Source organism: Apteryx mantelli, chromosome 13, assembly GCF_036417845.1.
Source record: "Apteryx mantelli isolate bAptMan1 chromosome 13, bAptMan1.hap1, whole genome shotgun sequence".
NCBI classification, from domain to species: Eukaryota; Metazoa; Chordata; class Aves; order Apterygiformes; family Apterygidae; genus Apteryx; species Apteryx mantelli.
In genome coordinates, this window is record NC_089990.1 from 18,337,594 (window position 1) to 18,477,128 (window position 139,535).

The 139,535-nt window shown below is 43.7% G+C and overlaps 8 protein-coding genes and 2 long non-coding RNA genes across 18 annotated transcripts; 4 read left to right on the forward strand and 6 right to left on the reverse strand.

Moving 5' to 3' along the window:
* Positions 1-1,433: 1,433 nt before the first annotated feature.
* On the reverse strand, positions 1,434-6,262 carry NKAP (NFKB activating protein). Of its 2 annotated transcripts, none has more exons than XM_067304251.1 (9): positions 5,923-6,262; positions 5,218-5,298; positions 4,741-4,814; positions 4,405-4,518; positions 3,908-3,950; positions 3,376-3,491; positions 3,149-3,224; positions 2,493-2,642; positions 1,434-1,822 (listed from the first exon to the last, which is right to left on the reverse strand). In XM_067304251.1, exons 1-9 carry the CDS (start codon positions 6,252-6,254, stop codon positions 1,648-1,650), a joined length of 1,161 nt encoding a protein of 386 aa, XP_067160352.1. In that variant the 5' UTR covers positions 6,255-6,262; the 3' UTR covers positions 1,434-1,647. The 2 variants fall into 2 exon arrangements, with proteins under 2 accessions (XP_067160352.1, XP_067160351.1); XM_067304250.1 differs by having other exon boundaries at positions 3,908-3,953.
* Positions 6,263-6,525: 263 nt separating this feature from the next.
* On the forward strand, positions 6,526-18,873 carry ZBTB33 (zinc finger and BTB domain containing 33). 3 transcript variants are annotated; one of them, XM_067304252.1, is made up of 2 exons: positions 6,526-6,553; positions 12,946-18,873. In XM_067304252.1, exons 1-2 carry the CDS (start codon positions 6,526-6,528, stop codon positions 14,988-14,990), a joined length of 2,073 nt encoding a protein of 690 aa, XP_067160353.1. In that variant the 3' UTR covers positions 14,991-18,873. The 3 variants fall into 3 exon arrangements, with proteins under 3 accessions (XP_067160353.1, XP_067160355.1, XP_067160356.1); XM_067304254.1 differs by lacking the exon at positions 6,526-6,553 and adding an exon at positions 11,554-11,583; XM_067304255.1 differs by lacking the exon at positions 6,526-6,553 and adding an exon at positions 12,170-12,198.
* LOC136993257 (uncharacterized) lies at positions 8,851-11,251 on the reverse strand. 2 transcript variants are annotated; one of them, XR_010885503.1, is made up of 3 exons: positions 11,017-11,251; positions 10,587-10,897; positions 8,851-10,121 (listed from the first exon to the last, which is right to left on the reverse strand). It is a non-coding gene; the product is annotated as an uncharacterized lncRNA (long non-coding RNA). The 2 variants fall into 2 exon arrangements; XR_010885502.1 differs by having other exon boundaries at positions 10,587-11,251.
* An 85-nt stretch (positions 18,874-18,958) lies between the features above and the next one.
* TMEM255A (transmembrane protein 255A) lies at positions 18,959-50,903 on the reverse strand. The gene is made up of 9 exons (XM_067304257.1): positions 50,824-50,903; positions 46,356-46,498; positions 41,007-41,069; positions 33,044-33,133; positions 30,994-31,056; positions 29,970-30,058; positions 27,540-27,702; positions 26,091-26,234; positions 18,959-21,707 (listed from the first exon to the last, which is right to left on the reverse strand). Exons 1-9 carry the CDS (start codon positions 50,879-50,881, stop codon positions 21,549-21,551), a joined length of 972 nt encoding a protein of 323 aa, XP_067160358.1. The 5' UTR covers positions 50,882-50,903; the 3' UTR covers positions 18,959-21,548.
* On the forward strand, positions 50,261-62,366 carry ATP1B4 (ATPase Na+/K+ transporting family member beta 4). Its single transcript, XM_067304256.1, has 9 exons — positions 50,261-50,307; positions 53,196-53,261; positions 55,349-55,511; positions 56,365-56,493; positions 57,465-57,569; positions 57,816-58,012; positions 58,626-58,682; positions 59,393-59,488; positions 60,476-62,366. Exons 2-9 carry the CDS (start codon positions 53,199-53,201, stop codon positions 60,635-60,637), a joined length of 972 nt encoding a protein of 323 aa, XP_067160357.1. The 5' UTR covers positions 50,261-50,307; positions 53,196-53,198; the 3' UTR covers positions 60,638-62,366.
* A 3,900-nt stretch (positions 62,367-66,266) lies between these two features.
* On the reverse strand, positions 66,267-83,655 carry LAMP2 (lysosomal associated membrane protein 2). 2 transcript variants are annotated; one of them, XM_067304260.1, is made up of 9 exons: positions 83,430-83,655; positions 77,453-77,571; positions 76,764-76,977; positions 75,951-76,112; positions 75,045-75,262; positions 74,316-74,435; positions 73,987-74,065; positions 72,983-73,150; positions 66,267-68,417 (listed from the first exon to the last, which is right to left on the reverse strand). In XM_067304260.1, the coding sequence occupies exons 1-9, from the start codon at positions 83,602-83,604 to the stop codon at positions 68,275-68,277; spliced, it is 1,398 nt and encodes a 465-aa protein (XP_067160361.1). In that variant the 5' UTR covers positions 83,605-83,655; the 3' UTR covers positions 66,267-68,274. The 2 variants fall into 2 exon arrangements, with proteins under 2 accessions (XP_067160361.1, XP_067160362.1); XM_067304261.1 differs by lacking the exon at positions 66,267-68,417 and adding an exon at positions 69,248-71,724.
* Positions 83,475-116,261, forward strand: LOC136993290 (uncharacterized). 3 transcript variants are annotated; one of them, XR_010885560.1, is made up of 4 exons: positions 83,475-83,538; positions 87,130-87,293; positions 96,114-96,186; positions 116,115-116,261. It is a non-coding gene; the product is annotated as an uncharacterized lncRNA (long non-coding RNA). The 3 variants fall into 3 exon arrangements; XR_010885559.1 differs by lacking the exon at positions 83,475-83,538 and adding an exon at positions 83,719-83,817 and having other exon boundaries at positions 87,130-87,322; XR_010885558.1 differs by lacking the exon at positions 83,475-83,538 and adding an exon at positions 83,719-83,817.
* CUL4B (cullin 4B) lies at positions 92,717-119,076 on the reverse strand. Of its 2 annotated transcripts, XM_067304258.1 has the most exons (20): positions 118,175-119,076; positions 115,290-115,405; positions 110,514-110,617; positions 109,483-109,552; positions 108,926-108,999; positions 107,634-107,796; positions 107,446-107,535; positions 107,055-107,137; positions 105,863-105,930; positions 104,613-104,731; positions 103,577-103,769; positions 102,351-102,455; positions 101,938-102,048; positions 101,057-101,142; positions 100,097-100,204; positions 99,739-99,852; positions 98,674-98,779; positions 98,430-98,602; positions 97,681-97,833; positions 92,717-96,544 (listed from the first exon to the last, which is right to left on the reverse strand). In XM_067304258.1, the coding sequence occupies exons 1-20, from the start codon at positions 118,701-118,703 to the stop codon at positions 96,449-96,451; spliced, it is 2,661 nt and encodes an 886-aa protein (XP_067160359.1). In that variant the 5' UTR covers positions 118,704-119,076; the 3' UTR covers positions 92,717-96,448. The 2 variants fall into 2 exon arrangements, with proteins under 2 accessions (XP_067160359.1, XP_067160360.1); XM_067304259.1 differs by lacking the exons at positions 109,483-109,552; positions 110,514-110,617.
* A 6,495-nt stretch (positions 119,077-125,571) lies between these two features.
* MCTS1 (MCTS1 re-initiation and release factor) lies at positions 125,572-132,043 on the forward strand. Its single transcript, XM_067304263.1, has 6 exons — positions 125,572-125,607; positions 126,351-126,503; positions 127,208-127,305; positions 128,406-128,539; positions 129,585-129,652; positions 131,821-132,043. Exons 1-6 carry the CDS (start codon positions 125,597-125,599, stop codon positions 131,900-131,902), a joined length of 546 nt encoding a protein of 181 aa, XP_067160364.1. The 5' UTR covers positions 125,572-125,596; the 3' UTR covers positions 131,903-132,043.
* Positions 132,044-135,809: 3,766 nt separating this feature from the next.
* C1GALT1C1 (C1GALT1 specific chaperone 1) lies at positions 135,810-137,697 on the reverse strand. Its single transcript, XM_067303960.1, has 2 exons — positions 137,649-137,697; positions 135,810-137,205 (listed from the first exon to the last, which is right to left on the reverse strand). Exon 2 carries the CDS (start codon positions 137,198-137,200, stop codon positions 136,244-136,246), a length of 957 nt encoding a protein of 318 aa, XP_067160061.1. The 5' UTR covers positions 137,201-137,205; positions 137,649-137,697; the 3' UTR covers positions 135,810-136,243.
* Between the last annotated feature and the right edge of the window lie 1,838 nt (positions 137,698-139,535).

Consider the following 139,535-nt stretch of genomic DNA (forward strand, 5'->3'; position numbering starts at 1 on the left):
TATTTTTCCAGCACATATGCATATCTTGTGAATAAAGGTCAGCTTTCAGCTGGCCAAACTTTAATTCAATATTGTTCTTACCATTTACCCCATTATTACTCCCTCCTCCAGGCCAGGAGAGTGTCGATTTAGAGAAAAGTGGCTTAAGGACATCATTGAAAATAAAATCATCCTCATGGAAAGCCTTACTTTCTAATGAACAGCACCAACTCACCGTCACCAATGTGATGTTTGTCAGTACTTTATGGAGAATCAAATACGCATAATAATAATAATAATAATAATAAAAGAATGGCTCTTGCTTCCTTAGGAGTTTTTCTATCTGCATGGATACATAACAAGCATTAAATCTGTGGAAAATTAACAAAATCAACTAAGGCCTGACCTGGCAGCTGGTTTTACATGGCAGTCCCTTGCAGGTATGGTTGGGTGAGACAGAACAGCACCAGGTTCTATAGAGTGTAAACCTGAAGAGGCAGCTGGGCTGGACTTGCTGTTTGTCAGAGCCAGGTTTGTAGAACTTCAGGGCAAACATCACAGTTTTTTTTTTTAGTTTTTTTTTTTTTAATACAAACATACAAGACATCTCTGCTGCTAAAATTACAACACTGAGATTCGGGGTGAAAAAAAAACTCAAAAAAGTTTTTTTTTTAAGCATTTGAGAAAAGTGAGTCAAAAGGGGTTACTTTTTGAAAATATGCAGTTGACTCAAAGATAACAGCCACATAAGCATTACCTGGAGTAGGCCTCTGGGTATAGAGTCTAAAAGAAGCTGTGTAATACTACTGAAACAGACCAAATTAAAGTACTACAAGAGTTAAAACGAGGTTTTAATCTAGAGCACTTCCATAGGCAAAATAACAACATTAAAATAAATTGATACATCCTTGTTACCACCTGCGTACACTCAGGGGTTCCAATCACTGCAGCCCACCACTCTGATACCTATGTATAACATAGTAGAAAAAGAAGCAAGCAACTTAGTTCTTCACCATGGGCTTTGGTAGATTTTAGATCAGACCCTGCTATTACTACCATCATTTTATACCCCAACTACAGTCTGCTTGCTTTAAAGTAACTGAAGCCAGTCTGTATTAAATTACAAACTCATTTCTATTTACAAGTGTAGTTTGAACCACAAAAATGAACTCAGCTGTTTTGAGAAAAAAGTGTAAAGGACTTATGGAAAAAATATACAAGTGGACAGTCTTAGATCCTGTACAAGAATTCCTTAATTTTTACTACTATTACTAGTAGCTTGTTTGTGATGGCCAGTCTGTTCTCATTAGTCAAAATAATGGAAAACAGCACTTATCAGTATCAGCAGCAGGTAACAAAACCCTCCCACAGCATCCTTCTGCATGTCCAATTCAGAGCAAATACAGAGCATTCCCACCTTACACCTTCCCTGCCTGTTCCTGAGCCTCGTAGCCTTTCACTTTACAGGGATTCCCTGCAGATGGTGAACAAACCATCCAAGAAAATCTGATAAAGATAACTGTGTTTCCTTGGTACAAGTAATCCATTCCCGAGGCTTGGCCCCATTGGGTGAAAGGCACTGCAGCACTTGCAGCTATTTTCAAATCATGACTGGAACAGGTTAGCTGCTGCTTGCTAGAATCCATGCTGTATAGTTCAAAAAAATAATTATTTGTCTTCTTTGCCCTTAGTCTTCCTGTAGACCATCTCTCGAAAGCTTGCAAGGATCTTATTCTCTCGTTTCCTTCTCTCCTCCTGGTTGAAGGATGCCAGAGCTCTCTTTTCATCTGCGCTGTAAATCTGGTTCTCTTTACGCAGACGCACAGCTTCCATTCGGCGATGTCTGTGGAGGAGAACATTGAGTTCCTCAGCACAGGCAGAGGGATGCAAGGCCCCCTCTGCATCAATCCATCAACTGACCCGAACGTTTTCAGCTTACAAATAAGGAAGATAGCTAGACCAGAGAATCCACACTGCACACAAACCCCCTCAGGAGGGAGCATGGCAGTGAGAAGCTGATTTCTGAGGTGTCTGCCCTCAGGCAGTCCAGAGGGAGCCCCTCCTGCCCCCAAGGTGCCACCTTTTGGCTCTCCAAGACATAAGTGAAACTCCAGCTGTATTGGAATTTCATGGAAAAAGCATGGCCAACCTCTGGGATTTTGATTTGTCTCACTGAAGAGCCAGCACATCACCACTGCTGTCCAAAGACACAGGCTTTGAGCCATCTGTCTTGAGCATCTTTTTTTTTTTTTTTTTTTTTTTTTTACAAATACAACATAATTAGAAGTGGGTTAGCTGTTTTTTATTTTATTTTTTATTCTGAGGAGAAAATACCTTAACAAACTCACCATATATCTGTGGCGACAGAGAGTTTAGCACAGATTATTGCAAACACCCAGAGCACCTTTTTCTCTGTACTTTCAGCTAAAGTTTGGAAGCAGTTTTTCCACTGGTCAACAGAGGAAGCAGCTCTTGGAAACTTCACTGAGCCATTATCATCATCAAAACCATACCTGCTACCACTCATTACATAGCCAGAGCTCTCGAACGATGCAATCTCTTCACTGGTCAAGCCGATTTCACCTCTCCGGGGTATACGTTTTCCTGCTTTTACATACTCCGCCATTGCTGCGCCTTCACCAGGCAGCAGGGCATGTCCATAGCTTAAAAAAAGCAGGGATTTTAATCAGTCTCAAATAGAGAGAGAAAGCCTGAGCTAAAGCATCTAGCTTCCCTGTCCACTACTTGCTACAGCCACATTTTTAAACATTTCCCAATTCTTTCCCACATACTGGCTTGTTTCTTCTCTATGGCAACCCCTAGCAACAACAGTTTAAATTACTGGTTTGATCAAACTTATTAACAGTAATGAAGGCTGAATAAAGTCACAACAGGGAGAGCATTAGAATAAAGCATATCACGGGGAGCCTACTGAAGAAAACAACAATTAATTTATCTAGGAATCAAGGCTAAAAAGCATAAAGCAGACTCTTCTAGATGAATTCAGGTCAGGGTAAAGACTAGTATCACTACTACTTCTGTTCTTAAGTTTCTGGTACAGCATCTCTCTATGATACATGTCATATTATTATAACAGTCCCTTTGGACAGAAATCTTCATAGTTAATGTACCTGATTTGATCTAAATACTATCAGAGCTGGCTACTCACTTAAGAGGTCTGTCATCTTGAGACGCATGTGTTTTGGGAGCTTCTGGTCCAATGAGGCTATCAGCTTCTGTATTTTCTGCAACAACCAAATAGTGAAGAAGATTAATATCATACCCATTATTCTTTGTTATCAGATTGGTTACATAGGTCAGCAACACCTAGCAAATAAATTAATGAAAACAGCACCAAGGACTTCTAATCCAAGTTTTAAAGTCATATGAACCTACTTGATCTCTCAATCCAGAGATCTTCTCCTTGAAATGTTTCATCGTCAGAATCTTCACTACTTGAATCACTGGATTCCTTCCTGCTCTTTTTATTTTTCTTTTTCTTATACTTCTTTCTGTAATAAAGTCAAAGACAGCCATGCTGCTCACAAAAATTTAAGAGGAATGAAAGCATTAGGAATCAAGCTCAACTGATTAATTTCTCAAGGCAAATCTCGCCTAGGGAAGGACTGATTATATAGATACAGGTTGCTGTCCTTTGATAGGAAATATCTCATGACAAAACAAAAATAATAAATCCACTGTTACGCTTTTCATGTAGTGTTAGAAGCTGGCTCCCCAGGTTTCCCATGAGTCTGCTTTGATCCAGGGTTCTGTACATTTAAAGCTGATACGTCACATTAAGATTGTTCGATAGTATTTATAGTCTTAATGACAAGAGTGTTCAGTCTTCCTCATGGCCTGCTAAGAGAGTGGTGCTGCCCTCTAGTGAAAAGCAGGTACAATTATACATAACATTTTAGAAACTTACTTTCTGTGTTTCTTTTTCTTCTTTTTGCTTTTCTTTTTATCTTCTTCTGAAAAATTAAAAGTATAAATCACTAAAAAGAGATGACTGATCTGAACTAAAAAAATTGATTTATTGCACTGTGAATAAATAAACATTGCCTCCACCAGAATGCTTTAGTAGAGGTTCTCAAACATAATTTGCTTTGGTACCAAATATTATGGAGAAAATATTAATAGAAAGCTACTCGCATTATTGTTCAATATACTCATGAGCCATCTGGCATGAGATGCCTAACAGATGTTAAAGTCAGAGATCCTGTTTCCTGATGTAAGACCTCAAGCACTCATCAAGGAAAAACCATTGCAAATCCAATAAGACAGCGAAAGAAAAGTGCATGTGGCTGATGCGGCAGCTCTGGAGTTTCAGGGCACCAGAAGCTGGAAGCTTCGCTTTGCGTTGTGAGGAGCACAAGGAGAGCTCTCAGACCATGCAGATCAACAGAAACCATCTTTTCTTACCACTAGAGTCTGACTCCGACTCACTGTCGCTGCCCTCAGAATGTTTTCTGCGTTTTCTTTTGGATGTCTTTTGCTTTTTCTTCTTTCTTTTCTTCTTCTTCTTTTTTTTCTCTTCTAGAACGTTTTCAAAAGACAATGTTAGAGAATAGATGAAGATTATCTAGCTCCATATGTATTTCAGGATCTTACTATGGCAATGTTCTCATTTGAACTGGAGCCCATCACGCTCACTTCACCCTAACAAAGTCAGTTAATCTCTTGCAAGCCACAACGGCAGATAGTAGTCTTAGGTAACCTCCAAGTTTTGAAACTAGTTGTATAGGCAAAACAAAATACCTTCTGAGCTGGAATCTGAAGAACTACTCTTAGATTTTGCCTCTTCGTCTTCTACGGGGGTATGTTCATCAGAACTGAGTAAAAATAAGAAGTTTATTATTCAGAACATATTTTGTAATATTTAGTAATTCAAGATCAGATATACACAACTGACCAAATACATACTTGCAGATTTTGAGCCAATATTTGCAATGAGGGAAACTATTAAACAGCCAACCCGTAGCATGAGACCTGCTTTGAGAACCACAGCACAAAGCGGAGTTCCTCTGATCAACAATATGCTGAAGTCTCACATAGTCGATATGCTAGAGTTATTTGGAAAAAGTCCTAATCTGGTTATGTCAATTCAGAAATGAACTTCTGACACAACATGAATTGTGGAGAAGAGGAGCGCAGGGATGAGATAGCGTTGTAAGCTAACTTAGCGTACAAGCAATATCAGGGAACAGGAGGGGAAGACCAAAGAGTAGCCCTTACTCAGGGTCAGGAACCTTTGGTGAAAGCCCCCAGACTTCAGGCGCCCCGAGCTCTCCGATCCTCTCCCTCTCGTTCAGTCTCCTGTAAAGCAAAACACCTTCACTGAAGCCCAGCGTGCTGCTCCCAGCAAACAAACGTCCGACACCTCCCGTCCGCCAGCGCCGCTCGCCCCCTAAAGCCGCCGAGCAGGGTGACAAGCCGAGGAGGGGCCTGAGAGGCCGGGGGCGGCCTTGCCCGAGGGAAGCCCGGGGGGGGCGGGGGGGAGGCCGGGGGCGGCCTTGCCCGAGGGAAGCCCGGGGGGGGCGGGGGGGGAGGCCGGGGGCGGCCTTGCCCGAGGGAAGCCCGGGGGGGGCGGGGGGGAGGCCGGGGGCGGCCTTGCCCGAGGGAAGCCCGGGGGGGGCGGGGGGGAGGCCGGGGGCGGCCTTGCCCGAGGGAAGCCCGGGGGGGGCGGGGGGGAGGCCGGGGGCGGCCTTGCCCGAGGGAAGCCCGGGGGGGGCGGGGGGGAGGCCGGGGGCGGCCTTGCCCGAGGGAAGCCCGGGGGGGGCGGGGGGGAGGCCGGGGGCGGCCTTGCCCGAGGGAAGCCCGGGGGGGGCGGGGGGGGAGGCCGGGGGCGGCCTTGCCCGAGGGAAGCCCGGGGGGGGCGGGGGGGAGGCCGGGGGCGGCCTTGCCCGGGGCGGGGGGAAGCCCGGGGGGGGGGGCGCTCGCCTCTGCCGCAGGATCTCCTCCTTCTCCTTCTCGTAGTAGTCGGGCCAGGCCTTGCCGCCGTGGTGGTGGCCGTGGTGCGCGGTGGCGCGCGGCCCGCCGGGGGTGCGCTCGCGGGAGCGGGACCAGCTGCGGCTCCGCCGCAGGCCCGAGCGCTTGGGGCCGCCGCGCTCGCGGGAGCGGGAGCGGCGGCCGCGCCGCTCGGGGCTGGCGGCCCGCGGCGCCCGACTCGCCCGCGGCAGCGACGGGCTGGCGGAGGAGCCGCGGCTGCCGCTGCGGCGGCGCCGGGACGCCGGCGACTCGGACGGGCTGCGGGAGCGCGACACCGGCGCCATGGCGGCGCGCTGGGCTCCAGCCGCTTCCGGCACCGCCCCCTTCCCCGCGGGAGGGGCGGGGCGGGGCGGGGCGGGGCGGGGCCAGGGCCGCGTGCTCCGGCCGACGCCGTCCGGCCGCAGCGGAAGCGGCAGCGCCGGCGGCGCAGCGCAGCGCCCCGCGCCAGCCCGCCCGGGTGGCAACAAGGCGCCGCGGCGGCGCGTTCCCGGCGCCGGCCCCCGCGTGCTGCCGGCGGCGCGGCCGGCTCGTGTCCCCGTGGGCCGCCCCGGCGGCATGGAGGAGCGGGCGGAGGCGGTGCCAGGTAACGGCGCCGCGCCGGGCCGCGGCCGTGCGCCCGAGGGGGGCGGCGGGCGGCGGCGGGGGCCGCGCCCGGGGGGGCGGCGGGGGGGATCCGGCCGGCCCCGCTGCGCTCCGCGGGCACCGGGCGGCGCGGGGAGCCCGGCCCGGGCAGCGGGGCCGGGGCAGCGGGGCTTGGGCCGGGGCCGCGGCCGCTGCCGGGCGGGGCCGGGAGCTGTCCAGGGCGGCCGAGAGCAGCACTGCCCGGCGGACAGCTCACGGCGCGGCCCCGGCCCCGGCCCCGGCCCCGGTCCCCCGCGGGCACCGGGCCGCCGCCGCCCCCGGCCAGCCAGCGCCCGCCGGCACCTCCGCCCCCCGCCCCTGGAAATTCAGAAATTCAGCGCCTTTGAACCCCGCCCTGTTGGTGTGTGCTGTTGGCCATGGAGCACCCGAGATAACAGTAATTTGGGGGGAAAGCTATACAAATTTTCTATTTTCTGTGTTAAGAGTAAGCACTTAGGAGTGTCCCTTCCCCTCAGGGTGCCATGTTTGAGCACCTTCCAGTGGCGCTTTCTTAAAAAAAGAATCCCATTATTGAGATAGCAGGTTTCCGCTTTGCCTAGGGGAGTGCAGCGTAACATTGCCCGACTCCTGCCAGCTGAGTGCAAAGGGGGCACCTCAGGCTGCAGAGCCATCCTGGGGAGCCTGTGCTTTATTACCTAGGTCATAAAAGATGCGTGAGTACATCAGTCTTTTTTTCACAAACGAAACCGTATTTCAGTTCCCAAAGCTATCATGCACAGCATAAAAAGATCTGTGGGTAGCAGGAAGTCTATTTAAATTGTGTATTAGCATGGGTGCATGTAGCCACATGCAGAATGGGGACAGAGAAGATGTCACCAGAGGTTTGCATATGCATACGGTATGATTGCATCCTGTGTCTGCCTGAAGACAGTCGGGTATCTCTGCAATGTGGGGTTTGTTAATATTTAGAATAGCAGGGAGCGCTTGCCTGGAGTTCGTTGCTAATCTCTAATTAAATTAGATAAGGCTAACTTTTAAAAGGGTGTTGTTTTGGTCGGTGGTAGGGTCATTTGAATGAGACAGCTGGAAGTCTGCAGCAGCTGTCCTTTTGCCAGCTGAATCCATACTGCGTGCATTACGGCTCTGTGACTGTCCCTGAGCTTCCCATCCGAGAGGACCCTGAGACCCAGGGTGTTCCCGGGACGTCGCTAGCCACACAGGCAGCCCGAGCGCGTGTACCCCTATGGCATGTGAAGTCCCATGGTCCCTAGGAAGCGGTCCAGGCCGCTGTATGCTCCTGGCACTGGTTACATGAGGTCAGGTCACCACCCGATGAGACAGACGGAAGCTGCTGGGCCGGACGCGCAGTGGAGGGACCCGTCCATGCGCTGAGTCAGTGCAGCCCTGGAGCGCTTTGGGGGCATGGAGTGCGCCCGGTCCCCCCTAGGCCCCCGCTGCCGCGTTCAGGGCTACCCCCACAGCGCGCTCGCACCCAGCAGCAGGCAGGGACCACAGATTTGACCCCGAGGCCGTTCCACTCTGTGCTGCCACGGCGGTGCTGGGAGCTGGGGTGAAGGCCCTGGCACACGGAGAGCGGCAGGACGCTGGGCGCGGAGGCTCCCTGGGCCGCAGCAGCCTGGGCAGCACGGCCGCTCACCTCCGCGCCCAGCCTCTGGGCCAGCACTCCCCGGCTAAAACGCCTGCCCTTCAGGAGCTTTCTGAGCCTTCGTTAGTTAATTCCATGAAGTGCTTTGAAGCACTTTTATACACAAGTTATACAATCCATATATATACAGCATGTAACAGCATCCGTATCAACTACTAATGTCAAAAAAAGCTTCACTGGCACTTACATTCAGTTATATTGGGATTTATGTAATGGGACTGACAAGAGAAATACTGTCTGAAAATACTTCAAGGAATGAATGGTGGAAATTAAGACTTTAGAGTCCTTCAGAAGCAGTGGTGTTTTAAGCATTCCACTATCAAATAATATTTCTGTGCCTAGAAGTAGTTTTAGGCAAGATAATTGTTGAATTTTGATTGTTACTGAGGGCCCCTTTCCTAAGTGGAAAATTGCCTGTTTAATAAATTTTATTCATTTAAAAATAAAATACATTTTTTCATGACTGGGAACATTTCTTCCTCTCTCAGATCTGTAAAGTCTTTAAAAGAATTTTCTGTTCCCATAAAATGTCTTTTTTTTAAAAAAGGAAAGAGCTCTTCAAATTGCTTAACTGTAAACTTGTTGCTGAGTCACTTTTTTTTGTCTTCTCCACAAAAAAACCTTACACACTGCTTCTTTAAATTTTTACTTTACATTTTCAGAGCCTCCATCCCAGAGTTTCCTTGAGTCACTTCTGTGCATCAAAATAAAAGTTCCTGTTGTATCTTTTATTTACTTTTTCATTTCCAAGAACACCATGCTTAGTTCTATGTTCTAGCCTGCTTTCTTATTACTATCTCAGAGCCAATGGTTCTTTTAATTAGTCACTGCATGAGTTTTCATATGAACCAAATCCCCGCTTTCTAGGCCTATCTAAAAATAAGAGGGAAAAAAAAACAAAATTAAAAGGTACAGGCCAGACAAAAAGTACTCACATTGAAATTCTGCTGTCAGGTGAAGAAGGAATGAGTGGCAGCTTCACTAAAATTTTTCAAGTTAGCCAGAGCATTAACTCTGTCCTGATCATAGCAAGATGACAGTGATGTTCTGATTTTATACCTGAAATATGAAGCTGCCATAGCAAGAAGCTTCAGCAAAAAGGGAAAAGTCAAGGAGATGATGCAGCTCTTGCAGCTAGGTGAACATCTTTTAATTTGGCCAACAATTTTGTGCCTAAGGTAAAGCAGTCTGAACCTGATTTTTGAGACCTGATGATGCTTCAGTAGGACTCTTTCCAAATCTGTGCTCATCTTTATCTGTAGAATTTCCTGTTAATTTTCAGGAATGAGATAGGCAGTGAGAAGAAAGAAATTCCTTAAAGCAGAAGTGTGAAAGGCAAAGAAATGGTCTAATTTTGACCATCAGACATTTTTGGAGGAAGAAAAAAGAACAGCAGATGATATGTTAAGAACTAAAACAATTATAGTGTTATTTTGATTTAAGATAAGCTTCTATGTAAAAATTGCTAAGAAGAACCTATATCAAAGGAGAAAATTCAGTTGAAGCATTATAGAAGGAAAAAAAAGGCTATTTTCCCTGATCATCCTTTTCTATTATTTACTCTTCCTCACTCAACCCTCAGAAAGAGCCTATAAATAAACAGAAATCAGCTCTGTCACATTTCAGATCTGAGAGCTCACTTCAGAGAGCCTCTTCTGCTACCAGCTGTACAAATACAAGGAGCATTGCAGGTGATTTTCTTGCTAGAGAGGCTCTAAAAGCTCTCTATGGCAGGACCATTTTATTGCTGATACATGCAGTAAGGGAGCTGCAGTCATTTGTGCCAGTGTCTGTGGTAGCTTGCTGATGTTTTTGGTTGAACTTGATAGAAGGACATTTGGTCTTAGCGAAGATTTTCAGTCTTAAGAGAAGCAAGAACCTCTGTGATTCAAATTCACAAAATCTACAGAAAAGAAGCACAGATCAGTAACCAAAGATAGAAAAAATTTTTTATGATGTTGCTGCTCTCTGAGTGTTCATGAACATTGACAGTTTCAGAGAGACTGCGTTGTATGTCACTTTGATGACCAGAAGTCAAATGTGCTGAGAGCCGCATTTTGTCAAAGTACTTACATTCATACAGTTCCTAGCAGAGTGGAGTCTAACATGTGCCGCTGTGATGCAAATAATACAAAATAAATGATCCTGCAGAGCCATCGAGCGTGGGTGTTAAAGTTTAGATTATACGAGATTTCCTTGCTCTTGGGTGGAGGCGCAAGCTGTGTCGGGGGTTGGTAGTGCAGTGCCACCCTGGTCTCTGCTGCCAGGCAGGAAGTGAGCAACCCGGCAAGGTAAACTGCTGCGATCACAGTAGCCTCAGTAGCCTTAGCCAAAATGGTCAGACCTAAGGCAGGTGTTGGGGACTTACCATGTGGTGTGTCTGGGGCAGCAAGAGCAGGATATTTAGGAGTTAGGCAGGAAGCCTTCCTGTCCAAACAGAGCCAAGGCCGGAGCGAGGCCCACGCACTCCTCCTGCCTCGCTCGGCCCTTGGCTGCCCAAAGCCTCGGCAGAGCCGGGGTGGCAGTGCTGGCTCCCTGCGGCAGGGCCGCGCCTGGGGGCTTCAGGGCTGGGGCTGGTGGGTGCTGAGCTCCCTCTCCCCTCGCTGTCCCATTTCAGCTCACTCAGAGCGGCCTGAAGCACTGGGCTTTGGCGCATGTGGCCGCCGGCCTTCGTTTTACCTGGAAACATCAACAGGGAGTCTGCACGGGAATTGAGACTGGCGTAATTCCGGTCTGCATAGCCTTTAGGCGCGCTGCACGAAGGCGCCAACAGCCGAGGGGCCCGCGATGGCCATTACCTCAGTGCGGTGGCCGTTACCTCAGCGCGGCGGCCATTACCACACCCCGAGGTCACCACCTCGGCCAAATGGCCCCCCGGTGCGAGGCCGGGCTCGGCGGGAAGCTGTGCCGCGGTAACGTGGGAGCCGGACGCGGCTGCGACGGGGCAAGAGGAGCCCGGGCCAGCGGGAGGTGGCCGGCGGCCGCGGGAACCCGCCGGGCCGCGACGGGCTCCGTGGCGGGGCAAGGCCGCGGCCGCGGCCGCGGCCGCGGGCGGGGCGGGGCGGGGCGGGGCGGGGCAGGCCCCTCCCCTCCCTCCCTCCCTCCCGCCCCGCCCCGCCCCGCCCCGCCCGGCGGCGGGCGGCCCCGAGCGCGGCCGAAGGTTCCCGAGGCCGTTCGGGCGGCGCAGCCGAAGGGTGCCGAGCGCGCTCGGGCGGGGCGCCGCGGCCCTCAGGGGAGGGCAGGGCGGCGCAGCGCCCCCTGGCGGCCGCGCGGCGGGGGCGGCGCCCGAGCCCGGGAGCGGCGGCGGCGGCGGCCGGTGCCCGTTGTGCGGGGAAGGGCGGCGGGTCCCGGCGGCCGGAGCACAGGTAACGCGGGCCCTCGCCCCCCTCCGCGCCGCGGGCGGCTCCCCCTCCCTGCCGCCCGCGGGGGCGGCGCCACTCGCCTCTCCTCGAGCAGGAAGCGGCGGTGGCGGCGGGCACGGCCTGGCCGCGCGGCGGCTCGGGGCCGCCCGCCGGGGCCGGTGCCGGGGCCGGGGGTGGTGCCAGTGTCGGGGCCGGTGCCGGTGCCGGTGCCGGGGGTGGGTGGTGGTGCCTCCCCGGGGCCGCCTGTCAGCGCGGCGCTGAGGCGGGGCCGCCCGGGCGCTGCCCCCGGCCGAGCCCCGCCGCGGCCGTTTAACGGCTGAGCGCGGGGCCGGGGCGCCGGGCCGGGGCGCCTGTCGCCCCGCGGCTGGGCCGCTTCGGCTCCAAACGCTCGCTTTCATGCTAAACTTCGGGGGGGGGGGGCGGCTAACTGTTAGCCTTGAAGGAGGGTGAGATTCGCTCGCTGCGCGTTTAGTTACTGCTGGCGTTACATGGCGATAAACGGGATCTCCGCAGCCTGATCTCGGATACCTCGGTTCTTCAGGTCTGGCTCTTCGATCCCCTCCTGCCAGTCAAGACAGCCTCAAAATACCGTTTGCTGCGCAAAGAAAACTTTTAGGGGTAAAATGAAGACCTTCCCAGCTTTAGTTCCCAACTCTCATATTTTGATGGTTTTTGCATTTTGTTGGGGGACACTGAACGGGAAGTGACAGCACATCAATTAGTTTGACTTTCCGGATCTTCTTTATTAACGTGCTGCCTCAGTGTCTGGGTTGCGAACACAAAGTATCCTTGCAGAAACAGGAGGAGGGGTAAAAAGTTTCTCTCCTTCCTTTTTGTGGGCAAGGAAGTGAAATATCAGTAGTGTTTTCATTAACCTCAGGGACTGGTGAAATACGGGTGCACACATTTTGTTATCTGGCCCATATGTAATCAGGATGTTGTTATTTGACTACTCATAACTATATCTGGAATATTCTGACAATTAAAAAAAACCTCTATTAATATTTTAAAACAGGAATTTTGAGGAACCTAAATCTTACATCTTCTTTGTTTTCAAATTTACCTTATTTGCTATTGAATTACACTGATTTTTTTCCCCTCTGTTCCTCACCTGGCTATTTCATCTGTTAAGAACAGAGGCTGTATTTGGAATTGCACATACTTCGTGCAGAAGGTGAAGGAGCAAATAATAAGAAGAAACAAATATATGGAGTGCTATAGCATATAAACTTATAAATAATAGCTCAGGCTGAGATTTGTTTTTTTCAAAAAAAGCAAAACTGAAAAGGTGGGAATTCTGTCATGCAGTTTAAACTGTAAATCTGTATTTTTACTAAATTGATACCTTTTATTTTCTCTCTGTAGGAATGGAGGACAAGAAACTGATTTCTGCAACAGACACACAGTATTCTAGTGTGCTCCTTCAGTCTTTGAATGAACAACGTGGCCATGGACTTTTTTGTGATGTTACTGTCATCGTAGAGGACCGGAAATTTCGAGCTCACAGAAACATCCTTTCTGCCTCTAGCACATACTTTCACCAGCTTTTCTCAGTGGCTGGTCAAGTGGTTGAACTGAGCTTTGTAAGAGCAGAAATTTTTGCAGAAATACTTAACTATATTTACAGCTCCAAAATAATCCGTGTTCGATCAGATTTGCTTGATGAACTGATTAAATCAGGGCAACTATTGGGTGTTAAATTCATAGCTGATCTGGGTGTACTGCCGTCAGAAGGAAAAAGCATGCCAAGCGAGGCCAAAGATAGTGCTTCGGAAACTGTAACTTCTAGCCCAGGTCAAAAGGATGCTCAAACACAGGTACCTGCAACACAGCAAGAGAGTCGAGAAGTAATGGGTGGGATGCCGGTTATAACAGAATCATTCTCCTTACATGGCATACAATATGAGACTACAAAAATTACAGTGAGTGATTCAGATGATGAAGACGATGATGTCATCTTTTGCTCTGAGATTGTTCCCCCAAAAGAATGTACTAAAGATACCAATGCTGCAACCCAGAACCAGCCTTGCCCAAGTCCAGCTGGAGTTTCTGACCAAAAATCATGTGGCAGTGGTGGCTCTCCCCTTCTGACCAGCACCACAGCAACTCAAAAACTCACTTCATCTGCCAATCAACCAAGTCCAAACCAAACACAGTCAAGTGCTGAAACACCTGTCTCTACAACACCACAGCATTTGACTCCCAATATCATTTTGCTGAACCAGGCTCCACTTAATTCATCACCCAGCATCAGCTCCTCACATCAAACAAATGTGCCCCCTACAATTAATTTGCTTGAGGAGAATCAGCAGCCATCTAAGAAAGATTCCGTAACTGAAAGGGAAACAACTGCCGTTGATGTTGATGAGGAAGATGTTGAAGATGATGATGAAATCATTAGCTCCTCTAGTCCTGGTTCAGTCAGCAGTAACTCTTTGGTTCAGCAACCTTCTACACCCAAGGCAGCACCCTCTGAAAGTTCAGGTGTACAGAAAAAACAAGTTGTTACATTTTCACAAGAGTCGTCTTCTAAACCTGGAGAATTCAAAATAAAAATCTCAGATGTTCTCACTGGAAACAACAAGGAATTTAATGCAGGTATAGCATCAAAACATGTGGCGGAAGGGCAGAAAATCATAACCTTAGATACAGCAACTGAAATAGAAGGCTTATCCACAGGTTGTAAGGTTTATGCAAATATTGGTGAGGATACATATGACATAGTCATTCCTGTGAAGGATGATCCTGAGGAAGGAGAGGCCAAACTCGATGAAACGCCTAGAACATCTGGTGGTGATTCTCCAAGCAGGAAGCGCATGAAAGTAAAGCATGATGACCATTATGAGCTCATAGTGGATGGAAGGGTCTACTACATTTGTATTGTATGTAAAAGATCATATGTGTGTCTGACAAGTTTACGGAGACATTTTAATGTTCATTCCTGGGAGAAGAAGTATCCGTGTCGATACTGTGACAAAGTTTTCCCTCTGGCAGAATACCGTACAAAGCATGAAATTCACCACACTGGTGAGCGAAGGTACCAGTGCTTGACGTGTGGCAAATCTTTCATCAACTATCAAGTTATGGCCTCGCACATACGGTCAGTTCATAGTCAAGACCCTTCTGGAGATACCAAGCTTTATCGTTTGCATCCTTGCAGGTCTCTGCAGATCAGACAATACGCATATATTACTGATCGTTCAAGCAGTATACCTGTCATAAACGAGGATGGAATTGTTTATCATGTTGACACAGGAAAGGATGGTGCTGAAGGAACAACATCTAATCCTCCAGCCAAACAAATGACCTGGGATGATATTTTCATTCCACAAGGAAATGAAGCAATTTTTAAGCAAAATCCATCAGAGGGAAGTACTGAATTTGAGTTTGTAATACCAGAGTCTTACTGAAATGCATTAAATGCTGGGGGAAAAAGCTTCAATAGAGAAAAATTGCAGCTGTTTTCAATGAACTGTTAAACTCATTGTAAAACAAATTGTTAAAGTGAAAATAAGTTAATTTGTTCTGCCAAGCCATCAAATGGTAATACTTAGATGGATTAGCTGCAAGTAATTTGTAGAAGAGATTCATCTGAAAGTTTACTTGAATACAGAGTAAGACATTTCCAAGGAGCTGGCAGTGTTTTCTAGTACATTAATTTTGATCAAAACATGGGGCTTTGTAGCTTGAAAAGGTACAGTTTCTTCTAAAGAACTAGGAAAAAAAAGGCTTCTAAAGTAACTGAGGTATTTCCTGTACCCACATTTATCATGTAAACCCCTTCTTTCATGTTAACACTTTAATGTTTAATTGTGTTTAGATATTAACCAAAACAACAATAAGATTTTTCACCATAGTCTCTTGAATATGGAACCATTTTTAAGAAATCCCACAACTCATGTTATTTCTGTGAACAATGCTTTACTGCAAGGGTCCAAAATAACTGATCCAACAGTTTGGAGTAGTATATTTTTGAACTAGCATCTTAGTTCTGCTTTTATAATCAATATGAATGAATCAATTATCTTCATACAAATATTCTTGCCAACAAGAAATATTCAGTTTGGGCTAACTTCAACAAACCTTATTTATATTTGACAGTATGGTGAGCAGAGAGTATTCAGTGGCTGGGCCATTATATTTTATTCTTTTTGCAAAGGGGAAAAAAACTAAGCTTAGTAGTAAAGAAGTTTAGAATATTTAGGAAGGAGATAATTTTGCATTTTAAAATCTTGGGGAATAATGTTAAGTTTTCTTATTGCTGGAAAATATGCCTGTAATTTGGAATAAATTGCTATTCCTTTTTTGCTCTTTATGGAGAAATGCTTCAATTTGGCATTTAAAAAATAATCCTTATGATACGTTTTCTAGCTGAAGGCTTTGAAATTTACTTCTTAAAACTGAGAAATAATGGAAGTGCTGTATCAGCTCAGTGCTGAGACTACTCTGGATCTTGTATGACTATTCAACTAGATTTTTAAGTGAAACAGGAATTTGGATTTTTCTTCCCCCGTTTAAAGGGGGTGCAATCATGGAGACTAAACCAACAATCAGAAAATAACTCCTCCACTCCCCATAATATATGGTATAATTCCTGTAGAGTTTCCATAGCAGAGACATCTATTTTCAGTTTATTATATTGCCCCTTTTTTCTTCTTGCAATTGGTACATGTTTAGACACTTAGAAAATAGTTAGTAGAAGTCCAACTTGAACAAGAAATAGTAAATATGAGGAAAAAACCCAACAGCTGTTCACTGAAGTCATAGTTTAGCATTTCAGATTTAGTGACTTGTTGAATTTTTGTAAATGGTAATAAGAAAATTGCACAGAAGTTTTAGAGATGACTGAGAAAGATTGTTGTGCATAGTACTAGTTAGTTATTGGTAACCTTTCATTACTTAAATTGCAGTTAAAGGTTTTTCTCCTCTTTTCATGTTTTAAGTAAACATCTTAATCCTATGACCTTAAATCTTAAGGTTTTAGACATCCAGTATTCTTGACAGAAGGCTATTTAAATGGTAAATGATTCAAATGTAGGTTGAGCTATAAAAAGGGTACCAGAGATCAGTATTTGTAATGATGGGAGAAAGAGGAGAATTTGTTTACCTTCTATATGTAATACTCTGCACTTCTTTTTTGTAGGCAAAGAATATGATGTACATGATTATTTTCAGATCATGTTGCAAACTGCTTTGAATATAAAGGGTATGCTTTCAAATGTTACAGGTTGGCTGTTGTCTGAGATGGCGTTTCGGCAGTTAACATAATCCTCAGAAGGAATAATATATTGATTGCCTGTATTAGCACAGGTTGCTCTGACTTAACTAGGTGTGTGCTACATAGAAACTTCTTGGACTTTTTGTCATGAAAAACACAAGGTTATTTTGTTCCTGACATTGTGACACATCTGGAATTAAGCGTACATTGCAAAATATACATTCATTAATAATGAAAAAATAACAGCTATCAATATTTGCTGCTGATATATTTAAAACCTTAAATTAAACTGTGCCTACTAAAGGTCTCTTTTTGGAGGAAAACTGGAAAATTAGGGCTGTGTAACTGTATCTTTGCTAGAAGACTCGTGCTTGCATGTGTCTCAGGGTCTTCAGTTTTCCTTGGAAGTGATTTTTGATATCCAAAGTCCAGAGATCACGTAAAGCATTTTTTAATGTCACTTCCAATATTTATTGAGTTGGAAACATGTTATATCCCTTCTTTTTAAACTTTTTATGGGGCCATGAGCTTTTGTATTTAGATTTCTGGCTATTGCACTTATAGTTGTTTTTTGTTTTTGTAAACATTTAACTTCCAGTTTAACTTAATGATAATTGTTATGTACATATTAAGAAATTGGCTTTGGGCTAATGAAAATAAAAAGATTGAATCCAAAAAAGCAATTATCTAAAAATTAAAAATTTCAACAGAGATTGGTAGCAAAGCTAACAGTCATTTATATACATATGAAAACTTTACCTGATCTGCTACAAAACGTATTAATGATGGCTGCATCCTCACTGTATGGTTTCTTTTGGGATTCATACCACAGCATTCCAGTATATGAATTAAACAAATATTGAGATAACAAAATTGATAGATTACTTATTTATTTTGTACTGTTAAGGCATGCAGCATATAAAAAGATGCAAAAGCTGACGACTGTATACATTGAACATTGGGTCTACAGCTGTTACCTATGAACGGTTCTGTGTGAAACACTGATCATTTTTACCAGGTCTGTAATGTATATACTTGTACAGTCTTTCCTTAACACACTTTTTAAAGTTGTGTTCTACTTTTAATTAATAAATACTTGATATTAGTTCGTAGAGCTTTCTATGGCAAAAATAAAAGGTTTAATTCTAAAGATGTGTAACATGTTTCTTTTCAATGGCAGTCAACTTTTACAGTCTATTAAAAATAGTAGTGAACTCTGAAGTTAGGTATTTTTTGCAACTGAGCACTTTTTTTTTTCCCCAAGAAAGTGAATTAGCTGGAAATCTCCACTGCATAAAGTGAACTGAGTTTTGTGATACCCCCTTACTCTCAGAATAGTTGGAGCTGCTGTGGAGTATTCTGTCCAACCACTAATGGTGTTGCAAATGGCCTAGAAATTAAGAATAACCTATACAGTGACTAGTGCAATGTATTTCCACTAACTCATTGTTAGGGTTCATCCTCTTAATTGGTTGGTAACTAGTTATGATTTGGAATGTTTAAATTGTGTTGAACCTTGACTAACAGGGAGAAACTTAAGTTACTTGCTTCTGATTATAGGTAGAGAATATAATTTAATGAGTAACATATGCAAATGATATTTTGGATATGTTTATCTCCCTGGCATAGGGCTTCCACCTACTTCTGCTAACATCAAATAGCAGTTGAAAAGATCATGACATAATATGCCCAAAATAATACAGTCAATGTGAAAGTAAGTAAATGAGACACTGCTTTGGCTGGATTATTTACCCCTGTGTTAAGCAGAAATTGAGCAGTAAAAATTTGCAGTGGCAGTACTGAATAAAGAAAACTGAGATTTGAAGTGTTGTGGTTGTGGCTAAAGCAGGGCCTCGCTGTTACAGAGTAGCACTGGATGAACAGCCTGACTGCAGTCAGTGGACCCTGCTCTGTGGGAAAACTGCAGCACTAGGAAGCGGGGGGGCGTCTGGGGCTTTGTAAAACAAAACTTACAAAATAACGTCTCTGTAACTCTTCCTAGTAGAAGCACTGGTTTCCAATATAGCAAATACAGCTTTTGTTTGTTTGTTTGTTTGTTTTTAATGCATGCCATTATTACATTGAAATTCCGCAACTGCCATTAAAAATGCTTGTAAAACACAGGAAAGTTGCTAAAATGTAAAATGCAATTTGTAAATGTTTACAAAATTCACACAATTTTATTTAACTTGGTAAAGTAATAAAAGGGTACATATGAGTCACAATCTTTACATTCTCATAAGAAATGATGGATACAGTGCAGAATATTGCATTTACACTAAACGCTTAGTTTTACTCAAGCAGAAGGAAACAGGTTCATTGAACAGAAAATCCCACTGGTATTATTTTAAGTGTAAAAATGGAATTGTCCTTTGATAGTGAATTTAAAGCAGCAATGTAATTTTTGCTTAAAGAATCCTTAGAATGTCTTAGATTAGATTCATTAGAGAGAGAAAAAAAAAGAATTTGGATAACTTCCTAAGGTTAGTATTTCTGTCAAGTCAAAAACAATGACAAAACCATTTCCTTATTATTTCCCTGCCACTAAGTTACGCTCCCCTCAGGAATCCTGCTTGGTTTCTTAGCAATATGCTTTAAGTCCTGTCCTGTAGTGTCCTCTCGTCCTTCTAGCCCTATTTAGTAGATAGGCACAAATGGCACAGTATATGTTTGTCAAAAGTGGGACAGGACTGTTACTTCAAAGATGTAGCAATAAAAGGCTTTCTGTTACTAAGAAATTAATGTGCCCTTCAAATTCTAGTTTTTGTGGGGAGTTTTATCAAAAGAAGTACTGCCTATTTTAAATTGCACACAATCTTCTTAACAAGATTTCATTCAGGCAAATGTAATATAAAGTGGATGAAGCCCTGGTATGTTAATTTATTTCCAGTACCCAAGGTTATAGGCACTGCACTTCAACAGTCAACAAAACAAATCAACAGTAAAACAAAATGTTACTAGGATATGTTCTGCATACATTACTGCTTTAAATCCTGTGAGTTTTATTACTTTCTCCAGCCATTTATTTGTCTTCATTGTTGGAGAAATGTTACACGTTTGCTTCTGATGAAGTGTCATCCTTTAGCGATTTGTGTTTGACAGTGGAATGATAAGGTTAACACATAACATAAAGGCTCTGCAAATGCACAGGATTAAAAACAGCATTATAAAGTGTGGGTGTACTTTGAAAAGTGAGATCAGGGACTTCAGTGCTTATTTTTCATTCTGACAGAATCTCAAATTTGTTAGGATTACAAGTACAGAGATATTGCAATTCAAAATCCAGCTGTGTTTTCCTAGCACGTATACCATTTTTAGATTCTGAAAGCCAGACAGCTCAAAAAGGTACCTTTTTGTCTGTATCAAGGTTGAATGTAAATATAGACAATTTAGGATTAGGGTCAACAATCTGATGCAAAGGAAATCAAATCTTTTGGAAATAAGGAGTAAAACACCGATACCTTATTTTTATCCCTGAAGTAAGCAGAGTTGAGAATGCTCAGGCTGAGCAGCTCAGATCTGAAAGCTGTCATCTGAAATCACTTCCTGCAGTAGCACCACACTTTACAGGACACCGTATCACATAACAAAGCTGACCTTCTTTTGTTATGCAGGATGCATGCAAAATCTGTTGGAATCTAGACCAATCAGCATAGTCATCAGCTGAAGATTAAATTAAAGTCACAATAATAATTGCAAATTCCTATCAGCTTCATCCTACATTACATGGTATTGAATTTTATCCATGTGGGACTTGCATCCTGGAGAACTAATAGTGGGAGTTCCCTGTGTGCAGCCTATTATATAGCTACTAAAACAGTGCTTATTCAGGATGCTGATTCAATCCATTAAAAAAGTTAAAAGTACAGTCTTAAAAAAAATTTCCCAACCAAATAGAAGGAAAAAAAAAGTGTCTTCACTTCATTGTGTTTCAGTGACCTGTGCACAGTTCCTGATGCTCTTTATAGCAATACAAGGAAAATTTAGGCAGTGCAACCACCCAAACTGTTTGACTTTAGCATTATTTATACAAGAATTCTGAGACAGACAACTCCATTTCACCTCCCGTCTTAAGAAGCATCCTGAAATAAACCAGATTGCCTATTAATGTTTACCCCTCCAAAAAGCAATATTCCAATTGTCCTGCTATGATACACATGAAAATATCCCATGATGTTACCTCTTTCCATCAGTAACAGTGCTACAGTTTGAGAAACCGTCCTGGCTCCTCACTAGAACTTCCTTGTGCGTGTGCGTAGCCTGTAACCAACAAGTGCCGTGAGCTAGGTCCTGCAGCCCTGCGATAGCTCAACAACTGGAAGCCAAAGGTCAAATGAAACAAGCATCAAGTTCAGCTGTCTGCAAGCACCATCACCTTAAGCAGGGCAACTACTGATCTTGGCTACCCTTACCTCAGCTTGGCTCAAGATGGAGTAAGGCAGACCAGAATATATCATGTGTGTTGTATCACTTTATTAAAAAATGAGAACCTGGCTGTAAAACACAGAGGCTGGAATTTAGGTCACTCGTTACTCATTGACACTGAAACATCAGCAGTATGTCTCCTTCCCCATACCCAGTTGTTAAACCTCTAAAATAAGTCTTGCAAGAAAGAACAGTCCAATCTGGTATTCATATTTGCAATTCTCTTCTTTATCTATCCTCCTGCTCCCTCCCACAGTAAAATATAAATACAAAATGTTCACAATTATTTCAACAGCAAGTATTTCCTTCTTCTTTTCCCCATTCTTTACGGTGTGTAAGGTGGTGGCTTTTCAAAAGGTGGAAAATATGGCGGTGAATAACGAGGAGGCGCATTAGAGGACCACATATAGCTGGGAGATGGTGACACTGACTGGGGGTCATCTGAAAGGCCAGAAGGAGTAGAGGCTGGAAACACACTGGAATGCTGCAGGGAGAAAGCAAGATGACTGTTGTCAACATTGCATTTGGAGAAGAACCTTAAAAGCATTAGGCTTTGCTTAATTTAAAGGACAGTGGTAAATCAATACTTTATTTCCAAGCAATACAATTTCATTAACGTTTCAAGACTCAATTCTGGAAAACAGATGCACATACAAATAAATTTGCAAATAACTCGCTGCATTTGAGGTAAGCACAGGCTGTAAGTAACAGTTTTGCAAAGGATTCCTTAGACTTCTACTGTTTACCTGCTGCATTTCATAGAGGCTGGACAACTGAATCCAGATTAGTTTCACATCTTGGGCTTCACACATCAGCCAGTGGCAATAATGATTAGGCTGTAAATAATTTCTTTTTGTACTATCTTTTCTCTTTATCACTAGTTAAAAAAACCTGGAAGTTAATGACAACAAAATAATGTATTCCTTCAGTTAGCAAAAAGCTTCAAAAGATGGAGAAATGAAATTTGTGCATGCCTGAAAATTAATGTCAGCTCTCCAAAATATCTTTGTTATCAAAAATACCTTAGGTCTAAAGTCTTAAGCCATATGATGCTGGCACTATCAGAAAGCTGTGAACATGTTGGATTCTGTCCAGAAACAGGCCAGACAAATGAATTCCGCATAGGTAAGAAGACACAGTCTCATTCACTTGCACTCACTCCTCTGGCCACTATAGCCCTATTTTTATTCCCAACAATCACATTCCCAAGCTGTGCCGTGTGTTACCCGCTTTGCCGCCCGGCCCACTTGTGGAACAGCGGCTGGAATGTACTCAGTCACGCTAGCAGCACACTGCGTTACTGAAATAGAGCACGTTATTGCTGGCATTTAGACAGCAAGCACCTTTTCACCACGCTAAGACTGGCTCCTCTCTTACGCCGTGGGCACGGACTGCAAACCCGGAACGTGCCCAGCATAAAGCCCTGCCAGCACCACAACCGAGAGGAGGATTTGCAGCGTGCTGCCGAGGGCGTGGGAGCGCACGCCGAGGGATCAGCGCCGGAGCAGCGCATTCACGCGCTGAGGCTGAGCCGCAAACAATATAGGGGATCGGAGGCGACTGCTCGGTTCTGTCCTGGGGGAGGGGGGTGACTGATTCTGCAGTAACAGACTGTTTTCAAACAGTTTTTTTTTTTTTTTTAAAGTAATATGTCACTTCTCTAAAGCTGATCTGTTACAGTTTATTAAGCAGATAGCTAATCAATGAAAGCCTAGCTTGGTCATGGAGGAGGCTAACAGAAAGCCTTAGAGATTGTTCCTCATTCTCCTTCAGATAACAATAGCTTTCCCTCATTCCCCAGTTCCCGTCAAGCCCAATCGCTGGGAGCCCCCGGACAGCAAAGACATTTGAAACGACATGGCTGCAGCGGGCGCAGCTTTTGATAGCAGTTAGCGAGCGTAACCTTGGGTTTTAAACGTTACAAAGCATCTGCGCGCTGCTGCCTAGCAACGGCCAGAGCCTTGAGCAGAGCCGCGTGGCGGCAGCGCCGAGCGGAGCAGGCCTGGCCCGCTCTGGCTTCCGTGGCAGCCCGGCTTCGTTAACGAAGCCGGCCAGGGGAAGGACGGCACCCTAATTCTTCCCTTACGGAAGGGAATAAAAGGCAGAAGAGGCCACTGCTGTGACGAAATGAGCCACTCACCTGTATCCGCTTTCCAGTGCCAGACTTGGCTCCCTACTTGCAGAAGTCAAAACGCTCAAGGACTGAAACTTTCTCAGCGGATTGTCCCCTGGCCACCAAACCACGCGCACACACTGAGAAATAACATACGTTCGCCAGAAGCGCCTGCCCCGTCCCCAACTAGGCCCATCGCGAAGGCTTGCTGCCTTTGCCGCCATGAACGGTCCTGTTCAGCGGGGTGGCACGTCATTAGCCACGAGCACCCAGCTACAGCGCAAACACTAGTGGCGTCCGAGTCCTCTGCCAACACCAGTCGGCTTGTGCGCCTCCAAAAACCAGAGTCGGTTCTGCCATTTTGAAGTTGTGTGAAAGCAAAGATTTTCCACAGGCACAAATATTCCTAGAAATTCTGTTTTTTTTTTTTTGTTTTTTTCCCTAGGACAGATGCGTGGAAAGACTGGGGAGCAGTGTGAATTAGCTAAGTTCTTGAAAGAGGGAATGCAACCTTTGAAAGGGATTTGAGAAGCAAGGTTGGTCCCACTAGATATGACATGGGGAGCAACACGGGAGAAGGTGTCAGGGCAGTTCAGACATTGCTCAGATCACAGAGTAAAGCCCCAGAGAAGAGTTTCCACACCAGAGGCCTCAGTGTCAGGGCCCAGAGCACAACCCCCATCTAGGAGTTTAGTTGGCTAAGTTGAAGAGTTTAGCCGGCTGAGTCCAAGGTCAGCTCCTTTGCTGATAAGAGCTGCTGTGCAGAGAGCGAGATGCGAGGGCTGGTGTTCCTTGCCCTTGGGAACTGCTTTTATGCTCAAGCTTTACTGCTGGCCCCCACCTGTGCTGTCAGGGAGCAGTGAGGCCCAGCAGTTCCGTAAGGAAAGGTGAGCTGGGAGCGGAGCACGATAAGGCAGGCACGAGCAGCGACCTCGCCAACAAGGAGCCAGGATGCAGAGCTGCAAGTTTGGGTCAAGATCAGGGCCACAGTCAGGGTCAGACACAGTCCACTGACCACCCAGCAAGTTCGTAGGGTCTGAGGCAGGTCTGAGGTCAGGCCAGGAAGCCAAGCCAGCAGGTCCAAGTCAGGGTCATGGAGGCAGGACCGAGTGCAGATGTAGCTGCTGCACAGCTGCAATATAGCACATGCAGGGCCAGCAGTAAAATCTCAGCTTAAAAGCAGTTCCCAAGAGCAAGGAAGGGCAGGCGCTCGCTTCTACCCTTCTTCACAACAGCTCTTATCAGCAAAGGAGCTGCCCTTGGACTCAGGCAGCTACACCATTTAACTCAGCCAGCTCCAAGAAGGGGGGCGCACTCTGTGCCCTGACACTCCGTTAATGCTTCCACGTCGACCCTCGTGTTTCCTGGAGAATCAGCAGGGTGCAGACTTCAACGGGCTTTTGAAAGTGAGAGTTGGCTACTTAAAATTTTGATTACCTTGCATTATGCCCACCTTTTGTGCTAACTCCTAAGCCAAAACCTGTGTGTTACCACTGTAGAGAGACACAGAGAGACTCAACTACCTTTCATCTGGCCAGCTGAGATATAAGCACAAGGAGAGCCCTAGCAGTCCTTTTAGTTGAAAAGCAGGGCAAATCCACCCATGCTGAGCTTTCTGCTGGTTCAGCTGCAGTACAGACAAACCCAGAGTTAAACGGTGCTTATTATCAGCTGAGTGCCTGACAAGAGAGCTTAGCAGTAGAGCTTGTTTTGGTATAGGCTATGGTTGGCATCTTTATAACTGTAGAAAGTTATACAACACAGTTGACAGTCCCAGGCTGCACTAATATCAAAGAAAAATCACAAATCTGTATAAACACGTCCTAGAAATTCTGATGTTGGAAATGTTCACGCATTTCCAGGAGGCCCTAACAACAGTGTTGTCCTGTGGCACTACCAGTAAAGACAGAAAGGTTTAGACCCAAGTTACTGTTAGGGCACGGCTCTGAGGAAGGAGGTTATCAGTGCACAGCTCTGTGGCTATTAGAGACCACATCTCTTAGCTGATGTTGATGAGCTTAAGCACTTGTTAACTAAAAAAGTCTCCAGCCATGATGGTTGCAAAGAAAATGTATGATGTGTTAAATCACTGTCACCACCATGGTAACATCCACCTGACAGAAGAGCTGAGGTAGGAACTCCCCATCTGCTTCAAAAAGCAAAAACTCAGAAGTCGACAGCAAAGTTCAAATAACAACACTGTTTCTAACTGCACTGCTCCATAGCTCAGATGAGAAAGGGGTGCATTACGGTTGAGGTTAGGTTTGCAGGGAGCAACTGGATCTTCTTAGATCAGCTGAAGTGTGTGAAAAAAAACAGAAGAACTTTTCCATCACATACATGTCTACAGAAACTCAAAGAGGCTGCTTCCAAAAGCTCATCTGTGTCTCAGGCATAGCAGTTGGTCTCATAAAAACTAGTACCTGAACATCTTGCTTTGCCTCTACCCTCAGAGTGTTGTGGGTGTCACAGGCACTGACTATTTTTAATGTGGCCTCTACCAGTGAATGACAAGGGAGGCAGGTGGCATGTTCTGTTGCCTTCTCTTAGAGAGGAGCTCTCAGGAGAACACTGTCTTAATAAGAGGGAACGCAGCCAAGGATCAGTGGCTAGTAGGAAAGATTTGGTATTCTCTGCATGAACAGAAAAATTAAGCTATGTAAATGACACGGGAAGTTAGCCCTCCGGAATTTGCAGAGCAGGCTACATTCAACCCCGTAGCTAAATAAGAAAACGTCCTGTATTGTTCCATACCTGAAAGTCATATGCGGAATAGGGAGGCAGATGAGGAGTGCTGTGGTAGTAGGTGTTGTAAGATGTCACCTGTGGTCTTGAATAATAAGATACTGAAGGATGCGCATTTTCAACCGTACAGTTCAGTGTAGGGAGGGAGGGAGTCTGTCAAAACAAAAAAGAGAATCTCAGCTTGCTAACCAGGACCTCTTCAGAGTCACAGAAAACTGACAGATGAATGAAAGCAGAAATGATTTTAAAGGAGCAGTGTGTCTTTAGGGCCCAATTCTGCTGAATTAACAACTGGCAATCCAGTTTCCTCTTAGGCAGCGGGCGAGCCTTGAGGTCATTTCGTTCTTTAGCCATCCATTGTTCCCTTTCAGATTCCCCAGAACAAGCCTGGCAATAGCCCAGTGCATGCTAGTACTGAAACAAAATAACTGTTTAGAGTGAATTTTCAGAAATAGCAGAAAGAAACCATTAATTTTGATTACTCTGTTATTTATGGAATTTTGAGATCAGCGTATTTCAACTCTTCTTGTACACAGACACTTCTGCGCATCTTTTTGCAGTTTCACAGGCTGTCTGGTGTGGACCAAATCTCAAAGACTGCAATGCACAGCTGGGAACATGCCTCATTTTATTTGGGAAGGTTTTGGTAGGTTTGAAAAAAGTGTAGGAAAGTTCATAATTCTGAAATAAGGCACATTTGCCAAAGAGCCCGAGATTTATTTGTAAGAAAAATATATTGTCAGGACAACAAATGCCCTTTTCTGGGCATCTTATTTCTTATTATTCCAAATGAGTCACAAGGGACTGACTGAAAACCCCAAATTTATCTGTTGAATGCTCAGTTTCCCCTTTGATTTGTTCTCTGCTGAACAAAAATGTATGGAAGGTAACAGACAGTCTGGCTCAGCGAGAGTATTTCAAAACTCACATTGTCAGAACAGCATTTCTTTCATCATCTGAAGCTTGAAATCGCGTATCTGGTTTCAGCCCCAGTTCAATTTCTCAAGTTTTGCACTGTGAGGAAACTAGATGGAGAGTTTCAGCCAAACAGGGATGTCTGAGTATACTGTAAAACTCAGAACTCTACCACTGCTATAAAATCATCAACTCATGAGCACCCCCCCCGCCAGTCATTTTCTTTCAGAAGGTCAATGCCATGAAAAGGAAGACCAATTTTTAAGAAACAGCTCATTTTTAATCCTGGCACTGCCAACACCTCTGAGAAGGTTCCTTTTGAAAATGCAATTTCCTATCCCTGTTCATCTTTTCTAATTGCGTTCAGGTGGTGACACCAGATCTAAAAACTGAATCATTTTCACTTTCTCCTTACAGTTATTTCATACCCTTCTTCCTGGCCTGACTGCAGTGATGCATAAACGATTTACTTTGAAATACCAGTAGATGTTTTCACGATTCATTTTTAAAAAACAATGTACAGAGAAACTGGTACCATCTTACCATGTCCTTAAAGCCTCCAAGTATCGCTGCTGTAATGATCCCTAGGAACAGCCCCACTATGTTCAAAATTGTTGCGGACCAAAGCAAGTGGTAAAGGTGGATGATGTCCTGGCAGCTGCTAACATCAATATATTCATAGTAGCCTCCAGAGATCTCTACTCTGCTGGATTAGGAAACAGTAACAGTAAAAAAGTGCACCATGCAGTAAAATCTAAGCAATTCCACCAGACAGTAAAATGCATTCTGCAATTTAGTGATAGCCTGGGCCTAACTTCTGAGGGAAAGGGATTAAAGCCTGCTGGATTCCATCCTTGAGGCATCTGAGATCTCCCTGTGTGACAGTGGTAGAAGAGCTTGATCTGTGAAACAAACAAGCCCTGCAAGCCCTCCAAATGCCAAAATGTCCTTGAGTCTGAATCTGCCTCGTATTTCTATCATCTGAAACCTCCTTAGAGCCAGACCTTCATCCTGGAGACTTCCCAAGTGTTTTACAAACCAGTCCTGGAATTACCCAGGGAAATCAGTCCATGTCCTGAGGAAGAGCAGCTGTCCCTGAGAGGCACAACACTGGCAGCTTCTTACAGTGACAACAGCAGCTGGGTGGGACAAGAGTACTGGACAGCACAGCTGGCTTCCTGGCATGGCAGGGCATGGCCATGAAACACGGCCTTCTTGGCCCTCTGTGCTCCAGGTACCCACCCTTTGCAACTCTATAATGACATGGGCTGGCAAGACCTTTGGGACCCTGGCAGAGGTCCTTCTGCTAACATTTTTAAACTTTTCCATATGTAGAAAAGAGACAGAGAAAACTCAGTTGAATCATATTTAGGAATGAATCATTATTTTGGAATAGGGAGAGTAGCTCTTGCCAATATGTAGGCCAGACTCTTACATGCTGGATTCTTCAGTAATAACTTCTCTCTGATTGCCACTTGGGGGAACAGACTGGCTTTTGGTGTAAAGTATCAGATGTAGTGGACTACAGCAAATATCCCTTAAGAAAACATACATCTCAGGAACAAACAATTCTAAGGGCTTACGAATGACTTATCTCCCAGTTCACATTTGGGGTGAGGCTCAAACCACACAAGGCCTTTGAGAAAACTGAGAAGAATTGGCTCATATTTAAGGTCAAGAAGCAGGAGCCTGGAAACCAGAAGATCCAGGCTCAGCTGCCCAGCAGATTCCCTGTAAGGCCTGCAGGAACCTGCACCCTTTCACAAGAGCCATTCTCCTTCCCTCATTACTAAATTTCAGTTTCTTTTCTTTTTTTTTTTTTGTATCATTTGTGTAGCACCAGGCAAGATTAAGATTGCAACAACTGATGTAAGAGAGGGGAAAGTGAGAGGCAGGACCCTGAACCAACCTGATTAAAAAAAGAGGAACAATTTGGTACAGTTACAAGTATTTCTACTCCTGTAACTTCTCTGTGCCTTACTCCCTTCAGGCAGTAAACAGGAATGTAGTTCTGTAAACTGTCCAAGGAAGGTATGAGCTTCACCCCTCTGTAGTGGTTAGCATAGAAATAAAGTCCTACAGGCCACAGATCAGGGATTACCCTTCCCAACACACCAAATCACCCTGCCCCAGCAGCATTCTTTGATCTGGCCTCCACCACAGTCAGTGTTGTAAGTGGGGGCCAGCCCAACTAAGCACCATCAGAGATATTAAGGCTTAAACAGCCCTAGGCAAGAGACAGCACTAAGAAAAATCAATTTACTAATTGGCTGCTGACACACATTAGGCACTCCAAACGACATGCTGCAGCGCATGCTCTAAGTTAAGTTAGCTTAGGCACCTTAGCCAGATTTAATGATAGTGTGATCACCACGCTGTGGTGTTCTGCCGGTAACTACCCTCTCTGCAAAGCGCCGATACACTTTTCAACCTTTTGTGACCACGAAAATGTTCACTGGGCAGAGAGGAAACAGATTATGAACATGCAGGTGGCCCTAGCCGGGGAACTTTCCTCCCTGCTGCCAGGGGTGGGGGATAAAACAGTGATGAAGAAGAGGAAGAGTATCCCAGTTTTTATACCTTCAATCTTCTGAAACAAAATAAAACCCAATGAAACAGTGGTGCCAAAACAGAAGGAAGGTATTAAAACAAGGGACACTCAGTAGGGGAAAAGCTGGGGAAAACAACAGGAATGGAAGTACCAGGAACTCCTGCCCTCTTCCCTCTTCCAGCTGGGCTGGCCTGTAGCATGCTTACATGTAGGTGGGGCGACTGTAGTGTATTTACTCTTACTTGCTCACTCTGACTGGGAGTCTTGCAGCAAGCAACCACAATGTAATTCCTCTTCCCACAACAGCTGTCATTAATAAATACTTTGTTTGGGCCTTATCCTGTCCATTCAAACACCTGCGAAGCAGCATGACCAGTGTTTGCTCTTCCCGTGGCCAGGAATGGTATTTTTAGCTTACTCACTTTCCACAGTTGTACAGGTCACAGCAGAAGCAGGTGTTGGTTTTTATTTTGGGTGTGCAGGGTGCACGACGTTGTGGGTGACAGATTGCCTGTGTGAATTCAGAAGAAATACAGAGGATACACATGAGGATACAACCACCACACACAGTTTCTGCTGCTCTTTGGCCTGCTCGATATGTAGATTTTGCACTGGTATCAAGATTAGCCCCAGGCAGATTTTTCTTTCCTTACCTAGCAGTACAGCTCCTATGAAGTATACAGTTACACAGGAATAAAGATGCATTAGACTAAACCAGGCCACCCTTCCTCCCACCATGGGGAAGTCACAGATAAGCACACGCCTGCAGAGGAAGGGGGTTGTGCAACTTTTACAACCAGACAAGACCCTGCTGAACTAAAACTCTTTGCCAGATAGTAACTTACAGACAAACAGTTGTCAATAAGATGATACTACCTGAGAGAAAAATTCCCGTGTTGGCAAACAGCTGAAGTAAAGAGGTTAATTGTCTGCTTGTGGGTAGTAATGCTCAAGTGTACCTGGGAGTACCCAAAAGAGAATGGACCCCACCAATGCCACTGGATAGTACTTATTTTGCACCTCAAGCAGACATTTTAATTTGGAATATAGTGGTTATTCAAAACCACTCAGAAACTTGGGAGGAAAATCTCAGAGGGACTCCCAGAACAGAGCAAAGGTAGTCAGAGATGTCCACCCACGCATTACCACTACATGGCAGGAACGCCTGTCCCTGCCTGTCTTCTTTAGAGAAGCCGTTAGAGAGCAGAGGTGTGGAAGAAGATGCATGCTCTTTATATACACAGAAATTACTGTTATCTGGACTTTCAATGCACCATCCTGTTGCTCCTGTAATGTATGGATTGCTGAAGATCCATAGAAGTTGGTGTATTTTCCTCTCTCCCGTCACCTCCTCTCTACCAGCTCCTTCATTAGCATGGCTGTGCCAAATATGGAGCAAGACCCACACCGACTTTCCAGCACCAGTGTAGTAAAGCCTGCTCTCACCTCTGGTGGGGTTGTACTCTTGGAATAATACTGACATCGTCCTGCGTACAGCGGCCTCAGATCCTGCCAAAGAAAGAGTACCAGACTTAGCGTTGCATTATAATCAAAACCAGAAATGGCAACCATGCTGCCAGCTAGCTGGTCTGGGGAGATGGGTCAGAGTTAGAGGGGCCCTGCTCTCACATCAGGACCTGAATGCCACAGCTTTTCAGTAACCTGGCAGCCTCCCTCCAGCCCCAGATAATTTTTACTCTCGTCTTTTGAGGCATGTGCTTGTTGAAGTTAACATGGGAAGAACAGGCTTTGAGCTGGCCTCCTTTGGGTGACGGCAGCCACCCTGAACTGAATTATTCTTTCCTCATTTCCCCAGGCACATCCCAGGGCTGCCTATGTTCCTGGAGGTTCTTCATGCTGACTCATAACAACTTGTCATTAAATTGTTAGTAAATTTGTCTTTCTGGGCTCTTGAGGGAATTATGGGGAAGCTCTGGGGGATTATCAATAGCTCAGCCTGCAAACAACCTGCATTAAAGTCTCACTTAGGGGCAGCCTGTACCCCAGGCCAAAACCTCAGAGAAAGCAACACTAAATCTGTATCAGGGTCAGCGAGGACGGTGGTAGCTGCCCTCCTCCTGTGCACACTGGTTAATGTGCCGTGGAGACAAACCCTTGCTCAAGGCCTTCCTGTGAGCAGTCAGACTCGCTCGCTGGGTGTCTGATCCAAAGCTTACGGTGGCAAGTCATGGCAGCAGCAGGCGAAAGGGAACACTATGTGCTGGTGTGGCAGGAGCACATCTCCAGTGAGATGATGACATTCTTGGACAGTCAGGAGGAGAAGTGAGGCCAAAAGCACGTTCATTAATCAAGAGGCAGAAACCAGAGCCCTCATCATTCCAACTGCACAGCCCTCGCTGCCGCAGACACACAGACATCCCTGCGGCTGGCAGGGAGGAAGTGCCAATTCATGCTGTTACCCAGCCCATGAGGTCAGCATCCAAAATCACAGAGCGAGTCTGCAGGGCTCATGCTCATGTGGCCGGGATCAGCCAGGAGTCAAAAAGAGCTTCACATTTTTATCAAAGGTAACGCTTCACATGCCCTTGAAACGAGGGTCAGAGATGGCCAAGACCTGCTCATCACACCCAGAGAGATGGCGACCTATCACGCAGCTGAGCGGAGCTACCCTTTGCTCTGTCAGCAAATCCTGCCGTCAAGTCATCTTTCTACCATTTGGATGTTCAGAGGCCAGAAAGAGGAGTCTGTTTTACAAGGAAGAATAAAGAGCCAGCTGACACATGGAATTTCCATTTCATGGGTGATTCTGACCTTCCAAAATTCCTTTCCATTCTGACTACAAATAAACCCCAAATCTATTTTTTAATACCATTTCACCAAAAATTCCAAAAACAATGGAAACCAAACAGCAGAGATGTGGAGAAAAAAAAATCTGTTTGCAGTTATACATTTTAATTTAAAACTTGAAATGGAATTATGATTTTTTCATTTTTAGAGTAATATTTTGAAGTTTTTGCATGTCCCACTGTACTTGTGATTGGTCATCACAGCATTAGCTCATATCTTTTTTTTTAAGTCATTGAATGGAAACTCAGAACAGATTGAAAGTGTTTCCTGTTTACAGTGTAACACATCAGGGACCTTCATATCAAATTGCTTCATTCTACTACAACATACAGTGGTTCAATTAGTATTAAGAACCGCTTCTACTAAAAATAAGATAAACGTTACTGCTTGTACACTGTCATTTCACAATACTCGTAATTCACATTACATGTTGCAGTTTTGAGACTTACTAACACATAAAGCATACACAAAAACACTAAAGCAAAGTGTTAATATCTTAACACTTATTGCTCGTTTTAAAATATTTTTCTAAAGCTGATACATTGCTCTAATTTTTTTGATTTATAACAGCATTCAGCACATGACATATTTATAAAGTGTAATGTGGTCTGATGTAGGAAGTAGACACAACGTTTGTCTTCCTCGAATAAAAGTACTGCAGGACCCTTGTTCTCCTGGGAGCACTTACTATGTGTCTGGCAGCAAAGACTCCATCTACTATGGCACAGCAGAACGCAGCAATGACGCCAAAGCTGATAAAGACGATCGATGCAACCAGCTGAGAAAGGAAAACAAAGCAAAGTATCATCTGCCTCTCCACAACCAAGTGTTTCATGCCCTTTCCACAAGGATTTATAAACCACAGTCAGTAAGCCCTCAAGCTATCAATGGCCCAAATGTTTGCCCAGGCTGCACGGACTTGTCACATTGAAATCAATGGGATGTGTGTCTCAAAGGAAAGTCTATCCTCAAGCAGAGGTAGAGGCACTGCAGCAGGAGTAGGCAGCATCTTGCCAGACAGGATCTCTGGGGAGCTGATACTGTAACGTAAGTTTATCCATGATTCCCAGGTGCTAACCTTAGGCTGTGGATACACCTCCTCTCCTGGCTGCTGCTGTCTTTAACTCTTGCCTGGAAAGAAAGGGGGAGTTTTCTTCTCCCTCCACCCTAGAGAGCTGCCACGAGAGCTGCTCACCACTTCAGCCCATGAGCCACATTAGCTTCTGCTGAAGCCAGCAAGGGCCACAAGACCTCAGTGACTCTGTTAGGGCTGAGCTCTAGCACAGAGATAGATTGAGGGCAGTAACTTCAGCTGGTAGAAAAAGAGGTAGGTGCACAGCCGTCATACCATAGGAGGGGTTTGCCTCAACAGCCAACATGGATTTATAGAGCTGGCTCTCATGTTTTATTCCCATGACAAGTGAACTAAAATATGTTGTCTCTTGCGCCTGAGCGCATTCATCACCCTTCCTCATCTATAGGTCAACTATAATGCTGTAACAACACAGGACCTTGTTGCATGGGAACCCCTGTGGTGGGACTGGGCATTCAGGAAAGAATGCTTATATGCAGGTATATGCACAAAAACACGAGCCAGCCTACACCCTCACTGCAGCCCAGCTAGGCTCCTCTGTGCCACTTAACTAGAGCCAGGCCCTGAAGGGTTGCTGCAGGGACAGCCCATGGGGTTGCAAGAATAGAAATCTCCATCTTCAGCTCAAGGAGGAAAGTCAGACATGCCTGATCCTCCTTTGCTAGCTCCATCCTGCCAGGTTTTAGAATTAGGGCTAAAGCCTTCAGAAAATAAACCAACAGTACTCAACCTGCAACCCAGACATGCAAAATGAGAAGTCTCTACTCCCACTACCCTGCTTTAAAATCCTGCTCTCTGTAAACACCAAGCCTTCAGTTGGAGGAACCACACATGAATGCTGATGTGACCTCTCCTTGCTCCTGTGCTGCAGCTCAGCCTCTGCCAGAACACTACAGAGCACCTCTCCACATGTGCAGAGCTCATGATGCTCATCACCACCCTGCCAAAACACCACCAAGGATATTAACAGCCTTGTGGAGGGAGGGCCAGCATGGCATTCAAATGTGACTCACTTCCAGTGTCTGCAAGTTCTCCTGGGCACCAGCCACTGCGGTATTGCATCTTGTGCTGTGCTAGGAATGAGTCTCCTCTACAAAATATCAGAGTTATGTCATGGGTGCTAAATATCAGGGGTTTACTTGAACTGAATAGAAGGGAGACACTGAACAGGGAGACCAAAAGAAGGGGGTCACCAAGGGGCGAGAGAATTACTTTGTCAGCATTTAGCTTTTGCCATCCAGACAATGCAGCCCCATAAACAGGTTCACATAGAAAGACATAGCTTGGGGAACAGCAGCATTTCCCTTTAAAGAAGGGGAAGCTTTCCCTTGAAAGCTTTAGTGTTTTTTTCCCCAGTGGTTTTTGACTCTAGCGATGCAGCCTTCAATTGCTGATCTCTGGCAGCCCTTAAGAACAGCTTCTCCATAAACACAAAGGTGATTTTGGTTTAAAAAAAAAAAATAAAATAAAATAAAAAAAAAAGAGCTTCGAGCAATAGTAAGAAATAATAATATAAACACAAAAATAACAACTAGCCTAGCCAGCACTGACAGATACCTTGGGTCTCCTGGCATGGCGCATATTTGTTATAGAGATCCAGGTGCTGAAGTTATGGGGCCACTTCAAAATCTCAGTTCCTTTCACTACACGAGGAACTAGTCCTCAGGAAGACAAACCAAAACCCTTGATAAACACAAGCCAGAAAGGACCTAAACTCATTTTTAAAGTATCTCAGGATTTGTAAGTTAACCACACCATTTTCACCCCAAACTCCCTCAGTGAGAAGAGTGGTTACCAAGAGCTGACGTCATTATCTTCCTCCCCTTGCTGCAGACCCCCTGGTCGGCTGCGTGCTTGCAGGCAGGGGCTCGGCAGGTCCCTGCCTGTTCGTGCTCCTGCCTGTCAATATGATCCTGAAGAAAAACAGGTTATTTCTCTATCTGAAACACCCTTTTTCTCTCCCGCTGGCTGAAGTGGCTCACAGGGAGAGCAGAAAATCCCCAAAGGCCCTAGAGAAGGCAGGGGTGAAGCAGGGGTTTCTTTCTCCCTCTCTGCAGCTGATGTGAAACAGCCACAGGAGGTCGTCTCCCGGGGGCATGAACCAACTACAGAAACTGGGGAAGCAGCACTGTGGGGAGCAAAAACCCAGGCTGGTGCTTGGACACGTGTGTGCCCATCCTGTCCACACGAAAGCAGACCAAGGGCTAGAATCTGTCCATCTGCTGGACCGATACTACCAAATAACAGCTTGCACCGTAACCAGCGCTTCCTTGAACTGGAAGAAAGGCGGCGAGACAACGCAAATGGCTGCGGTGGAGGGATCCGCGGGAGGCAGCGAGCAGGCAGCCAGCCCCGGGACAAGCCGCTCAGGCTGCACCGCGGGGGTCTGCGACGGCAGCAGAGCAGAGCGGCGCCACGCAGTTTGCTTTGATGGTCACCGAGACCCACCTCCGCAGGCAGGCAGGGTGCTCACAAGGGCGAGGGCAGGCAGCTGCCAGCCCCGGACGCAGCCTGGCTCTGGGAGCCGCTGCAGAGGAATGAGCATGCCCCGCCAGATGCCTTGTAAGTGGAGCAGCTTGAGCAAGGCCGCATCAAACCCCGTATGACAGGAGAGCGGCAGAGGCGGTCCTGCAGCTGACTCAAGGTGCCACCACGCATTTGAATGATACAAGATCAGAGAGGAAAATTTAAGAGAACAGGAGGGTAAGGAGGCAGAGAAGGGGTGGTGGAATGAGGAGTAAGACAGGAAGAATAGCCAAAGAAGCTGAGCAAGGGGCCCAAACGAGTGCAAGGCACCGAGGAAATGCTTGCTTGTGTTTCTCCTCCCTCAAATAAATCAGAGAGGCCTAAAAGACGCTTCACACAGTTCCACGGGGCCACCAGGAGGCAGGCTCTGGTGGTGGGAGGCAGGCGTTCATGGCCCTGGGAAGGATCACAGAAACACCTCAAACTCATCTGAGGGGGAAGGGGTGTTCCTGCACCTTGCAGCCAGGACCTGAGGAACCAAGGAGAGCCCCTGCCACCCTCCAGCAACGTCCGCGTGCAGACCAGGCCAACTCGAGCAGCAGGAGCGGAGGCACAGGAGGGCTCACTTGGGGCAATGGGAACAGTCCCTGTGCAATTGCTCATTTCCATTAGTTTCAAAAAAGGAGAAAATAAAGTAGTTTTCCAGATGAAGCAAAGTATCCAAGACTTCCACTGCCCTGCTGCAAATAAAAACTGCAGCGGCAGCTAGAGCAGATTGTAAAATTAATCCCAGGAGCATACAAACAAGTTACTGTCACTAGCAACAAGCTGCTACTGCGGAGGATCAGCTCCTGCGCTGGGCCCCTGCTGTTTCTGTTAGCTGTCAACACTAGCATTTCCTCCGCACCCAGACCCATTTCATGCCCATGTCCGGCATACAAATTGCACTACCAATTATAACAGTTACACCGATTCACTGCCGTAACCAGTGAAACCACAAAATGGGAGAAAGCACAGCTTCTTACAGCCTCTGTGGAAGGAATGGTTTTCATGGCCTAGGCTATTTTGTACAAACTGCAGCTTTTCTGTACTTCCCTTTGTCTCATACACGCATGAAAGAGGATATTCCCCCTAAGCAGCATGACTCCTGGAGGTGGGAAGTGAGCCAAACACCAAGGATATACCCCAGGTTATTGGTTTACCCCCTTGCAGACAGCAGCTGCTGATACGATTGTTTAAAAATATAAAGTTAATGATGACACTTTCATAGCAGCTCTACCTGCACTAGGACCTAAGGATCCGCTGCTAGAAATGCGTTTGCCAGCTTTACATAAACGAGATTTTCTCACTCTCAGCTGGAGAAAAAGCCTGAAAACCAAACACTGAAAATTTATGAGATATTAAAGAAAATCAGAAAGCAAATTAAAACATATAAATGCCTGTTAAAAATTCCATGTTTTTCAACTCATCTCATGATTTGTCAACATGATTTTTGACTTGGAGTTGACAATACTGCTGTTACAAGCACGAGTCCCTTTTAAGAGCCAAGTAATATTAACTATTTGTCTTAATGCATGTAATTTCCATCAAAATCAGTTACTCAGCACAGAGTTCAGCCACGAAAAGACAAACTGGCTTTGGATAATGTAGGAACCATAAAATAGGAGTGCTCTGGTCAGAAGTTCCCTTTGGGCCACTCTCCAGCAATGCATGGGCCGCGAAGCTGTTGGTAATTACTTTTCCATGGCATGGATGACTGTTACGAAGCCATGCAAAATGCTGACTCGTCCTTTGAAACTGCTGACCGCGTAGCTCCCGTATAAATCACGGCCGCCTGCGACGCTGGCGCGCAGTCTGGGCTGTGTCTGCGCGGGCAGCCAGCGTCTCTGGAGGAACAAACTCTGCTGAAAGCTCTCCCTTGCTCTGACAAGCGGGAAGTGCAGACACATGGCATGAAAGCCAATACGCTGGGGTGGGAGAAACGAGAGAGGTCTGTTTCTGTCAGCAGACAGGAGAGAACTAAGGGGTGCTGGTTCAGGTGAGCTCACCCTTTAGCCAAATTGGCTCAGTTGATTCCTCATGTGCCCCAGGCAACTTATGGGGAAAGCATGCACGAGGACACAGCTGTACAAGCTGCGTTTAGCTCTTCCTGCCATCACTAAGGGGCGACTGAATAATAAGCAACACCCAGACTGACTTTTACTAAACTAGCTCACTGGGAAGCTCACGGAAATGGAAAAAAAAAAAAAAAAAAAAAAAGAATCCTGCACTGCCAGTGGTATTATAGAAATGTAATGGAGAAAAAATGCCACTGTAAAACTGCTCCGGGTAAGAAGGCGATATGAATAAAGTAAGGGGACAATGAGCGATGGCTATTCAATGCCTTCTCTGCTGTCAGCGCAGGGACACGCTAGCCTGCAAACCTAGAAGGCCATGACGTAGTCCGCGCAAAGCTGCTCACACATACTTTGCAGGAAGGGGCACGAAATGATACAGAGATGAAAAGAATAAACTCTGGCTACCCAGGGCTTTTTAGAAAACAAACAAGTCAAGTCCAAGTCATGCTGTCATTTATGGGCAGTCCTGTGAAGAACGCAGGACTGGCATAATATGATCACTTCTCAATATGACTGATATGCTGCTAATACATGATGAGCAAGAGGCCTGGAAATCCTGCTAAGATAGAAGAAACAGGACACGTTGCTCTTGCATAGCTGGGGGGGGGGGAATCAGGAAACCCACCTACCCTGGGCCCCGTCTGACCATGGGAAGGGATGTCTTCCTCTCCTTCAGGGTCTGCCTCACCCACTGCCTCCTGCCACCGCTCTGCTCTACAGGCAGCACATTGTTTGAAAAGCAAAGGGCAGAGCAACACAGCACCGCCCAGCCTCTGGTTTAGCAGAAGCAGGAATTTCTCCAGACAGCCTCTGCAGCTCGGCCAATTTGCCTTAGCCTCGGTTGGCAGCACACCCTGCTATTTGATCCCTGAGCCTCTCCACGAAGGCAGCTCCATCGCTGCTAAAGCATGTAGCAGTGCTGGGTGAGCTGGACAGGCCACAGGGACAGGCAGCTGCAGGCAGTCCCCTGCCTTGCCCCGAGCAACCTTCATACCAGGAAGGCTTGAAGGATCTTGATGCCAAAGGATGGGGTAATCACTGGCGAGGAAGATGGCAGCCGCTGTTCTGGGGTGAGCCATACTGAGACAGGAGCCAGGCAGGTCCACCTGGCTCTCCAGGAGCAGGACTGCACATCCCCACACACTACCTCCAGCCAGCCGCATGCACTGAGCAGAGAAGACTGGCTAGGAAAGCCTGAGCTCAACAGCCTGCAGTGACTGCCAGCTACCAGCTTCCTTTGATCTCTCTCTGCCCACGCCTCTGTTTTTTCACTAGTTTTCCCCAAAGACTTCCCCCACGCTGAGCCCCATTACTGACACCCCCGAGCACTACAGCTGCTAAGTTCAGGCATGGGCAGGAAGAGGAGGGGGTTGTGAAACAGCATCTGCAAGATGTGTCTGGAGTCATCAGAGACTCACCCAAGTCCACACATCTCCTGCGCTTGCCAAAAGCACGTAACCTGGGCCAGCTCTGTCCCTCACATCTCAGTGCGAGCTCAGCTATATCAAGTCAGCAGTGCTGGTCTCACCTATTTTCTGTGTTATTGTACATCCACTGCCCCCCCGCTCCCCTCCTGAGTGTTGCTGGTCACAGCCCAGAGCCAGCTCCCATGGGATGGGACAGCAGAGCCGTGCGTGACTCCACACAGAGCTGCCTAGACAGCGGCTGCCTGGCCCCGTCACGTGAAACCCTCCTCACAGGCTGCGGAGGGAACCAGAAGCAGGGGCAGAGGTGACAAAGCCAGACGGTCGTTCTGGCACCCGCGGGCTGCAGTGAAGGGTGGCAGCACCCTCCTGCGAGCTCCGGGCAGAGAGACGGGCTCTGGCCCATGCCTGCCTGGCGGCTGGGCAGGGAGGCAGGGGCAAAGCAGTAGCTGTTGCGTGGGCCGCGTGGAGCCGTCCATGCCGCGGCCCCAGGGCCCTCTCCTGGTGACATGCAGGGCCCAGCCAAGGCCACGGCAGGTCACGCACATACCGCCCACCGTGCATGTTGGCAACTCCTTCCAAATATGATCTGCTAACTGTAACTGGCACAGAAGCAAAAGTATGTTGGGAGAAGACCGAGTGCAGAGATGCCGGTAAACATACAGGCAGCCCTCAAAGCCAGAGCACTGAAGCAACAAGATGTTTCTTTGCCCTAGGGCTGCTACAAGAGTTATGATAAGCGTATCTTGTCTAGCCAGCATCTTCTATGCTTTTCACATTCACAGTTGCTGCATTACAGCATGCAAAGTCTCTAGGTCTTGCTTCCCATTTCAAGAGGTGTTTGGAAACAAGGACCAGGAACATACATGCTTATGAGCAGTGCTGGAAATTTTGGTTGCTTTTCAATTACATCATGCTTCACCCTTTTCATCATGTCAATACCTCAGTGACTTATTCTCTAGAGACACCTAAAGCAGAGACCTCTTTAAGTACACATATCCCCACGGACAGCTTTCTGCTGGGCCCTGTATGGGCTTTCACCTCCACTCTGTGGGATTGGCTTTTACACCACCTGCTTGATCTTCTTTTCTATCCTTTCTTCAAACAGAAAGTAGCCGAAAGCAATTTTTGCAGAGCCCCAAACTGCCAGGAATTTATTTAAAAAGATTTAAAATAAATATATTTATCTTATTTAACATATTATTCATCTCATACTAACAGCTCTACAGAAAAAAAAAAGGGCATGAGTGAAGTGCCGAGTACCCTGAAAATCCCAAACACTCAAATTTGAACCCCTGAAAGATCCCACTGAGTTCAATAAGACTGTGTATAGTCACTTCGTACCTCTGAGTGTTTTTTTTTCAAACTTAAAAATGTCAGGGTTAACAACCTTGTTCTCCTTGGGCTGACAGAAACCATCTCTAGTTCTCAAGAAGTACACAACATCAGCCTGGAAGGATTATGAAAAGGAACAACACTTTCTTTATAAACAAGATTTCTTTGAGTTATGGTCAATTTTTTTGAAAAAGTCTACATAGTTAATGAACTTACCATTTGCCTTTTGTTTTCTATCAAGTTGGATCCAATTATTCCAAGAAATGACCCAAAACCAAGCTGAAAAACAACATATTGTTAGCATTTAAATCAGGAAGATATCCAACATATTTCACATGCAGACAGAACACAATTAAATCCAGAAGCAGCAAAAGAACATATCGTGAATGTGTGAGCACTCTTCCTTCAGCAAGGAAATCAGTGGAGTCTCTCACTAGCTAGAACTGTCAAGTGTATCACTTATATGACACTAAAAGCACGTGTAAAAACCAAAAGGATGAACTTGAATTCACCCCCCTCCCCATTAATGCTGAGAAATGGGTGGTAGATGAAAACATGTGTTGCTGTTTTGGAACAACCCCACAAACATTCAGAAGCCTCTGGATGTGAACCTAGCCGTACCATGCCACTAGTGTTTGCAGGACCAGCCACTGGTGATCACACCAAGGGCGTGAGCAACCACTTAAGTGTTCAACTCAACAGAAAATTTCTTAATGGGAAAAGATTTAGGAATCACTTGCTTCTTCCGCTCCCCCCTCATTTGCAGGGAGGGGAAGTGCTATGCACCGGGGTCTTTTACCAGAAGAGCTCACACCAGTCCAGTGAATAGAATGAGCTAGTCCAGCAAAAGCATCTTTTCTTGCTGCTGTAACTGGCAATTCTGTTTTTATTTCAGCTCAGTGAAGTCAGTTAGGAGTGCAATTTCACATCCCCTGTCTCCAAAGCCTTAAACTATTAGCTATACTGGAGATGTTTCTAAGACAGAGTATACTTCAGCCAGGCCAGAAACAAGGATTTTAAGCAGGAATCGTAGACCACAAGGGAAGTTCTAGAAGTACTTCTGTAACTGCTGCAACTAGAAAGGTCTTTGATCAGCATACAGCATGTGCAGCTCCACTTCTATGGGTCAGCAAACTCAGAAATGCTGAAAAAGTCCTACAATTGCTGTTGTTCACATTAAGCAGCCTACACATCCATTTGATAAACTAGGGGAAGGGATGAAGATCTGGATGAGGATGCTAAATAACTAGCCACTTCTAAAGCAGCAGAATAAGGCAGGAAACAAGCTGCAGTGATTCAAGAATGGGCCAGCTAACCTGGAATTGATGTTGTAAGATCCAGGAATGGGAAACAAAGGTTTAACAAATCCAGTATTAACAAGCAGAAACACACACAGAGATTAGCAGACACAGACATGGTGAGAAGCTGGACTTAAATCTTCTCCCACTCTGCTTAGCTCTGTGATATTTGGTGCTAGCACCAAAGGAGGTAACGGGTGTTGGCTCAAACAGCACAGGATCAAAGCAGAGCAGCCGCTCGGGCTGCTGCTTCCCAGCTGCCTGCCTTGCACTCCTCTCAGACACTGCTGTCCTACATCGGGGACCGTTTAACTACCACGGCATGCAGCGTAGCGATGAAGCCAGGCACTGCTCAGCACTGTGGCAGCAGGCAGACAGGTGCAGAGAGCCGGTGGCATTGCTGAACTGCCCCAAATTAATCTGCCAATGCTTCTGGGCTAGACCCTTACTAATACAGCTAGTCTTCTATTATTATTCTTTTGCTCAGCTTGGGCAAGCAACAATCCCACCTTCCGCATGTTATGGGAGTTTTACAGACCAAAACCTGGGAGATCCAGGCATTAATAGCAACATGGATTCAGGTACTATTTTTAGTCCGGAGGTGTTTAGTAGCAGGAAAGCTGTTTGGCAACACACACACCTAAGGCAAATATTGAAGAAAACCATTTTGTGCTCTTAGAGATTGATCCAACACATTTAAAGAAACTTCCACATGGTGATTCAGAGCAGCACAAAGGTGAAAGACCAAGATAATTCAAGGTAAAAGAACAAACTGGAGTGAAGCTATACATCCAACAGGCAAAGACCAAATACATCAGTGGAGTCAGCCTGCATCAAAGGGAAAAAACACGTGTTTTTCCACTGATGGGACAAAGGGACCTTCATTATCTGCATCGCTTGTATCACTGTTATCTGCTGGTGGAGCTGATCCCCCGAGATGTCCGTCTGAAAGGAGCAGAGGATACAACTGAACATGCTTTTCCACAGTAAAGCCTCAGGCTGATGTTTAATAAGGAATCATCAAAGAAGAGTTTTGCCAGCCAAAGCCTAAGAAAGGTCAGTCATTTATACTGATGGTGGAAGCTGAACCTGGAGGCAGCACGCGCATCTCATGAACGGCCTTTCACAAGACAACGCAGAGGAGACTTTCCTGTGAGCCTTGTTCTGTTTGTGGCCTCCAGAGAGGCCCTGTCCCATTTCTGAATCCGGCTGTATTGCACAGAGCTGCACAAAATTTAGTAGCCTCTGCAGCTGCTGGAAGCTCTACTTCCATTATACACAGCAAGAAAGAGTTCTTGGAGCTCAAAGCTATGAGGAAAAGTCTTGAAGAATGTTTTTCTTAAAGACTCTCAACAGAAGGAAAGAATTTGTAAGTTACTACTTAAAAAGAAGCAGGATTTTTAAACGAATCTCTTAGTCTGTGAGCCTCACTCCCATCGGGGTGTTTGACCTCTGTGCCCAAATGTTACTTTTGTCTGTGAAGCATCACTGTTGCAGCCTGGGCTTCCCAGGCCCAGGTCATCTATCCAGCCATAAACACGTTATTTCTTGTGGAAGCACAGCTTAGGTGCCCACAGAAGTAGTTGTGAAGGTGTCGGCCAGCAGTCAGGGAAGGGGGTGAAGGCCTCCCTGCACTGAGGAGAGGAAAACAAAACAAAACAAAACAAAACACCACACCACACCACAGATGTGCGGAAGGTCTCCAGGACTCAGTTCTAAATTAGATTGCTGAATCTTTTCTGTTGATCCTCAGCAACAACCTGGGAAGATGATCCCCAGCATCAGACAACCATTCCTATGCACGTTTTCTCCTTGCATGCTGTTGCTAAAGGGGGTTTGCCCAAGGCATGCAAGTTAAAGGAAGAAAGAACAGTGCATCAGGCATGGCAGCTATAAGACCTCCTGGAGGTTTCATGGCCCAGTGCGGATCTGCTATTCCCTCCCAGAGGAACCCATGTCAGCTGGGTGTGTGACAGTGACAGCACTTATACAAGGAGGCATTGCACGCAGGCTAGTCTGCACCTAATCCAGACTGCCACAGGTTTGTCGCCTGACCAAAGACAGATCACTACCCCTCTTACAGCTCTGGGTACTGATCTGTAGAGATCCCGCTGCTTTGATTACTCAGAACACTTTGAGACCCTTCGCTGAGAGGCACTAAGCTACATGAAGGGCTGAGCAGCTCTCTTACTGGGTAATACTGGTGTGGCTTCAGGGGAATTTCTGAACCTCCTAGAGAATTACATGAAAATAATATTCCCTCTGGAGAACGTGAACTAGGTAGAGTTTTACACCATCCTACAGAAACTAACATGCAGAATGGGAGAGCAGGAGTACAACTCCCTCCTACAGGAACAACTGGAATTCTACAAGACTATCCTAATCCACACAAGGAGAAATCACCCAGCATATGAAGAGACTTCTGGCGCTATCTTTTCCTTACCAATGTGGCGTGCTAACAGTAACACCACTAATGGTGCAAAGAAATCACTGGTGGCCTGACGTTCATGCAAACTTTTGGGTGACAATACCTGCACAGAGTCGCTTCTTTGGGGCTGTGGAAGTCACCTGTTCAGGCACAGCTCAGGCCTCATGCCTCACAGCAGGCTCTTTTTCCCCAGCAAAGGGAGAAATCCCAGCTTGTTATGAAACACCAGCTATTTTAAGTACCTGCTGAAGCATCCAGCAGCAGACTGAAATGTTTTCCTGTGCAGGGAGGCAGGTGAGATCACCACAGATTTCCATCCAGCAGACTAACAAACTAATTGAGAGAAGTAATTTGGTGACAAGCCTACAATCGCAAATAGTCAAGCTGCCTCTGAACAAAGCAAGTAAATCAACACCGTTCCTGAGTCCACAAATTCATGAATTCCTTGAGCCAATTCTGCGTCTTACAAAACCGCAAGCGATGCTGACGTTCTCAGAGTATAAATAGCTATGGAGATGTCAAGAGGATGTGAACAACAGGCTCTACCCATCTGCATCAGTCTGTGGGATCTGCTCTGAAGCACGAGGTTCAACCCAGGTTGATGAGGCATAGGGTAAGTACTGAGAGTTTGAAGACAGCTTGTCACCCTTCTCAACACCTTCCTTCTATATTTCTCTTAAAAAAAAAAAAAAAAAAAAAAAAAAGCCTAAATGCAGGAGCTACTGCAACAAGCCGGAAAAGCAATCCTCTGGCCACAGATGAAACAGTCCATAACGATGTTTCCAAACTAATGGCTGTAAAGGGCCTGTCTTCAGTAATAGAAGAGCTTATCCACAGACAATTATAAACCTCCTTGAGATCAGCAATCCATGGTAAACAAATCGGACAACTGTTAGACAGGAAAACCTTCCATCTAGTGATCTGGACTGGCTTTAAACCTCCAACTTCCAGGCTTCAAACCTAAATGCACAATACTCCATGGTTGTTACAATAGGAGCCTCTAATCCTGCAGGCTGCAGTTACATCCAGCCTGCTAAGACAGCTAATCTGGCCTGCAGCTCAGTCCTTGTTGTGGTCCCTTCTGAGGACTCCTCAGACCAGGACTTGTGTTCCCGCTTGTGTTAGATGTCTGCTAATGCAGAAGCACAGCAGTGTGCATATGCAGAAGGGCTGGTTCTGGGCTGGGGGAAACACATGATGTACTTTCTCCAAGTGCTTCTGCAGAAGGTTGTATGTCCAATGGTAGGAAGGCTGGGCACCAGTTGTCTTCTCTAAATTAAGTCATTTGAAGCTACAAGATCTTCCTTTCCCATTTTCACTTGTTAATAAAAATTGATGTGCCAGCAGCTTTGATATGCAGTCTCCTCCAGCAAGTTGCCAAAGCTTTTATTAATGTGGTCCTCTTCAGAGACCCCAAATCATTAAATACTTCTGTAAGTAAACTTTGTGAACATGAATTCATATGGGCTGTATTTCAAGACCTTGGGTTCCCAACTGTTCTTGGCATCTATGGTCTTTCTTCTCCTTACTTCTAGGCTTAGTCTGATTTGTGAAAACAGAAGTTCTAAGGTCATTTTGGCTGACATAAAACCAATTTATCTGTCTCCCTGCTAGCATGACCCAAGCTCAGAGGAAACTGCCACTTGACTGAATGGGATTTTTGCATGGGAATGAGCAGCAGGTGCAAAATAATAATAAATCAAATAAATCAAATGGCAATGAAGTAGCTGAGCAGATGTTAATATTCAGGACACGATCACCCTTTATAACATTTGCAGCATTACAAGGGACTTTGTAGGCAATAAGTTTTCTAGACCTACCTAGGAGTTCTATACTTACAATAACCCCTGGGTAATAACCTCCAACAGTCACATTTTGGGTTCTTGTTGTAGCAGCTAGGCCCACCGTTAGAATTAATACTGACACAATGAGGAGAGTCACAGTTACGTAGAGGGAATTTCTCTTTCTTCTATTGAACGACCCTAAAAACACACATACACAACAGAATTTGCTAATTCCATCTGGGGTCAGTCACAGTATCGCAAAATTCTTCTCCCACCGCCAACCACATGATGCTGAATTTCCTTTCTTGTAATTTGAGAACATTTTTGTGTTTGGCTGTCACTTCTCACCTTCACTTATACACTATATCAACCACTGTTAGGGCATCTGAATTCAAATTTATTCATCATTGCTCTGATACGGAAGAAGAGAGCCACAGGAACTGTAAATTTGCAAAGCTCATTTGGTTACAAAGGAGCCTCCCAGTCTCCTCCTGTCTGGGACAATTAAGCCAATAAGAAATATTACCTAGGCACTTACTACTTTTCTGATCTGTCTGCTTACATCAAGCTGAACAGCCACACTACACACAACTTGTTCTGAGGGAGAAATCTTGGCTGTAACTGTATCATAAGGCATCCACAGTTTTCTGTGTAAATAAGACACCACCACTAACAATCACTTCTCCTCCTCCTCCTCTGGTATCAACCTCTACTTACAGCAAGGACCAAGTATTTTTAGACACTGTTTGAATAATGAATTTGTGGATTAGTGAAGCTGATATACAGCTGCCTGATTCTGGCTTTTTTTTTTTTTTTCCTCTTTTATATATTTATAGATCTCCCAAATGAGCATAAATACAAAGTAGCAATTCCATCAGCCCAGAAGGGAAGCTGGCTGTGATGTTACACTTAGCAATATCTTTAGGGGTGTTTGTTCAGTGCGTGTTTTGCAATCTTTAAACCACTTTGTGAAACAATCCTTTTGATTTCATTTCATACATTATGTAAACACAGTCGAACACAAGCAAGTGCAGCTGGTAGGATAACGGACTGGAGCGGCCCCCCGCCACTTCAGGGGCTGTGTGCTCCCTGTGAGCTGCCGGGGCTATTCCCAGTCCCAGCCCCGCAGCCCGTGGTTCTCCAAAGCACCCGAACAGCAAAGGCGTTTCCCAGCCTGGAAGCTCCCAGGCGGTGTGCACACTACGAGGCTATTTCAAAGCAGCGCACAGCTGTGGCCCAACAGCGAGGAGCTGCTTCCACTGCTGTTTAGCACATTCCCTAAAGCAAACTGTGTTTGGGAACCCCCATTTGAGGCTCTCAAGGGCTGACAGTCTATACGTGGTGAGATAAAACATCAGCACACAGGAACTGCTAACTTTGCAGGGTGAACATGAAAGATCAGGCCAAGTCAAAGATAACCTCCTTCTCCAAATTTCTCCAAAAGAGGCGTGTGTCAGGCCCTACTAGGCAACTTTCTGTCCTGAAGACGTACATCCCAGGTGCTCACAGGCCTTTCTTTAGGGTCTGCATACATTTGCAGTAAAGCTATGGAGAGATCTTTTGTTTTCACTGTAATAGCTACACTGACACAGGCACATGGACACACATGGTGCAAATGCTTTCCCTTCCTCTACAGGGGCAGCTCTCCCAGGACAGAGCACAAACGCTTCCCGCTGCCGCCCTGCTCCGGTCCGCCAGCCGTGCTGCTCGCAGGAGCGCTCCCTCGCCATGCCGGAGATGACCCAGGCTGGCACAGCTGCCATCAGCATGAGGCTGGGTCATTCGACTTGCACAAAGTGGAAGAGTTCGGAAACACAGGCAGGTCCTAAACAGGCTTAGAACCCCAACAACCCAACACGAGGAGATAAAAGGCAAGAGAAGGTTTGTAGATAGAAGTAACATCCTTTTTGACTGACCAGTGTCTTTGGAAGGAAGGTTCTCCACCTATAAACCTTTTGCTTGTGTTCCTGAGCACAGCTGTAATCCAGTTCTAGGACACCACAAGACCTAAGGGCTGAGAGCCTGCAACTGGTTAGTCAGTTCTTACCTGTAATCAGTAACTAGAGAGTTATTAATTCCAAATAAAAAAGTTATTTCGAACAACTGCTAGAGTACCCTTAAAATCCAGGCCATATCTTGCATCATTAGTTCTTCATGTCATTTTTTGTTTTACGAACAAATGAATGTACCCAATTATTTAATGATACTTAAGGTTGCATTTGGGATTAATCTTTTTATTCTGCTAAATCTGCCAAATAAGTTAATAATATAGACTTTTAAAGTACTTAAAATCCATCAAAACAACAGACCATTCTGTATGTATTACTTCCTGAACACTAAAATACAGTTTGTGCAATGCTCCAGTTCAAATATAATCATTTAAATGCAAGTGTCACATAAATGTCTTAAGTGCCAAAGCATTAGAACTTAAGGTTTAGCTGAGCAAAATTCAAGAAACTGGGGAAAAAAGTTGCCACTTCTTACACAGATTAGTTTTAAAAGCAAAGAAAGAAAGAGCAAGTCTTGCTTACACATGTGACGGATTACCTAAATTGTGATTACTGGAGTAGTTTGGCTGGAAAATGAGCAGAGGGTAAATAAAAGCAGCCCTATGTTCCTTACACAGCTTGAATTCTTTACAGTTAGGCTGTGTGGGTGTGCAGATGTTTGTGCGCTATGTAAAATAACCCTGCAGACCAAGTTTGAATGACTGTACAGTCTACACGAGCACGGAGTTCACACATACAAACCGATATTTTTGCATTTTCCATTACAGATGCTTCAAAAAACTGCAATGAAAAAATGCAAAAAAATGCTGTTTTTCCTCAGAATCAGATTTAGTAAAGTGTAAATTTTGTAACAACATTTCTGCAGGAAAACGCTTCAAAATAAGAAGCTTGAAACGCTATTCAGATATTCTGTACTTGCTTCAGAACAATCATGTTTTCCACATCTTAATTTCTACATTATTTCCTAGCTCACAACTGATACACATGAACATACAATTAAGAAGTGAAATAAAAGGTCTCAAAATAGAAAATTTATGAGAGCTTTTTTTTTAAATTTTATAAAGAGTATTAAAAAGTGTTTTCATTGCAGGTCTGAACAAATCAAAACAATTAACGTGAAATGTGATTATCTCCACTTCATCTCTGAATCGAGACACTAACTCCATCATTGCTTTCTCGGAAAGCATGCTTTTTATTATGTGTATATTGGGAAAGTGGTGTTTGTACTCCTGTAAGGGAGCTGCAGCTGTTTCAGTGTACATTTACTTTTACTCAGTACATGCACTCATAGCTGCTTTGAATAACAGACTAAAGAGCTACCCTCAAAAGTCATCTATCTCCACATGAATTTTTGCCAAAGCATTCCCCATTAACTCTGTAGCTTTCCTCTTTGGTTTTGCATCTGGTACAGCTTTATACGCAGAAGAAAAGCAGAGTGATGCTCTCAAGACCACGTAGCTTTTGCTATCTCCGCTTTTAAGAGATAGTAACAGCTTTTTTTTTTTGTGATTTATCCAAACCAGATATCTCGAAAACTTGCAGGGCTTACCTCAAAATGAGTGCACAAGGTGTGCTGAAAGGCTGCGTTTAATCTCGTGGGGAAGACTTAAAGAAAGTAGTGCTATGTTTAATCAGGCTGTTTCTTTTACTAAAATGAACTGCATATGGACTTCTAAAAGATCATTTTTATTTTAAGCCTCTTAATATAGCTGCCATATATAACCCCACTCTAAAAACAAGGTTGTAGCAGGTTTTTTCCAGGTTACTTTAAACGTTTGAGGTAACAGATTCCTTTGCCCTGCCCCAGATTTAAATCAGTTTCATTCCGATTAGCAGAAGAAAAGAGGACCCGAAGGCAGACACACCGCGCAGGCTTCTCCATCGCGTCCTTCGGAGAAAGGAGCCACGAGCAGCCCAGCTTCAGCTTCCACCCCGCCGGGCACTTCCAGGGCTCCTTCCCGGCCCGTCTCGCTCCTGCGCCACTTCTCCGCTAAAAGGGTCTGTGCGCGGGCTGGGAGCGAAGCCGCGCGGCCGGGACCCAGCGGAGGCTCCGGCCGGGCCGGGCCGGGCCGGGCCGGCTGCTCGGGCGGGAAACGGGGGCAGCGGCGCGGCCCCCCCGAGCTGGGCGGGCGCAGCGAGCGCGGCGGCGGGGAGGCGCCGCGCCCGGCCCGAGCTCCGGCCCCGGCCCCGCGCAGGAGCGCGGCGGCAGCGCGCAAACCCGCGCAGGCGGCGCGGTGCCGCCCCGCGGCCGCGCAGCAGGGGGGACCCGCGGGCGCCGGACGGAGGCGCCGCCACCCGCGGCCGCTTCCGCGCGCTCCGCTCGGACGGCGCCGGGCCGAGAAGGCGCAGCCCGCGGCCGCCACCGCCGCGGCCGCCCCGCCGCAGCCCCGGGCCGGGCGGCTCCCCGGGGCCCGGGCAGCGGGAGGCGCCCACCCAAAATGGCCGCGCCGCCCCCGGCCCCGGCGCCCCTGCCCTCCCCGCCGCGCCCGCGCCCGCGCCCCTGCCCCGCCTTACCCACGGAGTCGGGCAGGGCGATGCCGCCCGGGCGCTGCTGAGTCAGGGCCTGCCGCATGGCGCCGGCGTCCCGCTCCCGCTCCCGCCGGGACACGGACAGGCCGGCGGCGCGGCGGCGGCGGCGGCGCCTGCGCGCGGCGGGCGGGCGCTGAGGCGGCGGCGGCGGCGATGGCGGCCCGCCCCTGCGGGCGGCTCCGCGAGGGGCGCGGCGGCCCCGCCGGGGGGCGCTGCCCGCTGCCCCGGGGTGGCGGCGGCGCCTCGGCCCGGCGCTGCGGGGCCGGCGGCGCCCGGCCGGGGAGTCGCGGTCGCAGCGGGCGGGCGGCGCAGGCGGGGCCGCCTCGTGCTGCCGCGACACCTAACCGTGACCCGAATTTATTAGAGGACGGGAAAAAAACCGACAAAAAAAAGTGTTTAAAGACATTTCGCCCCCTCGCGGGAGGTGTCAGCGCTGCACGTCGCTGCCGGCGCCGAGGCCGGGCCGCCCGGAGCCGCCGAGGCCGGTGCGCGGGGCGGCGGGGGCGCCGCAGGCTGCGGTACAAAACGCATTGAGAACCTCCGCAGAGCCAGGAAACGCAGCTGCGAGGAGCCGGGCCGCGGCCGCCACGGGAAGGCGCTGCACCGCAGCCCCGGCGGCTTGCGGGGGGACGTCGCGTCGCGCTGCACGGTTGCGCGCCTGGCGCGAGGGGTGGTCTCACCCGGAGGGAGCGAGGCCCTTTTTCCCGTCCCCCACGTGTCGCCCGCACCGCGGAGTGGGAGCGCGGCCAGACATCAGCGAGAGACGGGGAAGGAGCTCGCGGACAGGGACCTTTCCCTGCAACGCTACCGCTCCTCTCCTCCAGCCGTGCCCAAACCGGGATTAGCAAGCACAGGCGGTGCAAGTAAGCTGGAAATCGGGGGAGCGATTCTGCCCCAGAGCCGCATGCGTGTGTGCGCGAGGGATCGAAGTCCTGGCCCGCCTGCAGGAGGCTCAAGGCCGGCAAAGGCCAGCTCCCCGGTGCCGGTCTGCCCCGCCGCCCCTGCCAGCCTCCTCCGGGCCATGAACGTCACTGATCCGGGCCCAGGGCGGTGACGACGGGACCTTTCTGGCCCTCCTGGTGCCTGCCGGACCCGACGTGCCCATCCCGCTCACCGACTCCGACCTGTGGAGGAGCCGCTCCCAGGCGGGCTCCTCGCATCACGGCTGCGGGAGCGTCCGCTGGCCGCGGCAGGCCCCTAACCTCTCTGTTCCTCGTGTGGCGGCTGTAAAATGGGGATAAAAGCATTTTCCCAGCAGGCTTCAAGATTGCTTGTAAATCACCGTAATGCCCTGGTACGGGAGGTGCTAAGTGCAAATCATGCAATTATTTCAAGCCAAAGCATATTTCATCAAGGCAAAAGAAACTAATCCTATCTCGGCTTCAAAAAACCCCCACACTTTTATGGGGTAAGAGCTAATTACCAGCTTCTCCTGGGAAAAAAGAGAAAGCATACGCTGAAAAAAGTTGCAAGAGGCAGGTTACAAATGCCCAGATCAATTAATGCTGAAGAGCGCTCAGCCTCCAGAGAAACCCAGTTATTTGCCTGGGATGAACTAGAGGAAGCCCTTGCTCGCCGTCGCACCCCGCCAGGCAGCGGGGCCGGCGCCTGCCCTGTCCCCCGCGGCGCGGGTGCCCCCGACCCCCTTCTGCCGGCGGCCCTGTCCCTGGCACCGCGGCGCCGGAGCTGGGCCCAGCCAAGCCCCTCGCCTGCCCGCTGCGCCGCTCGCTACCGCCGCTGTCCCGGCTCAGAGCGACAAATATAGACCTGCCCCTCGCGCGACCCCTTCCCGGCAGGAGAGATTTTGCGAGCGCGGGAGCGGGGCCCGCCGTGACTGACAAGCACATCTTGACCCGCGCGGGCGGCCAGCGAAGGCCCCAGCGATTCGCTAATGTTTATTAACGGGCGCCCAGGCGCGGCGGGCGCGAGCCCGGAGGTCCCCATGTAGGGCGCTCCCGGGCCTTCGCGGGGCGGCCGTGCCGCGCGGCACCGTGCTGCATGCCGCGCTGCGCCGCGAGCACGCTGTAAAGGGCACCAGGTGGCGGGACCTTGCACCCGGCGCAGGATCCTGTTGCGCCAAGCTCGCCGATCCGATGAAAGCGGGTTATTTTTTGACCCGCTCCTCGACGCTGAAGTCTTCTGGGCCGGGGAGGAGAAGCGGTGTGTTGCAGCCGGTCCCGCCGCAGCGGACAAGCACAGGTCTCTGGGTGACCGCGTTTGCTGCACCGCAGCGGGATGAGTGGGCCACGGGGTGCGGGCTCCGCGCGCCATCCCGCCACCCGCTGGGGACACGGTGGCGCCGCTCGGCCCTGGCTCCCGCGGCGCTAACAGTCACGTTTCTCTGCATCTCACACCAGGGCATGGCTTCGAATGCCCCCCGCCGCGGAGCAGAGAGCCAGCGCGGGAGCCCCCACCAGGCACCGGTAAGTCTTTCGGGGGCCGCTGGCCGCCCCGCACATGCTGCCGGGTGTCTCCCTTCACGCCTGATAAATATAGCGACCCTGCTTCAGGACGTGCTGCTCGGTCCCTCACGCCAAGTGCAGGCGCTTTCCGTGCGTCGGGAGCGCCTTTGCCCGGCGCAGGAGGGCAGACGGGTCGGGCGCAGCGGCGAGCGAGCTCGGCGGCGGCTGCGCTCCCTGCGCGCTCCTCCGTGCCAGCTGCAGTGCGGCAGGCTGCGCTGACACCACCTCTGGTCTCTTCTCTAGGGATAAGGCACCCGGAGGGGCTTGCGGTCCGGATCCGGCCGATCTGACCTTTCGAAAGGCTTTCTGGAAGGTCCTTACGGCCGTCCCAGGACCTGCGCCACCCTCCGTCCTTGCCCTTAACCCATCTCCGCGGTGTGTCTGCGGGCTCGGCCGGGCCGCTGGCTGCTGCCCGTTGGGAGGTCAGCGGGGTGCTGCCGGGTTCTGCCAGCTCTGGCCCGGCCTTGGTGCTCCAGGGCGCGGATTTGGGACGGAAGGATTGCTTTAGGCTTTGGGAGCCATAGTCTCCCCCCATTTCTCACTGTTTGGAGGTCTTTGTGCATCTGAGCGTAGCATAAAACCCCCTTGGCTCAGAGGTACCTTTAAATCAGACTTTCTGCAAAGCTGTTGCCGCTTCTTGGAGTCGCCTGGGCAGTCCCAAAGCCACGGGGGATAAATATGTCATTTGTGACTGCCAGCGCCAACAGGTGCCCGCAGACAGCCGGCTGCCCGGCCCCCAGCGCGCAGCGCCTCTCCCAGCCCGAGCGCCCGCGGGAGAGACCCTGCCGGGGCCCCAGTGAGAGCCTTCGCTTTGGGGGGGGGACGAAGACCCCGATCCGGTTCTCAGGGCCTTATCCCCAGCTGTGCCAGATCCAGCACCCCACCCCCGGCAATGTGCAGCGCTGCTGCTCTCTGTCGGCACCGGAGCGCGTGGGATCTGCGCCTCGGGCTGCCAGCGAGAGGGTCCGGTCCCCACTGGAGCGCTGTCTGAATTGATGGGTTCATTTGGGGAGAGCCCTGGGAAATCATCCTTCTGGTTTCGGCTCCCTCGACTTTTGCCTCCCGCTGCTCCGTCACGTTTTGCCCCGTGTGCCCTCAAACAAGCAGGCGGGCTGCAGGTGGGCGCCCGTGTCCTGCGCGGGCTGCGGCGGAGCGAGGTGTCCGGGTTTTGTAGCTTCTCAGCCCTTGCGATAACTCAGCCCTAACTCCCCTGCAGTCTGGCCTGGAGACTAAGCCCGGCTTTGCTCCGGTCCAGGCCAGGCCTGGAGGGAGAGAGCGTGGGTGCCCGCATGCCTGCTCCGGGCGCGCGCGGGGCTCTGCCCTGGCGAGGGCGCACGTCTTGCCCCCCCGCGTCCTGGCCCCTGGTGAGAGGCACAGGGCTTTCCCAGGCTCCGGGGCTTTCTGAGGGACAGCTGCCATACCTCGTCTCCAGTGACTCTTGGCCAGGACCCAGGCACTGAGGATTTTGTGTTTGTGGCCTCCGTTCAAACCCGTTTTCACTGTGGGGGCCAAGGCCAAAAGCAGACTCCCTCGCTGCCTGGCGATATGCCTTTCCCTGGACTTGATGTAATTAAAAAATAACAACACAGGCATTTCTCCAAAGACTAAACACTTGCTCACATGCCAAGAAAATTAACTTGGACGACTCCTTAAATAGTGACACCTGGTGTCACCTACTGTGGCACAGAAAATGGTGCACTTGAGCTGAGAGACATTGTAGAAGTGTGGGAGCAGACAGGACTCTCCAGCTTGCAGGTTTTCTTCTAGCCATGTTCACGCAGGTTAAAAGTGAAGAGTTTCTGTACATGCCGGGAGGAGGAGGCAGCGCCCGGTGTGACTGCAGCGATGTGTGCACCATGGAAAAATGACCAGTGGGATCTGAGGGATCACAAGTCAGCACGGCCAAAAACTGCCTCTCTCTAACTCAAGAGTGACGATGGGAAAATGGAAATTTGAAACATCTCCAGCTATTAAGTGCTTTTGCATTTATTTTTGGCCAATGAGACGCCCAGCTTGCGCGTGGGGGTTGTGTTCTGTAACCATTCCAGGAAAACAGGCATGAAGAGAAAGCAGAGGATCCCGACAGCGGGGAGGAAGAGACCAAGGCGGCGATGGGGAGCAAGACGTGGAGGGAGCTGGCGGGGGAGCTGAAGCTGTTCCTGTGGAACCGGGAGGAGAGGACCTGCCTGGGCAGGACAGCCGCCAGCTGGGGTAGGTGCCTCGCGGCGACCCCCTCGGGCACTGCTGCCCTTTCTTTCCCACGACGGACGCGCTGGCCCGCGAGCATCCGCACGCGACTGGACCCATCGCTCCCATTGCAAATTTTCGAGGTGCATGTTTCCAACCGGTGCAGTAAAGAACCAGTAGATGAACACGCAACGACACGTAGGCAAAGTTGGACGACTGGGGGAGTTGTCCTCGCGTAAAGTTGCCCGGTTGCAAGCGGAGCGGGAGGAAGCGCTTGCCCAGCGGCGAGGGTGTCTGTGATGGTCCGGGAGGGCTCGAGCCTGGGGCTGAAGCTCGTGTGCGCCGTCCCGTCACGCAGGCCGTTCCCAGCCGGAGGGAGCCGGGCTCTGCCACTCTCTCCTTGGACATGCCGAGCCGGTGAGAACGCGGCCCGCAGCGAAGCGCAGGGTGGTGGCGGCGGCCTTCAAAGCGGGCCAAGGCGCTCGGCAGGCTCTGCCGGTGCTGAGGAGGGGCCCGTGGCCGTGGCCGTGCCGCGGGGCGCGGAGGGGACGGGACGGGACAGGCTGCGGTGGCCCCGCGCGGTTCCCAGCGCCGCCGCCCCGGGGAGCCCCGTGTGCAGCTGCGTTCTCAGGGCTCCCGCCGCCGCCGCCTTTCTCCTGGGAAATGTTTGCGTTAGGGCTCTGCTTCGCCGGCGAGGCCGCTGGCTTTCAGTCACGGGCCGCGCTCTCTGGAGACCACCTCGGCCGTCAGGCGGGTCCAGAGGAAAAATAAACACCGTTCCCGGACATGGGGCTGGTGACGTAGCCCACGGCCCGGCGGCCTCGCGAGCCGTCCAGCCGGGGCCGCGCTGGCCGCAACGTGCCCGCCTCTTTTGCAGGCCTGATCCTGCTGTTCTACTTCGTTCTCTACACGTGCCTGGCGGGGATGTTCGCCTTCTGCATGTACGTGATGCTGCTCACCCTGAGCCCCTACACGCCCACCTACCGGGACCGAGTTGCCCCGCCAGGTGGGTGCCGCGGCCGGACCCGCCAGGCGCCCCTGCCTCTGCCGTGCCTCCCGCTCTGCCCCGTCCGGCGGGAGCGTGGCGGGAGCGTGGAAACGGTCGTAGCGGTGAGAGGAAAGCTGAGGCGAGGTGTGCAGACCCGGTGAAGAGCATCGGTTTATTTCTGTTTCCACTTCTTTGCAAGTGGAGAAAGAGTTAAGGCAAGTTTTTAAAGAGTAAAATTTGTTTTGAAAAGAAAAAAAACAGATGAAAGACATGCCTAGGGTTACCGTCTGAAACACAGACTGTGCGGCAGATCTCAGCTGCTGTAAACCCAGGCCGCGGAGCCATGCAGGTTTCTGCCTGTCCCCATCTGCTCTGCTGGCCGGTCTCAAAGCCTGGCTCGGCAAAGCGCTGCCTGCGCAGCGTGCACGGGCCTTGGACAAAACCCTGCAAAACCCCTCTGTGGCCCTACGCTCGTGCGGTCAGCCAGCGGTCAGTGCCCTGGGTGTTACCGCTTGCGCTGGTACAATTGCAGTGCTACAGGTCCTCAGCTGAAAGGTCCTCTGAGCAGATCAGGCACTTCAAATAGGCCAACATGAAGCATTCATTCTAGGTATTATTCTAATTATTCCTTCTAAGTATCCTCAATGTAAAGGGACAAGTTTAGGCTCTTCAGAGGTTATGGGCTTTCATTTTGACTGCTGCCCCTTCGAACCTTATATCTTCAAAAGAAAATGCAAACCAGAGTAGCTTTATCTGTTGCTATTTGGGAAGGCGGTGGTGAGACAGCATTCAAGGGCTCCTTTCGTAGTCACAAAAGCAGCGTTCCTCGCGCTTTGCCTCTCCCCGCTGCCTGCTCGGCGCCGGCCGCGGTGGACAGGGAGGTCCCCGCGGCTCCCCCGTGCTGCTCTTCCCCTTCAGCAAGCAGCCCCTTCCGCGCGCGCCCCTGAGCCACGGCAAGCCCCCAGCGCCCTGACCGTCTCGTTTCACAGGAGTAATGATCAGACCGTACCTGCACGGGTTCACCATTGCTTTCAACGTGTCGCGGCGCAGCACGTGGCAGCCGTACGTGGACAGCCTGCACCGCTTCCTGGAAGGTGAGCTGCCGAGGAGCGGCGGAGGTGCCCGGCAGGGCGGTGTGTTCCCGTGTGCACCCTGCCAGGAGCCTCCGGCCGCGCGGGTTGGCGCTGGCAGGGAGAGCGGCTGGCAGGGCAATCCCGGGAGCTCCTGCTCTGCGGTGCCGTTGAGATGGGAGTTTCCAACTTTCTTGATGCCACGGCGTCCTCTGAGAGCACAGATCCGTGCAAGTCCCCAGAAACACTAACACTCTTGGTTCCCATCAGCTTATGATGACAAAGTTCAAGAAGAAAAGAATATCAAGTGCGTGGCGGGGCGATACTTCATCCAGGGGGGCCACGAGAGTGAGGAGAAGAAGGCCTGCCAGTTCAAGCGCTCCCTGTTGCAGAACTGCTCTGGAATTGGGGATCCGACATTTGGCTACTCGAAAGGCCAGCCCTGCGTCCTGCTAAAGATGAACCGGGTACGGAAAAATCCAGGCATCTTAATAGATTAAGGACCATGCATTGACACTCTTCCAATTCGCAGACCCAGGGAAGGGGAACTATAGGTTCAAAATCTGCTGGCTAGTATCTGCTAGAAAATAGAAACAATAAATGTTTACGATACTTGCTCGGTTTGATTTGATAAAGGCCTGAGCACTTGGCAGGTCCTGTGCCAGCCTCCTCTCTGAGAGGAACTGAGCTCGGAGGCTACATCCTCGACTCCAGTCTCTTTATAACAGCTACATTTATAGAACAGAAATTATTTGAAGTATTCTAATATCCTGGCAGCTCAGTGCATGCTGCTGGCAAAACAAATGTAAGGGGGATTTTGGGGAAGCGGCTGGTCTTGGCCGTGGTTCTCCAGGGGAGCCTGTGCTCTGCCCTCCGCGGAGGCTCCCGTGCCGTCCTCAGGCATGGGCGCGTTGCGGGGGGCCCGGCGGCAGCCCCCTTGCCCGGAGCACAAACTTTCACTTGAGCAGCGGGACCAGCGTGCACCGCAGCGCAAGTCCCGCAGAAGGGAGGCAGCACACGCGTGGCGCCCCAAGCCCAGCTTTGCCTTTGGAGTGGGCATCCATGTCCTGTGTTTTGCAGATCATCGGCTACCGACCAGGTGCTGGGGTCCCGGTCAGCGTGGACTGTCAAGTGCAGGTACTGCTTTCCTTCCTGTTTGGGAGCGTAGAAAAAGTCAGATCCCTCCTTCTGACGAACCCCCTGGCATTTGGCCTCGTTTCAGCCCAGGGCACCTATGAGCCCCAGCGCTACGAACGCCCCCAGGCCCCAGTGAGAGCTGCTCTGCTGAGACAGCGAAGGAGGCCACGCGCCTCCCCTTTCCGCCGAGGCCCTGGCCCTCGAGCGCTGCCCAGCAGATGCAGGCGGTGGGAGCTGGCCTTGCAGCTGAAGCCCCTGGAGCTGGGCCCTGGGGCAGGAGGGCCCTGGGGCAGGAGCTGCTCACATCCACCTGCACCCACCCGGCAAGACCCTCTTTGCCCTGGGGAGCACCCAGCAGCGCTGCGATGGGGTCAAGGAAAGACTCCGGTTGCCTGGGGCTGCGGCTGCATCGTGCCCTTAGACAGCAATAGAGAAGCTGTTTAGCGTGGAGGCAGATTTATGGGCAGCAAGTTCTGTAAGGCTGGACTGCACTGTCATAGCACGGTTATTTTTTGACTCATTCCAGCAGCAGCTGGTTCTCATAGCAAACCCTGTGTGCAAAGAGGCAGCAGCAGCTCAGCTGTGCTGCGGGCTGGCAAGGGATGCCGGTATTAAAGCTCCTTCCTGTTACCCCAAAGGAAGATATATTGTGTCCCATATGCTGTGTGTGAATATATACATATATATATATATTTTTTCTTTTATCACAGAAAGGCAATGAGAGTGATCTTAGATCAGTGGACTTCTATCCTGGAAATGGGACGTTCGATCTCATGTACTATCCCTACTATGGCAAGATCACGCACGTAAGTAGGAAGTCACGTTGCAGCAGCTCTGCGTTATGTCTCCTTGGGGAGGGGTGGGCAGGAGTTACTGCGCAGGGCACAGCTGCGCTTTCTGGCCCCTTTGGGCAGATTCAGGCAGCGGGGAGGCCACAGGAACAAGGAGTGAGCAGGCAGCGGGGTGTTACGCTTCCAGGGCTCTATTTCCATCTCTGACAAACTGCGGGAACTCCTCAGGGACTCTGCTTGCCTCTCGCCAGTGCAGGAACAGTTACATTTATCTTCTGGAGACTAAGACTGGTTTGCTGATTCCCCTGAGAAGGTCTCAACGCCAGCACATTCCCGGGGTGCTAGGGAAGTTGATGGTTAGGTGAGAGAAGAAGAAAAGCACGAGGCTGCTTTCAAAGATAAAACCAAAGCACTTCAGGTCGGGTGGCTTGAAAGAGTTGTCTAACATCAGTGCCGAACACACTGGCCCTTGCTGGTTTGGTCTAAGCCGGTTTGTACAGTGGTAGGAGGTAATGTGCATTCACAGCAAAAGCCAAAACAGAAGACGTGACAGCAGCCCTTAGACTCCTATTGCAAGAGCAGCTGCTGCAGGCTGAGGATAGATAGCAGCGCCCTAACGCTAGGTCTGCCTGTCCTTTGGACACTGATCTGAAGGAACACCATGGATTTTTTTTATCACAAGCTGTAGTTCAACTTTTTAAATGGGCAAAAAGTATTTGTGACTCTTGTTATCCAGTAGCAGTTGTCCTGGCAAATGACCCAAGAGGCATGTTCCAGTGCCAAGCCCAAATGTCTGAGTCCAGTCAAGCCCAGTCACTCCAGGGCACGGACACAAAACAGCTCGGCCTCAGCGTCCGGAGCGATGCCGACAGCAGTAAGGCAATGCACTCAGATGCCTGAGAACTGTGAACCAGATACTCCTGCTTTTACTGAACATGATAGAGCACTGCCTGCTTTTCTGATCCCTAAAAATTATACTTAACAAATCTCCCTTCTTTTCAGGTCAACTATACCTCCCCACTGGTGGCTATGCACTTCACGGATGTGAAGAAGAATAATTTGGTCCCTATTCAGTGCAGGCTGAAAGGGGAAGGAATCATCAATGATGTTAGTAACGACCGCTTCCTGGGCCGAATCATCTTCACCCTCAGCATTGGGAAGTAGCCACTGCAAACACTGCGCACTTAGGTTATGTCAGTCAGAGGCTTTTACCTTTTTAAAGCCTAAAAGGCAGCATTTCTTCTGTTAGGAAAACCAGACACATGGAAATTTTTGTTAACTTATTTTTGTTCATATTTAGGAAACAAATGAGATGTAATTGAGCAAGGAACCACATTTTTAAAGATCTGATGTAAATTTTTACTAGCAAAAATTAAAAGTTATATCCTAGGCAGAGAACCTGCTATACCATTTCAGTTTTAATTAAAACCCCCCCTGGTATCTGAACACTATTTTCATAAGGTCATTTCAAAAGGGACCCCTACGGAATGCATTTTTCCTGGCTTTATATTTTAATCTTTACCATAGTCTCATGTACATTTCTTAGGCAAAAGCTGACAAGATGGTAATTTATTAATACTATTTTCATTAAAAAATAAACAGCAAAAATTCTGGATTATGCCTGCAACAGTTAAAAAATTAAAATGGCAAATCTCAAGAAAACCTCCTAGGATCTTTAGCACCAGGGGCACCTTTGACTGCAGCATTGCACACAGCTTGTTCAGTACGTGTGGGGTGTTGGAGAAAAGACCATGCAAAAAAACATTTGCTTTAGCATCTTCCCAGCTGTTCCCTTCTGACCCGGGAGGATTAATGCGTTCCTCCCTCCTCCTCACTTGAGCAAGTTTCTCCTCCCCAGGAATCCTCCCCAGTCGGGCAGACAGGGGAGGCCTGCAGGGAGCTGTGCTCTCCCCGGCACCGTTCCCCGGCCGGAGGCTCCTCCTGCCCTTGCTCAGACACAGAAGTGCTCGGGAACTCGTCAGGCCCCGCCAAGCACTTTAGGCCTGGTCTTCCCAATTGCAGAGAGGCCACAGTTATAACGCTCCAGAAACCGCAGGAAAATGCTTGATCATTTTATCGTTAAGGGGTCAGTGCAGATCCTAGCGTAGGTCATCAGTTTATCAGCCCAGAAGGTCCGTGAAGCACATTCACTCGGGCGATCTCTCCCTCCTGTCCGACCAGCCTGGCCCTCCCGGGCCATTCCTCAGCCTTGTGCCACACAGATATTCCCCCTGCCCTGGTGTAAGTGACAGGCCAGGGAGCGGAAGCAGTGAAAAACACCCAGGTCGGTAGCATTTCAGGCAACAGAGGAATTCTTGTCAGGGCAGGTCAAGCATGTGGCTGAAGCACAGGACAAAGCCAGGAGACTTGTGCTCGAACGGGGACTGCCTCATTCACCCCGGGGAAGCCACCACTTTGCTCCCTTCCTCCATCCCCTCAGTGGGGTTGTGTTACCTCAGAGAGGGGGTACAAGGCTTAATTTGTTGTCAGTATCTATAAAATCCTTTGCTACCTTTGTTTGAAGGTTCCCTAGAAGAGCAAAGCACTGTCGTGATTTCAGCGCCTATTACAGTAAAATTCTCCATTTCTAGACGCTTGAGCTATGGCCACTTCAAAGTAGTTTTGATTCTTTAGAAAATGAGATTGTTTTTGATCATACACCTTCATATTTGAGCCACAAATGAAATATACTCTATATGTTATTAGTTATGAGAACACAGCAGGATGCTTTAGGATACAGTATTCATTGGAAAGCACATTTAGTAAAATTGCTTACTGACTAAACAAGAGCTTTATGGTGTTTGTCCCACATCCTAGCTCAGATACTTAATCTGCCATCATTTCCTTATCTATATTAAAGTCTCTAAGAAGTCATTTTTGTATTAAAAATAAAGCTGACTACAGTAAAACTAACTGTATGCTTTCATTCTTAAAACACTAGTGTAACAGATATAATTGGTAATTTTTGTCCCCTTTGCTGGCCATTAAGGGGCTGGATTTCAAAGATGCACGTAATTCGATCCTTGAATTTTGAGCATTTGATTAACTTTCTAGGGCTGAAGAGAGCAGAAGCTCAATATAGTAAGCCTCACTATATGGCAGGTATAGAAAGCAATTGCCTGGCAAAAGCTGCTTTTTAAGAAATATTAAAAATCTGAAACAGAGGATATTTATGAGCTATTTTTCCCAACAGAGATAAGGCAACATTATTATTCTGTTGACACAACTTATCCGAAAGGGCACGTTCTGATCAATAGAAACTGGCTTTTGCCATGGAGACACTGCAGTGGTAGCAGCTCTTCTTTGACATCAGAAGTTAAAACCACAGATGTTTCCCAGGCTGCCAGTTGCTTTAGCTCTTTTAAAACAAGGATCTACGCTTTTATTTCTGTAGGATTCTGAAAGGACACAAATGTCCATGCTTCAGGCCATGAAATTAACAGCTACCCAGCTGACAACAGGACAAAACTTTATTTGTATCTATTCCACAGCTGCCTTTTAGAAGGATTCGTGAAGCAGCTGGTACTGTGCGTTAGCAGGTACGAGACCTATGCTTTGATCCGATGAGCAAAGAAAGATCAACTAATTGGAAAGTAAGCGCGTGAGCAATTTAGAAGCAAAAGTTTCAGTTTCCACACCAACGCCCAGACGAGGCACGCTGACAGCCCCATTGGAAAAGCTTTGAGAAACTGCATGCGTGTCTACTTACACTAAGCAAAACTTCATAAACATCATAGTTAACTTTATTGTTTCATACACATATTCTGCTTTCAGCAGATTTGTACAGTCATTTGCAAATTCAGAGAACTGTATATACCATTCTTCATGCTACAACCCTAAAGTGCTGGTTCAGTTTTTGACTTCTATTGAAGCCCAAAATAGTACTTAAATATATATATATATATATATATATATATATATATCTAGGAAATTGCCACACTTTACTAAAATAACCTAGCAAAAGTGATGCAAGACACTTTGATCTGGAACCTGAGCATGAAACCAAGGATGGAATCCATCTGCTGGCAGCACAGAAGCAACACGCTTTGACAGACAGTTGTGATTCAGAAATTGCCAGACTCAAAATAATCTGCCATTCAGCTCTCTTGCAGGGAGATCAAATACAGTGAGAGCAAAGGTACAACACAAAAGGCCAAGACAACCAAAAGTGAAACACACAATCCAGCCCAGCAGCATTAAATTACACCCCCTAAATAAGAGGGCTTGGTTCAAGAGCCCCTTTGCAATAAAAAAATCAGTTATGTCAGATCCTGGCAAACCTTAGATTTGGACACAGTGAGGAAAGAATAATTGAATGCACAGGTATTTCTCTAACATCAAGGCTAACTCTTTAGAAATCTCCCTTCCCCAAATTTAATGCTAATGTGAATTATTTAAACATCATTGTTGACCATCTCCTTTATGCAAGTGAATTACTGAAGGTGCTCTCCCTATGGTGTAGATGCAGGCTCAATGCGCAGGGAGATTAAGTATTAAGTAGCTCTACTAAACACCTGCTGTAAAGGAAACACTCCTCCCACTGCCTGCTACCACCAGCTGTTTGTGGAATTGGCAGCTCTCGCCATCGCACAGATGGAAGACAGGGTTCACTTGTTGTGAAAGGCTTTTGCCAAGCTGGATCAAAGAGCTGGAAAGAACAAGAGGCTTCTTTCATCTTACCAACATGAACCTATTCAGGAACAAGGCAGAGTTCAGCCACAAACAATTAGTTTCTATCTTGCTTCAGTTTAGATATGGAACATAGGATTGCAAAAGGTATATATCAATAATAAAGAAAGCAACTTTCAAGAAGTCAGATGCTCTTATTCCTTTGGAAGTCATGTCTTATTTTTTTCAAGTTTCGGCTTTATGGTCAGCATTTTTCATACTAGAAACTTTGTGCTCTTACACTCTCAACACTGTTGTTTGAGAGAGTCATGATTAGGATGTTAAAGGCAGATTAATCCTAGCAAAACGGACTATTTTTACCTCTTGGCTTGCATTCCCAGATCACAGCTTTTCAGCGACCCTTTGTAAATCCATGAAAGCTTCCCAATGGAACTGCAGGAATCTCTTTAAACAGTCTGTGCTCTTAGTCAATCTTTGAGACTACTCCAAACACTCGAGCCTCACAGTATCCATAGACCAGCGCTGAAACACTGGTGTAGTTTCTCTCATATGTACAGAATCAAAGCTGAGACCCACTAAAGCCAGTGAAATTCCACCCTTCCCTCACTTCACAATTGGACTCAGAACAAAAAGGAAAAACAGTCAAACAAAATAACACGATACATTTCTTTTAGCAGGCTGTTGGCTTTTGAGTAGTGAAAGTTCTCTAAGACTTATCTTACGGAATAGACATTAAAGACATCATGCTGGTGCAAAGCAATTTCACATACGGTAGCAGTCAACTTCTCCATACTGATGTTAAGACATACTCATTACTAGAAGAATCAAATGTTCTTCCCATGTGATGTTAATGCATTAGCGAGGTCAGGTACTACCTTTACATTCAGAAGGAATAGGAAATTCAGACAGACTCACAGGAACAAGCTGCTAAATGATGAAAAAGACAACAGCCATAAACCAACTTCCAATTAGAAGTCTGTAAGAGTTTGGTATTCATTTTCCTATGGCATGTGCAATCCTCTTCTACGCAGCATTCATACCTTTAATTATGGTTTTAGCTTCAGCATTATCTGAGTTAAGCTGTATGCAGCTAGAAATATTTTTGTATAAAAAGATTAGCAATGCAAATAAAGTCTCTTAGATGTGTTCTTTAGTCAAAATAATCACATTTCTCAAGTGGACACACTTGAGCTCATCAGCTCTACTCAAATCTGTTGTCCCCAAAACACTTACTTTCTCCACAATCATACAGTAGCTTCAAATAATTCTGCAATTCACCTTCAGACTCACAGCATGTTATTCTGTTGTGATGTGTTTTTTGTTATTTTTCTTTTTTTAATAAACTATGAACTCATTTGTTTTTATTTTTCTTCTTTTTAAAGGGGGGGAGAGCGGGGAGTCTGGGAAAAGAAGACAGGGAGGTTGGCAGTAGAGGTGGAATTAAGAGACTATACAGACTGATAGCCAGTACGACTTTTTCTTCTTCCAATGATATAAGATATAAAGACAAGAATGATAAGGAAGCCAAGTGCCATGCCCACTGCGATGGGAATAAGAAAGTTGAGGTCAGAATCAGCAAAGCATTCTTCAGCTGCAGAAAGAAGAAAAACAAAAAAAGCAAGGGAGAATAAATTAGTAAAGGAAAACAAGCATTAGAAACCAAGTAAAGCAAGGAACAAACAGATGTTTACAGTTTTTAAAACATATCACTGCATTGCATACAATGAGAGTACACCTGAAGTGAAATCAGTATAGAGCAAAGAACTGATACAGAGATTGACTTCTTCAAACATATGCACTACACATGTAATTTGTACTACTAAAACACTTCGTTTGTACATGAACCTTCACCTTCCTCTAATGTGCAGTCCACCCACAGATATATTAGACATGTCAAGCCAAAACAGCAGTCTGAGAGCACATTAGCTGAGCACATCTCACAGAAATGGTAAACTGGCTAAAAAGCAACATAAAAGACAGACTGGTATATTACTGCTTTATCCAAATGATTTCCCAAACCCTGAAATCACCAATATTTCCTTAGGTTTTAGAAGTGAAATGACAGATAACAAATCACATAACTGAAAGGACAAGCTTACTGAAAACTACAGAAGACAGCCAAGATATATATGCTGAAAGCACTGAACTGAAAACACTGAAAGACTCTCTTTTGAGTGGGTAACTTTATTTATTTTAATCCAAATACAAGAAAAGGGTTATCAATTTCAGTTAAGAATTATGCACATCTTATTGAAATCAACAGAGCATATAAAAAAGAGGAGGGACAGCTGTAATGCTACAGTGGTTTTCAATATACAGTTTGGAAAATATGCCATTAACGTCTTTCTGAAACAAATACTCATGCAAGAATTAGCATAGGCCTTTCCAGGACAAACAACACTGGGAGCCAATTTCAAAATCAGTGATACACCTTAAGCATACATGGAGCAAAGCCTAACATTCTTTCCCCATTTGTAAAGAGAGAGGCGCTCCATCCGGGTGATGCCAAGATAAAACATTTCTTAAGACATGCTTCAGCTCTAGTAAGGGTGTTTGACTCTTATGTGCTTTAAAAAAAAAAAAAAAAGCACAGCTTCTTAGAAAATTTTTTTGCTTAATTTCATATTAGAACAGAATAACTATCATGCACACATTCAATGCAATGTTAAAATTATCAGCTATTTCTTTACGTGCATACTTAAACCATTTAAGCCTCTAACTGAATTGGCCTTAGTTATGGGGAATTTACTGTCTGATTTAGCTCAGATAGTCTGGTAAACGCTTACCACTACCTTTTCATTAAAGGCTATATAAGGCCCTCGGTCAGCTAAGAGGAAGGAAAACAAGAATACACAAAATTTCAACATCTGAAAATACTAAACACCTGAAAATACAAAACTCAGGCAGTCTGGAGACACCTACTATCAAGTTGGGCAACACTTGGGAGGAAGAGGAAAGGAAGCATGTACCTTATACAGTGAGCCATTTCAAAAATATTCTTACTAGAATCTGACAAATACCCATGCTTCTCGGAAGATGCAGCTTTGCTTGAATTGCATTTTACTTTTAGTCAGCTTTGATCACTAAAGATCAACATATATTAATTCATTAATACACGTTGGATAATGGGTCATTTACATTTAATATGAATTCCTTTGCTAAGGATGAAAGGCAAGCCGCAACAGAAATTCCCTTTTTGTCTTCTTTAGAGGAAGAAGATTGCTGCAGTATGTATTATGGTATGGCCCTGTCACAAGGAATTTCCAGATTAAAAAGGGTAAAGTTTAGTACCACGAACGTTCCATCCTTCACCTCTCAAGTTTGCCACTCTGTTGTTGGCACACCTCTATCCATGTATCACTACTGAGCAGCGGTTAGAAGCTTCAGAGGCATGTCTTCAGACGGGGACCCTGATAAATGCACGTCATGACAAACAGAATTCCTGTTCAGGCCAGCAGGAGTACGGGCCAAACTTTTCAGATGTATTTGAACAATTATCAGTTCCAAATAACCTGAAAATTTGGCCCCAAGATTTTTAGCCCCAATATAAAAGTTATCTTCCCTTTTAACTCCAATCATAAGATGCAACCAGTAGCCAAAATATTATGTTTTTATTGGTATCTGCCCTACAAGAGAACACTCTGGTAAATTAAAAAAAAAAAAGTTAAATGCATTCATTAACTGAAAAAAATTTCTCTCAGAGATTACTAACACAGTATCTTTAAGCTAAAAAGACCAGCAGTCTGGATATCTTAGAGCATAGCTTTAATATTTAGCAAACTGTATATAAGGCACAGTCAATAATCAAAACAGACTGCAGTGTATGATTGATTATATACATTGATATTCAACACCCACAAACATATACAATTATTAGTTAAGTGCGATTCCCACAGACTGGAACAAAGCTATGTTTATTCACAAAATGCCACTATGCATTCTCAAGATTCTAAAATTCAAAGTGTAGTATTTTGGAAGAATTGAAAATTTATCAATTGATTATGAACCAGAACATGTTCAATGCAAGTTGTTAGGTTCAAATATAAACCATGACATTCAAGTCTGCATCATTTCTTAACCAGGAGCTAGTTTTAAGAAAGAGTTTGCCTGACTCAGCATGCAAGTTGCTGATCTGTCTTTGAGTTCATTTTTCTTAATAAAGTATTCCCATTTTAAAACTGCTCATATCCAGCATTACGGTGTTTCTTGTGACCAAAAAAGTAAGCCATTAGTACTAGGACAACTAATCCTCCCAAAGCTGCTCCTACTGCTATAGGTACAATGAAGTTGTCCACCTCTGGGCTGCAGTCTTCAGCTAAATGGAAAAAGGGTAAGTTTGAAAAAGAAATCCATTTAAATAGAAATATTTAATACTACAGTCTCCCTCTAATTATTTAAAACAGTTAAGCCTTTCCCCAACAGGACACTAGACAGTCATCCATAAAACCTTGTCCTCCTCCCCCTCCCCAAAATACAATAGTAATATTCCACCTTCCCAAGCATCATAACTAACAGACTCATCATTCTACGATAGATTTTGTTGAGGAGCAAGGATTAGCAAATTAATGTAGATTTATCATTATTGTATTAGATTGCACTTGTTCCTCTCGTCATGAGACCTACAGACCATACAGGACACATGAGAGACCAACAAGAGGTATGGCAAAGGGGAGACTAGTGTCTCTCTTGAAACAGAAACAAGTCTTGTGATAGTACTGTTAACAGATGAGCTGGCAGTGCAGAGAGGATCTACACAGCTTCTACCTTAGAGGATGAAACTACTAACCAGTTCCCAACAGGCTCCCTAAAGCTTTCCCACTTTGCTAAACAGGGACTGATTTCACTTTCCAGGAGCACTGCAGGAAGATAAACTGAACTATTGACAGCTGTAATCCAGGTTAAGCTGGCTAACAAAATCAGAGTTATAAGAACATCTTGTATGGATGGAGCTACAACTGACTAAAACTTTATAAGCAACCTCCTAATGGTGAATCAGATGTAGAGTATCTCAATTAGTTCTCAAGCTGTCTTCTGCTAGTGGGTTTCAGAACATGCTGCAAAACAAAGCATTAAGACCCAGGCAACAGAAGAGTCTTCAAGGAGCACCTTCACAAGTTAGGTAACAGAATCTCAGATATAGGCTGATTAAAGTTGACCTTACTCATTTAGTTTATTTTCTAAAAATAAAAAATAAAAATAAAAAAGACAATACAATATATCCATTTTCAAAACAGTTAAAAAATGTGAACAAGTTTCCTTAAGAAATAGAACAATCTTTATTGTTTAGAGCACATGTTGAGCAGGTTGACAATTCCCTATGGAACAATACATACAGGAAAACTAGTGGTTTTATAACAATAGGCAGTCATGTCAAACTTAGATGTTTTTTGAACCAGTTATCTGCACATCAGTCTAGGAGTACTTTCATCTCTGAACAAATATACTTATAAATGAAGATTAAATTGCGAGTTTTAACAAAGATACATTTAGTTGTGTTGAGTTTCAAGAGAGTTTGTACCAATCTTGTATTTTGTCACTTGGAAACTGTGCACAGTTCAAAAATTCATATGGTCAGAGGAATACAGCTGTGGTAATTACTCCTTTTCTCTAACAGAAATGCACAGGTAACTGGTGCCTTTAAACATCAGTCACTAAAATGCTATAAAAAAAAAAAATCTATACGAACTTCTGCATTTAAGGATATTTTAATATGAAAGTCTTTAGAACCATTTTCCCCCCCCCCCAATTAAAATGGAAAGTGTTGAAGCCTATTCCAGGATTAAACTTATAGTAGTTCCCCACTTTCATTAAAATGAATTTCAGTAACCAATGCAAAATTCAAGCTGTAGACTACATGCTATAGTAAGCATTATCCACCCATTCTTGCTTCCTTAGACAGTATCAAGATTAAGCTGCGTTTACAGAAAAACCCTTATTACTGAAAGAACAGAAGTGTATCTTATGGTTTGTATACAAACATGCCACAGACATCTCTACAACCCTAGAAAACACTAATAAAACATTAAACCAGCATTGATGCAGGCTAAACTCATTCTAAATGGGGAAATGAAGTTATCTTCATTAAATGACTAGCTTATGCAGCTCATGTTATGACATATGCAAAAGGGTCACACTTATCTTTTAGAAAAGACCTTTTTCCCCTTCCCCCCATGCAATAAGAACTATATATTATAGCATAAGGAGGCCAGAGAAGAGTTATGCAGCAAGGGTTAGTCTCTACAGAGCTGCAGTTTAAGAACAGTCCAGTTGTACTGCATTTTAAGCTAATTATCCCTTCCACACAGCAAGGAAAAATAGGTGTAGGGGGTTTGTCTCAGACTTGCTTGGCTTTTGCATTCTTAATAGCAGCATTAATAAATGCCACACAGCAAACAAATCAAACACAAAGTACACTGAACATTCAGAATGCCAATGGTGGACAGTTATAATGCAAATTTTGATTAGCAGAGAACCATTCAAATAGAGATTTAAAGACAGCTCAAGCTGCAGCAACTTATACTGGCTCATTAAATGAAAGCATCTTTAAATAATGGTCATTCAAAGAAACAAGACAGACCATTTCTGTGCAAAGTATGATATAAAGTTAAGTGCACTTTAAAAGTTCTGGAATTTTTAAAAAGATTATTCCCTTTAAACTGATGCCAGCAAAAGGCCTGCTTTAATTTAGCAGGACTCTGCTTCAATTTTGTATTTTAGGGGATTGACAAGCTATAATAAGTGAGGAAGAATTCAGCACCTAACAGTATTTTTGAAAACATTTGGGAACTGTGCTGAAGTCTTCCAATTTATCTGTCGTTTGGCAAGTACAGATTACTCATTTTGTCTGTACAGTCTAGGATATGGAATGGTTCCTGAAACCACCAAGGCAGGAGTAAACTACTCAAGCTTCATCAAATCTAAGTAGGTTACTGCTGCTGCTTCATAAGATCGCTTAATCACCAGCCTGAAGTTTAGTTCTACAAAACCCAGAGTTATTGGGCATTGGACAATCCTTGTTAAATACTACACGAGTCACAGTGACTAATGCTGCCAACTTAACCCACAATTATGACAACAACTAAGGAATGCAAAGGAGAGAAGCAAGTACAAATTCTATGCAATTTTAGGAGTTGCCCAAAGCATATCAGTTTAGAATGTGTTCTTGTTTCAAATTACAATTTGTAAAAAAGCAGAAGCAAATCCTAAACATTTGAGTGCTTTTGCAAAATAAAATCCTTAGCCTAATAATTTATCCAATAGTGATATCCAACATCTTCAAAACAGTTATGAAACCCACATCTTCTTCTTGGGGAAGGAAAACTAAAAACACAGTTCTGCTTCATCTGACAAAAACATCCTTTGTTTCCCAACTCCGATTAGCTGTGGCTAGTATTTACTCTTAAGATTTTTTTTTTGGGGGGGACTTCAAAACTTGCACTTGCTTCATTTAGAGTGAAATCAGAACAGTGATCACATTCAGATTCACAAAGTTTGATATCCAGCATAACTTTTTCTTCTGCCAATTATGTAAGCAATCACTATAATGACAATCAAGCCAGCAAGTGCAGCACCAACTACAATTGGGATTAGAATGGTGTCATCATCCAGCGAACACTCCTGGGCTGTAGATGAGAAAAAGGTTGCAACAAGGAATAAATAAAGACAGAATGCTTGCCAAGCGTGCTATAAAAAAAACTATTTTCCTTAATATGAAGATGCTCAAAATCAAGTATTATCACATCTGCATAGTAAGATAAAAAAGAACTGTAGAGGTTTCATGGGTATTTCTGGCATATATTAAGCATTATAGTCAATCAGAATATTTGATGACCTATAGTAAGCTAAAGGTGCTATCCTGGTATATGAGTTTTCATGTGCACAAGATCTGTAGAGGAAAAGGGGGAAGGCATTCTTCTACCTTTAGGACAGAACCAGGATGATCTATTTCATGCTTAAGGGAAGTTTGGTGCTTTCACTGATTAAGAATAAAGTGACATGGATCTGGCATCAAGAAACTAACTGCAACGGAGGTAAGTTAGAGACAGATGAAATCACTATAACTGGAAGGAGGAGGAAGAAGCTAGCTGCAACTTGAACTACACAGTAAAATAATTCTTCAGGAAGTATTATAATAAATATTGTTTATTGTGCTTACATAAGGAGAGTTAGCTTCTCTCTTTCTCTCTCTCTCTCACGGTTCAAAAACTTGCAACCAGTCTATTTATCTACAAATTAGTCTAATCCAAGACTATGCTGACAGCATTACTGTGAAGCATGAAGACCATGTTACACTGATGGCTAACAATGAAGTAATTTAAGTTAGTCCAGTTTTCCTCAAACAAGATCAGGATGGTACAGCAAATAAATACTTTAGGATTTGTCTTTGATCCTGGACATTCAAGATTGTTTCTTGAAGTAGCTCTGTTGGCTCATTTTTCCCAGCATTCCTATATCTTAGACTGACACGTCAAAAGAAAATAAATGCCTAATGGTGTTATCAAAGTGCATTTCTGCTGAAGTTCTGTCCCATTCTCTTACATACTCAAGCTACAAAAAGGTATGTGTCAGGAAGATGTCAGAATTTCTGACCCACTCTGCCAAGCAATGCTCAAGTCCCTCTTCAGTGTCTCTAGCTCCTTCACATTTTATGAAGGAGAACCTACACACCTGGCAGACATTTTTTTAAATGGGAACAAATCTGACAGTTTTCCTTGAACTTGAATGTCAGTCTCAGAAGTTCATTAAATTCCATGTAAAAACAAACACTGTAACAATGCTTCAGAAAAAATAGAGTGCTTATGTCCAGCTCTGTTAGGTGTTTTTTTAGCAAGTAAGAATTCTTTAGTAGAACATATTACAACTTGATAGGTTTACTCTTACCTGTAGAGAACTTATTTTCCTTCACGAGGAATGGCTGAATCCTTAGATTAAAAGTATGTATTTGAAGAACTTCATTAATCTCAAGAGTTTGCTCTTTTCGGCACATATAGGAACTACCAAGGGAAGCATCCCACTTGCTGAAATTGTTGTTATCTGCACTTAAAATGACTAAACAAAGGGAAAAAATTAACAGGGAAATTTGCAGGCCCACTTCAAATGTAAGAGACATGCTAATACATTCATAAAGCTAAAGAGCTGAATCTAATCTAGAGAGGCTACTTTTCAACACTGGCTACTTTGAAATACAAGGTAGTCTGAAGCATGACCAATCTGCTTAACCGTAAGAAGCCAGGCACTAAAGTTTTTATAATGCTTATCACTAATCTAACCTCCACAGGGACATGACATTAGCCTTCCTTGTACCTCCACTCATCCCAACATTGCAGAGGTACGAGCATTTTTGTTTTAGTGCCCTTTTAATTGCAACAGCTATGATAAACACAGATTTAAAAAAAAAAAAAAAAAAGCATACTTTTTGATTTGGAAAAAAGAATGCTTCAGCTGTTAGAAGGAACACTCTTTTCCCAGTCAGGATTAAGTGGAAGCAATAGGAAGATACAGCAGCAACTTCAGGCAAAGGAAACAGCTAGTTTAGGAAAACAAAAAAAATTCAGAGTTGGCACAACTATATTCTATACCCCAAAAACTTATGCTACTCAAAATTATAACAAAAAAGCCCTCTTATGTATCTTAATCATTAGGCGAGCATAAGAGACCCTGTTGGCAGGAAGCTTCAGAAAGAGAGAACAGTACTACGCTGCTGTTTAAAGTAACTCTTGCAGCCATTTCTGTTACTTCTGTTTATACTGGCCTAAAGTCCTAAAGTAGGAAGTCAAAGTAGGCATAACCAGCATTAAAAAAAAAAAAAAAAAGTCAGAAGTATTTGCTAATACAGACACAGAATAAAAGGCCATACTTGGTTTAAGGCAGATATCATTTCTTACCAGAACCATTCACATGGTTGAGCAATGTAACATTCACCTCTTTCAGATAAAATCTTCGTACATTGGCACTTGCGTTCTTCTGTTTAAGAAGCAAGAACCACTGTCAGTGTGCAATTTTGCAATTTGACTTTGAGAACACATGCTTTCCAGAGGTAAGCACATTTACCACAGTCTTATGTTTCTCAGAACTTTATCCCAAGGGCAGTCAGCCAGTTTTACTTCCTATATGTGAACAACTGATCACCAGAAAGCTACAGAAAGGTTTTACCAAGAATGCTCATCATACAATGCATTTAAAGTGGAAACTTAAACTGAAAGAAGTTACTTACAACAACAAATGTGAAATCAATGAATCTGCTATTTCCATCATTCAATCTCAGAGTAGCTGCTGTGTTACCACAGGTACCATCAGCACTAGTTGTCTTCGGATTGATGTTGATCAAAAGAGGCTGAAATATAGAAATACCATAACAACGCAGTTCAGTTGTCATTAGCAATCTAGTATGTCAGTCGGTAGCAGTCTTAGGCTAGAAGAGCTTGTCATGAAAAAGGTGACAGTAGGAGGACTGAGTCTGACTACTGTCTAACCAAGGCTACTTGAGTCATGCTTAAAAGCTAGTAATACTGAGGCAAACAAATTGCACAGCAAAGTCTCACCACCGCTTATTCAAAAAAAAAAAAAAAAAAAAAAAGTAGTAATCATAATCACATATCAGGGCTTTTATTTTATGCACCTAATAAAACAGCTTAGCTTTGGCTCCCTCTGCGGGAAAAAGACAGTACCCTGCAGGGCTCCACAGCCTTAAAAGCAAAGAAAGTTCCAGGCTTTTAATCATGTTAGAGGTATTTCCAGTAACTAGTTATGCTGAATCCAGATAAGGTCTTGAGGCAAGATACTATGCCACATATCTATTTTGATGTCAGAGACTTGACATGCACAATACTGAGAAGCACTTCTGGGCAGTCAGCAGTGCAGGAGGCAAACATCTTGCACCTGCTTTTTTATATGAAAAGAACTACAGTAACCTTTCTATTCTTCTAAAACATGAGAGAAGTACCTTGTCTCGGGACACATTCAGCTGCAGCCCCACACTAGCCAGAAGACAGGTTTCATTTTCACTTTTAAGAGAATAGTTTCCTGTGTCTGGATTCTCCACAGGTTTGGGAGCAGTGGTTGGAACAGGTGATAAAGTGGTGGTCGATGCAGTAGTTACGTTGGCAACAGTAGGCAGAACAGTAGGTGCAGAAGTAGGTGTATCAGCATCACACCTAGACTCTGGACAGAAGAAATTTTAACAACCATTTCACTGCTGAGATTTTATCAAAAAGAAAGTCTTCCGACTGAGAAGTTCTGTTTAATACAGAAATTCTGCACTGCCATGGCCTTTATTTATGTAGCACATATCATACTAATTATTTCTGATGCACTGAAGTATATGGACAAAGATAGCTTGAAGTGGTTATAGAAGCGTGATGTACATTTGCTGTAGACTAAGTAAACAGTCCTATTAAAGCTATACGTAGCAGGATGATGTGTTAGTCTCTTGGTTAGCAGGAACTTCAGCTGAGAGCTAAGGCAGCAGGTTCTGGAGTAGTTAAAGGTAGAAGCAGAGAGTCTACCTCTGAAGAGGGAAAGCAATCAGTTAAAAACCTTGAAGTTCAGATGCTCTATTCAGCAATAGCAATCTTGATGGGCTGGTTTTTAATACTCTGATTACTAGAATACACATTGTATTAGACTACTGCCTTGACTTGGGAAACAGTCTAAATTACTGCTCACTACTAAACCTGTTCCATTACTCCATTTTTTAGGAACAAGGCAAGGCTTACCAGAGGATATTTATACCAGTATTATTCATCATAGCTAGCAAATCTTAAGAATTGGTAGATTTTCTATTATGAGACTTTGCTTGTTGCACCAAGGTGCAATACAAAACAGTTCATTCACAGTTTGAAATACTCACCTTTTTTTCCAATTGTGCCATTCTGAACAAAAGCCTGCAGAGTGAGGTTCCAGAAGAACTGTGTTACATTTTCTGCTTCAACAGAGTCAGTATTATGACACACAAAGACATTATTCAGTTGAACTGGATGCATAGTATCCTTTACAACAATGGTAATTGGTCCTACAAATAAGCACAAACATTTAATTGACATTAAAATGCCTCATAACCTGCAAGAGTATTTATAAGGTAGTGTTATGTTTTCTATAATTCCATAAAAAAAGAATTAGAATAATTTAATTCATGGGAATTAAGTCTAACAGCCCTTACCTCTCTTCAATTTTTTAGCTATATATCTTGTCCTGAAGTGTTAAGTAATGCAAAGAAGTTAAAGCCTCAAGAACTAGACAAGTCATTAGAAAGGAGAAATATTTTACTTAATTTTTTCTTTAAGAAAAAAAAAACTATTATTAATAGGAAGTCTATTAGTACACAGAAAGCCTAAAACTTTGTTTTGCTAAAAGCTGTGGAAGGTAAGGTAGTGCACACTAAAATGACACTTCAAGATACCCGTTGTCTACTAACGGCACCTCACTGACCTCCTCCTTTCATTGCACTTAAAGGCATCATTAGAGTTAGAGAAGCTAACTAGTCTGTATTCTCATTCAGTAGGCAAGTACGATGAACAATATTTGTGCAGTATATGGCATAGAAGTCATCAGACGCTCTGTTAATGCTTTAGACAATAAAAAAATCCAAGTACAGTAGGGTGCATGAGCTATGACACTTGTAGCAGAGACTACTTTGCAAGTGTGATCCTGCACTGAACATTACCTTTTCTTTTAGCATCAGGAAACACAGCAGTATCATTGGTATTGTAGGTAAACGTGATGAAGTCTGCCTGGTAAGTTTCATTAGTTTTTGTAAAGTTAACGCTCCAAGAGTGACCTTCTCCAAACTGTACTGCCAGAAGTGCAGCTTGCGTGTCGTTACCGCAGATGCTTCCATCGTGTGTCACATTGGATGACAAACTCAAGGTTGCGTTTTTCTAGAAGAAAAGGTCAGTTTTAGATATTTTCAGACAGCCGTTCTTCCCATGACAGTATTATAAGCCTGCTAGAGTTAGACAGAACCCTGCACAAGATTAGCTCCATATTTTAGATGACTCTACAAAATTATGAAAAATGCTACCTGACACCTGACTCGGAAAGCAGCTATACCAGATTCAAGTACAAAACTACAAAGCTAACTTGGTTGTAAACCTTAACCGTGCTGAGCTGTAATTAACACTTACTGTTCGGGTTAAGAACACTACCACACCAATAAACAAAGCTCACTAAATTTGACAAGTATGCCATCTAAATAAGTGAACTGAGAATTTCTTACACTTTATTTTAAAATGCATGTTTAAGAATACTCTTAACAACTTAGTCAAAAATCAATAAACTGGGTACCAGAGAATACTTAAAAGTTTTACCCAAAACTGAACCAGTTCTGAACAGAGGTTAGTTCCAAATACTTACATAATCACTACTGTTTGTTTCATATTTTATCAAGAACCTCATCATCCAATGTGCATATAAGCATGTAGCATTAGAGGCATCCTTCACATCTACTTCCACAGCATAGGACAGAAAAAAACCTGTAAGATATGATTATCAGCTGTTAAGACATTGATTTTACTTCATTTTGTTGAACTGTTTCTGAGGATAGTTCATTACAAGGTAGTAGACAGAGTAAGTTATTTCACGACCAGATTCCATTTGCCAGACACTGAAAGAATTGCTAGATTTCTAACAATTATTAAAACTGGGAAGCACACAATGAAGTGTTATCAAGACTTGACAAAACTTCTGAAAAGGATGTTTTGCAGTCTACTTACCTGATGGAAGACTAACAATTTAAATGAACACTAGCTTTCCAGTGTCTGAAACTGTGTAAACAGAACTGTATGAACACTGCAACATTTAAACAGAGTAGCGCTTGCAGAACAAGAGCCCCCATATTATCTTATGTTTCATCAAGCAGCATGATTCAAGATGACCTCTCAAGGACAAGATCTGTGAGCCTTCATTGTGTTTCCACAATTTCTGGCCTGAAGGACATGCATGCTAAATTCACTTTAAGTTTTTAGAGAACTTCTTACAGGTGTTGGATTTTTAACCCAGTCTGACTCTCAAGGGAGGCATTTTCCCATAGTGAGCTTTCATATGCTTGTTGTCCAAACTTTTCAGTCTGCCACATTTCCCTAGAACAACATAAGGTTGAGATTTATCAGGCTGCCTTCCTTAAACATACTGTCACCATGATCATGCAGTTCTCTCCCACAGATCACCTAAGTTCCTCTATCTCCAACACATGCAAGTCAACGTACTTTACATTTTGCTTCATGTTTTGCCTTGGCACTAAGGATTTTCTCCCTGCCAGATACAGGTTTTCTCCTCTACCAGCAGTAAAGACAGTTCAGCATGCAAGACAGCTGGCTGTAACAATCTACAACTATAACTTGCCATTGTTCATGCGCTTTTGAATTAAAAGGACTGTCAAAATTGAGAAGCTTTAACTGTCGTACCCTAATAAGAATCTAAGGTAGAGCTTGAAAAACTTGATAGTGTTAACTTTGAAGCATGGGAAATAGTGCTTGATATCACACTAGTGATTTATCAGTGTTATCACCCTAATGAAACTATTACGCTGAAAGAATTTTTAGGACCAAGGACAAGGCAGTAAGTTAAAGTAAGTTTGGTTTATCTTGAGCTTGAAGAAACAAGCATCAAGGAATTTGTTTCAGTGGTGGCAGTGAATACATTACTCCAACTAACCAAGCACAATACTAGTTAATGTCACATCAGTGTCATGTTGAGAAACACAGGCCATGCTCTTATATCCTCGGAGTAGGCTCCTGTTACATAAATTGCTGTCTGACCTCAGTTATCCACGTTTTGTTAGAAGAAAATTCACAGACCATTTCAAAAGAACTCACTAAATGAGATAACGAATAAGCTGGAAGGGTTGTAAAAAATGTTATGGCTAATAGTCATACTTTACAGGTTTTTCAGCCTCCTAATATGGACTCCTGCATCAGAAACAGAAGCAACCTTCCTATTTGTCCTATCCTTGCTCATTCATAGAAAAAGAAAAAACAGACATTGGGCTCTGTTCTGCTGTCAAGCTTGTTTCCTTTAGCTCCCACTGACTGCCTATTTTGCTAAACTCTTGCTTTCTTATTTACTGATCAGTCAGTCAATAATAACTCTGTACACAGAGACTGCTGGTCTCAAATATAAGGCGACGGCCAGGTGCCTCCCTTAAATATTAGCAGGTGATACCTCAGAGCTTCAGATTACTGCTTAGAGCAATGCAGTCTGTAATGGCTCATCTGCATCCTCTACTATCAGGGAAAGCTATTTTGACATCACCATGGTTGTTTAGCATTATAGCTTCAGCACGAGGGAAGTTTAGAGATGCTAGCTGAAAGTATTAGCATTACTTCCTTCCAGTAGGAAGGCACAAAATGTTGTTGCTTGAACTTGAAGCAAGATCTTAGAGCATATATGAAGCTAAAGCAACAGGGGCAGTTTAAACACTGCAGAATTATACAAAGCTCTCACAACAGACAAACTATGTCAGAAGAACAAAGCATCATTCTGACACGGAAACTGAAGCAGATGTTTTGTATCACAGAATCACAGAATCACTGAGGTTGGAAGGGACCTCTGGAGATCATCTAGTCCAACCCCCCTGCTCAAGCAGGGTCACCTAGAGCATATTGCACAGGATTGCATCCAGGCACATTTTGAATATCTCCAGAGAAGGAGACTCCACCACCTCTCGGGGCAACCTGTTCCAGTGCTCTGTCACCCTCACAGTGAAAAAGTTTTTCCTCATGTTAAGATGGAAGTGTCTGTGTTTCAGTTTGTGCCCATTGCCTCGCGTCCTGTCGCTCGGCACCACTGAAAAGAGTCTGGCCCCATCCTCTCGACACCCTCCCTTCAGATACTTGTACACATTGATAAGATCTCCTCTCAGCCTTCTCTTCTCCAAGCTAAACAGGCCAAGCTCTCTCAGCCTTTCCTCATAAGACTTCTGTATATATCTATTTTAACCTATCATTCCTTCAGACCATCAGTTTAAATAAAAACAATTTTAAAGAACTGAAACCATCTACTCTCTCAAGATATCGTCTAAATTGTTGGAGGTTCCTACTTATATATCCTACCAAACAGCACTGAGATTTGAGGAAATGGTGAAAGAAGCTCTTCAAAAAGCACCTTCCTACCCCCTGTGCATGGCTGCCAAAGAAGGTGACAGGTAACAGTATACTGGATGTATGTAAAATTTGCCAGGTGCAAAGCACAAGGAGGAGGTAGCAAGTCAAAGAAGGAGAGCTTCTTTCTGCCCAGACTTTTGAAGTCTGTGGCTCATGGGAAAAGATGGCTGCACGGAGACAACAGAAATGAAAATTCAGTTTGGTCCTTACTCCTGAAAATACCTGAGGCTATTATGCATTTCAGCATACATTCCCTCCTGCAATAGTCTGCCTGACTGTTCTAATGGATCCATTAAAACCTGCAGCTCTTTCTATGAAACTAGAGCATTTTTCTCCACTTAGTATCTTTGCAGGTGCTCACTCCTAACTAACTGGAGAACCTCATACTACAACTAGAGAAGCGACTAAAGAAAAGGAGAAAACAATCCAGTAAAGCAAAAGATCGTTCTGAATGTTATTTCTGCCTTCCATAGTGCATGCTGCTTCTCAAAGCTTTGTATCATTTACTCACCTCCATCACCTCCACTCACCTTCATCTAATCACTGAATAAAATTCTGACTCTGGGTAGAGTGAAACTCTGCTCACTTCATCCCTTCGGACTGACAGTGAACAAGTGGAAAAGACAGCGATAAGAATAACTAAACACTCCAGGACCCATGAGATTTTGAACAGTTGGGAAAAAAAGAATACAGCAGCATACATAAAGAATAGCTAGGTAGTTGAAGTTCCCTGTTTACATTAATTTCTATGCAGCAGAAGATTCTGTTAGACTTCCATAGTGGCCGTAATGCCCAGTAAGGCAATACCTACAACGGGAATTCCCTCAGCTAGCAGAATTAGAGACACAAGTAGTACATTTACCTCCAAAGCAAGGCAGTAAACACCAAGGATTGCTTGCACAGTCATAAACAACCAGTTTGGTATGCCTTTTTAGGAGAATTTTTGTTTGTGCAGAGATCTGTGGTACACTAGAAGATACTGGCTTTGCAATTTACTACTGCAAAGCACACAAACTTACTGCCAAGAAGTAGCTTAGAGCTCCAGCAACGTTAAATAAAAACTCCCCATTTTTTTTGTTCAAGAGTTATTTATTACTGTACCTGTGTACCAGCTCTGCATTACCATCCATTCTCATTTCAGAAGGAACTGGGTCAGGCCTTAAGTTTCTGGAAGCCACTGCAACTAGCCAGGATAGCCATGGTACTTCAGTATATACACATCATGTCACATGGCATATTAAAAGACTATTGACTAAGCCATAAAGTACAATATACTTAGAAGTAATTATTTTACCACAATTTGAAAAGCAGTATAAAACTAGCAAGAGATTGATACTAACATTTTACTAACTTGCTTTGTAATACTGCAATTTCTTTGCTTCTCAATGCTGTTTTACATATTAGGAAAGTCTCTTCCACCTTCACATAAAAATTAAGAGATGAAAAAAAGACATAACTGAGCTGTGAAACTATTTTTGCTATGAGTTAGTAGGTGAGAGCAAAAGGAAGAAAGCTTATTTACTATGAGTAACTGAAAACATCCTAAGAATGAAGTGGCCCCTACTTAGAAGTACCAAGTTAACTAGTACTTAGACTATTTTCCTTATAGAGAAAGTAGCTTGCAAATAACTTCTCCAAAAGGGATATTTCAGCATAGGTGATGGCAGATGCAGCAGTAAAACTGAAGAAATGCTACAGTAAGCAAGTGCATACAGTAGACTTGACCAACAAAGATAATCTCAGCACACACACATGCACCTTACACACCCTGACCTACTTAACAGTGAATAACTGTAAGTGTAAAAAAATTTTTTCTGGCAGTACAACCTTATTCCAGATGCCAAAAGAAGATGCATCTTCCCTATAAGACACCTGGCCTACCTTTAAGTAATTGATTAGATGTCCTCAAAAGCCACACACACACGGAAGTGACAAAGGTCTAGCACGGTTGGCAGGAAGCGCCGGCATAACAAAGGACTATATTCAGTTAACTGCTAAATTTATAATAAAAAATTTGCAGAAGAGAGGCATTCTCTTCATGAAACCTAAAGATCAGACATCCTCCTTGCATGCTTTGCTCACATAACAGTACTGCAGACAGTAAAACATGATAATAAGACCGGGGATCGCATTTATCAGAAGTAGATTAGCCTGTCTTTTCACAACATCTACTCAATGTATCTCTTTATAGGAGCAGTGTCTTTGGCTATAAAGGTACACAAGAGGTGTGTGCGGGTGAGCGTTAAAACAAAACATCCACTTTCTCACCCTTACTATACCAAAGGCATCTACAACGACTAAGTAATAGAAGAGCTATGGTATAATACTGCTACTTAATGCAATGGCAAAAAGTGGCAAAAGCTAGCATTTAAGTATAAGGCTTCATAACTGAGTAAATAGAGTATTAACAAAAAATACAAAGTGAATGGAGGGGCAGACAATATCTCTCTCAAACCCACGATCTGAAAGAACAATGTTACTCTGCAAAGTGCTCTTCATGCTGTGAGAATGCTTTGCAAGGGAAATGCCCCTCTACTCACCCCCAAACTCACTTAAGTACAGAAATATACATAACTAATCTCTTTAGAGATAAAAACGTATTACTAGCACTTGCTTGACTCCTATTTGATTTTTTTTTTCTAATGAAAAAAAAGTTATCCCAACATCCTCTATAGCGGGAGACTACGGCTGCTGATGCCCATAGCCCCAGGTGCGTCTCGGCTGCCGGTCGGAGCTAGCTGAGAAGCGTCACGGTCGCAGCCGCCCCGGCAGGCCGAAGGCCGCGCGGGCCCCGGCTCCCCGCGGCAGGGAGGGGCTGCCGGCCGGACCCGCACGCCCTCCTCCCCGAGGCGCAGGGGCGGCCCCACCGCCAGGCGCTCGCCCACAGAGCCAAGCGAGCGGCGGGGCCTTCGCGGGCTGCGGAGAGGCGCCGGCGCCGGCCCTCAGAGCCCGGCCGGGCGGGCGGGGAGCCCCCGGCGGCGCGGCGCGGAGCGGGGCGCGGGCGGGCGGGGCATGAGGGCCCCGGGCGCCCCCGCGCGCACGGCCGTTGCCCGAGGCCGCGTCACGTGCCCGGCGGGGGGGGGGGGAAGGGGGCACGCGCCAGCCCCCGCGGGGACAACAACTGCCCCCCGCCCGCGCGCGCGCGGCGCAACGGCCCTGGCGCGCGGGCCCGCCGCCCCCTCAGCCGCGCCCGCCCGCAGGCGCCCGCAGGCCTCGGCGCGCCCCCTCACCGGCGGTGCCGAGCAGCAGGAGGAGGCAGGCGGAGCAGCGCGGCAGGCGGAGCGGCCCCCGCGGCGACCAGCGCGGCTCCATGTTCCCGGCGGCAGGCGAAGGGGCTCCGTGAGGCGGCGAGGGGCGAGCGGAGGGGAAGCGGGCGGGCGCAGCAAAAGCGTCGCCGTCGGTCATGTGAGGGGAGGGGCGGTGCCGTCCGCGCTCCGCCAATCGCCGCGCCGCGTCCGTCGGGCTCGATTCGACGGCTCGCGGACAGGGCGCCCGCCGCGCCGCCTCGGGCGGGCTGGGGAGCAGCGGGGCCGGGTCTCGCCTCAGGGGCTGGGGGCGGCGGGGGACATTTTCCTGCCACACGCGGGGCTGGCAGCGAGGTGCCCGGCGGGCCCCACTGTAAGACCCTATTTCCGCTTCGTATAACTCTGCTATTTAATTTGTGTCTGCTTGGGCTCGGGTTTTCCATGAAAAAAGGCCTGCTCCTGGCCAAATTTTTTCTTTTTTTCTTTTTTCTCTCCCCCCCTTTCTTCTTTCTCTCCATCTTTTCTCTCCTTCTCGCCTTCTTCTCATATTTGAACCCTTTCCAACAATAAGGCTGAGGGAAAACATGTTTTGCATCTACTAAAAAAAATTCTGCTGACCTTTCTTTCCTTTGGTGAACTCCAGCATTTCTGCGTTGTGCAACAGGCACTTGGCAAGGAGGGGCCCTTCGAGCCAGAGGCGCGTGGTTTCCTCTTCCTCTGGTAGTCCACTCGCAGGCTTCACAGGGTTGAAAATTTCTGGTTTGAACACGCTCAGGGGTGGCTTTGAAGATTTTAGTGGCTAAATTCCTCTAAGATTTCTTTATCTTTCACCATGGTTGAACAAGAGAAAATCCAGCAAGAATTATGGACGAAGAAACATGTTATAAGAGGAAAGCTTGAAAGACATTTTAAACAGAAATACCATCCCTGGCTCAGCCCCTGACTAGCACATTGTTCAAAGCTGAGTTTGTGTAACAAGGAAGTAGCACTATATATTTACTTTCTTCTTACATTCCTCCCTGCATGTCCATTATTGGCTACTGCAGAAACAGGTTGCCAGGCATGTGCTTTGACCCCATACAGCCATTCTAAAGCTAACTGGGCTCATTTTAGGTTAAGAAGATAAAGCTGAGAAAAGATACACTAAGTAAAGATACTTTTAATACAGAGACTTCCACTGCAAAAAAAGGAAGGAATAAACTATTTTCCATGTTTACAATAAATGAGAGGGGAGAGAAGTGGGCTAAAATTACAATGAATATTCAAGTTAGATAGTGGGGAAGGACTAGTAGAGCATTGCACTAGATTCTCATGCAAGATCGTGGGTTTTTTAAAAACAGGTTAGACAAAGTTCCCTCAGGGAATGATTCTGCTTTAGGGCAGGGGTGGACTTAGATGGTCTCCCAATGTCCCTGCAGGCTCTAATTGCTGTGATTTTGTTATCCATTATCCCACATTAGCCAGGGCTAATCAGAGATTATACCCCATCTTCGCAGAAGGAGGCCCATTCTCTGCCCTTTCTCAAGCTCTTATGTGTGAGCAGAATTCACATGTACCATGCCTACTAAATGACTGGCTAGAAATCTTTCCAGTAATTGCTTCTGTTAAGCAGGGTGGAGTTTGGCATTAGCAGCAGGAACTGGGATGCTTTGCTGCATTTTCACTGATGCCTAAGTGCAAGACGCTAGCCAGAAAGAAGGCAAGAGAAAGAAGCTGCCAGATGCAAGTGCAACAGAAAAGACACAGTAGGGTAGATGGGAAAGGGTAGGGAAAGAAGACAAGAGTGGATAAGAAACCTGGTGAATCTGAGACTGGATGGAGGGATAAAATCAGCAGAAAGTTGAATTGAAGGCTGGAGGGTATTGATCAGAAACAAAGGTTGTCTTGGCACAGAAGCCATCATTAAGAGATGGGAAAGAAGAGACTGAGACTGGGAGACAGCAAGGAGAATGGCAGGAGGATTCCCAGCTGCCTGAGGAAACAGGAGCTCTAGATTCAGTAAGGAAGGGCCCTACTGGAATAAGATATGTCTGTTTCTCTAGGAAAATGGCAAGTAGTATTTGACTAACCAGGAACTAAGAGACATTCCCAGTGATGCGGGAAGAGAAGGAAAGCTCCTGAAGAGGACAATAAAATACTTCAACCTGATATAGTGAGACAGTGAGAGTATTAAGAAGGTGCAGAGATGGTGTAGACAGGAAGGTGATCATAAAGTCTTGAGAAACTTGAATTAATGCAATTTATGATAAAATAATAGTTAAATATTCTCAGTTATATACTTGTGATACTGTACTTTTCCAAAGAACATCACAAAACAAAATCTGGCTAGACTGAAACACCACTGAAACCAGTGAATTAAACAAATGGGAGTTCCACCCACAAGTCTTGTGTGGTCAGACACATTCACTAATTCTTTGCATTTGTTTTTGTACTTGATAACTGCTTCTAGAACCAACCTGTCATGTACATACATATCTGTACAGGCACCTGTCATTGCACATGAATATAAAAATTCATGCAATTTCAAAATACTTAGAAATAATCACTTTTTTATTCAACCTTTGGGCTTAATTTACAGAAAACTTATATGAAAAATTAAATTTTATATTTAATACTTGAGCCATCATTTGTTGTAGGCTGTGGGGGGAGCTTCTAGTGTAGATGAAATGGCATAGCTAGTGGCATAGATGAAAGCACTAACCCTGAAAGTAGCAAGTCTGGGCTTTCAGCTCTAGGGCAAAGAATGGGGCAGGTGAAAGGCTAGGGAGAGCCCTATCTCCCATGCTTTTACATGTTCTCATACTTCATTGTTTCAGTGAAATGGAACGTGGTCATGAGAGGTCTTGTTCTTGAAGAGTGATTACTCAGGCAGGATCTCCATTAAATGGATCTAAATATTAGGATAGAGACGTAGAATTAGGTTTTAACTAATGGGAGCAGGAGAAAATGGGTGGTATGTTCTAGGCTGTTTGTGAGTGGGAATGTCATGTTTTGTGTCAGCTGGAACATTTACTTCAGGACATAAGCTTAATTTATAAACACTGGTGTACTGAATATCTCCCTGATCTCTTGCCTGTACATTAGAAATAGACTGTAAAATGACTAGACATTCTACAGAAGTAAAAGGAAGACTGATTACTTGTTTCCATTGTGCAAGTATAGTGAGGTGTGAAATGAAATCAAATGGTAGATATAGTAACAAGCAAATCTGTTCCTGATAAATAACACAGAGTGAGATTAGCAACTGGTGTGGGATTAAAAGGCTGTTAGAGTTTATATAATTTAGCATGATGTAAAATATATTATTTTGCACCAGAAATATTGTTGATATCAGAACACAGGTTATTCTTTTTTTCTTTCCCTACGTGGTTGCTTTGTCCTCCTCTTATCTCCACTCCCTGCCATATAATTGCATTCCACAAGCATTTTGTGGTATTACGTCTTTTTACCATGATTGTAGCATATGCACTTTTTATTCAGAGTTTTACTTCTTGTTTGCAGTTTCAATCAAAAAGAAGGTGAGGACAGTTTTTCTCGTTGTGCTACGGAAAAACAATGTATAGACCTAATCTTGCTTCCAGTTAAGTCAGTGCCAAATTGGCTGTAAGAGTAACTAATACAAAGATGAAGTTGTATGAAGACAGGGACCATAAGCTAAGTCTCTGTTTTATTTTTATTGTCACAGAATATAACAAGAAAGACTGGTGTTTCTGTGGTGTGCGTACGTGAAAACTGTCCCTAGCTACAACGTGGGAAGTGAGGAGGCAGCCATGAAAGGAATCTCTCTACATTTCTGTCCTTGCGTGAAGGGTCCTTGGAGAGACTCCAAAGGATGAAACTGTACCTGGAGTAAGTGGGTGCAAGCACCTTTCATTCAAGTAAGGGATGAAGTTTGTCCATACACTTCAACTCTCTGAATGTGGTGATTATCCATGAAAGATATGTTTGTGATTCTTAAAAAGAATGTGCTCCTGCGTTAGCGCAGTAATGCTCTCCTCTTGCCTGGCCTACTGACAGAAGTTTGGTTTTGGCAGTATTCTCCCTACAAGGCCAATTTTTGGGCAGCTTCCAAAGCCTGTCTTCTCTTCATAGCTCTGAAAGGAACAAAATAAATCTGTGTTCCTCTCCCTTGTTTAACAGATCCTCCAGCTTTCCTTAGAAAGAATTGTACTGGCTGTGATCAGATGTTGTCTGATTCCTCTTAAATTCCATGAAAAGCAAATATATTCAGTACTTGTAAGATTCAATCTCTAACAAATATCCATAGCATCTTATTTATCAGGAGTAATTTCCTTGTTGATGTTGTGGTCTTAAAGATGGCAGCATTTATGTGGGAGTGGGACTTCTGTAACATAAGATCAGACTCTCAAGATCAGCTGTTTTCCTTTGATGACAGAAGCGCAAATGATTGCTAGTATGATGCAGAAAAATGCCTTAGCCTTTTGCCTACTAGGGAGAAATGATTTTTCATTTGGCATAATTATGGGAGCCACTGATGGATGGCAAGGCTGATCCTGTTTTTCTAAGACATTCCTTGCAGTTACTGCTGGATTTGAACATGAGGACTGTAATGTCACTGTATCACATTACATTTTTGCTGCGTGGTATACTTAGCTTGATGTCGGGAGTTTCAACAATGTATTGACATGTACTGAGGACTGATACACACACAATACCTTTGTGACTACTTTTTTAAGCTACAGTTCAGCAAGGAATATAAATTCATGCCTAATTTCAGATGTATAGGTTGTTCTATGACTTTCATTCACATCATATTCTTGATGTCCAACATATGCTTCATCCCCTGCTGAATCCCTTAGTAGTTTCAGCTGGCTGGATATTATGTCTGTATCCAGATTTTTCTTAATCCTGAGACTTGAGAAGATCAAGAGATGTATGTGATCAGAGCAAAGTGTTCAGTAATGTTTAACAAAGCACTGAATAACTTAACGTTTCTGATCTCTGGTGCTGGAGAGTACAGGTTGTGAAATGAAGAAAAAGAGATAATATCTAGAGCATGTAGTAATTACTAATTTATTCTGATGTTTTTTATTCACTATTTTAGATGTCTGTTTAAGCAACATGTTATTCTGTGGTACATTTTTTCACAGACCAGATTATGGCAGAACCTTTCTAGGAGGTGGAGGAAGGATTTGGCACCATATTCCAAGGCTGATGGAAAGAGGATGGGGTTAATGATGGCAGGAGGGGTCCTAGATTCGCTTGGCAGAGGTGGATGAACCACAGGGGCCCTCTGGAAACTGTGGCAACAACTGCAAGAGTTACAGCTATTGAAGTTTTCCTTTTCATGTAGCCCCAGTTTGTAGTTACTTGTTACTTGTGCTGTGCAGTGGAATAGGAATTTGCTGTGGTCTGGACACCTTAATGAAGAGCATGCTTTGTCCAGCACGGTATGACATTTGACGTGTTTCGGCTGCATACGAAAATGTTAGTCTGCTCAATGTTAGAAAAGGGATGACTCTTCACAGCTCTGTTGTGGTAGCTCTAAAAAAATTGCTTACTGTCTACAGTGTGTGAAAACTGTGGTTCATTATTGTTTCAAGCAGATGGCAGTGTTTCTGAGTTGTCGGTTTCTGGAGGAGGTGGTGGTAGGAAACCAAACCATTAAATGCTGCTGCTGCTGCTGCAGGAAACTGCTGAGTCAAGACTCGGGCAGTCACGTGGAAGGCCAGAAAAAGAAACCTTTGTTGTGAGGTGAAGGGATCAGAGATCAGGTTGCAGCAGAGGCAGCTGCAAAACTTCCTGCAGAAGCACTCTGAAATCTAGTGTACTGACACAGCTGGAAAAACATTTTCCCAGATTAGCAGGAAGGAGTGGAGGTACAAGAGGCAGTATTTTGTCACAAGCATATTATAAAAACATGCTTGTATAAATGCAGCCTGATTTAATCATATGCTGGTTTCCTTGGCAGGTGAAAGTGAGGTTTAGCTGGGCTTTAACATAGCACTGGTACAGCGACTGCTCCTTTGCTATCCCACTGCTGGCATCTGTAATGCTATGGGACACCCGGTGATGGTGTTGCCATTGGTTTTGTGATACACCGTAATGTTCAGAAGCATTTCCAGCCTTTGCTGGATATTACGTGTACTAGAGTAATCAGTAGTCAGGCAGGTGGATTAACAAGAGATAGCAGATGAGACTTCTGTGCATATTGTGAATTAGGCCAAACTTCTAGAAGTAGTTTGGTTCAATGTGAAAAAAAAATCAATATATTCTTTGCACTTGTAACAGCAAAGCGGAAAAATGCCAGTATTCAGTTTTGTATTTTTCTCTACATATATTGTCTGTCAACTTTCTGGAGATATATCTGTCAGCTTCTGAGCAGGAATTATTTTCTGAAAATGAGTAGCTTTGTACACTAGACATGTCATGCATCCAACTCTTACAAAGATGTGTTGACTGTAAGTTTTTCTGAGAAATTTCAGCAGGAAGTTTCAAACTTCAGCAGGAAGTTGTATATAAATTACAGAGATTGTAAGGGAAAATATATGCTATACAGTCATTTTCATTTTCTTACCTGGGTATCTTACAGCAGGATTCTAGCATTACAGCATCTCTTGTAACCGAGAATAATGTTATTTCCCTTTTACAGATAGCAAATTAAGGCAGATGATGTATGTAATTAGCCTGCAGTCACCTGAAGTCTCTGACAGTACTAGGAAACCAGGCCCTGCAGACCCTAGCTTAATGCCTGGTCACTACATTGTCCTGGTTAACAAAACTTTTCTAGGGGATAATCTCCATCCGATTTGAGGTGACCTTGCACAGCATCAGCTTGAGTATCTGCTCCATGCTTTTGGAGCTAGGATTTGAAGCAGCAGCAGCCACTGCAGGGATAAAGAGGAAGAAATTGAGTCAAGGGAGATACAGAACATTGCAAGTTTCATGTGAGGGAGCAGAATTACAACTGTTCAGGTGCAGAGCCAGCTCTCTAGTGGAGCAGGCCTGGCCTCTTCCCTCCACGCAGGCTGCAAGCAAGCTTTACATGCACCCTGACAAGGTTTCAGCTCCCTCTGGAGAGGCTGCAGTTTGTAATCTTTGTTCCCAGCTCCAGCCTGAAAGCTGGACCTCCTTCCCAACACAGCATCTGATAGAACTTGGTCTGACACAGTGTCTTGCTTGGCCTTTAGGGAAAATTAGTGGAGCAGTCTTGCTTTGAGCCTCAAACTATTACCAACTGAAAGATTTTCTTTCTATAGTGAAAGGACTGTTTTTAAAACAAATGATCTGTTTTTGACTGTTACAGCAAAATGTTTATTCTCAGGTATTCTCAGCTTCTGTAGAGACTACATAAGGGTAAACAGAACATACATTATTGTGATAAAAATTTCATATGAAGTTTGGTGTGGAGGGGAAAAAAGCTGCATATTAATTAAGCGAACATCTTACTAATAATCCAGCACTGATATTTCATGCTGTATTAGAACTATTTACCATTCCAAAAAAAAAAAAAGAAAGAAAGAATCCAGCCCATATAGCCTTAGAAACACTGTCCTTGCATACTATCCCCTCCTTAATTGCAAAGTCATAGTGACTAAGCTTTGTAAAGAAACATTGCATCCTTCAAGCTCTGCAATGGCCTGTACATTATCAAAGATCCTGATGCTCCTGCGCATACCTCAAATACATGGAACATCTCAGTGTTAGACTTACTGGAACAGCAGCTACTGCAACTTCCTTATTACTGAAAATGTCATTAAATGGAGCAGAACCTCTAGATTTTCACTTTTTAAAAAAGACCAAATTTGGTAGTAAAAGCAAATTAAGAATGACATACCTGTTTTCATTCAAGTAAAACAGAAGTATTTCAAGCTGACAAACAACTGACTGATTTAAGGATTAAGCTAAAGAACAACCATCAATAAAAGTTTCATATTTCCTGGATATGAACTATTTTTCCTAGGCTTAAGAAAAGGGCTCTATTTATGATGTTGCAATTCTTCACCCAGTTTTGGAAAGTTAACTTTGGAAGTTACTTCTTCTTTACCATACATCCTAATGCTTATTTCCCTTAAGCAGTAAAAGATAGTTCTGAAAGACATTGAAACTGCTCTGACCATTTTAGGTAGATTAACATCTGTTGCTCCTCTTCCCAGTTAACTCTTTATTTTACACAAATACCCTCTGCACCAAGTCTACTATCTTTCTCAGCCCTAAAGTAAATTTTAAAGTGTTGTTTGAAAATATCACAATATAGCCTCAAGCCCTTGCCTCTAGGAAAAAAAAAAAAAGCTACCATCTTTCTCTCAGAATCAGGATGAAGTATTGTAAGGCATACAGTACTTCATAAGGTAACAGAAATAAGTATTTACTGCTCTGTGACACTTTCCCAGAGAAATAGAGTAGATCGATAGATTTTCTATCTCCAAATATCTGTTCCTGTAGGATTTTTTTTTTTTCAACAAAATTCTGTAGGATTTCAAAGAATGTAGGAAGTAGGAAAGGGAATATTCTCTTTAAGTAAAAATTGTTAGTGAAGAAAACATCTTGTGCATTTAGATGTCTCCAAGCTGTAACATGGAAAAAAACCATCCAGGCAACAATATTAGTGGAAGACATTCATTGGACCTGTTTCAAAACACCATGCACAAGGAACATTTTATGATTATAGCAGTGTTGTGCAAGGTCAGCCTGCCTGCAGCACGTGCAAGTCTTCAGTAGAGATCATTAGGAAGGATCAGCACTTGCTTTGCTACAGCTATCAGTCTTTCCAGACCATCTCTCCTGAGTACTCGGAAAGCAAAACCAAGACACGCTCCCCCTCACACCTCCACTGCCAGTCCTCAGCACTCCCACTCCGGGCAGGAGCTGCACTAAGGGAGAGAGGATGGGCTGAAGATATTCCTGACAAATTCCACTCAGATTTAGTCCAATGGTTCCAAATGGCTGAAGGAAAATACGAAGATGGCCCAATCTAGAGCCATCATCAATAACAGAAGCAAGTTACTTGATGAACCCTGTCCTTTGCACTTTAATGATTGTAACAGAATCATTACAAAGTTACTAGATGTACTGGCAAACACCCAGGAATGCTGTCTCCTGTTCAGGCCACTCACATACCAGGCAAGTACCCTCCTGTAACAGCAATAAACCACCAGGTTTGGTATTTTTATAAGATTTCTAGCATTTCTGCATGTTCTAATCCTCAAAGTTTGCAAGGTTGGAATCAATCCCTCTGGAAGCTCATTTCCTTCCCCTCCAATCACCTTCTATAAAACTTAGTAAAAAAATGATTCAGGAATGGAAGCCGCTTAGAAAACTCAAGGGATTTTAATGACTGAATGAAAAAGGAACTACTTATTATTATATTTAAGTAGCAAACAGGTATTTTGCTATGAAAGCACAAACTAAAGATTTTAAGGAAGCCACAAACATTAGTAAGCCCAACATACAGAAGTTTGAGTAAGAAGGCATTTTACACACGAGTTTATCAACACAAAACTGTTTAATATTTATTAAATGACACAAAATACCTAGATAACAGACTCACTCTTTGAAAGGACATGTATTTACATTATTTACCAACTTAAGAAAGACTCTCTGTACCCATGTCAGACTTGTTATGAAACATTAAAAAGGTTTTGCTTTTTGCATCAAAGGATGCAATGGTGACACATGCCCTGTTTGCAAGTCTGCATAAACTATAACTTTTTGATGCAGTGAAAAAGCACAATTTTATATTCTGGTAGCCGAGTGAAGAGGCTTCTGAAAAGTAACAGGGTTGGTTCCCTCCCCCCCCCCCCCCCAACTCCAGACATACTCTGAAGGATTCTTATACAAAAAGTATATTACATTTTTGAATGCTGCTGTACTCTTACAATTTTAGTGTAACTTTTCAAAGAAAATATTCTTCCTACTATACGAAATCACTAAAAACAAAGTGGTATTTGAACATTTCTTCAGATGCATTTTTTAAGAAAGCATTAGGGCAAATGATATGTTTAGGAAAAAACAAGACTAACTGAAGAAAAATGAGCAGAGACCAAAATATGAACCACAGCTAAAGCAACTTAACAATTTGCTTTTTTTTTTTTTATTATTAACTATTTACTTTGGCACCTTTGTGTAAACTATAGAACAAAACAATGTTTACAACACATTTGCAATTACAGCATTTAAACAAAATGGTCACTTTTTAAACCAGCCAAGACAAAAAAATAGTCCATTTATGGGTATAAAGATTAAAAAACCTAAAATATATATTTCTAAGAATAAACTGCAATTTCTTATGAACAAGGTGCTATAAACTGCATGCAAGAGTCAAGATTAAAAATGTGTGGCCAAACAGACAAGCTGTGTTATAGCCAGATGAGTTGTGGTCCAAACCCACTTTTATTTATTTTTTCATATAGATATATATGGCTCAATAGGCAGGCACATGATCCCAGCAAAGAGTTGCAGAGTTGTACGGCTGGACAATAATCTTGGCTGCAGCTTTGTCATTAACCAGGAACAAGCAAGACCTTAGCAGAAGAGATGAACAAGTTCTTGGGGAAAAGCCATGAAGATACAAGAAGAAAAGGCCTTCTTCCCTCCCCCCCCCCCCCTTCTCTCAGCCTAGCCAATATTCTCAAAGTCCATTCTTTGGGTTGCTTTAACTAGATTGCCACCAAAATGCTTAGGGTCTACCTCAGATCTTGAAGTCTGAGGAGATCTTCTATATTATAGTTTCTGCACTTAAATTACTGAAATAGATGTGATAAAAATTAAATAAGCCTTCAGACCTTTCTGGTTGGTTTGACTGAATGCAATACACTTGTCTAATGAGGGAGGATTTTACTTTTGCTTTTTTTAAACTTTACTTTTACTTTTTAAAAATTGTTATTTTTTATTTTTTAAATACATGGTAGTGTTTGAATTATTTGCTGTAACAGACTGAATGGAACAAGTTCACTATTGATTTTCATCATCTTCTGCCTCCTAAAGAGTTAAGTTTTATGCTCCTTCTCCAAAGCAACTTTTAAAAAGTAATCTTTTATTGGCTAAAGATACAAAACACATACAAGAAAAAGGAACATTGACTGCAAAATACAGAAGGCTTTTTTTCAGGCATTCTTTCCTCCCCAGTGGATCTCTATTTGAACTAATCCTTAAAGATCTGCCTCTGTTTGCAGGAGCAGTGTCCAAGTTTCTTACCAAAACTCTATTCTTAGCATTTTTCTTAGCGAGGCAAGGGTGGTCCTGGATGTCTACCAGTGATTATGCTGCAATAGTGTCAAGGGATAGGTAGATTTTCTGCAGATCGTATCACGAGCTGTATGACAGTTAGTAGAGGATGGCAAAAATTAATTTAGAAGGAAGAAAACATATGCTTCATCTGTCAACTGAGGATTGTACGTAGAAGAGCTTGAGAAAAAACACAGCTGGAGAAAATATGGAATTAAACAGTGGATCAAAAAAGCAGTAAGGATGGGATGTGTCAGATACTATATATATATATATATATATAAATATACACACACACACACAGGCACACTCTCCCCCTCTCACACACACACACCCCTGAATATGGGATCACAGTGATAAAAGTTATAGATTGTAAGGAGTTAAGTTACACTGCCTTTAAACAAAAGCAACATCTTGCTTTCAAGAAATATCTGGTATTCCCCAGGACTATCAGTGCCTGAAAGCGGATGAGGTTTTCATTGTGCTCTGCAACACAGCTGATGGTAGGTCTAAAGCTTGGCTGGGTAAGGAAGAACTGTTATGTGGAGGAGTTACATTTTCTGCTGACACTTTTTCTTCCCCCTCCCCATATATTCCTGGCATATACTACTATAGCAATAAAAATCCATTCTACTGAAACAAAGCTCTACATTCAAGTGACTTATTCTCCCATGTTTTATAAAGATGCAAAGAATGCTCTCTGGTCATCTAAGGAAATAGCTTCTAGATGCCTTGTAGCAATACTTAACTATCTTTCTGTATGAGAGGTAGGCTTCTGGGTTCTAGGAGGCCTGCCACATCTAGGGCCAAGTTCTTAAAGCTTTAAGTTAAAGCAATCCAAAGCAGGGCAGTCTTATTAAGAGCTGCCCTGTCTAAACCTTGAGGTTAGTTCAAGTTTAGAATGTTGCAAAGCAAAACAAGTATTAAAATCCATTTGCAATTTTTGTTCTTATAGCTTTACCAAAAGAACAGTGTGGCTTTTCATAAATATCTTTAAATAGATTCTCTTTTGTAGAGTATTGCTGCCAAGAGGTGAAGGCCTCCTACCCATGACTAGTAAAAAAAAATGTCACTTTTTCCATTATGGCTGTTTTATGCTTAAAATTCCCAAAGGTGAACACTAAGTTTTATAGGCAAGCCATATAAATATAAATCTGAACCTGTTTTGTTGTAGCAGTTATTTAAGAATGGTGTTTGTATATATAATATATATGCCCACACTGCAAACTTTATACATAATTTTATATTGGTACCATTTTGTCTTAGTTGTGACCAAGAATATATTCCACTAGATCATAAGCATAGCTTAGCTTATTCCCCATTTTCCCTCCCTCAAGGGAAAAATCCAAGTGTGGGTATCAACCAAACCAATGGTATGTTGCTAACTGAAATGCATTCTGTACAGTAAATTAAAAGTTTGCATGCAGTTTAAGCATTTTAAAGGCTATTTTCTTATATTAATTAACCTGTTTCTGTTTAAAGGTGTGAAAGACATCTGTCATATATCAAGGGACTTCTCTTCAGACCCAGAGACAAATGGAATCACGAAGACCAGGTACTTTCTTGCAGCCTTCTGCACATCTTACTAAATAACATGCAAAGAGTTCAACAGCATTCTTCTTAAAATGTAAATAGTACTCTTTAAATGGGCATGTTAACCACTGAAAGAAGTCCACTCTACTATACTTTTCCATTACACTGCTTTCATTCAGTCATTGGTAGTATAAAAAGTCAATTAATGGGATCAACAGGCTAGTTTATCCACTGGCAATTGCGTATGACACCAAGTGTGCAGTAAAACAAAGGCCAACATATGTTTATGCAATATAGTTGTATTGATTTGGGTTCTCTTTATCTCTTTCCATGTAGTCCCTGTCAATTAAGGATTCTATTCTCTTCTTAAGGTCAGCAGGCTGTAAAATAAAGCAGATTTTCAGTATTAGTATTTTGCTTTCAATAGTCCTCAATTCTTTCTTTCCATACAACCCAAACATCCACATTATTCAAGATGACTGAGGAAACAGGCATCACAATTTAAATACTATGTGTAATTGACTGAAGAGAAAGCTACAAAATTAGCTTGTCACCTGCAGCTACCATAATCCTTTTACAGCAGTGAAAAATATTTGCTCCCTTTCAAATTGAATGCTACTTTGAAAACTAGAATTCATATGTTACATGCCAAAGTATTTCTATTTGACTTTCATCCAGTAAAACTTTATCTTGATGCAAGTACATTTTGCAATAGCTTGGGTGCCCTATGATTTTGTTGAGTGAAGAACTTTATTAAAGATGCCTCATGTTAAAGAGTGAGAAAAAGTATTTAAATTACCTGTTACAACCCTACAATGCCCAACTGCAGCTTATGCAGTACTTACAGGCCTGCAGGAATTTTATGTGGCAATACCTTTTATTTTTTATTTCCATTGATAGAAAGCACTGTATATTTGAACTCAAACAGGTGCATGCATCACTGTCTATTTGAAAATCTACTTCCAATTATACACATAATCAAGCTATTTATATCACAAGTGTGGGCTGCATTAGCTTTGAGACATTCACCAATATCTGATTTTCATTCCCCATATTAACTAATATAGTCGGTCCAAAAAACTACTGTACATTTATTGTTTGCTCATTTATAAAGTGTCAACCAAGCAGTTAGAATCAAAAACACTTCTGCATGACTTATCTGAAGTATTTCCACCTCCCCCGCAAGAATGCATTGCCAGAGCACTTATGAAATGCAAGAACAGTTTAAGATGACATGCAAACAAAAGAGGGTTAGCTTCATGGCTACTACTAACAACAGATGTCCAATTCTGAAAAACATTTGGTAATAGGTTTTATGAACATACTAAAAGCCTGAGATAACATTCAGATAAATTAATGCAACTAACACTTTAAAAATTCCTCAAAGAGAATATTTGCCCTTCCTAATAGTAACAAGATTCAGGTTACAGATAGAATCACTGTTTAACTGGGGACAGGCAAGGGAACCTTAAAAAGGAGCATTACATTTTTAGAACAAGAAAAATCAATACTCCACCTTTACTGGGAATTTAAGCTGGTTGTAAACCTCTGACACAAGCAAGTTATGACTCAGTGTCTTGCGCATCTTCATGATTCGCACAATTGCGGCGTCAATCTGGTATTGCCGGTCCTGGAATACTCTCTCTGTAGTGCTTGCCTGTTCCTCTACCTGGAGGATTCGTTTAGAAAAGTTTTTAAGAGAACAGAACTGTCAAATCAGTTTTTATTCATTATTTGAAGAAAGAATTGTTCTTAGTGTAAGACACTAAGATTTTTTTAATTGTCAAATATTTGATGTAAATTCTTCATGAGTACGAAGACCTATTGTCCATTAAAAAAAAAAAAGTTGTGCAAGGGATTAAAATCTTTGCACAAATTTTACATTGGATGGCTGTTAATAGATTAACAATTGTTGCAGGTATCATCTGTGCAAGATATTAAGGGAAAACTCACTTGAACTTGTTTTTATGTTTACAAACCATTTCATAAAGCTCCACATAACAATCAAGCATCAGAACAACATTTACTACTTAGAACTCCTGTTAATCAACTTTATTTAGAGATATCTAGGATCACTGGAATCTAAGTTAGTATGGCAACTCACATTTAAATCCCTCTCTGTTATGTCTGTGCTAGCATCCAAAGTATCCTTTACAAAGATACCAATATACACATTACAACTGAGTGGAAAAAATATTTGTGAATGAGTGGGCAACAGAGACTTGACCCAAGGTTCTAGAAACCAAAAGATTAAAGAGACTATACCGTTTCTTTCATCTGAATTTGGTTGATCTTTATCCTGAAAAGCTTATGTCTGAAGTCATCATTGCATGTGAATTTATCACCATCTTCCACATCTTTGCCTTTGGGACTTTTAGTCAGTACTCTGGCTTTGCCACAAGCCAGAGATTGAAGTGTTCTTCTCAGCTCTCCATCCTCTAAAGCAGAAACAAGTTGTTTGGCATTTGAAGTCAAGAGCATTTGGTAGTCAGCTGTTTTCAATACCAACCTATCCCAGTGGCTTGCTTTATCTCCTCTAAACTGAACTCCTCTCCTTCATTAAACATGAGCAGCACCAGTGTCTGGAACAAGGAGACCTGAAGCTCTTTTTTGCCCTGTCACAGAGAAAATAAACGGACATCACTAGGCTATATATATATATTTTTTTTTTTGGGGGGGGGGGGGGGGGGAAGTGGGCAGGAGGGGAATCACTTAAAGAAAGTGATTGCTATTTTATTCATTTGGGAATATGAAAGAATAAAAGTTACTGCTCATCTTGTGTTAACGGTGAAATGCAGAGTAAACTAGAGGTCAGAAGGCTAGACTATCGCATCCACTGACAAAACTCACCAAGATATGCATCAACACACTCAAGAAAAATCTCAAAGCCATTGAGTGCTGAGAACTACACTTTGAAACAGTTTTAATCCAAAGATTAAGACAAGCATTAGTTTAAAAACACAGTATTAGGAACTAAAGGATCTTTGAAATAACCAGGTTTGATAATACTTATTCTATCATTAACATTCTTCTGAAAAATGGAGCAGGTAAGTATTTCTATTCCATTCTGTTCTATTTTTTCTTGAAATATACTTGTGCCAATGAAGAAATATTGAAGAGGAGTAATTGGAAGCCCTCTAAAAACAGTTATATTCTTGTACAATCCAAAACTTCTCTTTATTTTAGTAGTGAAGAACCTATAGTAAGCATGCTTAATGTTGTCAGATTAAGCAAGGTCATCTATGGAACAAGGTCCAATTTTTAGTATTAAAAAATTAGAATCATTTTTAATATGGAACCAAACCCACAAGATATTTTCCCCAAGCAGTAACCAACAAATTTTTCCTCCCCTAATACAGAAATCAGATGCTTCTTCTTATACCTTAACACATATTTCAGAAACTACCATATCCAGAGATGACAGCAAGAAGTCATATATTAAGAGTAAATGCAAAAACAGTGCTAACTTTTCTATGATTGCAAAAAAAAAAGCTTTTCTATCTATCCCTAAGGTACAGCTCAGAAACTTGGAACTGACAAAGTAACAGGAATAAAAGAAAAGCAAGACACTCACCTCTTTAAACTCTGCTTTTAGTACACAGTGTCCTAGTGTTGACTGCCACTGAAGTTTCCTACCACTGTGTTTTCCTAAATAAAAGGTCTTGAAAATCTCCTGCAGTTTTACCATCTAAAAACAAAACAAATTTCACTTCAAAAGCATGCTTCCCTCTCTCACGATCAAATGAACCTTAAATAAAGGCTTAGAAAAATAAAGGGAAATGCAAGAAAAGGAAACAAGCTTTATTTAAAAAGACACTTGTATAATTCTTCCTAAAGACTATATGCATATTTAAAAACCAAGTTGCTAGGTGATATCAAGATGCATTACTGATATGTAAACACTGGATATACTGTGTGTGTATATTCATTACCTCTGGGGGCAAATGGACCTCCATAGGCACATAGGTTGGCCAATAACCCATAGTCAGTATATTCACTGTGAGTTCAATGTTTCCGGGTACATTCTGATTTTGCATATACTGTAGAAAGAAGCAAAGTAAATTGCAATAAAGCAATGTTTGTTAAACTTATTTCAGGTACAGCTGATAAGCTAGTAAAAAAACCAGGCATTATGAGTGCTACCCACACAGAGTAAGTGATCTTATGATGTCTTTGCTATCTAAAATGCAAGTTACATGGAAGAAAATTAAGGTCAGAGAAAGCGCCTTTCAGATGGTCTTAAAGGCACATTACAGGAAAAATCCACCAGCAAAAGAAGTGTTTTAGCAGGCTGATGTGAAGATGCACCTAATTATAAGATGTGTGAATGAAAGAAAGGAAGTTAGACTTTGCTTGTATTCAAAATATTAAGCAACTGCCAGAAATAACAGGCAGAAGTATTCTTCTGGCATCACTGGTCAATTAAACCACTAAACTTACAAGCCAGTTCCATCAGAATATAGTAGTGTTAAAATGTTTTATAAGTTTATAACTCTTCTTTTAATACCTTTATACTATTATTATTAAAAGAAGCAGCTCCTTGTTGCAGATTTTCTGCTTTGCAATTCAGGAAAACCATTAATAAATTCAGTAAAATTTTCAAAAGGCACAGACAGAAATTAAGTAATCAACTCCCACTGATTTTCAGTGGTAGCTGTTTTCCTAATTGGGCTTTTGTCCACTCCCTTTGAAAGCAATCACCTACAAAGCCCTTTTCTCTGTAGCGAAAGAGCATTATAGACAACAAGAGTAATTCGAAAGGAATTTAACTCAATTACAATAGAAACATTCACAAGTAAAGACATCCTGCACTCTCATATTAGGCCTTCTGAGAATAATTCATTCAAAAAACAAAGTAAATGAAGGAGCCATGGCAGGCTTTCCAGCAATACCTGTTTAAATTGTATCATTATGTCTTTTGAAAGCTCCATATCTTTAAACATTCCTTCAAGTTTGCTGGTGAAAGCAGCTCCACATTCTACAAGAGAGGAAATTTCATTCCTAAAAGTTAAATCTTGCTTATTTTCAACACCATAGAGTAGTTATTCTAAATACCAGAATGCACTTTGAGGCAAGAAAACCTATTTCAGCAAGTATTCTTAAATACAGACCTAAATTCCAATTAAGATACAGAATAAGTTTATTAAAAATAAAAAGGGCGGTGGGGTGGGGAAATATGTCTTAATGTGGCAGCTGTTTTGGCAACCCAGTGTTTTTCCACACAAACATAACTGTTTGAACATCCTAGGACTCCACTGGCAATGTGTCACTCAGACTGTAATTCTAATTTCAATCATTTTCCTAGCAAACCTCGTCTCTTGATCATGAATCAAGGTCAAGTTCTAAAAATCTTGTTTTTAATCACCCAAAGACTCCACACTATGAAGCAATGAAGACCAGACTAGAAGACTGCTAGCTGGCAGTTTCGTGTTTCAGATCTCATATTCAGATCTCAGTAAGTGACAAGAGGAAAAAGTGATCCTCAAGTTTTCTGAACATATCAGATTTATTCCGCAGAAGCACCTCAACTCTATACCAAAAAGCAAGACACAGTGAACTTAAAGCTAAAGATTTTTGCCTATTATTGCTATAATTACTAAACTAAAAGCTTCCCAAGTACACCAGAGTCATTCAGGACTTGCGCACAAAGAATTTTGCCCTATTATGAGCAGAGCAAAACAATCAGCACTTCTGGGAAGTGCAGTTAAACTAATCTTTTAAAAAAAGAAAGCAAGCTTGAAGAAAGCAAGCTAGAAGAAGTATAGATATTTACCATGTTTGAGTTTGGAAAGCATAGATTTTTCAGCATCTACTGATGCACTTTTCCCAACTAGTAGCCTCTTTGCCAGATCTTTTTTATAAAAGGCCTCAAAAACATCTTTTCCTGTAAGAGAACAGAGTTGACGATCACATAAATCTTCGGGAACTTTTAAACAAATATTGCCTACAAAGGGCGCAATTCAAAGCTTAGTAAAGCTAATAGGAACTTTCACATTAAGATTTTAATAGATTGAGTCAGGTTTTGTTACAGGCATTCTGACACACATACTAGTTAAAAAGCACAATGCCAGCAAACTGTATCTACAGAGTATGAATGCTTAAAAATGCAGACTGATTGCAAAAATGATTTCAAAGTATCTTTACGTTATTGATTAAATAACCGTTCCCACATAAAAAATAACTTACCATATATGAATCTAAATATAATCATGATTTTATCCAGCATTTTTTCAAGTTCTTCATCAGTAGCTTCTTTGTTGCCTGCACGAAGCTTTGAATCTACATATTTAGCTAAAAATTGTTAAGGAATAAAAAGTTTAATATTTGCTTAGTATTAAATTAAATGGCAATTTAATTTTGTATTTGTTTTTAAATCTAATATTATAAGATCCTTTTGAAATGTAAAGGATCCTGAAGTTACCTTCAAATGAGTTTCACCACAGCTAGTTTGATATATTTTCATAGATGCTGTAAAATTAGAAAAATGCTATAGCCTAATGTTCCCTTTCAGGTAAGCAATTACAGTAGTCTAGCTTTATTAATGTACATAGTATTAAAGATATTTGCCAATGTAAAAAAAACTGGTCCATACTATGATGTCAAAGTACAAAGTCAATTTTGTTATAGACTGACATGAACATAAAAGTGCAAAAAAATCATTATCTAGAAGAAAAATAAGTAACACTTAGTTATTTAACTGAATTGAAAATGCTGCCCAATTTCTCCAGCAGGTTACAGTTTGTTTTAATTTCAAATGGTTTGGTAAACACATTACAGTTAGTGAATTCATTTAAAAAAGGAGGGCAAAAAGCATCACTCCACACCCCTAACACCACAATACATAGCAAAATGGGTGTTATTCACTGTGTGGGGAAACAATTAAGGTATTCAGAAGTGCAGAGCACCAGGCATAACATATACAAATCTGTAAACAATGTTCTTTGCAAACTACAGAGGCTCTGTCCCCATAACATGATGGAGATTACGGTACAGCGTATCCTTAGCTCTCTTCACTTTTATATGTAAAAACATAAATAAACAACTGTGCCGCTATAAGGGGCTCCAGACATGTAAGCTCCTGAAAATCAAATCATTAGAAGTATTCTCCCCTGTGTCATCTCACAATCTGGACACCAGCCAACTGCTGGAATGCCTTAGTGCTAATATTTTTCACTTTTCTTTAGCATTGGCAGTGAACTGGTAAATAGAGGTCATTCATGATGTTTAATGGTATCCTATCAAACAATTCATCTGCATCATAAGGGCACAGTTGGTCCCACAGTTTGATGATGCATTAAGCGTAATGTCTTAATATACAATTCCATCATATCTCATCTATTTAAGCTGCATCGGCCATTACTGCCTGTCCCCCCACCCCAATTCTCACATGGGAAGAAACTGAAGAAAAATACCTATGAGTTCAGCTGGCTTATTTGGTCTTTTGTTAATGAATGTTTCAAATGCTTCTTTCATGGCGTTTACAAACTTCTCATTCTTGAGAAAGCAAACATCAATAATATGGTCAACTTTATCTTTAAAATCAAGTAGTTCTTGGACCATAGTTTTGTCTTTTTCTGGATTAATTACTATTGTGCTACCAAATGCCTGTAAAATAAAACACATCCTCCAATCAGCCTGAAGTAATGAATTTAAATGACAAGACTTCTAAAAGCCTAAATTATCTTTTTCAAGTCTTATTTGTAAAATCACATATTTATTCTACTAATACAATAGAAATAAAAGCACCAGAAGATGTTTGCTATATAATCAGAGATAACAGAAATAATATTAGGTCTAATATTTTGATTCAAAACCAATCTGTCAATAAACAAACAGATTCAGAACTTTTGTCAGAAGAAAAACTTGCATGTGACAGAATTAATGAACGCATCCTTTTAAAACATCTATATCCTCCGGTCTTACACAGGTAAAGCTCCCAGTAAAGTAAACTTTATTTAACACTAATCCTATGACATTAGAAAGCACTCCTTCACAACAACAATACTTCCTGTGATAGTATTTTCACTGAATAATAAAATGAAAGATCTTAAGTGATATTCAAGTGTTTTTTGAACTTCAATTGTTGTAACTTAAGCCTAAGCTACCACTCATTCTGACATGAAATTTTAGCAGGGAGATGATAGAAATGTTCTCCCATTACCAGTAAAATCTATGGAAGAAATCTAGTTGTTCCCCACAACTAGCTACAAACAAGATAAGAATTCCAAATGTATTTCCATGAAATTCAATACTTTCTTCAATACGACTAGAACAGTTACCGTACTTTTCCCAGTACAGTTTCAAAGGCTGCCTATTAAATATATAAACAAGAAACAGTCTTCAATGCTTAGAAAAATGCAATATAGTATCTAGAGATGATTTAAATATCTGTATATAAATCTCATCAATAAAATAGGGATACCTGTTCAAGAGTCTCAAAAACAGTACCTTTATGTATTCAATCCAGTGTTGCAAGAGAACCTGCACTCCGCCTCTCACCCGGCTGAACAACTGATACAGAAGAGACAGGTCTTGAATTCGGTTTTCATCAAGGAGATGGTTTAAACCTGCAAATGAGAGAATTTAAGTAGAAGTTATTAACATACAGTAATCCAAAGAGAACACAGCATATTACTACAGTAAGGGACCTCTTCAAAGCTACTATTTTTTAATCAAGCAATTAGGCTTTTTGGAAAATTACCCAATTTATCTGAAAGACAATAGTGAAACACAGAATGGCTATCTGAACTGGCTCAAACCTTAACAGCTTTCTGTTACTAGACTGGGTATCTTGGGCTGCATGCCTTTGCTTACTTTTACTTCACTGTTCCCTAAAGATTTGAGAATTTTATGCTCTGCTGATCAGTAAGAAACATTCCTTGGCAAGACAGAGGTCTGACTCTCAACTCCAGCTGGAAAATAAACTTTACAGATGTTTAAAGGCAAGCAGGTTCAAGCAGCCAAGAAATATCTTCATGTTTAAGTTTTTGGCAAAGAAGGCCTGCTGCTCCACAGCAAGGTTCCAAGAAAGTAGATGGGTAAAGTATTGCTAACTCAACACTCCTCTCAGCGAATAGAAAGGGTCTGTTACAGATGTACATGGAGATGCTCACACACCTGTTTCATTCAGAATCTGGCTAGTAAGAACTTGATCATTACTGTTCCATTTTTGCTGCTCCCGTATTTATCTCCAGACTACCACTTAGAGCAACAAAGGGTCACTTGACTCCACAGAGACGATTGCAGAGCTGAAGCAACATACTTCACTGCTTGAATTGTACTAAGTTTTAAACAAGCTGCATTTTATAAGCAGCAAGTAATCAAAGTTTCTTCTTTCTGGTACATCCATAATTCAAAGGCTACTCTATTCTTCAAAATGCTACTTAGCACATTCAATCCAGAAACTCTTAGTCTACTTCTCCTAATTTTTTGTTTCTAATTTTCATTTCTAATTTTTCGTTTGTTTTGCTATGCATCTGAAGATACCATTGTGGCTCCTTACCTCTGACAAGGAGATTTGCACTTGCCCTCTTGCAAAACGGTCAGTGCTATTTCATGAACTGAGTGTCAAAGGGCTTTAAAGAAAGACGTAGCTCGTGTCCTCCCCCAGCACCTGAATCTGTCACTTTCTTTTCAGCACAGGAATTGAAAGCCCCGAAGCAGTAATTAGAAACATTTCTATAAAGAAGAAAGATTACCTTTCTGAAGAATGGCTGTTAAATGTTCACCTAGAAGTTGCTTTTCTACAGTAGCAATTAGTGGCTTCCTATAGAAAAAATGTTTAGAATTACTTTTCCTATTTCCATTATTGACAGTTTTAAATCCTTTTCTGAGATTACATTAACTACACTTGGCATTGGGAGGGCTCTAATTATCTGTGGCCAAGGACCTAAAATGAATATACACATATTTATACTTTTTCCTCCCCAGTAAGCAATTTTTTAATCTGTTTGCTGACTGAGGATTTAATTCACGTATCAAACCTGTTGCATATGACCTCTAAGCAGCTGAACAATGATTCCATCAGAGAAGAAATTGGGCAAAAAGTTTGTCAAAGAATATACCCTCTCCTGCCTTGTGAGAGGAGATTCATGTCTTGGGAGACAGAGCAAGGAGGAAAGGAAAAAAAAAAAAGAATAAAGCTTACTGATCCAAGAGATATCAAAACAAAATAGGGAGTTGGTCACTAATGATGGTGTGGAAGAAGGAAGCCACTAAACAAGCCAAAAGTTTTTAAACAGCTGAAGGAGGAAGGAAATCAAAATGTAAGAAGATAGCAATAAACCACAGTCCCCTCAGAGAGATCCTCTGTACCTGCTCTTTAAGAAGTTGCTACCACTTGTTCAAAGAGTTGTGTTACACTACTGACCTGCATTTCCCCTCAGCCATGACTACTGTGGTGTTACATTAGGAGAAATATCTCTGACCCTGCAAGTCAGGAATTCCACTTGATTCTATTTGAGAGAATCCTGCCTTTAAGTAGCAAAGATTGAAGACTGACATTATTCGATAGTTCCCCACACTCCACTAAGAATATGTAAATATTCTTATGTAAATATTCAGAGTCTTTTACTTGAGAATTCTCTATCCCTGATCCTCTCTTTTCCAGGTAGGAAAGAGATCCAGCTGATCATTTGCATTTTAGCAAGAGAGAGATGTTTGGACTGTGGGTGGCAACCTGTATTTCTCCAAATACCCAACTCCGTCAAAATAAGTAGAAGCTTATAAGTTGTGTGAACCAAGACAGTGCTTTACTGTAATCAAGGAACTGTGGGAAAGATGCATTTGATGGTCAATCAATAACTGAAATAAATTGTAGCTATTAGATCACCCTCAACAGAAATAGAGCCAAACAGTTAAAGATATAAAGCAATGAGAGATCACACTTACTGCGTGCTCTGATCTAAATAAGTGATTATCCTGTCTGCTTCTTCTTCCAAGCGCTTGTTGACATGATGAAGATATTCTGGAACCTGAAAATGTCAAAGTAGTCTTGTATGTTTTAAAAAAATCAAGAGGAACAAAAAAATATTGACAATACCGGTCTGACAGCAGCAGCAGCTTCAATTTTAAGCAGAAAGCAATAGCACCATGAAGACAAATGCATGTGAATTTGCTTTCCCAAAGCACTATAAAACATAAAAGTCATATTATTGCCCAGCACACTCATATGGCGCTACTCAGTGAGAATAATATTCTGGATAAAGCAGCAGAATAGTTCCTCTCCTTGAGAAATGTTTCATTACTAGGCATAACAAATGTTGCTAAACATTCAAAATACCTCTCGTTCCTGCATAAGCCTCTGTCCCTCTGCTGCATACAGACGGTTAGTCTCTTCCAAGAATCTATGTTCGAAAGAATCTTGATAAATCTAGGGAAATAACAGGATAGCAATTCAGGTAAAACTTACTGAGCTCTAAATATGAATCCAAACTGTTTATTTGTTTCCAGGTGAAACAATTTACTTACCTGCAAGTCCGAAAGCATGCTTAGAAGGCTTCGCAGTAAACTCCTGTCAATAGCCTCACCATTTCTTTCCCTCTCAATCAGCAGAAGAATGCCATCAATAGTTTTATTCTGAACCTTCTGGTCACTAATTATATGAGTCCTGAACAATTCTAGCCCCATATCCCTAGAAAGAAAATAAAGCCCTTCAATAAATTGCATAAGAATCAACCCCAAACATTCTTACTGACAACATTTGATCTAGATCAAATGGAGAACCCAATACATACATGCATTCCTCAAATTCACCTCTGCTGCCGAATCACTCACAGGGTGAATGAACACAGACACACTAAAGTAAACCCTGACAGAGTGTCAATAGTGAACCACAGATTTTAAAGACCCACACACATTTTTCCTAAACAGCCACCCAATTTTTGCAGCAGTTTTATTTTTCACCTGGTTAGCAGGATGACTGAAACTGAATGAACAGCAGCCTACGCTAGGAATAGAGAATAATATCCTGGATCCCAATTCCATGTTTGAGCTGTTCAACAATACTCCTTTTTGTCCATTACTTTCTAATCTCTAATTCTCTTAGACAGAACTTTGAGGAACTCAGTAAGCTGAAAGACAGGGATCTCCGCTTTGGGCATTCCAGTTGAAACCTTCCATGAACTTGAAATTGTTGGGTGCTGGACACTTTTTGAATAAACAGGCCCTCCCTTCACCACTCCTTCAATCTGTGGCAAGCAAATTAACCCAGGTAGTTTACCTCCCAGTGAAGGGCCAAATGCTATGTGGTAAAAGCACTGTAGGCCATTTGCTAATTATTAAAATATATGAGAAAGAGAGAGAGAGATCCAAATGGGAATAACTTGCTCTGATTTGAAGTATTTTTTCCCTTTCAAAAATACTTAAAGATCTTTCAATAACTAGGTACGTTCAAGCCAATAACTGGGCAAGTCAAACCCTGGTGCTTCAGTTGTTGAACAGAGCCCTTCCTTTTACTCTGCAAACTAGAGGTTGATAACTACTTGCTGAAATTTGCAGTCACAGCTATACTAGAAGAATCCTGCAATTCATGGCAAGTAGATTAAAAATACAATCCCCCTTCGCCACATGCAGCCATGTATTCAACATCTAATTCACCGGTCACTAGAAAGTATTTTTATATATATATGTATGTGTGTGCACATATCTATGCGCACACACACAAATATAAACAAACAAAATCAGCCAACCCCTGCCCAACAACAAGATAGCATAGGATAATTTAAACATTCCTCCCTCAATTTTATCCTTCATGCCCTTACCAAATAGATGGCAGCATTGAATTCTGAAGTACGTAAGTTCGATCCAAGAACAAAAAGATGCTTCTAATCATGATCTGTTGTGAGAAGGAAAAAAAGCCAGAATCATTTTACTCTTGAAACTGAAGAGCAACACAACTTCTGCTTGACAACAACAAAAAAAACAACCTCACTGACAGGTTTTGGGCAGCACTTTGTTAGACAGTTTCAATTTGTTTAAAATATTCCACTGATCTCAGTGAGTTGATTGATACAACATTTAGCATCTTTCTCTATAAAAGAATAGCTCCTTCTACAATACCTATAAAAGAAAAAAGGTCTGCATAGAAGCAACAGCTAAGAGATTCCCCCCGCCCCCCCCCCAAAATCAAACCAATGTGTTGGGAAATACTCTACAGACAAGTATTTTCAAGGCATGATTTCTAATGAACTAGATGCAATTTTATTTCACAAAGAAGCCTTTCAGAAGCACAGTGTATCTGTAAAGGAACAGAGATAAGTAAAACATTGGCTGAACTATGCAACGGATTTTCTTTAAAAAAAGAAAAAAAACCCCTTACCATTTGTCTGCAGTGATCTTGCCAACATTTGTCTATTTTCTTAAGAAAAAGGACACTATCCAACGAATCCATGAAGAGATCATTAAGAAAATTATGATTACTAGTAGTGTAAGCAGTGAAATGAACCAACATTACTTTTTTTTTTTAAATAATAAAAGACATTTAACAGAGTACACAAACTCACCTACTACCAAACAGAACCACTTAAATATCTTTTAAATATTAAATATCTTTAGATATTTTTATCTTTAATGAGGGTCCTGATGTTAACAGTAGTATTTTCTGATAATGACAAAAGTATTTGAGCTTTTTTTTTTTTTAGAAAGGATCTAAATACATTTGAATGTTTTATCCAGTCTCTCCCTCTCCCCCACCCAAACCCAAGATACCCGCACACCTCAAAGCCAACAACCCACAATACATGTAGGAGTCTACCACTACACAGATACTATAGTTTCAGGTCATGTTTAGAGATAACTGACATTCTTTTCCACAAAATTTGACTTGCACTCAGTTTCCAGCATAGTCCTAATACTAACAGAGTCTCTTTAATATCCAACTTAATGTGCTTTCAGTATGATTCAGCTCAAACTTTATAAACACAATGTTTACATCCTCTGAAGCATCAACATCATAGGCTTCCAGATCACTAGCAGTTTTCAAAAAGAAAACAGGAACTAATTTTTCCAAGACTGATGTTTACGTCAGCAAGGTAACTTCAACATACAAAACCCCCCAAAGTGATACAGCAAACAGCTGTTTTAAAGCCCAGTCTTATTTGAGCTTCTATAAAAACATGTCAAACTTTCATAAATACTAATGAAACTTTATCACAAACTTCAAATGGTTACAGTCATAAAGAAACTAGCAGGACCTCACAGAGAACATTGCAAAAATGAAAACAGACCCAATTATGCAAAAACTAGGAGTTTCGATTACCACTGCCTGGTGTCATGAACTAGTGAAAAATTTATCACTACATACTGGCAGGTGAAAAGTATTTTGGCTTGCCAACAGTTAAAAAAGGATATTCTCTGAATTGGTGAATTTGTGCTTTAATGTGGTCTTCACAGATCTGTCTCAATTGTTTATACAAGTTTGCAGAAATCTTGTAGGAGCAGAGATTTTCAACAGCCTAAAGTAAAGAGAAACAGATACTAAGAAATCTCTTTGTATTCTCACATGTGGTTTTACAAGGAAAGGTGGAAAAAAAAAAAAAAGACACTGAATTCTTCTGCTTCTCACTCAAAAATTACTAACTTTTAATTTTAACATAGTCCTCAGCTGCATGCAAAACTCCAGAGATACGTGGCACTATACAGTAATAAGAGACAAAAGAGAGCCATGCCCTGAGCAGCTTAGATTCTAAGGGCTTATTAGTTTTAGTTGGAATATTGATATCTAATTAAGAACTGCAGGATTTGCCTCTCAAAGAGCAAGGATGTTAGTTTAATATGTTCCAGCAGCATGCTGGGTTTAATACTTCAAAGCAGGCACTTAACACCTTAATTTTATTAACTGCCATGCTCTGCAAGCCATACTAACATTGGTAGAAAAGCACTGCTAGGGTTACTCCTTTCACAGTCCTTACCTTGATTAAACTTCCCCTCAAGTGTGTGTGTACATGTATGCGTGTGTGTGTGTGTGTATGTATTCCTTAACCCCTTGCCCGAAACAATTTAGTTATAATTCTGAACAATTTTTAGCAGTATAATTGTATTCCAGATATGTAGACTGACAAAAGCAAAGTGTCCTATTTCTAGATCATAATTATATATTAGGAGAATTGTCTCTGTGCTTCACAAGTGATTTTAAGCAAGAAGCAAAAAAGTTTAATGGGGACATATCTTGGAGAGTGATCAAGCAAGCAAGCATTTAAAGAGCCCGTAAGTGTAACTCAGACTTTTCCACAATTGATATCAATTGTCCAGATTTGGAAAGCACTGTAGCAATCTTAACTCTGTGGATGGGTGAGAAAGAAACAGGCAATGTGTGATTATTGTGTAAAACATATCTGTTGAAGCTGGAAAGGAGAGGTACATCTGATTTTCAACTAGTGCTTTTATTTATAAATGAAAGGGACTTCAACTGCCAGTAAAACCAACTCATAGGAACAACAGACTGGAAAATCAAGTTCATTCCCCAGCAGCTGTAAGCAACCACGCAGTAACGATGTAGCCCAGAAGCATACACAGCCTATCCACTCCATGACTCTGAAGTCCCCCAGCAGTCTATATAGAAAAAAATCAGCAACAAGCAAACAGCCACCACTGCAGTGGAGCAGAGTAACAATCAAAAGATCTAACCAAGGCGTTCCCTGGTTTGTCCTAGGATATCAACAAGGATAATTCTGGGGGTGGAGGTAACAAGGCAGTTGAGCACGTGCACTACAGCTAATATTGGCTCGAGGACATAGAGGAGTTAAAAAATGAAACAAAACAGGAAACCCCAAAAGAAAACCAAATGTGCATAAACTTATTGGCAGAAACAAACAGATATAGTAGACCAAAAGAGCATTGTCTGAACACTGATATACACAAATACAAGCTAAGTACCTAAGGTCTGAATGGTGATTATTAGAAAAGCCAGAACTTAATTATTACTGAAGTATATAGCTCTTAATATTTGGAAATAGCAACAAATTCAACTCTCAGTCTTAAAAGAAATCCCAAATATAATCATGTGATGAAAGCATATACAGTTCATTGTCCAGAGCATGTTACTGACAGCGCTCAACTCTATTCTGCTGTTGTACATAGGGTCAGGTTCTAAATGAAACAGCAGCAAAACACAAGGAATAAACGCTACTTTGATTTCAGAAGAAAAAATGAATGGAAAACACTAAGTTTAGAGAGTCTGATTAGACCTCCAAGTAAGTGCAATAAATAGATTTCTTCCTTTTGCCTACTTATTTGGGAGAAGCCAACTGAGAGCTGGGAAGATGAATATTTTAGATAGAACTTGCTAGTCACCTGCAGAGCCCCAGTCAGTCTCACTGTAGCTAGTAGGCTATGACACCACTGGCTACTTTGCTGTACTCTCTATGTAAAAATTTCTGGTCAGTCCATCCAACCTCAACTACCCACATTTTTATAGTTCAAAACAAGTACTACTTAAATCATGCTGCTCCAATCCTTAGAAGAATTAGTCTTTGCACTGTAGATGGAAAAACACATATACCCATTAACACTTAGTGAAATAAATTAACATGTTAATATGTACTTATTTTTATGTAATTTTTATATACAGCTGTGTTTTTGCATTTGAGTGTCAGAAATTCCAAAACGTTAAACACCATGTGTGCGTTAGTATTTGAGTTTTTGAACATCAAGCACAAACCTTTTGCATCTTCACTGAGAACATCCACAAAAAATGTTTTAACTTTAATTTGTGAGTTCAGCCTGACTTACTGGCATTACTTTTTTTTGGTAGAGGATAAATTGTCTAAGCACACAAATACAAAGTCTTTTACTAAGACTCTGTGCAGCATAACACTACTAAAATGTTATGCCATGCAAATTTAATTACTGACATTACAAAATGTTAATTGTAATATATCCAAAATTTCTGACAACTTCAGGAACTGTAGTTCACAAAATTATCGTATTCTGATTTAGTGGAATAAAGATTCCTGATCAGGGAAGCTGTGCCCAGAGGATGGTCAGAACATCTGAAGGCAAAGTGTCACATTTTCATTGAGTAACATCATTTTGTTTTTTTAATTACAGCATCTGCATCTGTATTTTTGTGTTGGGGAAAGTAGGAAAAAAAACAAACATAGCTCTGGTGAGAGAATATCAGAGCTTTCCAGAAGTACTTAAATATATGATTGATTTAAGAAAAAAAAGAAAAAGAAAAAAGAAAAAGTTAAATAGGGATCTGGCACCAGCACTTACTAGACCTTTACTTTCTGGCACTAAGGGAAGGAAAATCATTCTAAGAAAGAAGCACTTGTGGAAAGCTTTCAGTTCTGTAGAGCTTTGGCTACTTGGATGTGTATTATTTCTCTTGCTGGGGAAGAGAAAAATGAGTACAAAACTAACGGCCCATGAAGAAATAAAGTCTCAAAATGTTTCCTCATTGGAATTTTACTGACACAACAGTTAATGGAGTGAGGCTTCTTGAATTTTGTTTAAAACAAACAAACAAAAAGTTATTTTGAGGTGTGCAGCAGGAACTTTTGCAGATTCTTTTGCTATTCCCCTCCATGCTTGGATAATGTCTGCCTGCCAAGGAATATTTGGAATCAGATCTATTTACCAAGCAGCTGTTCAGAAACGACATTAGTTCAGTTAGCGTTTAAAAACACTAGTGATTGCTATTACTATTTTTAAATTAAGACTTTTTTTAGGTTTATAATAAACAGAATGCGATTGAGTATGAAATTTTTCTATTTCCTTGAAAAGTATCTAAGTTATTGCAAAGTTAAAAATGAGATTTAAAACAGAAAGCTTATCTTTTATTTTCCGAGCATAAACACTAATAAAATCAGGTACAAAAGAGCAGAAATATAAGTGATAACTTGGAAGTAGAAGTAAGGCTTTCAATAAAACTGTGTATCTTTAACCAATATTGTTTATCCTTCCAGTACCAAATTAACAGTTATTTGCTCTGTTATTCATTTTTATTTGAAACTAAGCATCCTGATATCAACAACTACAGTGGATTGTAACTTATTAGTTTCACCACATATTGCAAAAATGATTTTTTACAATATCATATATTATTTTAAAACAAACTCGCAGAAGAAGCTGTTTTTAAATTAACTGAACATTATTCAAGAATATCCTAAGCTTAAATATGCAATGGGCAGAGGAAATTGGCCCATGCCAAGAGCAATTTGTCCTTCCCTAAATCTTTCCCCAAGCGTTATGCAAACAGGATTTTTTCCCCAACTCTTCATAGGAGTCGCATTCAAACGCACTTTTATTAAAAGGAGGAGGGAACAGGGGAAGAAAAAACACTGAAACAGATGAAGAGAAGCATATATACACTCAGAAACCAATCCAATAAGCAATTTGGTAATAAAAGCTTTAAAACTACAGTTAAAGTGTAAATGCTTCTTAATACCTAGCTAAGGCAGTACTGTTACTAGGCCACTAAAAATACAAGTGCTAGGAAGTTGCAGGGGGAGGGTCTCTAACACATTAAGCTGAGAAAGCAGAAGAGGAGCTTATAAAAGATTTGGGAGATGCAGTTCAAAAGCCTGATCACTTCCTAGAACATTTAGAACAAAACAATCAGCATTATTATTAGGAATAAATGAATTTTGACTCTCAGTTGTTAGAACATACAGAACTAATAATCAATGACAACCAAATCAAAATAATAAAATTCATGAAAAAAATAGTATTTCACTTTTAAAAAGTCAAAAATTTTTGTTTTTTAAATGAATACAATTATTTATGATCCTCAAACACAAGCAGATTTTGTCTTCAGAGGATTACATTTTAATCCAAATTGTCTTTTTTTTTTTTTTTAAACCTAAAGACCAGTGTTCACACTTCTCCTTTTGCAGCTACACACTACAAACCCAAAAGCAGTAAAGGGAATACAGCTCCTTGCCTTATTTAATTCTTGTCAGCTGTTGCAAAGGAAACCATACCTTAGATTATGTTTATGGCAAATAAAAAAAAAATTAGTTCAGGTCTTTCAAGTCTTTTACTGATAATATTAAGATCCGAGAACCTGTTGTAAGAGAAGTTTGTCAGCTAGAAAAGCAACTGTCAAGCAAAATGTCATGTTTCCCTTATTGCCTTAAAACTGTTTTTAAGCAAAAAGACAAAACTTTTATTTAAAGCACTTACCTGATAGAGCTCCTCTAAATTGTACTTAATTGAAGTACTGTTCTGGATAGCTTCTACAGCTTCTTTCAGTTTTTGCCAGGTTTCATCTGTGTAGTTTTCAGGCAATTTGGGTTTATCTTTAAAAAATATATATAGAGAGACAGAGTTTGAGAAAGTATTTAGTGAAAGCAGAATATTTTACCTTTTACAGAAATGAAAAACAACTTTGAGGAAAAAAAAGTATAGATTGGATGCTCTAGTTTTTGTTTATACATAAGTGAATAAGAAAGCATTAGCGTAAAAGCAGCATCTGCTTTACATTTGAAATAGTAACGCCTTGTAAATATTCAGCATTACTTTTCATATCACCCTGTTGCGCATACACATTACAGCCCAAACCATACGCATGAATTACAAAAATCACAGTACTGTGACTTGCAACAGTCTGCATCTTCATTACACTCCTTTTCGCTACCGGAACAGCACAGCTAACAGAATGAGAGTGACGTAAAAGCTAAACAGGATGGATCAAGAAAGTGATACCACTATAATCAATATTCCAAAGCACACAGTTGTGTACAGGGTATTTTTTAGTTTACTGCTCTTTAATTCTACTCTGTATTAACACTTGGAAGGAAACCCCCAAGAAACATACATGGAAATGCTTAATTATAATACAGGCTTTATGGTTGCTAAGAAAACCTTCCTGCTTTGAACTAATTCAGTGATGTCTCTCTTGGGTTTGACCAGTGGGTTTTTAAGAGAGTTAAGCCCTGTCTTATGTTCACATAGCTCAAATTTTGCAATTTGATTCTGTCCATTATGTTTTTCGACCTCTTTCTCCAGAGAACCCTCTGCTGAGCAGCATCTTCAACAGAAGTAAAGCATTTACAACAGGCTAAGAGAGATTCCTCAAGTCATATTCTCAGAATACTGTGGCTATTTTGAAATTCTGTACGTTCTAACTAAATAAAATGACCATTTTTGTTCTGATATGCATGCCCTCAGATAGAGGGAAGGGGGAGACAATTTAGCGGGGGAAGTTACATGTATATCCATGCCACCAACAGGTTAAAATGGCCCAGAGTTTATACTGTATTAAAATTAACTTTTACATACTTAAAGATAAAATGTAAAGCCTTATGCTTTCTCTAGAAATAACAAACGGAGAGAAGTTTCCTTTTTCCCCATAAACAAGCATTCTCCTACAATATTGGCAATATCCCCATGTCACTTGTCTCACAAGAATCTGCAGAGACAGACATAAGTGAAACTTGCCTGTTTTCACTAGCAATTAACGAGTAAGCTACTCAACAGCAAACAGCAAGATTTTGGATTTTAAGAAGTTATTTATGTTGTAAAGGATGTTATTGCTATCACAGATAAAGGCATACTAAAAATATTATTCAGCTTGAGATCTGAGAATAAATAAAAATCACAGTTGCTAGATTTTCAAAACCTATGTTTTAAGCAAGTGATTCAAATACCCGTTCATAAGCAGTGATGATCATAGCAACATGCAATCCATGTCATTTAGCAAGTATTTTAAACATGAAAAGCTGTATCAGAGTACAAGCAGCAGAAGAGTGGCCTTTATTCCTCACCTTCATGCATCATCAATAGAAAATTGAAAATAATCAGTCACATTAAGTGATGATGCCATGTGAGCATGGGAAGCGGAGGGGAGAGCATTCTTGAGAATCAGGAGCACCTTAAAGCAATAAGTTACACTGCAACCATGAATTGCTGTAACACATTACAGTGGCTAAAGTAAGCCCTACCTTCAGTGATATCTTTACAGCACATCTGTAGCAACAGTACATTTATTAAAAATTATTAGATGAAAACTAATATATATTAAAATCTTAAAAAAACCATAACGGCCTCTCAAAAGCAGACACATGGGGGAAAAGAAACATAACTCAGGAAAGAAAGCTATCAGACTAGCATAGAAGAGAGTAAGAGGCAGGAAACAAGGAAAGCTCCCAATTTACCCATTTTATAGGCAAACTGACAGGATTTTAGGTCCCTGAAACGAAGTTCTCTGTCTACATCTATTTGTAATTTATTTACTAGAACATCAAGCAACATCAGCAGAAAGCTTCATTTCTCCATGTCAGTTGGTCTCTGTACTTTTTAACAGTACTTTAGAAGATCTAACACCTGTTTGTTGAGAGGAGTTATAAAGCAAGCTAAATTTGAAAAAAAGTAAGAATATGTTACGACAGAAAAAAAAGCCATAAAAAGGTTAAATAGTAAAAGCTGCACCAAGGATATTGTAAGGAAAACACCCAGCAAAATTCTGAACTACCTACTTTAAAGACAAGCAGGGGAAGTGGAAAGGAAATCTGCCATAAGAGCCTGATAATCACATTAGTTTCAACATTTAAAACCAAGCACACACAGATTAACCTATAATCAGACAAAACAGAGAGGAGCAAGACATATAACTTGGGCCCAATATATAAAAATAAAAAGGAAAAAAAAAAACCCTTCTGCCAAGACCTATCATAAACTGGGCTAAACTATACACTGTATGCTGAATCAGGATTATAGAAAAGCAGTGTCAAATGTTACAAGATTGAATAAAGGTGATTTACACACTTATGTAGTAAAACATTTCATTTAACATACAACTTAAGGTCTTCTTCTCAAAAGGTAAGAGTGAAAACAGTGAAAAACAATCCCAAGCAGCACAGTGTAGCTCAAGATAGGAACAGGACTGGGCAAGTATGCATCATAACACATTATTTTCCCCTTTAAATACGTATAGAAGTGTTTACCACAGAAAAGTATTTCCTCTAAAACTTGGACCTATTTGAAAGCCAACTGGTTTTCATGTTGAAAACAAAACACAAAGTTGAGTGCCAACTCCTCACAGGTTGTGACAAATTACGGCCTGTTACCTTTAAAGTTCTTGATCACTAGTTTCTTAGCAGAGCCAGGTTTACTGTTGGCAAAACTGGAAACAGTAGAGGAGGCAGCTTTGGTCAGGCCATTTGCATGGTGCCCCACAGCCACTGAAGAAATTAAAAGGCTTTTATTTTTGAGCTGTTGTTGGTGCTGCTGTTGAGAAGAGGCAGCAGGAGAGGAGGAGGAAGACGACTCTTCGGCCATCTTCACATCGAGTCCAATAAAATCCAAGGAGTCCTCAAAACGCAGCTTCTTCTGGAGGTGATGGTTGGAGGAGGCAACCCCTGAGGAGGAGCAGGAGGAGGTGGTGATGATGGAGGAAGATGATGATGAGTTGTTTTTGGAAGGAGAAGAGGAGCAGGAGGAAATGGAATCAAATTCTTCTCTCTCAGAGTTGTTGCTGCTGTTATTTAACTTTCTCTTCTTGCAGGAGGAGCTGCTGCTGCTATTACCATCAGTGGCAGGTCTGACCTCCTGAGCTGCTGCTGGGGGGTTGGGGGAAGAGAAACCTGTGGGAAACATGAACACACAGAAGTGAACAGGCTGAGGGGCATCAAATCCTTGTGGTGTGACAAAGGGAGAGAGAGAGTTTTAGAGTCAGTCTCTGTTTGCCGTCTCTCAGGGGAGTCTTTCAACTCCTTTTTCTCTCCTCCTTTTATGAGTGGAGTCTCTCCGTATTCCCTCTCCGTTGCTTTCTTCTCTCGCGGAGGAATCGCTTTATCACCTCTCTTCCCCTTTTCTTTATTACTTTGTTTCTTCTTGTGGTTTGTCTCTGCGTTCACGCCTGCCTCGGGGAGCGGCTCCGTTCCCGCCTCTCTCCACCCCCCAGCTCCCGTCCGCTCTGCTCTCCACGGCCTGGGTATCCCCGCCGCCGCCGCCGCTCCCCCGCACGCTCCGTCCGCTCCCCGCCGGCTCCGGCCGCCGCGTCTCCGCCGAGCAGCAGCGGGGAGGGCCGAGCGCGGCTCCCGCACGCCTCGGCTCCAGCCCCGGGCCCGCGCCCCGCCCGCCGCCCGCGCCGGCCCCGCGCCCGCTCTGGCCGCTCGCGCTCCCGCGGCGACGGCCCGGCCCGGGCTTGTTATTGTCAATACAAGGCGGAGAGGGAGCCTAAAGATGGCGGCACATCCGGTCGCCGGGCATGCTGGGGCGCGGCCGCCCGGAAGCGCGGCCGGGGGCCCCGCGGCAGTGGCGGGCCCCACCTCGCCGCCCGGCCGCACCGCCCTCCCCGCGCCGCCCTCCCCGCGCGCCCTGCTCCCGCCGGCAGCCGCGGGCGAGGCCGTCTCCCCCCGCTCCTTTCCGCTACCCTCTGACCTACCGGAAGTAATCATGGTTGCCGGCAGCCGGTGACGGGCGCGCTCGTTACCTCCGCGCGCCGGCGTGAGGTGCGTCGTGCGGAAGGGGGCGTGGCCTCGGCCCTCCGCGTGGCGGGAGCGGGAGGGGCGGGGCTCTCTCTCTCTCGCGCGCGCGCGCGTGCGGGGGGATGGGGGCGAGTGTGGGGGCGCGGTTTGGCCCTCGTCAGCCCCCGTACCGCCACCGGCGCCGCCCGCCCCCTGAGGCGGCGCTGCCAGTGGCGGCCGGGTCGAGGCCGCCCGCCCCTCGCGTGTCCCCCCGCGGCCCCGGGGAGCTGGCCTGCCGGCGCTCGGCGGCTGGCGGGCAGAGGGGGAGGCCGAAGTCCGTCGGTAGGAGGCTGCCGTTAATCAGCGCTGGGGCGAGGTGCCCTCGGGTGGTCTGCTCTGGGCGCGCTCTCCTGTTGAACGCTTTTGTCTGCCAGCTTATTTTGGAAGGGGGGGGGGTTTGTTTTCACTCTTATAAACAAAAATTATAATTATTTAGTATCACACCGCTTTTCATATGGGTTTAACATATACGGACTTGCATTGGGCTGAAGCTTAGCGCCTTTTAAAAAAAAAGCTTGGAAGCAAAAATAGAAACTGTGAACTCTCAGTGGCTCTTTGTGATGCTGGTGTTTTTCTGTTATCAAAGGAAACACGAACTCTCCAAGAATACTGTTACGGTTCAATCAGAGCTGAGAAATAGCTGCACAAAAAGTAACAAAACGAGCTATGAGATTTTGTTCCAGGAGAGACTCTCAAAGGACTTTGCTGAGAGTTTACACCTGCCTTTCTGACAGAGGAGCTCCTCAGGGGAAGGCTGTTGGCAGTTGTGTTTTTGATAGAAAAAGATATACTAACTTGTCTTTACAGAAACTGTGGTTCGTACAGATATGAATGTAATTTTCCTGAGGTTTTTCTGGAGCATGTTTTCCATCTGAGTAACTATCAGACAGCTCCTGAGGCCTGAAACCTAATCATAGTCTTGTATAGGAAAGTACTTTTTCCAGATTAAAAAAAAAACATACACTAGTTTGTTTCTGCCTGGATGCTGAACGAGTTATATAGTTGCAAAAGCACTAATGAGTTACATTCCAAATCATGTATAATAGTGACAAACAGGTTTGCTAAATAACAAAGCTTTAATGATTACGCTGTTAAGTTTTCTTCTCAGTAATTGTCATGTTTACTCAAGCCCAATTAAGTCAGAGGTGTAGAGATCATAGCTTAAGTTTCTGCAGATTCATGCTTTGTGAAAATGAGTGTAAAAGAGGAGATGGGAGTAAGTGTTGCCTTTGCTGGAGGAGCAGCAGGGTTATCCTTTCCTCGTAGTTGTTCAGCTAGGCAGCAGTCAGGACTCGGGCGCTGTGTCCTGCCAGTGAGCACACACGGCTCCTCAGCTCCTAACCCGTCCTGGTCTGGGGCAGCCTGGAGGGAGGGGGAAGAGGAGGCAGAGTCCTGGGGGCTGAGGGGGAAGCCAGCTGCAATGGATTTCACCATCTTCCCACCAAAACAGATGGAGGAGGGAAAATTCTGAATCCTTTGTATTTCGAATATGATCTCCCTAGGAGTAGGAAGGGTTGTAAAGCTATTTGCTAGATGTCCCAGTTGCATTGCCAGTCTTATCCAGGTATCATGCTTTTAAAATTGTTACTTAAAAGTGGCTGTGCAACCAGAGCAAGGGTGTCCAGCTTTTTGGTGGTGAGGCTCAGTAACAATGAGAGCTGTGTTACAAAATTTCAGTCTAAGGGCTCAGGATCTTCTTCAAAAATTCTTTGTGCAAACAAATTTAGATTGGGCAGGGAGTTAGCTAGCCTTGAAGTCTGTGCAGCTACACTAACAAAAAGCCTGTGCGTTTGGAAGAGAAGATGGAGGTGTGGAGACCAAACTGGAGATCAGCTCTGCTCTGAAGGGAGCCAGTGAGCAAGATGAATTGAGCTTCCAGAAGAAAGGAGATAAGAGCTTCCAGATTGAAAAAAAGCCATTTTTTGAGAAGTGTAAGCTGATCTTGCTGTTTTATGTTCGTGTGAAACCAGTGGTTCAGATGGTTTCAACGAGATATGCCATTTATTAAGAGTTATTGAGGGTAAGAGTTTTTGCCTTAGGTTTTTAATGTTGTATGTGAGAGTATGATGAATCTTTCACTACTGTTTTTAAAAATGTCACCACACCTGCAAGGATTGTTAGCTTGGCAAAGTATTATTAAAAAAGGTATTCTGAGGAGCACAAAAAATGTATGGAGTAGTTTGTCGGTGTGACAAATTTTCCCTCTCACTTTCTAATCTGAGCATGAGCAATTTTACTGTGCTTCAGTTAAAACTGGATGCTTGATTGTAGCTTACTATTTTAAGTGATGCTACAAAGTGGGAGAGTATTTTAAAGTTAAATGCTTGAATATTTATATAATGCCACAGTTCTTTCCTTTCCTGTTTTTTTTTTAATATTAGTGTGTTCCTAACTCTGTATTTTACAATTTGAATAAATTATACCATTTATAAAAGCTCGATTTTATTTTGTATGGCTACTATTGTTCTTAATTGTTAGGTTTTAATTAATTATATAATATCAAGATTGACATGCTTGACTGATTTCCTTTTGTGTAGCAGTTAGCAAAATGATGACCTGATCTTTTTTGTCCTTTCCTCCCTCCCCTTTACGTCAGTGATAATGTTTCCATTACTCTCAAAGGAAATAGAATTGAGGCCCATATGTTTGCTGCTCTTGCAGTTAGCTGCATAAAGAACAAAATCATGCATGTTTACTCTTCGAGAAGATAAAGAGCAACATGATAAAATCCCCTATCTATGGTTTTCATTATTATTCACTATTACTGCAGCCATCACCAGGCAAAACATAACTTGATTCTAATAAACACTGTAAAGCATAACTGTCTGCACCAGAACCCATTTCTCTGTTTGGCGGTTGAGATGTTCCCGGGAGGCCAGGTTTGTTCTGCTCCTCCTCCACCTCGAAGGATGGCATGTGGCACCGTCACCTTATCCTCTGCCAGATTTCCTGACTGGCTCCAGTATCCACTGTTCGACAAGAAACACACCTCTGTTGCAATCCTGTAGATAGGACCTTGTTTCTTCTTCTCAAACTGGGGAGGAATAGCTTCTGCTTCGCTGTTTTGAAGGTGGCTGCAGTTTTTTCTTGTTAAACATATTTTGTGTTTAAATAATAGTAGTAGTTATTAAACTCTACCTTTCTCTTTTGCAGGATTTTTTTTTACAAAAAGTGGTATAATACCTGAGAAAACAGTGCCATGTCTGCAAATAATAAGCAAGTTGTTCTTGTGAAAGCAAAATAAAGACACTGTTGTGCAATCGGTAATAATATGACAGAAGGGCATGTCAAAGATCATAAAATGAGATGGCTTCTCGCTCCATCATCTTCATGTTCTGACAAACATAGGTTTTTACATATGCTTTAAAAAACTACAAGCAAAGTATCTTTGATCAATTTGCATACTTTAAAACGGTTTGACAGTTTTAAGAAGTTGCTTCATTTTTAAAGTTGAAGTCTATCCTTTGTAGCAGTTTTGTAGTTTAGAACAAAATCCTGTTGTTGGAATCAGGAACATGAGAACGGTAATACCGGAGCAGTCCATCCAGTGCGTGGCTGTTGCATCAGAGGCAAGTACACACCTACTGCAGTTAGACAATGTGTTTGCAAGGGAACTTTTTAATCTCTTTTAGAAAATACATTTGCCCTTGGGGGAGAGTGACTTTTTGAAAATGTATTTTTAATTCATATTATCTTGACTAAGTATTACTGTTAATTTTATGTGTATAAAATGTCTAATGTAAATGGTTTTACCCATTTAAGCAGCATGTTTGAGCTGAGATTCCCTTTTGCAAAAAATGAGGTACTTCTTTTTAAAAATATGATTTTACTTTCAAAAGTGACTGTGTAAAAATAGTTTCTTAATAGGACAATGCCATGTTTGAAGTCAGGTGGTATCCTGCTGTCTTGAGAAACAAAAATAGCTTTACTGCTGTAACTCCCGGTAGTCCCACAGCACCGATGCTGTGAGGAGAGCGTCCGGGTTTGTTTCTTGTGCAGCCTCAGCAGCGCTGCGCACTGAGCTGATGCGCCAGGGCGCTGCAGCCATCCTGGGGGGAATGGCTCTGTAAAAATGGAGATGCTCAGAAGGCAGCAATAAAAATGATCAAAATGCTAAGGGGAGCGATGTTGGAAAATAGGGGTTCTGACTCTCGTGTGTTAGATCAAACCCAGCAAACTAGAACCGATGAGGTTATGAGATGAATGAGGGTGTAGTTGCAAGATGGCTCGAGCCTGCTTAAGTGTGGGCTCCTCTATGGCCCTGCTCGTAAGTTCGTCCTACCTTTTGCAGTAGCAGCAGTGCTTGTGAGGCGTAGCTCTCTGAACCTGTTCCCTGGGCTGATCTAGCTGGAAGCCTTTTTATTTGAGGGGGGATAGGGTTAATTTTAGTTTTGCGGTAAATCAGGTCCTTCAGCTAGTTTATTGTGAGGGACTGGGAGAATGTGCTGGGGTGAGAAGAGCACGTGGCAGCAGCCTCAATTAGATACCGTAAACTGCTGTGGAACTGACTTAGAAGGGGGAATGCAATAGTTTTTACAAAACTGTGAAGGAAGCAGAGTAATTTGGGTGTGTATTTGGTGTCAGAAAAAAGGATTTTTACTATTTCCTTTTAAGAGTCTGTTGGCCTAATGTAGCTGACTGGAAGCTTTCTCTGTTATTTAATTCATTTAGGTAGAAAAAAAGCACTGATGGTTCAGTGCGGGAACCAATCTCATTTTGGCAGAGACACAGATTAGGTTAAATTGGCCTTTCATGTAAGCCTTTATGTGATTATCTGAACTGTGCAGCTTCCTGGTAAATGTGAATGTTTTAACATTGCCCTGACCAGCAATGAGAAATCACAATAAAAGTTTTCCCTCTGATACTCATTGGCTATTAGGCGTCTGCTGAGTTTTAAAGTAGTTGCGTCATAGTAAAAACTATGCAGACAGGCTTTTCTGGTTAAAAGAATGCGGTAGATAAATGGAGGCGACTCCAGGGTGCCAGTGTGTCTGGCATGAATTTCGCTTTTATTGTTAGTCTCTCCGAGCTTTTGAGTTTCATCTCCTAAAACTCACGTGCTGGAATTTTGTCTTTACCCAGCTTTTTTGGTGTGAATGCTTAACGTCTGCGGTTCCTGCCGTGTCTGAGCTCCTCAGGAGGGCGTTTTTGCAACGCCTGGCGTGCAGGGAGAGAGTACTGGTGAGCCATCGGTGGCGAGCTGCGGCGCGGAGGATGAAAGCCAAGGCCACAAACGTCAGAACAGTGAAGGATTTGGGAAGTGGAATTCCCTGAATTTCCTGTTAAAGTCAAGCCTACTCTTCAAAGGCTTCTCTTGATTACTGTAATTGTATATATAAACGTGTGTGTATATGTATGTATGTGTATACCAGCTTGTTTCCAGCCACCTAGGCTGCTGTTTCACAAACGTCTTTCCCGCGGTAGCGCTGCCCCAGACAGCAGCTGCCACTTACTGTTGCCCCTTGCCATCACCTCGCTCGCAGCAGCTTTGTGATCCTAGGGCGGAGCGGAAACCGCGCAGCTGCAAAGGGCGGTGGGGGGTTACACGGCCTACAGCGACCCGGGACCAGCTCCCGGAGCCGGCTCGCGGGCTGCGCGAGGGCTGCGGCTGCCCGAAACAAGCGGCCCTGGCTCCTGCGGCGGCGGTGACGGCGCGCAGGCGTGAGGCGAACTGGGGCGCGCCGTTACCGCGCGGGTGGCTCGGAGCCGCCGCGGGGCGGGAGGCGGCGGCGGCGGCCGTTGGGCGCGCGGGTGCGCGCAGGCGCGGAGGCGCCGCGCGGGCTCCTGGGAGCTGTAGTCCCCGCCGCGCTGCCGGCCGCGCCGGTGAGGCTGCGCGCGTCGCGTTGTTATGGTGCGGCGCGACAGGCCGTAAAGCACGCGGCGCTTCCGGCTGGCGCGGAGGGGAGGGCCGGGACGGGAGCCTCGTGCGAGGAGCCGTGGCCGCCCGCGCCGCCGCCCGCGCCGCCCGCCCGGCCCCAGCGCCAGCCCCCCCCCGCCCGCCCGGCCCCTGCCGCCCCCAGGATGTTCAAGAAGTGAGTGCGGCGCCGCCCGCCCGGGCCGGGCCAGGCCGGGCCGAGCCGAGCCCCGACCCCGGCCCTGCGGGGCCGCCGCGCCGCGATACCTGGGCCGGGCCGGGGGGCGGGGGAGGCCGGCGCGGAGCGGGGCCGGTGTTCCCGCTGCCCCGGGGGTCGCTGCTGCCGGCCGGGCCCCGCGCTCCGGCCGGGCCCGACGGCGGCTTGGGCTCCGCGGGGCGCTGGGCGCCTGCGGCGCTGCCGCCGGGCGCGCGGGGTTTGGCTGCTCCGGCGCGTGCTATGTTTATTCATTTATTTGTTTATTGAAGTGGAATCTTTAAGTTGCTTAAGCTTTGGGGTGATATAAAGCGTGATTCATATGTCTGTGGTAAAAGTGAGTGGCTGCTCATAAATACATCTGAGCAGCGCTATGAGAGTCAGTGTGATCAGCAAAATCTGGCTTACTGATGGATGAAATACCACTGTGTGCCGCGGTACAGCTGTGAGACGGTACGAGTTATTTCATGGATGCGCACAAAGTTTGGGGGCAAAACCAGGCTACTAGCGAGACATTTCCCCCCCCCCCCCAGTCCAGTGTCTCCAGGGATCAAATTTAAGCCCTGTGAACAATCTGAGATTCAAAAGTTGGGCAGCTGTGATAGTGTTATAGCCAATTTGCAAGCATTTCTTAAAACGCTGCTCAGATGTGGCATACTTTAGGCAGCAAATTCTGCTTTTTTGAAATAGTCTCACTGACTTGACAGATTTGATGAAAAGGAGAATGTATCAAACTGCATCCAGCTGAAGACTTCAGTTATTAAAGGTATTAAGAATCAACTGATAGATCAGTTTCCTGTTATTGAACCATGGCTAAACCAGATTATGCCAAAGAAAGACCCCGTCAAAATAGTAAGATGGTAAGTTTCTTCTCTCTTAACTTGTGCTTCTAGGGTATTTGGATTGCTTTGTTTATATGTTTACTTTCTACAGTAGATGAGCCTAATGTTTTTGAGAGATGTGTGTAATTTCTTATAATAGTGCATGTTATGACCAAAGCATAAAGCTTGCATATGCTCATCATGCTTTTGAAGGCTGTTAGTAGGATGTTTGAAGAAGATAAAAATATTACTTGGTATATACAACATATTCAGGGATCCAGGGATCAGTCTTTTAAGGGAAGCTTTCAGCTTTATGGCTATGAAAGCTCAAACTTGTTTGGATAGCTTTCGCTAGCATTATTTTTACTAATTTTAGGCTTCCATATGTGATTGGATTTTTTTTTTTTTGGGGGAAATACAGGGTAGTGTGTTTTTGCTGATTTCTTTCCCCTTGCCTGCTCCCTATATGGGATTGGGGGGGGGAACAGCTTGAGAGCTGCTGGATGTTTGTCTGCAGATCTTCTTTTAAGGAGAAGAAAATGTGCAGGAGACAAATGTTGGAGCATAGGGCATACCACAGGATAATATATTTTGTTCCAAAATTTCCTGTTAGTTTACTGCCTTAACTCTCAGATGCTAGGACAGACCAGACTGTGTGAACTGAAATATTTAACTTAAAATATCAAAGGGTTAAGTAGTTGTTTGAATAACTTGTTTTTTTTTTTTTCCCCCCTGTCTCACAGTCATGAACATATAGAAATCCTCACTGTGAATGGGGAGTTGCTGTTCTTCAGGCAAAGAGAAGGGATTTTTTACCCAACTCTAAGGTTACTCCACAAATGTAAGTTCCCTGAGGACAGCTCTGGTGGGGGGAAAGAGCTGAGAGGAGGATTCAGCAGGACTTCTGTAGAACTGAGTTAAAAAGAACTTAGTTACATGCCTAAATAGGTTCCAGAATAGATCTTAAAGATAAGTTCCAGGTTAGAAGATGTACTCTATTGCTTTGATATTTCAGCTGCCTATATGGTTTGCTTTCTCCAAAATTATCGTAATGCTAGATGTTAAGCAACCCAGACTTTCATTTTTAAGGATTAAATTGCACAAAGTGCTATAAGAATTCTTGAGAGAATTTTCCTTGAGTCTAAATTTCTTGTGGTTGGTCCTGTTGCCCCATGCTGTATGTCTTATTCTTGCAGTGTTCCTTTAAACCCTTTTTTGCTGCATTCAAATACTTGTAGGTGCTTACTACAAAAATATTCTTTAATCATCAGTTAGTGTTGTATTATTACTTCTCCCCTTCAAGAATTTATGCTGCATGATTTTAACTTTTTAAAACTTAATTTCTTGGATTTTTTTTTTTGGTTTGCTGTTCTTGATTGTGTTGCTGTGGTTCTGATGAGCTCAGGTGTCCCTAAAGATGTTATTCAGTCAGATCCCAGTGTTTAAAAACTGTGTTTGAAATAGTTCAAGCAGTTATGGACACTTGAAGAATGGCGGTGAGAGCTGACAGTCAGCCTTCATGACTTTTGTCTGTCTTTTGCCTTTCTTCTGTCCTATTAACATTAAACTTTATTTTTTCATTTAAGAGGTTATACCTGTAATTTGGGGGATTCAAGGCTCCTTGTATGTGGGCACTTAAGTGATTGTTTTCATTTGTGAAAGCTTATTGAAATTGTTATTCTGTATAGAGGCTCCGTGTGTATGCAAGAGGCTTGCTTAGTTTTGGATTAATCTTTGGTTCTGAGAAAAAGATGTGAACGGGGAAAACACTGCCCTTTGGGGAAAGTACTGCCCCGCGGGAGCTCTGGTAACTGTTTCTCAAACTTCCTACCTTTTCAGCACAGCATACATCTAACTGCCCCTTCTAACCTGACTTGGTAATGAGTTGTTCATATTGTCATCTCACCATATTAATTAATGCTGTTATCTTTCCCCTCCTAGATCCATTTATTCTGCCACATCAGCAGGTTGATAAAGGAGCGATTAAATTTGTACTAAGTGGAGCTAATATAATGTGCCCTGGCCTGACATCTCCTGGAGCAAAACTTTACCCTGCTGCCGTTGATACTGTTGTTGTATCCTTTAATGATGAATTACCGCTTGCTGTGAGATGAGTAAATTTCCATTTGTGTTTTCTGAGCTGATCATAATCTGAATTACTTTGGATTCTAATAGTATTTCGCGGAATAACTAATAACCTGAAGAGATGCAGATAATGAGATGTTACTTGTCAAAGTAAACATTGTTCTTATTTCTTTCTTATTGTGGTGTTCCAAGCCCGAAATAACTGTTCCTGCTGTGCTCAGTAAAGTGGGATGCTGCTTCATTAATCTAATGGATAAGTGGAGCCCCTTTGTGAATTCATGCAAACTGTGCAAAGACATGAGGTACAATGTAATTTGTCCACTCCCCCCTCTTAATCTTGTACCTCCTTCAGTTATAGAAGAATTTGGTCCTGTTCTGACTGAATTTGGAGAGAGGTTTGTGATCAGCTTTGCTGTAGTCAGGACTTTGCTCTATGCATCTGATGAACTTGTGAAATGAGAAAAGTATCCTAATTCATTCCTGCCTATTATCTCACTGAGAAAGGAACCACGAGCAAATACAACCTTGATGATACCAAACTCTGCTGCTTCTGTTGTTACTCAGATGCTAGAGAAAAAGATCAGCAGTTAGCGTCTCGTGTTGTTGAGCTTTAAAAAAGACGCATCTGATTTCAACACTTAAATTTTTCAGATTTGTTTTGCTATTCTTCTGTACCTTGGAATCTAAAATGGACCTCCATGTAGTTGTAATACTGTTCTAGAAGGGGAGAGACTATCATGTCCTTGTTTGGCACAAAGGAAGAAATTCAGTGTAGTGCTGGAAGATTTTTTTTCTTAATATAATTGCTGTTTGAGGGTCATAAGTATGTTTTATGTTCTGTGCACAGTGATTCAGCTGTTAAATACAGCACGTTATTTTGCTTATCCTCAAAAACTAGTGCTCCGGAATTACTAAAGGGGCAAAAGTCCAACTAGGGATTTTGATACTTTTTTTGAGAAGTGATTTCCTCATCTTACTGCTTTTACTTTTCTGAAATAGTTTAAAAAATCCATTTTCCTTAGCGATAATTTGTAGGCAATAATGGCAGAGGGAAAACAGCATGCATTATGTGTGGGAGTAATGAAGATGTCAGCTGAGGACATGTAAGTCTTTTAAAAATTGAAATATAACCTGTCCCATGTCATAATTCCTATGTTAGCTTGGAATAGAAGCACCACTGCCAAGGTTACTGAGTCACCGTTGCAGCCTATTTCTTTCAAATACAGAATTTATTTAGACCTTCATTCTGTTGATTAATATTCAATCTGGAGAAGAAGAGGCAGAGAATATCTTCCCTACTTATTTATCTACTATCTGGAATCAAAACCGTTCTTTTATGGGAATATGGATTTTTAAGACACACAACATCAGTAATGCCTTTGAATGTTAATATTTCTTCCTCTCTGATCATAGTTTCTCAAAGATCTTGCTGAACAAAAAAAAATCTATATGGACTACTTACTAGCTGGACTGGGCAAGAGATGTAATTTGAATTTGAGGGGGCTGAAAACACTGAAGTGCTTTTGTTTGCAGGCATAGCAGAGATCAAAGTCCTGCTGGTTCTTGGTCACTCAGCCAGGCTTTTCTCTGTGACCTTCTGTCTGTCTTTGCCTTGCTCCCACATGCAGCATTCTGCCTGGCATGCTTAATAGCTTAGCTAGGCTTCTTGTGAAGTGTCCGTCCAAGGGATAAACATCAAGTGAAAAATTACTCGAGAAGGCAAAGAGGATGTTAATTGGAAGGAAATGGATGTTAATTGTCCTTAGCATTCAAGTAATGCTAAGTTAGCAGGAGCTAAATCATTTTGTGATTTTAAGTTCTATGACCTGTAGTAGTAAGATGCAAGTTGCACCCAGCAGATCTGGCCTGCTTTGGTTCCAGCCCCTTCCAGCATGTGTGTGGGTGAGAAAGTTGACCGTGATGAAAACAAGTCACACTTTCTTTGGGGATAATTCTCAGCTGGATCATCTTCTGCACTGGGTCACTGCACGGTCAGGTAGCACGAGGGAGAGCAGGAGTGCGTTAGTGAGGACAAGGGTAGAGTGGGACTGCAGCAACATGGATCTGGACCTGCCTGAGCTGCTGAGGAGTTGCATTCCTCAGGATGCTCATAGTGCCTTCAAAAGACTTGGAGAGTAGCTGGGAAGAAGGGAGATGCAGCTACTTGTGTCCCTATGTGCGTGACCTGCTGTGATCACTGCAGGCCTAGAATATCTCTAATCCTAATCCCATGTTCAAATTCAGCAGCCTAACAGCTGAACATCCAGTTCCTGTGAGAAGCAATATAAATTGAAGAGGAAAAAAGCAACATGGAGAGGAAAATGAAATGATATTAATCTGTGCAGTCTGTAAGAATACTGTTTTGCATGATATACTATAAAATAAAAAACTGAAATAGTGTGATTTCTGTTGTTTGGAGTGAGTATGATACATAATGCAACAATTTGTTAATTATTTCCAATAAGCCAGTAATTTTTTCCTGTTTACTTTTGGGCAAGTTGTCAGGGTAATGGAGCACTCTAGTGTGAATACAGTAAACTATGTTCTCCGGGGGAATGAAGCCTGTTCTCAGTCCCAGAATGTCTTGCTTATTGTGACAAAACTAGATTCTCCCATGGAATAGTCTGCTGGAGAAAAGAGAAATGCAAATCCAATGGAGATACCCAGAACCATATTTAAAAGATGCTATGACTCAAAAGGTGTAGAGGGATAATCTCCAACTGTAACGTCTTGCAAGTCCTTGGCATGTAAATTTAGCATTTGCAGTTCTTTATGAAGTGGGTAGATGTCCTGCAAACAGCAGCGAAGCAGATCACCTGCATTTGGCTGGGTCGGTGGCACATCTGGAACCCAAACTTGTCGAGTTCTGCGTTCCAGCATTGTTTGGTGTTACACCACCATGTGTGCAGTGAGGAGAGGCTCTCCCAATTGTGGTACTAATTTGATAGAGGAATGAAACAGTTAACAAAAGTAGCAGCAGTGTCGTGTGAAGAACTGTCTCCCACAAAGAAGCGGTTAAATACAGTGGTAGGTTGCTGACAAAACCTGGAAGCAAATATTTTCGTCTTATCATACAGCAATGTGGTTATGTGTAATAACAGATATTGTTTCCTCTCCACCTGCTATGTAATATTATGACTTTATGGATGATAGCTTCTGCCTGTTCAATTGATAAATACTCTCTTTTGTACTTTAACTATTTTATTTTTTTACCGCTTTAATGTTTCACCTAACTGACTAATACTTCTATACCTTTTTCCTTGTTCTACAGTGAGAAGGTCAACAAAGGGATTGGTATCGAAAATATCCATTATTTAAATGACGGCCTTTGGCATATGAAGACGTACAAGTGAAAAGGAACTGTGTTACTCCAAAGGAATGCACTTAGATTAAATGTGGACTGCTTTGTAATTCCTTCTGTTTTTAATGTGACTGAATGTACAAGTTACTTTGTTCTGTGGCTATGCTAAATAAATCAAGTGAATGCGAAAGTACTGTTAGGCTACAATAGTTTTCTAGATTTTTTTTTTCATTACAGTTCTTAATTGTTTTGTCTTAAATCCAAGTCTTCAGTCACTGAAGATATCTGATGAAAAGATCATGCATGGACTGTGAGTAGACTATTTCAAACTAATAGGAGGAAAAAGCCAAGAAATGTTTACATTTTTATGCTCTTCTAACAGAGTAATATAAAGCATATATGAAATATAATTAATACGGTTTATACAACCTCTAAAACATTTTAGGTTTTTTTTTTTGCTTCTGATTAACATCTCTTTAGTCTACCTGTTTCCTGAACATGGAAACATCTTTTATTTTTTAATGTTATTTTTTAACCTAATTTAATTTATTAACAGCATTAACTTCAGTATTTTACTTCAGGGTTTTCTCTTTTTAAGATGCATTTATCTGTATAGGATTTATGAACTTAAACTAGTATGTGAACTATAAATTCTTTTTTGCTAGTTCATATCTAAAGAATATATATAAATGTTCGAGTTTCTACCTGCCAACACTGTTTGATATCACTCTCCTTACAGTGGAATTTATAGTAATGGTGGGCATGCTCCAAATGGAATATGTGCCAATCGGTGCCTGATGCTCTGCTCCTTATTTGCCTTCTTATTTTAGGAGTGGAAACAAAATCGCTGTTCAATAAAGGCATGATAGCAAAACGTGGTTATCAGTGTAGCCAGGAGTTTCTTCTTCAGGTGGAGCTTCAAAAGAGATCTCAGCTTGTGCACACTGCCACATGTGCGTCTGCAGTACTGGCTAAAGAGCACTGCGTGTTTGTCTGGGTAACCCAACTCTGTTTAGTGACTGCGTACCCAAAGCTATGCATATGGAAAACAGCCTGTGCCGTGGAATCATTTAATAAACTAAGGAAATTTTAAGGTCTATCACTCATAACTCTGTCTGTGGAAGCATTTATTAATATTTCAAGCCTCTATTTTAACACTTGTATTTTATTAATGACAGAGCTTCATTTTGTATGCAGTGCCTTGTCTCAGTGCTGTTTTGCCTGTTTTATTTCCCTATGCTGCGACCTCTGCAGAAGACAGTGACAGAGGTGTTCTCAGTCTGATCCTAAAGTCAAATTACAACGTGGGAAATGTAATAAATCACCTAGTATGTGCTACTTTAAAATTTTTCTTCCTGCAAAGATTATTTACAAGATCTTACTCTTTATTGAAAATGACAGGGTATGTAAGCATTTACTAACGCAGGAATACAAAAGTTAAGGTGATTATTACAGTAGTGTCACAGGAAAAGGAAGTTCAGTCAAACCTCAGACCTTCCCTTTGGAATGCTAGTGACCATTAACATGCAGCTTAAAGGCTCTGCTAAAAATTATTTCCTTGTTAGCACTCTGGGGAATCAGTCTGTGCCTCAGTGGTTCTGTGGTGCGTAAAATGAGCTAGTCGGTCTGAGTTGCGTGGCTTTCTCCCCCCTCATCTTCTCTGTTTCCTCCTTTCCCTGCTGTGTTACAGTATATCTCAAATCTGTGACAAATGAGGTATATTCTGTTTTGGATTGTTAACTCCCACTCTTTTCCTGGCTTGACCTATGACTGTTGTTGCAGCAAGGTCAGAATTGTATCGAACATTTGGAAATATCACTGAAATCAAAATTGTACTTAATTCTCACTTTGGCTTTGTCAGAGTACAGTAAACTGTGAAGCCCACCTCTTAAAAATGATTTTGTAAACAGAAGTTAAATCAAGCTTTGATTGATTCACATACCAATTTAGCAAGTTGTTGCAGTTGTTAAAAATACCAACTTCAGTTTTATCTAGGTTTTAGCTACCATTGTGCACTTGTGTGTCTTGGTATGTCAGCTGAGCTCTGACTGGTGGTAGGAGGAGGAGGAGAATGCACAAATCGTGAGGTGGTGTGCCGTGTTAAACAGCTGAGCTACGGTAGCTTGCTTGGGTGTCTGAGCAGTTGTCTTACCAGTCTCATAAAAAATGAAGGATCTGACACCAAAAGAGATGGTGATATTCTCATCAGGTCTGAAGCAGCCATTTCACAACTGTGTATTTTCCTGCAGCTGAGGATAGAATGAGATATTACAAACGGTCTGATAAAGGTGTTGTAACCTAGTATATTCTAAGGTGTTTTATAGATTCCCTAGTACCAACAATGCCTGTAATGCTCCTAGATGTAGTTTACAGTTTCAGGACCCTCCTGAAGTCTTGAAATGTCTAGGTCAGGTATGTGAATTTTACATGGAGTAAACATATTGAAGTGTTCATTGCCATTTACTGGGACTGGGGAAGGAATGGAGTGTGGTCTGGTAATTTGTGTAAAACTCAGTGCACTTTCAGATGCACTTACTTGCTTTAAAAAAAAAGTATTTGGGAGTTCTACATGTTGCTTTGTTGTGCACTTATCTATTTTGAATCACTTGCAAAGAAAGGTTGAGAGTGCAGGTGTATGCTGCTTCTTGGTGTTAAAAAATCTGTAAATATATATTTTACATTTGCATTGACAGCTAACCAACTTCTTTCTTGTAATACTACCAGCACCACTAACAGGAGTGAAAACTAATAGACTAAACCTTTATTTTAATATGCTTATATATCAAGCACAACTTAAAATGAGCAATTACTCTTGTGCTAACAGGCTACCTAACCATGTTAATATTTATTCAAATTTAGTTATCTTTCTTTTGTCCACTTAAGAATGAAAGTCCAAGGGTCACTTTAAAAGGTCTGTTAAAGTTGTTTTAGAACACTATTGTCAGCTTGCTTCCTGCTCTTACGGGGTCAGAAAATTGCACACGGTGATAGGAGACCACGCAGCATAACCAGCATAGCTCAAGCTATTGTAGAGAAGGTATGGGCTTTTCCTTGTGATGGAAAAACTTCTCAAGGCACATGTCTTTTCATTGCTCAGTATAAGTACTCTCCCCTTCACTTATAGGTAAATAGTAGCATATTAGCACTAGCTTATTTTTTTTAGGTAAGATAAAAGCATTTCATATAGGGAACCTCTGCATTTTTTTTAATTGCATGTTAAAACAGCATCAAGCAATGTTGGGCAACCCAAGATTCCAGCTCAGCGCCATAGGCATGAGTGCCTAACGGGGAGAAAGCTTGCTTGGTCTCTCACAATGTTCAGTGAATAGGTTTATCTTACAACTAAAACTGAGAATCTTTGGTTGTCTTGGATGTTCACAAATTACAGTAAATGGTACCTGACTGCTACTAGTGGGCACCTGATATACTTCCTTAAAACTATTAACCTTCCAGTCTACTCACTTGCATGGTTGCAGTCCCCCCGAGAGAATATATGATGTAGCACATACTAAGTTCATTCTTTTGCTGCTATGCAATTCTTAAGAAAAACACAAGGCTTTTTTTAGTAAAGAATATTTCTTCATTTAAAAATAATACATGGTTTTGCTTGCATGGAAAAAAGGGTATTTGAAACTTTACCTCTTGGCTACATAAATCTTTTAAGATTGGGGCTTCAGGTTATTCTCCCTACTTCCTACATCTTTGTCTGCTGCTTCTTAATCTGACCATAAGGCCCAGGAACATGCTCAGCCTGATTTGTGTCATAAGTTAGAGTAGTTTCAACAGAACAAGATAAGATGAATATTGCTCACAAAATCAATTCCAGTGATTAATTAGTAGGTATAGCATCCCTCCACATTGTCCACAAACATGAACTAAGATTCTATAGTCCACTGAAATTTGAGACTACAAAAGTGAATTTGATAGCTTCATGCAAAGGAAATAGTTTAAAGTTAATCTTTGATAATGAATCTGTAGTCAGTTTTATTGGTACAGCTTAGAAAGATATAAAGACATTCTAGAAATGTCTGAAAGAATTCAAAGAATCAAAATCTTGCAAAAATATATTTGTAACGGTAGACTAAGGTTCACTTGAGTTTTCATTAATAAATATTTACATATACAAACACCCCATATAAATTTAATTTCCTTTATCACAAACATGAACAACAACTTTATCATTTCATTCCAGCACTGTCAAAAGCCAGAAACATTTCTGTATAAAAGATTTAGAAAAAAGTTCTCCTTTCCACTTTTAAAATTAAAAGCATTACCAAGCCTCAATGTGCAAAAGCGTTCACCAGTACCATCAGATACAAAAATTGAGTGTCTGGACAGATGCAGTTCACAAGAAGGGCTGACTTCATGGTTACATGCCTTCTCTGAAGAGACATCAATCATTGTCTGAACCTGCAGGTGGTAAGAAGACAAGTGCGTCATTGTAAGTGTGGCCATATGGCCTCAGCCTGTAAACACCATACATCATTACGTGCATGTGGTTCGGGGCCAGTCCATTGAAGGTGATGGCCATGTCCGAGCAGCAGCCTTCCACCACTTGTTGAGGGTGACTGGACATTGCTTCTTTAATGAGAGCACCGACTGATTTGGTGTTGAAGACATCTTTTCCTTCTGAGTCTTCTGCGTTTTCAGCAAACACTCCGGTATACTTCAGGCAGACTGCTAGCTGTTTATCCTCAGAAAGTTTCCAAATCATACCTCCCTGCTCTGGACATTTGTCAGAGTCTTCAAAAACAGCGGAAAGTCGTCTTAGTGATTCGATGCTTAAGACGATTCCTCCATCACCATCTACGTATTCAAGGTCACCAGATTTCACAGTATGACCTATATAAAAAGGCTGTGAGGGGTCTTTTTTCAGCAAGAAATATTTGAGATTTTCAATAATGGCAAATGTTGTTGGATGTGCAAGAAAGAACCAGTTGAATTCATTTTTATAACGTTCATAAGTTATTTTGTAAGCTTTTCTCATCATCATCCACATATCATTTGTGTTGAGGGCTACCGAATCAAATACTTTAACTTTTTCAGAGCTGTAGAACTCTGCCTTGTCACAGTGCTTGCTCCACGTCTCCTTCACGGCAGCCCAGTGCCCGAGATCTTTTGGTCTCACCAGGATGATGCAGTAAACGCGGATACTTTGACTAAGCTCCATACGTTCACCTTCTGAAAGATTTAAGACATCTTCTTTGTTGGGAGCTTGAATGTGATGATGCTCGTGGTGACGCGCGTTAGTCCCGTGGCCCATCTTAACGCGTCCCAGAAGCGTGACCAACACGCAGAAGATTCCTCCTAGCACCATACCTTTCACGAAGGAACTGCTTTCGGAAGTCATGTTTCCTAGAGAGCAAACACGCTTTGAGAACTGGCGGAACGGGCCTGACTGCCGCAGCCGCCGCGCAGCTCAAAGCGGCTCTGCAGGCTCCCAGCGCGGCGGCAGCTGCCTCGGCCGCGCACCGCCGCGGTGGCGGTACGACAGCGAGAAGAGGAGAAAGCAGCGTTGGCATTAGTGCCGCAGCTGCGGGCCAAGAGCCGCGTTACGGCCCGCCGCAGGCCTTCCTCACCGGCGCTCGCGGAGGCCCCTGCGCGGCCGGGGCGGGGACGGGACCCCGCGCTCCGCCGGCGACGGGAGCTCACCGGAGCCGCCCGGCCCCCCGCCCGCGGCGCCACGTCGCCGCCCCGCGCGCCGGCAGCCCCGGCGGCGGTGCTGCCCCGCGGAGCCACCCCAGGCCGCCCGCGGCCCCGGTGCCCCTGCCCCTCCCCCGGCCCGGCCCGGGACTCACCGGTGCCGCCGGGGCCGCCCTGCGTGAGGACACCGGCACCCACAGCCCCGCCCCGGAACCGGCGCACCGGAAGCGCCGCTCGTAGCCCTTCTAGGCAGCATCCCGCCCGCCCACTCGCTGGTGCGGCACCGCCTCCCGTCAGCGCGGCCGCCATCTTGCGGTGCCGCCGCCGCCGTCGTCGCGCTCGCGGTGCCGTCGTCGCGCCCGACCCCGGGCTTCGCCGCGCTGCCTCGCCGCGGTCACCGTGCCCGGGTGTCCGCAGCACGCGCCCCTCGCCTGCCCCCACCGCGCCACACAGCGCCTAGGGCCGCAACGGGCTCCTCCGCTGCTGCCCTGCGGAGGCGGCCTGTGATGCCGGCCCTGTCCGCGCCTCGCCCTCATGGCGGCCTGCTCCTACCTCGCGCACCGCTGAGGCGGCCTGACCCCCGCGTCGCCCTCATGGTGGCCTGCCCGGCCTCCTGGCACCCCTGAGGTGGCCTGACTCCCACATTGCCCTCATGGTGGCCTGCCCGGCCTCACGGCACCCCTGAGGTGGCCTGACTCCCACATTGCCCTCATGGTGGCCTGCCCGGCCTCACGGCACCCCTGAGGTGGCCTGACTCCCGCATTGCCCTCATGGCGGCCTGCTCCTACCTTGTGCACCGCTGAGGCGGCCTGACCCCCACGTTGCCGTCATGGTGGCCTGCCCGGCCTCACGGCACCCCTGAGGTGGCCTGACTCCCACATTGCCCTCAGGGTGGCCTGCCCGGCCTCACGGCACCGCTGAGGCGGCCTGACTCCTGCGTTGCCCTCATGGCGGCCTGCTCCTACCTTGCGCACCGCTGAGGCGGCCTGACCCCCACGTTGCCCTCATGGCGGCCTGCCCGGCCTCATGGCACCCCTGAGGTGGCCTGACCCCCGCTTCGCCCTCATGGTGGCCTGCCTGGCCTCACGGCACCGCTGAGGCGGCCTGACTCCCCCGTCGCCCTCATGGTGGCCTGCCCGGCCTCACGGCACCGCTGAGGTGGCCTGTTCCTTGTGTTGCCTGCGTGGTGGCCACGTGGCGAGGCGGCTGCCCCACACTGACAGCAGGCATCCCCTTGAACCTGGCGAGGTAACTGCCCTGCACTGAGGACAGGCATCCCTATGGGGCTGGTGAGGCAGCTGCCCCACACAGATGGCAGACGTCCCCCACAGGACTGTTGAGACAAGGGCTGCACTTGGAAAGCCCATGATGGACCTAGCAGGGAGGCTGTCTTGCAAGACTGGTGAAAGCAGGAGGTTTTGGGAAGAATGAGATTGCCTGAGTGTGCTTGTGATTTGCAGAAGACATGTAAAATGCAGCCAAACACAGCTGATTTGCTTTAAGAAATACCCACAACTTACTTTCCCTGAAGGTGGCTGTCACAGAGAGATGTACTAGCTACTGAGCTAAGGGACTTGTAAGAAATTTCATGGAAGAGGAGAGAACCATAGGCAGAGAAACCCTGCCATCTTGTGGGGAAGGATGACTTGCAGATTCTTCCCTGCTGAATTTACAGCATGAAGTAAATACAGACTCTTCCAAGCTTGAAATCTTGAGAAAAGCCAAGGGCTGCTGTGGTGGGAGTACCTCTGCCCCTCTGCTAATGAACCGTACCAACAAAATAATGATTGTGGAGGCTGTTCCTTTTCTGAATCTTTCTCTTTTTGAATGTATTTATGTGACTACCTAGGAAGGCAGTTTTATTTTCTAACACAAACTCACTGCTTTTAAATAAGAGGGTACATGAATGGGGACAGGACAATAAATGAAAGGAGGAACCAGCCTTAAACCATATCCAGGATAAATTTGCTGACCACTATTGGATTTATTGCCCTACATTTTAAAACCAGTACAGTATTCTGTGCTGGAGGCATACTATAATG

What these genes read in the sequence shown, in the direction of transcription:
- NKAP (XM_067304250.1), bottom strand. Translation starts at nt 6,254, where the DNA reads ATGGCGCCGGTGTCGCGCTCCCGCAGCCCGTCCGAGTCGCCGGCGTCC. An exon ending in CCAAAGGTTCCTGACCCTGA is followed by an intron (nt 4,815 to 5,217) that starts GTAAGGGCTACT and finishes ATTTTTACTCAG; the next exon opens with TTCTGATGAACATACCCCCG. An exon ending in TATGTAATGAGTGGTAGCAG is followed by an intron (nt 1,823 to 2,492) that starts GTATGGTTTTGA and finishes TCTCCTCCACAG; the next exon opens with ACATCGCCGAATGGAAGCTG.
- ZBTB33 (XM_067304252.1), top strand. Translation starts at nt 6,526, where the DNA reads ATGGAGGAGCGGGCGGAGGCGGTGCCAG. An exon ending in GCGGGCGGAGGCGGTGCCAG is followed by an intron (nt 6,554 to 12,945) that starts GTAACGGCGCCG and finishes TTCTCTCTGTAG; the next exon opens with GAATGGAGGACAAGAAACTG.
- TMEM255A (XM_067304257.1), bottom strand. Translation starts at nt 50,881, where the DNA reads ATGCGGCAGGCCCTGACTCAGCAGCGCCCGGGCGGCATCGCCCTGCCC. An exon ending in AGAGTACAACCCCACCAGAG is followed by an intron (nt 30,059 to 30,993) that starts GTGAGAGCAGGC and finishes GAATTCACACAG; the next exon opens with GCAATCTGTCACCCACAACG. An exon ending in ATTCCGCATATGACTTTCAG is followed by an intron (nt 21,708 to 26,090) that starts GTATGGAACAAT and finishes TTCTCCCTGCAG; the next exon opens with CATTCCAGTGTGTTTCCAGC.
- ATP1B4 (XM_067304256.1), top strand. Translation starts at nt 53,199, where the DNA reads ATGGCTTCGAATGCCCCCCGCCGCGGAGCAGAGAGCCAGCGCGGGAGC. An exon ending in TCCTGCTAAAGATGAACCGG is followed by an intron (nt 58,013 to 58,625) that starts GTACGGAAAAAT and finishes TGTGTTTTGCAG; the next exon opens with ATCATCGGCTACCGACCAGG. An exon ending in GCGTGGACTGTCAAGTGCAG is followed by an intron (nt 58,683 to 59,392) that starts GTACTGCTTTCC and finishes CTTTTATCACAG; the next exon opens with AAAGGCAATGAGAGTGATCT.
- LAMP2 (XM_067304260.1), bottom strand. Translation starts at nt 83,604, where the DNA reads ATGACCGACGGCGACGCTTTTGCTGCGCCCGCCCGCTTCCCCTCCGCT. An exon ending in AAACAAACAGTAGTGATTAT is followed by an intron (nt 76,978 to 77,452) that starts GTAAGTATTTGG and finishes CTTTTCTTCTAG; the next exon opens with AAAAACGCAACCTTGAGTTT. An exon ending in CAACCATGTGAATGGTTCTG is followed by an intron (nt 73,151 to 73,986) that starts GTAAGAAATGAT and finishes CCCTTTGTTTAG; the next exon opens with TCATTTTAAGTGCAGATAAC.
- CUL4B (XM_067304258.1), bottom strand. Translation starts at nt 118,703, where the DNA reads ATGTTTCCCACAGGTTTCTCTTCCCCCAACCCCCCAGCAGCAGCTCAG. An exon ending in AAGATCACTGCAGACAAATG is followed by an intron (nt 109,000 to 109,482) that starts GTAAGGGGTTTT and finishes TTCTCACAACAG; the next exon opens with ATCATGATTAGAAGCATCTT. An exon ending in GGCTTATGCAGGAACGAGAG is followed by an intron (nt 107,138 to 107,445) that starts GTATTTTGAATG and finishes TGACATTTTCAG; the next exon opens with GTTCCAGAATATCTTCATCA.
- MCTS1 (XM_067304263.1), top strand. An exon ending in CCCGTCAAAATAGTAAGATG is followed by an intron (nt 126,504 to 127,207) that starts GTAAGTTTCTTC and finishes CCTGTCTCACAG; the next exon opens with TCATGAACATATAGAAATCC. An exon ending in AAGATGTCAGCTGAGGACAT is followed by an intron (nt 129,653 to 131,820) that starts GTAAGTCTTTTA and finishes CTTGTTCTACAG; the next exon opens with TGAGAAGGTCAACAAAGGGA.
- C1GALT1C1 (XM_067303960.1), bottom strand. Translation starts at nt 137,200, where the DNA reads ATGACTTCCGAAAGCAGTTCCTTCGTGAAAGGTATGGTGCTAGGAGGA.